A 115,784-nucleotide genomic window follows, 5' to 3' on the forward strand; every position below is an offset into this window, starting at 1 on the left:
GCTATTTAGTCCTCTGAATAAGTAGAAGGTTCTGTGTACAGATTATATTTTATGAAAATAATGGGAACACTAAGGTTATTTTGGCCATGATGATAATCATTGGCACGACGCTAGTTTACCTCTCTTTTTACAAAGTGCCTGAGACTGAGTTTCTAAAGTTCTGGTCCATTCGATTTCAAATTCTGGGAAAATGCAGAATGTGAAGTGTGCTTTCCTGGGAACATTTTTGGAGGTGAGGTTGGGGCTGTTAGAATACCTACAATCAAGACATCTACACATACCTCAGAAGACATTTTCTGTGATCTTTTTCGTTCATCTCATGATTAAGCATGTAACGTCTTGGCTATTCTGATGTGTAATTGTCTCCTAAGGCCTACTTTCTCTTCTGGCACAGAAAACCAGAAGAAAAGCTATATTCATACTTTACTTGCCGTCAGAATTTCTAAAGTTAGAGCACAGATGTAAGATTCACAGTATGCTGGATTTCTGCCAAATGAATTACAACCCCACTGTCATCTAAATGGGAATAGAAGACAGAAAGCTATGTATATGTTAACACTGTAATATAACTGTGTAATATAACCACAAGGCTATAGAATGTAGTAAAATATTTGATATTGGTAATAATCCCTACATATCTTTGAAGGATGAGGTAGATTTGGACTAAATGTTGCTCCAATAGAATTTGGGGAAGAGTTTTGTTATTAGAGTTTTGTTATTATTTGTTATTTGTATGTTATTATTTGTTATTTGTATTAGTCAGGGGGCACCTGGGTTTCTCAGTTGGTTAAGCATCCGACTTTGGCTCAGGTCATGATCTCACAGTTCTTGAGTTCGAGCCCTGAATCAGACTTCCTGCTGTCAGCACAGAGCCCATTTTAGATCCTCTTGTCCCCCTCTACCTGACCCTCCCCCACTTGCACAGGCACTCTCTCTCTCTCTGTCTCTCTCTCTCTCGCTATCTCTCAAAAAGAAACACTAAAAAAAAAAATTGTTTATTGGTCAGGTCTCTTTAGTTATGGTTAATAGAAAGTTGAGTCCATTTAAATAGCCTAGACAAACGAAGGCATCTGTTATCTCACAGAGGGGAAGGTGATTAAGGTGGTACAGAAAACTGAAGAAAGAGCTACCGATTTCAGGTCTCCGCAGATGAAATTGCACTGTGCTATTCTCTGCTTCTGTTTGAATCTGAGTTCTGCTCGCTTACTGTAGTTAACCTTCTCCAGGGAGGATTGTTACGGCAACAAGTAGCAAACCCAACTAAAAACCGCAACTTAAAAAAAAAATCTATTTCTCAACTTCCATTTATCAACTCATGAACTCAGATTTTTTTTTCAATATATGAAATTTATTGTCAAATTGGTTTCCATACAACACCCAGTGCTCATCCCAAAAGGTGCCCTCCTCAATATTCATCAATGAACTCAGATTTACCTCGCTTGGGTCACATGTCCACAACTTGGACCAACCACTTTTTGCCAAAAAATAAAGTTCAGATCTGGATCCACAGAATAAAATCAATACTTGTCTGTTAGGTTGAATCTCTATTCAAACACACACTAAACTAAAAGATGAATTAATAATGCAGTAAACCACATTTATATGTAAATTTTAGGGTTTTTTTTTTTAAGGCTGAGGTAATATCCATATTTAAACAGCCAAAATTCTAAGGCACAGATATTAAAATTTGTCTATCACAATTCTTCCTTCAATAAAAAGAATTTTTAAAAATTTCTCTTATTTCTAAAAAAATCTTTTATCTCACAGGCTGCAGTTGTTGCTACAGTTATTACCTAGAAATGAACAAAATAAAACACTATGACATCTGCAAGTTATCAACCAAGTTTTTAAATTGTGTTCATGAATTGAAATATTTTTAAGTTCTATTCTCTGAATTAAAATCACAAAATATCATGGAAGAATTGAGTCAAAGATATGTGCTTATGTTTTCAAAGGAATTATTGGCCTCCTCTAAGTACCCACATGTTTTGTATTTACGGAGAATTATCCGATTTTGTGAGGGTAGATTATTTTGATTATTCCACTATGAATTACTTGATTGAATGATGGAGCAAAGCACTTAAGGAATATTACTCCTGTAATAAAAACAATTATAAAAGACTTGAGAATCAAGGAGATAGACCAGAAATTCATAACTTGTCATCATTACCAAACGAATCCAATAAGAATTCAAATGCTCTTTCTATCATGCCAATTATAATTTACCTTTGCCCAGTACTGTGAGTTTGAGGGCTCAGATTAAAAACAGCGCATAGTGTCTGTAAGTTTTCCCCTTGGCTGTTAGTTTAATAGTCTGGAGATGGCTGTTTTTGTTATAATCTTGGTTTATGCTGAAAGAAAATCCCACAACCCCTTCCTCTCTCCGATTATGAGAATCCCTTAAAAGTGGAAGAAACATCCGGAATGTCAGACAACAAAAATTTCAAATTCCTTAGCTGATACGTACCTGTCCGTCTCACTGATAGTCTGCTGCTTCCTGCTGGTGCAGCCTAGAAGCCTCTTCTGGTCTTTCATGACTTGAATTTCTCCACTTAAAAAAAAAAAAAAATATATATATATATATATGTTTTTATATTTCAAATATATAAAAATATTTCAAATATATAAAAACATATATGTAATATATAAAAACATATGTACATTTTTATATTTCAAATATATAAAAATATTTAAAATATATAAAAATATATAAAATATTTTTAAAAATATGTTTTTATATTTAAAATATATATATTTAAAATATATATATAACATATATGTAAAAACATATATATATATATATATATGTTTTTTAAAGTTTATTTATTTTAAGACAGCGAAAGAGAGCACAAGCAGGGGAGGGGCAGGGAGAGGGAGAGAGAGAAAATCCCAAGCAGCCTCCACACTGTCAGCACAGAGCCTGACATGGGGCTCGAACCCACAAAAACTGCGAGATCATGACCTGAGCTGAAACCAAGAGTCGGGCGCTTAATTGAGCCGCCAGGTGTGCCTTTTTAAAAACAGATGTTTGGCCTCCCAGAAACTACTTATTTTGGCCCTTAAAATGGAGATTTACCTTGTCAGCTCACAGTGCTATTCAGGGACACTTTCCAGGTCCCAGGGGCCGGGCAGAGAGACTGCAAGGTTACGTCCACCTGTGCCGTGGACTATTCTACCAACCAACCCTGTGCCCAAACCAGGACGTTAAACTTAATCCTCCCGTCCTCTCTCAGAATGGGTCCCCTGATTTCACAGATGGCCTTTTCCTCAGAGGATTTGAATATTTTTTATTGTTATTATAATTAATTATTATCTTCATCATCACAATTCGTTTCAGAGGCACCTACACGATTCTTTTAGGAATTTTAAGAAATTTTTGTCAGTCTAAACAGATCTGGGAAGCATGAAGATCAGCTACAGCGTATTTTATTATTTACACAGATTTGACTTCTGTCCATAAATAAAATTACAATTGAGTATACAAGTAGAACATGCATCCTAACCCAAAGAAGGTAATTAGAACATGAAGAAAACACAGAGCAGCTTTTGGGTAAATAGACCCAAAGCGACATTACCACTCCTTCAGTATTTCCACATATAGCACTCATTCGCTATTTCTAGTATTACACCTCTCGCCGTGTCTTACAGCTGGCTGAGCAACTGAGAGGACACACGGCACTCCCACCTCTAACTGTGAACCTGAACGTGAAGAGAACAGTTTCTCTACCTCCATACTCTAGACAGAGAATGGGAGAAAATCACCTACAGAAACATCATGTTTTTCTGGTCCTCAAGATAGCCAAAAATATCCGTTCATGTCAAATATTTTCCAGAATCGCTGGGGAGCTACATAATAGGCATCAAGGTAGAGGTGTTGCTTCAAGGCCATTAGACCCCATGACTACGAAAACGGAAAGAGGAATGTAGATTATTCATACGGAACAACATTAGAAATGATCTGTGAGATCATTGAAAATGGCTTATTGGGGGTGCCTGGGTTGCACAGTCAGTTAAGCATCTGAATCTTTGATTCCGGTTCAGGTTTGTGGGCTCGAGCCCTGTGACAAGCTCTGTGCTGACGGTGCAGAGCCTGCTTGAGATTCTCTCTCTCCCTCTCTCTCCACCCCTCCCCCACTCAGGTGCACGTGCACACACTCTCTCTCTTTCAAAAATAAATAAACTTAAAAAAAAATGGCTTAATGGGTGAACCAGTACATTTCAAGCAGTCTTTGTTGATTATTGAAAAACATACTAAGATATATTTAGAGAAAACTGAGGGGAGATGCACTTTATTATCTTGATAATATTATATACCTTGAAGGAGAGGGGGAAAAAACATGTCAGCTCTTCAAGTTACTTGTTCAGCAAGACTAACATACCTGAGGAACAGAATTCCATTGGCTTCAGGATCGTCTTGTTAAATTTGACCACCTCTTCAGTCCTCTGCTTCACAATGAATTCTCAATTTTAAAAGTTAATTCTATCCTCTTCCTGTTTAGTTTTACTATCATACCTGCCCTGAGGAAAATAGTGTTAATAATGTGCCCTTTCATCTTTCTCCACACATAAGCAAACATAACAAGCATGATTCACCTAGGGCAATCAGTATACAGCCTCAAATATACCAACAACCCTAGCTTCCGATCACAGTCACCATGCCCACTGTCCCAAGGCCATGGACTCCTCACCAATGGGACTAGCTCACCTTCTCTCTTCATATATAATGGACGTCTGGCTATTTTACCAATATGGTAGCCCTACACCAACAAAATGGTCGCTAGAATGATCTCAGTCCAGTGGTTTTCAACCCTAGCTGAAAATTAGAATCCTAAGAGTAGCCTAAATTCTTTTTTCCATAACCTAATCACACCCCCGATCAACTATATCAGAGTCCTAAGAGGTGGAATAATCTCAGGCATCAGTGTTTCTTCAAAGCTTCTCAGTATAATTTCAGCGCACAGCTAAACTGAGTATGTCCACCAAGCCAGATAAAGCAAATGGCATATTACCTGTCTACCCTGACCACCCCAACCAATCTTCTCATTAAAGAGTTGTGGGACGAGCTTACAAAAATGAAATAGCTGAGGTTTGTAATTACTTCTGTCCCAATTTGGACCTGTCCTGACCCAATTCGCCCTGCACGAACCAAACTAATTTTGCTAACACTGCAGAAAGAGCCATCCACTGAGGTGATGAATGTGTTAGCTGAACCTACTGTGGGGGATCTGGGTGGCTCAGTTGGTTAAGTGTCCACCTTTGGCTTCCGGTTCGTGAGTTTGAGTCCCACATTGGGTTCTCTGCTATCTGCCTTAGATCCTCTGTCGGTCTCTCTCTCTCTCTGCCTCTCCCTGGATCGCGCACCCTCTCTCTCTCTCTCAAAAGTAAATACACATTAAAAATAATGTTCCAACTTCTTGTGGAAATCATTTTACAATACATATATCAAATCGTTATCCACCTTAAGCTTATACAATGTTATATGTCAATTATATCACAGTAAAGCCGGCAAAATGAAATTAAAAATAAATAAATAAGCAAAATGTTTTTAAAGACAGAAAAGAAAGAGTTTTCGCTTTGAGGATGGTTCCGCCACCTTTGCCTTTGAATATGCTTGCTCAGGGAAGCTAGTATTGAGGCCATTTATTCAAACATTGGCGAATATCCAGGCCGAGTTAAGTATCTCCAGTGGCGTTTGTGAAACTTGCAGATTCCGCAGTCCTGCCCTCCAGTCATTCTGAGTCTTTAGACCTGAGGTGCAGCCCAGGAATCTGTCTTTTTAAGGGGACTACCTGTATAAATCTTACACGAAGACAGCTTTGGAAACTACATAACTCTTCAATGAGGGAAGGACAGTTATCCAAAATAAATACAAACCATGGCCTTTCCCCAGGACTTTTGACAGTGTGTGTGTGTGTGTGTGTGTGTGTGTGTGTGTGTGTTGTGTGATATCTCCCAGAAATTTTCAATAGTGGGGAGAGAGAGAGATTGACTCCTGGCATATGGCATGTCTCATAACATAAGCCAAGGTATCAGAAAGCAGCAAGGAATAAATTATTCCGACATAAGGGGTTGGAGGATCTTCCAGAAGACCTTTGGGTTTACTCATCCACTGCAAAGGCTTCCAGGGACGACATCATGATGGCAGGGAAGCGGGGAGACGTCTATGAGCAATACGATCTGGTGAAATTCCAGAGCCACTTTGAGGTCAGAAACAGAAACGTCCTCTTTCAGTGAGGGTGAAAGTCAGAGTGCACAGGAGATAAGAGTTAAAAGATACAAGACACCAGGGGAGAAACTTGTAACCTCCTGATAGGAACAAAATAACCAACAAAGATATTTTAACACTAATAGTAGATCTTTCGATGGTTAGAAATAGAGGAATAAAAGAAGAAATGATCTTTCCCAGGGGAATAAAGAAAAACTCAAATGTGTGGGAGTCAGGTGCAGAGGCATTGACCTTTCAGGAATAATTTTGTCTTTGTGTGAATCACAGTGACAGAAAGCTACTAAAGAAATAAAAGAGTAAAGTTGCTCTTTTTAATCTGTGTTAGACTTGTGTTTCAGTCCTGTATGATAATTAGTAAAGCCTGCTCACTTGAACTATGATGAAATAATTATGTTTCCAAATTTGTGCTTACGTATATTTTGCTCATAATTTTCACTACATTTTCACATTAGACTTTGATTCCTTTGTTCTAGAGTTTCTGTTAGTGCCTATGTAACATTTCAATCAGCTCTCAATTTTAAATCTTTAGAGAGTAAAAGGCTACTGGATGTCCATAACATGACGTTCTTTCAAAGGATTGTCAAAGTAGTCTGAAATACACCTAGCTCAGAACTCGGATCATGTCAGTTTTTCCAGTGAATTCTAGATCTCTGGTTTGGCCAGATCAGTATTGTGGGTTAGTTTACCATTCTATCGAGCCTCTACGCAGCTGCGCAATTATATGAGGAGCGAGTAAAAACCATCTCCTTCACCGAATAAGCAATTTTGTCCCAGAAAAACGTTCAAGCTAGATTTACGATGTTCGGCGACTACCGTGCAGGGACGCTGACCAGCTATGCCGCAGGAAAGTTCTTAAAAATAGAACACAATGGTTCTACTATCTTCACACAATTTCTAATACCCAGATTACCCAAGCAATAACCTCAACATTACTGATCTAAAAAACTGATAGTATAAATACTAAATGATGTGCTACTCCACCTATATGACAAAGCTCGTACAAAGGGTACGAGCAAACAATTTGCCAAGATACTAAAATATTTTCAAATCAGTTGGTATAATGCTGTTGCCCTAGCCGCCAGCACCCCTATCCCAGATCTCTGTCTGAGATCTCTGTCCCAGATCAGAATCCCCAGATCTCTGTCACAACGGGGCCTCCTGAATGTTGTTCCAGGGCTGCGGCTTATGCCAATTCTGGCTGCTAAATATTCAAACATCACCCCTGTGCACTTGTGCATGTGTGATGACAGAACAGGAAAAGAGCCTTTTATTTGAGGGAGGACATTCAGTGAAATGATGCTGAGATAGAATAACAGGGCCATACAGTGGCTATTCCCCCGAGGTCCCCAGCAGTCACCAGAACATCATATCAGAAGCCATCAGACGATGAAGCAGAGGATGTTCTGTGAAGTTTATTTGCCTGATAGTTTACGTACACCGTCATCTTTTCATGTTTTTGGCTGTGGTCGGCTAGCCTTCTCTTTCTTCACATGAACGTAATCACAAGTCCCTTACATCTTGGTGAATTCGGAAGATGCGTATTAATCCAGATCTTCGATCTTCACTAATGTAGCTGTCTTCTCACAAATCCAAGAAATTTCAGCGCTGCAGCGGGAAAGATAAATCTTTCCTTTCTGAAAATAGGCACATCCTCTGGATCCGTTGATCTGGGTGTATTCTCTAGGGCTGAATCTGGAAAGTTATCCATTTAAAATTAATGACAAATTTCATATTTGAAATTTGATCATAATTCAGTGTTCTCAGTTACCGAAAGCCATCTATGTGAACTTTGAGAGACTTCTGGTTCCACAACATCTCAAAGTTCTTTTTTTTTTATTTACTTTTTTTAATGTTTATTTATTTTTTTAGAGAGAGAAAGACAGAGTGTGAGTGGGGGAGGAGCAGAGAGAGAGGGAGACACAGAATCCGAAACAGGCTCCAGACTCTGAGCTGTCAGCACAGAGCCCGATGAGGGGCTCGAACTCACAAACGGTGAGATCATGACCTGAGCCGAAGTTGGAGGCTCAACCAACTTAGCCACCCAGGAACCCCCACAACATATCAAAGTTCTTCAAGCTGGCATATCTGAGTTTTTCATTTCAAGTTAATCATAATCCCAGGAAGAATTATTTAAGCAGGATACTTAAGTTCTGGGTTGAGAATTTGTAACCTCTCCATTAACGTGGTAGAAACTACCCAGCACATATGATATTAGAAGTACTAGGATTTCTTTACTTTGGAACTTTTTGAAGGAAAACAGACAAGTGAAATCACGTTCTCGGTGGACAGTTATTACATTTTATTATGCACAAATATAATTTTGTGTATATATAATTTTGTGTTATGTATATATGTATACACACACGTGTGGAGGAGGAAGAAAGAACACGATAAGGGTTAAGGGAGAACATGGGTGACTACATAGATGTGGTTCTGATACCGGTCCCTAGTACCTCCGTAAGGAATTGGTGGTAACCCTTCAATAACGTCATTACAAATCATGCTCATCCGGTCTCAACCTCCTGTGTGCCTTTTTACTCGAATGATCTGCATAAACTGCAGTGTTCTTTTCTGGCTTCAGGGCCGGGCTTACTAAATCTTCCTCTTGGCTTATGCGCTTGCTGAGATTAGCCTCACTCAGGAGGAAACGGCTGTGTGATTCAGAAGCTCCGTCCCAGCACCTTGCGTGATAACAGCCACAGTCTCAGGGCATCAGTGACGTCAGACTCCCCACCTTGCTGCGGGGACCATCTCCTCCATATTTTAACCGGGAGTGAGCGGAGGGGCCTGGGATAATGAAAAGTCCTTTGGGAGAAGGGACTCATCTTCGTAAAGCCCAAAATGGAAACAGTGGCACTTCCCAGGGTACGGTGGCACGTTCTATAAACCCTCAGTCTAGCAGCAACACTCCGGATTAGTGTGTAATCATCTCATGCCCAATATGGCTCCATTTGCAAAGAAGTGACTCTCATCTTTGTGTTTTTATTACTTTGCACATGCTCTTCGCCGTGATTATTTGAGTGAAACCAGACTAGTTGATTTAATATGACTGGTAGTGGTCATTAGGGAGCGCAAAATTGTCATGGTGTGTCCCACCATGACAAAATGGTGGGAAATGGACAAAGATGACATATATCTGGGGACAAAAGTGGAGACCTGTCATTGTTTGTTATTCAGGGAATGTGGGGAGCCACCGCTGAAGCACAGTACCCTTGGTGGGAAATGAGTGATTATAACTCAGTTTAAGGAAACCTGGACGGGGCGCCTGGGTGGCTCAGTCGGCTGAGCATCAGTTGACTTTGGCTCAGGTCATGATCTCACGGTTCGTGGGTTCGAGCCCCGCATCGGTCTCTGTGCTGACAGCTTAGAGCCTGGAGCCTGTTTCGGATTCTGTGTCTGCCTCTCCCTCTGTCCCTCCCATGCCCATTCTCTGTCTCTCAAAAATAAATAAACATTAAATTTTTTTTAAAAAAAGGAAATTTGGACAACATGCATTAAGGAGTAAAACAGGAGTGAGGTGAATGGGTGAATAACTTGATGGGAAGGGAGGTGGAGAAAAAACCCACCACACCCAGAAATGTGCCAAATGACCTTACATTTCATGTAATGTACAAATACCACGTATTATATTAAAAGTACAGGGGCGCCTGGGTGGCTCAGTGGGTTAAGCAGCTGACTTCGGCTCAGGTCATAATCTCGTGGTCCGTGAGTTCAAGCCCCGTGTCGGGCTCTGTGCTAACTGCTCAGAGCCTGGAGCCTGTTTCAGATTCTGTGTCTCCCTCTCTCTGACCCTCCCCCATTCATGTTCTGTCTCTCTCTCTCTGTCTCAAAAATAAATAAACGTTAAAAATTTTTTTTTTAAAAAGTACAAATACAACTGTATCGTCTTGATATAGTTGTGATGAGCTGTGTTCCTCAAAATATTTGATTTGTAATCACTAAGAGAATTTTGTAAGACTGTGTTCCTTGACATATTTTTGACATCTATTTTTTCACAACTTTAAATAGTTGCAAAAACTGTAATTTTCAAAGTATCATGTATTCTATAGGTACACTAAATATTTCCTCAAAACCTTGAAGGTGCGGATTCAGCTCATTTTATGTCATGAAAAACATTTGCCATATAATCTAATTGGTAAATTCCATCAAAAAAACTAATTATTAAACTGATTCGCCAATTTAGACATACTTGCTGTTAGAAAGTGGTTGACAATTGGAATTTAAATAAATGTGTTAATGTATGTCCATGATAAACACCACCCTCTGGACTGTAAGTGTTGGGCAGTCAGGGTAGCAGAGAGCCCAAGGTCATGATCACAAAAGCACTCGGTCCTGATTTTGCCACTTGGGAGCTCAGTGACCTCAGGCAAGTTATTTAATCTCTCTATGGCAATTGTTTCATCCCTAAAATAGGACTATAACAGTGCTTTTATCATAGGGCTAATATTTATAAACTGCTTCAAAGTGTATTATTTGTTTTTTAAATTAAAAAGAAGAAATTTCAACTAATAGAAAAGCTTCCGTGTTTTGCCATGAGTTTGTCACATACATGAAATTAGGTAGTCTTTCTCTCAATAGTTTTTCCTGAAGTTCTCTTTTCTTCGTACATTGTACTCTTTTATTTTTGTATCTAGATTTATAATTCTTACAGTTAACATTGATTTTCTTAGTGTTCCATTTCTTAGTATTCTTAGCTTGCTTTCCCCCTGCCCTCCATCACCCCAACAGTTGAGACTTACAAGGATGGAGACGGAATGGAGCCATCCTCCCATAGCCAGCTCTTTCCTGATGGATCCCATGATAAGCCCAACCAGAAGAAAGAAAACTTGGGTAATGGCTGTGACTTCAGAAAATCCTGAGAGAGACAAAGGGGAAAATATCATGGGAGAGCCACATTCTGGTTTGCAGACGTTAAGATATTAATTCTCATTCAAAATGCCCGAATTCCCACTGTGTGAGTCAGAAATTCCATGTATTTACTTTCCATCATATGAATAATTTCTATAACCAGGGAAAGAAATTCAGCCAGACCTTTTCCTCCAAGCTATCTATCTTCACCAAGGTGGAATTCTGGTCCAGGCAGTTATTTCTACTGTTAATCCAGGTATTTTCCTCATTTGTTGCAAAATAATAGCAGCTGTTTTGGTACCAGTGCCACATTTTAGGGCAAGGATTGCATTTGTGGTCTGAAAAAGAAATTACACCCATTAGCACAAATTAAATAATCCTGGCATGACTGGGAAAGGATTGGGGAACTAAGTAATTGAACTTGACGATAGGGTCTGAGACCCAGCATTCTGAAAACATACCGCTTTAGGAGCCTGTGAAAATGAAATCACCCCCAATTATGGGCTGGGGCAACAGTGATTGAAATTCTCCTTCCAGGGCTCAGTCTTCTGGCCTCAGAGTTACCAGCTATACTTTAACTTCTTATAACATCAGGATCACCTAAAAATGGTTCACACATTAAGAGGCTGAAGAATCCAGGTTGGGATCACTGCAAGATGCTCCCCAAATTCACCTCTGTGTTTTCAGAAATGTTAAATAAATTCCTATCTTCCTTTGTCCCCTGTAAATTTAGGGTGACATCATTAGGAATCTTTGGATAACATAACTTTCTCATACTGCAAGGTGGCTCATGTGATCAGTGCCCACTGGGGCAACGGATTTGACCTGACGGTAGGTCCTGATTACCTGAAGTGCGAATGATCAGCTCTTGGCAGAGCTTGATGGCCATCTGTTCCTGCCGCTTCAATAGACTGGAGATCTGGGATTTAAGATGCTCCTCCTTGGTGGGGAAATTCCTGTAGTCGTTCAGCTGCTGGGAGAAGTTATCTTGCTGTTGGTGGATGGTTTTTTGCAGTTGACTTAATCTCTCTGAATCTGAGTTAATTTCATGAGATGTCTGCAAAACTCCAAGACATAATAGGATACATGTTCACATATCCTCTTATTCTCAGCCAGGGGTAATTCTTTTAACACAGCCATATTTCTTACATCATGTCGTATGTATTAGTGGCTCCCAATAATTGAAGCATCATGGACGAAGCACACACGATTGCCTTGCTATTCCAAATTGTTTGGAGCTCATCCTTTGTAATTGTATTGAGATTTTGCATCTGATTATACTTGTATTAAATGAATGAATTAATGATTATATATCTTTGATATTTCATCTAAGGCAATGCCAGTCATTTTGCCATTCGTCTAGTGTGTTGTTTTTTTTTTCCTATTTGGAGTTGGTTCATGTAATTGGTGTTTTCATGGGAACAGAATCCTTTAAGGCAATAGCTATGGTGTGAAGACCACTTTTATCAGAATCATCCATATATTTGTTTTTTTTTTTTTAAATGCAGATTTTAGAAGCACCTGGGTAGCTCAGTTAGCTGAGTGTCCAACTCTGGATTTCAGCTCAGATCATGATCTCACGGTTCGCGAGATCGGGCCCTGTGCAGGGCTCTGCAGTGACAGTGTGGAGCCTGGGAGGCTGCTTGGGGTTCTCTCTCTCCATCTCTGCCCCTCCCCTACTCTCTCTCTTAAAATAAATAAATATTTTTAATGCATATTTTAATGCCACACTAGACTATTTCTGGCGCTGGATCCATAAAAATCGGCCTCTTTAATTAGCACCTCAGGTGATTCATCGTCACAATAAATTTAAGAGTCACTGCCCTTCAGGAAAAAAAAAAAGACTTCACCCGTCTATAGTGAACCAATGAATATGCATCAGTGCATCTTCATTTTTAAAATATACATCATTGTAGAAGATCAACTGCTAATCCCTAATGATTGGCTACTGAATAGTTGTTACTGCTGCTAGAACATCATGTTTCTTTCTAAAAGAAAGAAGGCTAAAAAGAAAAAAGGCTAAAGCCACATCATTAGCTCCTAGTTAAATGTTCAAATCATTATGTCTAAATTCTAATTACCCATGAAATCTTCCACATGTAAAAATGAAAGAAAGTAGCATGGAAGGTGCTAGCATCCTCCAGAAAATAAACTTTCTTGCCTGCAAGTCCCCTGAAAGGGAATACTGCTCTGTCTATCATATACTTAACGACACCCTACAAAGTGTGTATTCTCAGGATGTTCTTCCACTTAATGTTAGTCCACAACTCCCTATCCTGTCCGACCCTGACGGTTCAAGGATGGGTCAGAACCAAGGGAATACTCTTTTTTGGGGGGCTATTGTGATTGGGACTGGAACTTCCATTGTTACGCAGAGGTGGTTCAACTTTCTATATACAGGGTAAGGTCCCCCAGGTAACTTCTCCTCTTTGTTTTTATCTCTTTTTCATTTCTAGCAGGCAGGCTGTTTCTACACTAGAAAGGTCTTGAGTGAGCAGATTAAGCCAGTCTTGTACTAAGTCTTTGGGGTGAATGAAACGGCATGCTTTTCCTTGAGTCCACCTCCGTTGGCTCTCTATTGGTCACCACTGGGATAATAGGTAGATGTGCATCTATGCGGAAAAGAAGCTCCCCATTCCAACGAATAAAGAGAAAAACAAAAGCTGTGTTCATAATCCAGTCTAGTTTATTAAGAGGAATGGATAAAATCCATTTCCAAAATCCTCATAATCATAAAGTCTGTCCCTTGGTTGTTGAGCTTAGAGACTTGGAAGAATGAAAGAGATGTGATCATATAATATTGTCAAACCTGAGTCTGCATAGTTTACAAATGTGTTTCCTAATCGCCTTTCTTGGGTTTGATGAAAATATACTTACGCATAATCCCCAACGTCACCAGCCCAATCAGCAGCATCAGACAAAGAGTTAACAGACTCAGGGCAGCCAGGCGCCAGATGGGGGAAGGAGCTGGACACCCTGAAGAAAGCCAACAGAGAAATTGTAGTTGCACATGAGTTTTTATTTCTCGCACTTAGGAAGCTTCCCCAGCTTCCTAAAATCTCCCTCTTCTTTCTCTCTTTACTTTCTCAAAAATACCTAAAATGATGTGCGGTAAGATCTCTACCATCAGTGCTCCCCCACTTCTCTTCCCACCATTCTCTTTCCCTTTAAGAGTGTCTCCTAATTTTTAGGTTTGTGTTTTATATCATCGAACACCCTTCTTTAAGGTTACCAAATGGATGTATGAGATGTGGTGAAAAATGCTTCTCTGGATGATCCGGACAATAGGGGAGACCTCAAGTTTTTGAGGTTACAAAACCTCCCCGAGGCTAGGATTATTGTGGATTTTATTTTTATCAATTGTCCATTCTATTTAGCATCTGGTAGGTAATGAATGAATTCTGAATGAAAGGCAAAACTAATGTGTAGTCTAACCTATGATATTTCTTTATTCAGAATCTAACGGCATCTAGCCCAACATTTTCAGACAGATTAATGCAAATTTCCAGGTGCACTGTCACATACAGCACAACCACAACTCCTTTTATCTCCAGGATTACAGATATAACTTAAACAAACAAATAAACAAAAATGTATAACCAGTTTTATTAGACCCCATGACAAACCTATTCCCTTCCTCTTTGCATATTGCCCTAATACCACGCACACGCACGCGTGCACACACACACACACACACACACACACTCACACACACACTTAAAAATAAATCCAAAGAGGAGAAAGTAGTTCCTATATATCAGATGATTTGGGCAACAACCTGAACTGTCAACAGATTATTGAAAATTAAGAATATAGTCTGATATACTAACCTGGATTCCTGACCACAGAGATTTATATTTCTTCCAACAAGGGATAAGGGAATGAGCTGAAGACTAGAACTGAATTTGGACTCCACATACTAGTTGTAGGAACTTGGCTAAACCATTTAGTTTTTTTCAGCCTCAGCTTTGCTAATATTATTCCATTTACTTCACAATTATATTTTGATAAAAATATGATATAATGCATATAAAATACTATACAGATACAGTTATTGATTCAACTGTACGAATTATACTGGGAATTTCCACTTTCTAAAAACAGTTTTTTTAAACTTCTAAAACAGAAATGATCTCCTGTCTATTTCTGACTCACTCATCTTCCCATTCTTCTTTTCAGTTATTTGTACCTTTGAAAAGAGAAATTTCCTCCACTTTCTCTATTTTAGAAGCCTCCCATCTGACTTCTAAAAGAATATTTGCCTGGCATCTCTCACAAGGTGTCAATATCACGACTTCACTTTTAAAAAGAAATCCATTAATCCCCAAATTCGATTTCTCTCGTATCCAATATGTTTCACTATGGCACAGAGCTTCAAGAAACATAGTGATACCACACGTTTAAAGAGATCTTGGAAGCTACGTGTTTTCTCCCCCAAATTGGGAACATTCATTCCACTAATGCATCCCACAACTTTGTCTCCGTTTCAGAGATTCTGCAGCACACCTCTCCTTAGCATCGACCTCAAAGCATTTAACACCTGTGCATCCCCCAAGGTCAACATCTTGCTGTCTCTGAACTCCTACCTCTTTTCCTTAGGTTATTTCTATCCCGGTTATTTCTTGCTCCAACAGAATCCTGAAATGTGAGTGTCGCGTAAGTCACTTCGTCAGACATTGTAGAAGAAAACACTACTGTAAATTACTCAATTAATGTTGCAATGTCTTCAGGCTCAGGAGCAGGGTGTTCTTCTCAAGGCTGGGAGCTTTTATAAACACATTCTACTGACCCAAGACACACCCCACCGCCCCTCTGTAAGGACAGAATGACAATCAGTTTTTTGTTTTCGTTTTTGTTTGGTGTGTGTGTGTGTGTGTGTGTGTAGAAAGAGAAGTCAAGTACCTTTCTCTTTAGAAACCAGAATAAAAAAGATCTCAATCCGTCTGTTCTTTCTGCACTGCTTCTTGTGAAGCAATAGGGGTACTTGGAAGCAGAGCCCGGATGGCGGTTTCCTGGGGGAATTCCCATGATCCTCAGGTAGAGGATCTGAATGTTTCAGTAAAGGGTCCGACTGTCGTGTTTACATGTGTCAAAGACCAGCTAAGCCTGTATGAAGACATTGGATCTGGTTTATACTCACTCATATCAGATAGAATGTGCAAGACAGAAAAAGCTGTGTAGGTAAAGACCAACCACATTTAGCTGCTGTTTTAAGAAATACGTGTGTGTGTGTGTGTGTGTGTGTGTGTGTGTGTGTGACAGAGAAAGACTGTGGAGAGGGGAGAGTGGCAGTACTAGCAATGGAACATAAAGAAGAAATTGATAGCTGTTAAAACTGCGTACCCATGGCAGGTCCCTCTGGCGTGGCTAAATTCCAAACAGAATAATCCCTCTGGAGATAACAACTAATACTCAGGACAAGATTTAAAAAGCAACTACCAGGAGTTCCGGGATAGTGAAAGAAAGCAGGCAGATTCTGGGGACAAAAGGGCTGGCTCATGGTGTGGTGCTTTTGGTTTTGTTTTTAATTTGTTTATTTAGTCGGTTTTTAACCTGCGGGCAGCCAACAGTCGTTGTTGTGGGGCAGCTAAAACTCCTAGAGAATATATGCCATCTTTCAGGTCTGAAAATTTCGAAGACTGGAGTTTGGGGCAACCGGAAGAACAAACAGTGCTGGGTAGTCACGGGGACCACTGCATATGGGGAATCTCTAGAGAATCTTTATGCCTTGAAGCCTCTTTGAGCTACAAGTTATATACATCTCATCTTAAAAATAACTTGATAAAATAACCAAGCTCTATGTTCTCTTTCTTAGGACTCAAAATGCCCTGAAAAGGTGTTTCCAGTAAAACTGAAGTCAACCCACTGCACAAAGATTTCACTGTGATACTTTGTTTCAACAACATCCTATGAGCAAGAAAGTGGACGATTTTTTTAAATTAATTTATTTATTTTGAGATTGAGAGTGGGGGAGGGGCAGAGAGAGAGAGAGAATCCCAAGCAGACTCCGTGCTGTCAGCCCAGAGACCAACATGGGTTTCCATCTCACCAACTGTGAGATCATGACCTGAGCCGAAGTCAAGAATCAAACGCTTAACCAACCGAGCCACCCAGGGGCCCCAAAGCAGACAATTGATATAGCAAGTGTTCTGGCTATTATCTGGAAGAACATGAGAAAAAAAACAGCACCTCTCACCTACGGTTGTTCATTTAGTTCATCGGCATCAGACTCCAGGCACAGCATTTACTTCTAATCCCATCATCGCTTATAAAAATTCACTAATTTATATTTGAAAAAATAATTGTTGTGGAGAACCTGTGGAAGGCAGAATAACAGCCCTCCCCCAAAGATGTGCACCTTCCCCTCCCCAGAACCTCTGAATAGAGTAGTTTGCATGGCAACAGGGATCGCAGATGTGACCAAGGTGACAGAGTTTGAGATGAGGAAGTTATCCTGTGTTACCTGCCGGGCCCAATTTAAGCTCACGAGCCCTTCAAAGTGGAGAACCTTTCTTAGATTCAGCCAGAGAGAGACAACATTGCTGGCTGAAGGTGGAGGAGGAGGGCCAGGAACCAAGGAAGAGGCAAAGGAAAGGAAATGGGTGCTCCCACAGAGCACTCAGAAAGGAACACAGCCCCGCTGACAGCCTTGATTTACCCCCCGTGAGATCCATGTCAGATTAATAACCCACCGAACTGAGAGACCATAAAGTTGTGTTGTTTAAGCTGTTCTATTTGTAGAATTTGCTAAAGCAGCAAGAGGGAACTCACACAGGACCCAAAAAAATTTTTTGGGGGGTCTATATATGAGCAAGGGAGCTAAGAAATCTTTTCTAAAGTTTCCTTTGGGGTAAGAAGGAAAAGATTACATAACAGTACTGGTGGGGGGTGTTTTGGTGTAGGTTTTTGTTTTCAAATGGCTGAAGGACTTGATCCAGAACCTTCAAGGTCCACCTCTGTGTGAAGATTATCTTCAAAGTTCTCCAGAATAAACTGCCCGTATTTCATGGGTGTGAATGAATATCGAATAGGTTGCAGAAAGACAATGTGAAGATAATGATTCTTCAAAAACTTTTATGTCTGATCTCTAAACACACGAATGCACATGTATTTCTTGTTCCTGTTCTTTGGTTTGTTTGTTTGTTTGTTTTTTTCAAAATGATGCAGTGCTCAATCAAAAAAAATAATTATTTCGAGGTTCTGAGTCATAATCAGTTAAACTCTCCTGTCAAAAATGTGGAAGTAAATAACAAATTCACGTTTCTGTTTACTATTCTATGTAACAGGCAAAGGCAGAGGCCATTGATACGAAGAAAAGTTAAATCAAACAGGTGATTACAAAAATGAAAACTCAGGATGTTTTTCTCTCTCTCCTCTGGTCTTTCTCTTTCACCACATTTTGCAAAGGCTGAGTATTCATTTTCATTGCCCTGATTCCTTCATACCCTCAAGTTCCCTAAGAAAGCATTTAACCTCTTACGGTATTATATGAAATTATACTTGGGTTTTAAAACCGTGATGAGGAATCCCACTTGGTGGCTAATAATTTCTATAAGAAAAATGATCCGTGTGCCTGGGTGGCTCCGTTGGTTAAGCATCTGATTCGGTTTTGGCTCTGTCATGATCTCACAGTTCTTGAGATCCAGCCCCCTGTCAGGCTCCCTGGTGACAGCATAAACCCTGGTTAGGATTCTCTCTTTCCCTCTCTCTCTCTCTCTGCGCCTCCCCCTCCCCCCCGCCTCCATTCTCTCACTCTTTCTCAAAATAAATAAATAAACTTAAAAAAAAAGAAAAAGGATTGGTTACACGTCTTACACATTTTCTGCTATTATGATGCTAAAAGGCTTTATTATCTATTATTACTTTATAATTATATTAGTTTAGAAACCACTGTTTATACTTATCTCCCTCAAAACTTCCAGCATCTCTCTAGCTCATTTTGACAGATTACGCTATTATATATCACACCTTACTATAGTCATACGCCAAATTTCTCCTCATTTCCTTACCATTTTTTCAATAGTCTTGAATCTCTTAAATTTCGACTCTTGTCATGATTATCACTGATTCCAATATCTATGTAGATGATAATTCCAATATACTGGACTCTCAGTTCCCGGATTAACCTCGGTAATCGACTACACCACCTGGCATCCCTCCACTGTGATCATACTTGAAAACTATGCTCTCCAATATTGTATTTACTAGTCTCACGTGACTATTTAAATTTAAATGAATGAAAACAGAAACTCAGGGGGCAGCTCGGTGGCTCAGTCGAGCATCTGACTTCGGCTCAGCTCATGACCTCATGGTTTGTGGGTTCGAGCCCGACGTCAGGCTTTGCACTGACAGTGCGGAGCCTGCTGTGGATTACCTTACTCCCTCTCTCTCTCTCTGCCCTTAACCTGCTTTCCCTCTCACTCTCTGAAAAATAAACATGAAGAAAAAATTTTTTAATGAGAACTCATTTCCTCAGTCGTACTCCTTACACATCAGCAAATATACAACACTTCCATTATGACAGAAAATCCTACTGGGCAGCACTAGGCTACTCTTGACAATTTCATTGCCAATATAAGCACCTCTTCTAATTCTTCAGTTGTAGAAATTCTCCTCTCTAACCTCCACCTCTTATCTTTCCAGCCCTCTCTCTGTGGCAATTATATAGCCTTCAGTGCTTTGATGCCCACGAGGATATCAAGTTTGGTGACCATACCACCTCTTTTTTGCCATGAATCGCTCATGTCTCCTTTCCCATTTTCTGGCTTGACCCATTTATGAGGGTCAATTATAATAATCATTTCCTTACGTACAACTACAAATTCATTGCTTACTCCTTCATTGATCACACACATCTGGAAGATGCAGCCTGGTCAAATTCAACTCTACCTCCTCTCCCCCTTGCATACAAAGCTGACTGTGACCATATCAACTGGGTTTATTTTATATTTTTAAATTATAACTTCTCAGCGTGGTTGCTAACCAATCTATTCTGTGAATTTCCTAGAAGATTATTCCCAGTTCCTCATTTCTCAGTTCTCAAATTTCTTCTCTCTTTCTTCAAACTCAATTGATGACCTACTTCTTTTTATCCTGAGAAAATATAAACATCAAAAGTACATTTCCTCTGTTCCACTGACCAAATATACTGAAGAAAGAAAGAAAGAAAGAAAGAAGACAGAAGAAAGAGAGAAAGAGAGAGAGGAAGGAAGGAAGGAAGGAAGGAAGGAAGGTCATATCTGTGTGTCAAACAATATCATTTTCAACCACTATCCATTTGTACAACGATTTGTACAAATTGTACAAACTCTTATCCATGGTCAATCTCCATCTATACATACTTGAATCCATTCCATCTTAGTATTCAAAGATTTTTAACTTGTTTCATCTCTACTGGTTCACTCACCTTAATTTACACGTAGGATATACTATCCCCCATTTTAAAAATAAGCAAAAAAGGTTTCATTCACCCTTCCACACACAAATATACACACAATTACCCCTTTTCTCGAATTCTTTTAACAACGAAGGAGTTCCAAAAGCTCTGTATGCCTTCTATCTCTTCCTACTTTTCCCGAATCCACTTTAATCAGGCTTTTCCCCCTCACTTTATCTGTAAAAGCATTCCTAAATCACCATCAACCTCCACATTAACCCATCCAGTGACTCTTCCCCCGGTTTCATTTTACTCGGCCTATCAGCAGTGTTTATATAATTGGTTGTTCCCTTTAACTTAAAATTCTTCTCCAAAATACTCTGTTCTCCAGGACAACATTATCTTGTTTTTCTTTCTACTTCACTACCTAATACTCCCTCAGATTTGCTGGTTCCTCCTTATCTGACTTCAAAATACTGCTGTGGCCCAAAGTTCAGTTCCTGGCCCTTTGTCCTGTTTGTGCTCATCCGGGGATATTGACAGCCTTACATAGGTGATCTCCAAACCTATGTCTTCAGGCCAGGGTTTGATCACCAGGTCCGTACATATGACTGACGACTTGGAATATTTATTTAGATATGTTATAGGAGTTTCAAACTTAACACCTCAAAAAAATAAACAGCGCTTTTCCAGCTGTGTCACTGTATGCTTCTCCATTTCAGTAAATGAAAACTTCACTTAGCCCAAAACTCAGAATCAACTTTGACTTCTCGTGTTGCTGTCACATGAATTAAATCCCCCAGAATATACTGTTCATTGTGGGAAATAAGGGGAGGCACGTATTAAATATGGAAGTATAGTTGATTTGGGATACATTAAAAGAAATAGAGTTTACACAATCAGATACTCTAACTTTACTCTTCAATGATCATTCCATTCCCACATATTATGTGCCCATTTCAGAGAACACTTTTAAAGAGGGGTCTTAATTGGATAGTATCTAGAGAATGGGCAAAATGGAAATTCATTCAACACTATTTACAAAAAGGGAAGGAGAAAAGTCAAGATTAAATCCGCAGGCATCAAAGACCTAAAGATAAAAGCAGAGAGAAAAAAAAAATGGCCACAAGGAGGAGCTGGAGGATAAATACATGGTAGAATTTATTTTGAAATGTATATTCAACCAATCCGGATAATCAAATACCCTGATTCCAATAAAGGGCTATGCTGACAGATTGATTGCCTTAACTCTCAGAGCAACATTTACTTGTCCAGTGAAATGAACACAAGGGCCTGTCCCAAGCTCCGCTCCTAAAGATCTATTACACTATTTTTTACATTGCACTTACGATCTGAAATTATCTTGCTTTTTTCTTTTTTTTGCCTCTTTGCTATTTGTGTTCATCGCCCTCCACTAGATTGTAAGATCCATAAGAGCACGACTGTTGTATGTTTTGCTCACCACGTTATCCCGGAAAATAGAATGCTATATACACACAGAGATCAATAAATATATATTTAAATAATTGATTAGTTACCCCTGCTGGATACGTTTAGTAGTGATTTTAATAGGATACCTTATATCCCAATATATTGTGACACGAACCCTCAGTTCAAATATGCTTGATCACTTTGCTTTCTTGGATCACGCCATACTCACTCATACTTCCATAGCTTTTAGATGTTTGCCCTGCCTGACAAAAGTATTCCTTTCCTTTCTCTTTGCCTTTGCTTCAAATCTTAACTCAAGAGGCTTACGGATTCCATTTGATTCTTATTTACCTTTTCAGATACATTGTGGGCATGTGCGTGATAAACTTCTCAGTGTGACAGTTGATATTTGACACATTTCCCTTTATTTTCTCTACTGTCTAACAAAAGGCTTTGCCACGGCTGTTGTCTGATAGCTATGCATTATGTAGTTCATTAATTTTTAATAAAGCACTGCACTTTTCAGTCCACATATTTAAGCTTGCTAAAACGAAAGAAAATACTAATAATGTTTTTTTTTTCATGACAGGAAATCCTAGCCTTTTCCAAAGATAAACAGTATTTGGTGTATTTGTAGAAAGCTAGTAAGTCAGAGGTGAACCAACAATCTTAATGCGGAAGACTTAAAGGAACAGGATATCACCAATAAATGTACTAGGGGTTAGTGAAAAGGTGACGTGCCTTAAGAAGTCTGTAAAAAAGATACCACCAGCTGCAAAATTTTCCCTTCCTTTATTTGTTTTCAGTTTAAAGACATCATTATTGCATTCATAATAGTCAACGTGATTTTCCTTTGGTCTTCCTCTCATACATATCCACTAGCCCTCATTATATATTAAACAATTTTATCCACAATGTGATGAATTCAACTGATTTCCTATCGAATCTATACCTTGTCATTGTGATTCTAGTGTCTTTTACTCATTCTTCAGCTATAAACTGAAATGGAGTCTGGACAATACTTAAATGTGGAAGACTTTATAACTTGGGAAAGAACTTGGGAACCAGGAAAAGATACTTGGGAACCAGGAAATGATACTGCTTTTTACAAGAAGTGTGAACATAGAAATGTCCCCACGTTCCTTAACTTTCTCTTTCTACACATGCAATATCAGGATGAAAATACCTTTTCATTCACTTACCAAATATCTATTGGATGGTAACTCTATGCCAGTCACTATTTTAGAGCCAAGGAATACATTCTTTGGGGATACATGACAAAAATGCCTCCCTGTGTGTGTGAGTGCGTGTGAGTGCGTGTGGGGGGTGGGGGGGTGGGGGGGTGGTCAGAGAATCATAAGTGTAATGGAAAAAAAGTGAAACAAGAAAGAGGGAAAGGAATGTGGGCTGGTGTATATTGGAGTTAGGAAAGTTGTTCTACACACTAATGAACAAAGGTTAGATAGCTAAAACCTAAGACTGCTCCACAAAGACTAGGACAATGACTTTCCCCGTGGATATTCACTCCCAATTTCAGTGTCCAAGACACTTTACAAATTTGCTTTAAAATAAAAAAAGGTGACTTATGGAAAAGTGCCTCTTAATCTCCAAAATAGTAAACAAATAAAAAAAAATTATTTGTAATTCAAACTTATCACAATATTCGCAGTAGAGGACTTTTTTAGTTTTACTCTACTAAGACAAGAAAACAGGAACAATAAAATATAAAAACAGAAATAACGTGTCAATGACAGGTCTTGTAGGGTGATTAGCAAAGGGGCACGTGGCTGCATCAGTCGGTAGAGCATGCAACTTTTAATCTCAGGGTCCTGAGTTTGAGCCTCACGTTGGGGATAAAGTTTACTCAAAAATGAGAGCACGCACGCGCAATCTTGCAAAGTCTTTGGATTTTGGAAAAGGAAAAAGAAAAGTGTGTTATCTCTATCTCTTTTTCCTGCAGTTCTCTGTTTAATTTGCTGAGTAACTCAGCTTGTATTTATAGGCTATGTAGAGGAAGAAAATAGAATTAAGACTAATGTTATCAAGGGCTCCTTTGACCCTGAGAAACTGTACTTACCCAGCATGTTTACACCCTCCAAGCCACGTTAGAGTGATACAAATAAAGGCAAATATATTTTTATGCAACATAGATCTGGACCTAAGACCCTCAGCTTTTGGCTAGTGTTATCAACGATAAAAAAAAAAAAAAAAGAAAGAAAAAGAAAAAAAGAAAAGAAAAGAAAAGAAAAAAGTTGTTTTACAATCATTAAAAGGAAAACAAAAACCAAAGAAAGTCCAGAGGCTGAGCTATAGGAAAGGAATATCACCTGAGGCTTACATTTCAGCTTTCCTATTTCTGGTGTTAAATGTACAGTTTTAAGCATTCGTGAATCAGGAAGTAAGCCCAACATATTCTTGGCAATTTCCAAGAAGAATAAACGCGATATTTTTATATCTCAAGCAATTACCCAAGACCTAGAGAATGTAGAAACCACAAAAAAACAAGCTGATTGTAATGTTTCATACTTCCTGAAAATTTCTGCTAATTGAACAAGAAAACGTTTACAATAATTACAAAGGCTTTCAAATGCTTACGAACCTTACATTTACATATTTGATTTAATTTAACTGTAAATTTTCAGAAGTTACTTATTGGGCTACTAAGACCAGAGCAAAGATTTGCAAAAAATGTGTCATTTGAACTCACTCTCCTCCATTCTTTTCTCTCTGTCACTATGTCACAATTATTTTTCAGTGTCTCTGCATATTTTGGGGGGAGGGAGAAAGCTGATGTAAGGCAGTGACAGAAAGAACACAGAACAGAGGAGTGAAGGTGGAGGGAAAGCCTCAGGAATGGTGTGTGAATAAAGGCAGCCGAAGAAGAGAAGGAGGGTCTGAGTAATTCCTGGGCAATGCCTCCCATGTTGTTTTGGTTATTCTTTACCTCACTTTTAAAATTAGGTGAGGTGTGTAAGGAAAGAAATTTTAAAATGAAAGATTATTTTAAGTGAATTTGACAAAGAATTCAGAGGGAAGGAGGTAACAGAAAGGGAAAAAGAAATAGGTACAAGATGTCCCCAAGGGAAAATTAGTAAACAAAATACTTGCCATGAGATCTTATGTAATTACTGTATTGAAAAGTAAAGTCTGACACTCAGCTAACTAGAGAAAAAATAAAAATAAGATTATTTATAAGATTAATGCCTAGAAGTTACTTAGAAGAAGGGAAGCTTTTCTGGCCATGAAGTTTTAACTGTACATATATTATTATTATACATATAAATAATTATTATTTATATTATATTTTTATATAATTATTTATATTATATTTAGATATAAGTATTATTTATATTATATTTATATGTAAGTATTATTTATATTATATGTATGTTTGTATAGTATATTTATATATATTTATATTATTATTATTTATATATATACTTATATATGTCTGCTATAAAACTATATAAAAGCTACCCTAATGACAAAATAGCGTCCTCACTAATATTCTTACATTAGCACAGCAACTAGCTTTCTCTGGTTGTTCTTACAACTCCTTTCAGTGTGAGCCACAATAACAACCTGAAAACCCATTTTATACAGTTAAATGCGTGGAAACACATATCACACTCCGATGTGCAGGGCACTAGGAACCTGTCCCTTCCACAAACAGCTCTTCATCGAAGCACCACCATACCTGTAATTACACAATTCTGCTTAATGATGATTTGCCCCTTGCTGGAAATTCATTTTAAAGTGAAAACCTTTGAAAGACAGTGCCTACATCCCCGACTCGGCTTTATTTCACTTTATTTGGTGGGTTTTCTCTGATGCCTAAACCCAAGCAGTATGAAGCCTGCTTCCTGCAGAGTCCTCAAAGTTTTGAAAAATATAATTTGTGGAAGATGCACGCATTTGGATGAATTGTAGGCTATAGTTAGAAATGCTGCCCTCTAACACAAGACCCTGAAACGTCTCATACAGCTCATATTAGATCAAATTATGTTAGACTTTCTCCTCACCATGGAGGAGTCTATGTATCTGCTCGTGTTTTGCCCAGGAAATTTTCATCACAAAGCGGTTCATTTCGACAACATGATTTGGGCTCCACTAAGGCGAAGATGAGGCATGAACTTTTGTTCTTTGAAAGGATACACGTAAGGAGATGTTCCTTCATTCAGGGCTGAAGATAAAGAAAACAGGAAGCAAATGCCATATCTCCTCCTTCACGGCAAGTTATTATTTTTATGTTTTTACGTTCAAGGTCCTTGTATCTCTGAACAGCTAGGAAAAGGCTTCCTGGGAGAAAAAATATCCAAAAAAAAAAAAAAAAAAAAACCCAAACCCAAACCCAAACAAAACAAAACAACCATGTCCCCCAACTCCTATGGCTCCTCCTTACCAGAGAGAGGAGGATCTCTCTCACTGAAATAACCAACACTGAAATCGTTAAGAGTGGACATTACAAGTTTGCAAAGTCATTGGACCCTAAGCTCACTCGTAGTCCAAGGGAAGCCATGCAGGATGAAGACGGATATGTCACTTTAAATATTAAAGGTCGAAAACCGGCTCTCACCTCAGGTAAGAGTGCCCGGAGCCAGCAACTTGGAAATTAATTGTTGAAATCGGTCAGTCGGAGTTTCCCTTCTCTGCTAGGGGTAGCACGTGTCGTTTCATTTTCCTGATGACCTTCCTTCTCTTCAGAATTTGACTAATACCTACATAGGCTCAGACAGACTTATTTAGAATATCAGCGATAGAAGACAAAAGCAGGGAATGTTACCCTAAGGTTTACACAGTTTCTTGCTGGGAGTAATCAAAATCAAGCGGATAAGGGGAAAGAATGTTTTCTAACCTCATTTTCGAAGATTTCAACCAATGGGTATGATTCTCCAGCTCTGGCTTATAAAAGTCATCATTTAGGGGGGTGGGTACAAAACACAACGAAGACCAAGAAACAAAACCCTTAATCGTCGTTTTTGACTCAGAGTCGAAATCCATTGGAAAAAGATGGGTGCGTGGCATGGGGAATGGGTTATGCTCGCTATTGATGATCACCAAAAGAACACTAGCAAGATTTGGCAATGAATCTGTTTATATCACTCAGATAACCTTGAGAGAGCAAGGGCAGAGGTGACCCTGCCACATAGCCCGCCCCCTAACATCTTTATTGTGTGCCCACAGTTGACTCTGCTTCCTCACCTTTGTGGCGTGTGATGGCTTTGATTTTGCTGACCTTGTGCGTGGGGTTAGTTATTGGGCTGGTGGCTTTGTGGATGATGTGTAAGTATTGACTCATTGGGAAAGAGTTGACCTGGAGAAAGCAACACCTCAGGGTCCGGGTGGATGCCCCTGAACCAAATTGTCACTGTCTTGTTACTATTTCAATCATCTTCTACATGGCTGCCAAGAAATTCTCAATTTCGACTTCCGACTTTTTCCTTCTGTTTACGATCACTTTGCTGATTTATTAATTACAATCCTTTTCAAGAATTTTAAACTGGTCTTGGAGATCCCGCTCGGTTTAGATCCCCACGATCTTTTCAAGTTTTTTTTCTCCCTGTCTCGCATATCCCACGCCCCGACCAACATGGGGCTTTCTCAGTTTCCCCGCCTGAGAGTTTGCTCCCTCTAGTCCCTCTTCCTAAAGGCCCTCCTTCCCATTGTGTTTAATGAATGTGTTTATTTTCAGTCAGAAACAATTTGTGTCCCACACACAAAAAATTATCATTTTTTTCTTTTTAGAAGTCTAAAAGCCCTTCTTTTTATAAATCTAAAAGCCCATGATGTAGCTGTTGCTGGTTTGTGTACCTGTTTATTTTTCATAAGATATTGTAGAATCTTTCATTTGTCGTCTTTTTTTTTTTTAGAAAATGTGTAGTGTTAAAAATATTTTGAAATGTTTTATTTATTTTTGTGAAAGAGAGACAATGCGTGGGGGAGGAACAGAGAGAGAGAGGGACAGAGGATCTGAAGCAGGCTCTCTACTGACAGCAGAGTCCCACGCAAGGGGCTCGAACTCACAGACCATGAGATCATGACCGGAGCCAAAGCCTGAAGCTCAACCGATGGAGCCCCTCAGGCGCCCCTCCTGTGACATCTTTTATTCACCCGAATATCACAATATTTTGAGCACAACCAGAAATCAATAATGTATTTTTTAAATCAAAAGAGATTTTGGTATGACGTGAAAAACAAAGTAACGTGCCATCCACCTTTGAAATCTGCTTAGCAACCTGCATTCAAGCAAATCTCAAAACATGCACCTCATTTGATCAGGGCATTTTCTTACTTTGCGATGGTCTCCTTCATATAACTCAACTTCTTTTGGATGACCACCAGGTGTCAGTTTTGCGCAGTTCTTAATTTGTTCTGGGTCCCCCTTCCCCCCTTTTCCCCAGACCCTTTGCAGTCCTCGTTTATTCATGTGTATCCAGTAACCACTCAGTTTGACAATTCTACTGAAGGTAGAGTTCATTGAAAGGTCTCTGCATCACCGTTATTATCCTGATGACAAATTATTACCCAATGTTGACATCCAGCTGCCACAGAGCGAAACTACCTACAAGTGGAGAACAAAAATTTCTCAGGCACTCTGCACCGGTTGGCACAGCAGTTCTGCCAGTATTTAATAAAACAATCCGAACAAAAGAGCGGCGCCAGTAAGTATGGTTTTGTAACCTCTTCCTCTCCGCCCCCCCTCCGGAGTATTTCTGTGATGTTATCCGTAGGGAATCTGGAGATCTGCAAGAAACATTGAATATAGGGAAAAAGGAAAAGTAGAAAGTAAAGATTCCTATGCTGGGTTTCTCCTTAAGGCCATAAATGCAGCCCATGTGACCGAAACTGGAGATACTACGGCGATAGTTGCTATGGATTTTTCAGGCACAACTTGACGTGGGAAGAGAGTAAGCAGTACTGTGTTAACATGAACGCCACTTTGCTGAAGATCACCAGCCAGAAAGTTCTGGTAAGGAGATTCTTCTGTCAAATATTTTGGAGTCATGCAGAGCAAAATTGTAAGTGAAACATTTGATTTTATGCACACAACGCACACACACACACACACACGTTTCTCGAGTCTTACAGTTTGTACTAATCTGCGAACCTTATCAAGCCCAGTAGAAATGACCACAGCTGAGACTAAAAAGTGTGAAAATGAACTAATGAGACTTCGAATTCTGGTCTTACTCCTGTGACAAGTCATTTAAGCTTTCTCAGCTTTCTTAACTCCATTTACTAATTCACAGAAGAATCTGAAAGTATAAAGAAACTCAGCAGCTCAATATCACTGTAAAATATAAATAACAATGTCATCTCAGTAGTACATGGCTCCCCAGGTCCTGCTAAGTTGTTGAACAGTTGAACTTGAACAAACCATGATACAAACTCCACCTTTCCACAGGCTCTTCGGTAGGATGGGGAACAATCTCATTTACGAAACACACAGGATTTCAGTTGAAATTTTTCTGCAAAACGCGTTGCCTCTTCCACATTTTCCTCTTTGACAGCTTCTAACAAAGGCTCTATTTTTTTTTAATGGTTATTTATTTTTGACAGAGAGAGACAGGGCATGAGCGGGGGAGGGGCAGAGAGAGGGAGACACAGAATCGAAAGCAGGCTCCAGGCTCTGAGCTGTCAGCACAGAGCCAGACGCGGGGCTCGAACTCACAGACTGCGAGATCATGACCTGAGCCGAAGTCGGACGCTCAACCGACTGAGCCACCCCAAAGGCTCTATTTTCAAGCGAACTATGTTCACATCCACTCATGCACTCTCTCTTTATTATTTAGTATAGCTTTTCTCTTCTTCATGAATCCTGGAAGCAAACCAGAAACCGTGCCTTAGAGTCTCCCTTCCACCAAATAATAGGTTATTTTTTTTAATTTTTAAGCAATACGTTTATTAAAACATTTTTTAATTTTTTAAAAATATTTTGAGAGAGAGAGAGAGAGAGAGATTGAAAGAGAGAGAGCTAGCAGGGGAGGGGCAGTGAGAGAGGGAGAGAGAGCGTCACCAGCAGGCTCCACTCTGTCAGTGCAGAGCCTGATGCGGGGCTCGAACACATGATCATGACCTGAGTTAAAACCAAGAGTCAGGCGCTTCACTGGCTGAGTCACCCAGGTGCCCCTGAAACGTTTTTTAAAAGGCATAAAGTATTTATGGTATCCATCCTACACCTTCTATTATGGTAAGTATCATATTCTGTATATTAAACATGACCGCAAGTATAAGTTCGAATACAAGATCAGGATTTGGGTTGTGTGCAGAGATCAAACCAAATGCAAATGCTCAAGCCAGTCATAGTCTACAAAACTGCCATAGTTGATCAGTAAAACTGACTTCTACTTTCCTGAGCTGGAGTCCACAGAACTGGACCAGACATGAGGAGAACATTCCACTGACACGCATGCTCCTTTGTGTGTGCTGCTTCATCTACTAACTCTTGTGGACTGAAACTCAGAGACGGCATTTGGATAAATACATTAATTTTCTTTCCAATCTGGCAAAAGAAGAGAGTGCCCGAAAACCTCGACTTCAACAGCCAGAGATTAATTGGAGACATGGAAACATGTCTTGAATCTTGCTACCCTAAGCTGATGCCAGATTGGAGATTTACGAATGAAAGAGGAAGCAATGTCATTTTTGAGAAACAAAGAACAGTTGAACGGCAGGTGGACTATACTTGGTAGAGTGAAGTATACAATGTGGGTGTATTTTAGCGAAAAAAACAGGGGGTTAACAGAAAGGTGAGTTATGCCTGAAGCTTTAAAAAATAAGCAGTTAAAGGTGACTTTCAGACACTATCTCTTATGGAATGCCAGTCTGTGTCTCACATCTGTCAAAAAGCTCAAGTCACTTTTTATTTATCAAGAATGCATTCTCACCTGTTTTTTCTGAGAGGTATGAGCGTATATGAACATTTGGCTCCTTTTAATTTTGTTACCCATAGATTGATTGATTGATTGATCCATCAATTCCACAAATATTCACTGAAACTAGTCCAGAATCTGAACCTACGCAGTTAACAAAACTTCCAGAAGTCCCTAACCTTGGGGAGCTTATATTCTAATTGGGGCAATAGGCAATGACCCATAACGTATAGTGGGTAGTGTTCATTCCTAGGCAGAGAAAGGTAAATTAGAGGGCGCCTGGATGGATCAGTTGGTTAAACATCTGATTTCGGCTCAGTTCATGGGTTCGAGCCCCGTGTTAGGCTCTGCACTGACAGCTCGAAGCCTGCTTCAGATTCTCTGTCTCCCTCTCTCTGCCCCTCCCCTGCTTGTGCGCTCTCGCAAAATAAATAAATAAACATTAAAAAAAAAAAAGAAGGCAAATCAGATAAAGCAGACGCTGTTTGTAATCCCTTTGAGAAAGACCTCATATAACTTCCTTTTACTCAATCAACTGAAACAAATTAATACTTCCATATGTAAATTTTGTAGGCTACTACAAAACTAAGCTAAGCAATGAAACCAAAGCAAGTAGAGGTTAAACCTAGGGAATAATAGTTTCGCCAGCAATATATTTCTTTTTTATGTTTCTTCTCCAGTTGTTTGCCGTTATCTTATTTAAGAGCCATATTTGGTACTCTATTTGAAGTGGTAATAATAGACTCTAGTCTTCTGTCAGTGAAAGATAAACACAGAGGAGGTTAGAATATCTGCTTTTTGTGAACATTTCTTCCCTGTATTCTACAAGCAATTTTTCTTTCTGGAACAAGCGAACTTGGCACAATTCTAAACACCAAATAAAATTAATATTAATATTGACGTGTAATCTAATTTATTGTTGTTGTTCAGGGTCTTATCAAGAAGCTTTGTCTTTACATCATTACAAGACCTGTGAAAGCATGCTGACCGTTCTATTTATTTGTGTTTGCAATAGGAATACATGAAGTCTAGGACTGGATTCATTCGTTGGGTTGGATTGTCCCGCAAGAACACTAATGAGGTCTGGAGGTGGGAAGATGGTTCAGTGCCCTCCAAAGATGTGTAAGTCACTGGACTTTTGGAATACAACTAGCAAATTTTATTCCTGAGAACCTTTGCTCTCTTGATGACAAGTTACTTAAAAGTTGGGAGGTGGCTTGGGGCGCCTGGGTGGCTCAATCGCTTGAGCGTCGGACTTGGGCTCAGGTCACGATCTCGCGGTCTGCGAGTTCGAGCCCCGCATCAGGCTCTGTGCTGACAGCTCGGAGCCTGGAGCCTGCTTCGGATTCCGTGACTCCGTCTCTCTCTTCCTCTGCCCCACTTGTGCCCTCTCTCTCTCTCTCTCTCTCAAAAATAAATAAACATTAAAAAAGTGAAAAAAAGAAAGTTGGGAGGTGGCTCTGTACCCTTCTGTGTGCTACATAAGCAGTAGCTGAGTCACTGACACCCGAGTCCTAATAAGTGACCACTGGTAATAAGACAGTTCTACCTTCCTTACTCTCCCATGCCTCTGCTCTTTATCTGTGTCACAACCAACCTCTACTTCCAATATTTTTCCCCATTCATTTCTACCCTCAAATTTACCGTTGTGATATTTGCATGTGTGTGTGTGCGTGTGAATGTATTTAACGTGATCTGATTCTCTTCACATATTTTTCTAACAAAATTATCATTCTTGTTGTTTTGTGGTTGGAAGTGATTACTTTGAGGATTCTTTGGACTTTTCAGCATCATTTTACCTACTCTTTCACGCCAGGGTTCTCCAAGAATCAGGCACATCGTTTACAAGGTGGTTCCAATGTTCATATCATAAGGCTCCATCCTTCTACAGACAAGCCAGGCAAAGGAGCCAATTGCATTAATAGTTAACATGGCTTTCCAGTTTCCAACCTCAAGATTTTTGCTCATTTTGTATGTCAAAACTCTGTCTTTCCAGTTAAAATGTAAACCATATAACTAAGACTTGTACAATCTGGTCGTTACTAAAATTTGCAATTAATTGATTCAACAGATCCTAAGTATTTACTATGGGGATGAGCAAAGGATACTGCAGGTACAAGCAAATTTCTTCATAGGTCTTGAGCTTTAGCTCCTGTCATTTTCTGCCTCATTCCCAATACTCTAGGCAAACGGGTGAACCCTCTGTGCTTTCAACAAGCTCAACTTGTTTTGTTGTCTCAGGGCTTTTGGATTTACTGTTTTCTTCTGGAATGTTCCACCTCCGGAACTCCATGGTGGGCTCCCCCTTGTGACTCACATGTCTGTTTAAACCTCACTTCCTCAATGAGGTCAACTTCAATTACTGAAACTAAATTAGCCCCACATCCACTCGAGTCTGTTATCACATTGTTTCATTTCTTTGTAACTCTTACCACTCACTGAAATTTTTTATTTGTTGGCTTCTTACCAATATCCTCTTATATTTAATGTAAGTTCCCTGATAGAAAGGACCGTGTCCTTGTTGACTCTATCATCGGCACATAAAACAGCTTTGGCACATGGTAGGTATCCTACAGATGTTTGGCAAACCAATTAGATGTATACATTCTTTGTTCTCTTGTCACGAGCAGTGTGGCAGGGAATAAAGACAAGGTAAGGCAATCACGGTAGAGTGTGCTCAGCCTTATATCTGCTACCTTGTAACATAAATCCTCATTTAAAAAAAAAAGTCTAATCAACTTACTTTTTCTTGAGCTCCTTCCCATTTTGTGCAGCTACTTGTCCTACGGGGTTCTTCTAACTCCTCTCTGTTGCTCTAAATCCTATCCTTCTTTCAAGACAGAGCTAAAGCATGCTCTTCTATGAAAAGATGAAAAGATAAAGCCTTCTCCATAGTTTTAGATCCCATCCATATCCGTCTCTTTCTCTGGACTCTAATGGTGCTTACTGCTCACTTACTACTTAATCGATGCTGTTTGAAATCGCTACGGAGCTCCTCAGCTGTGCATACTTTATACTCCCGAGCAGAGTGAAAATTTCTCAATGATCTGAATGTGTGTTTTCATTTTTTTTTCCACTTTGTGCCACAAAGTACTTGCACGCAGGGTTTGATCGTTGATTGTTGACATCGTTTTTCACGGGAACTCATTCTCCCTTTTCCATTCACAGGTTTGAGCTTTCTGGAAATGGAGGAGACAATATGAATTGTGCCTATTTTTATAATGGGAAAATTTACCCCACCTTCTGTAATGACAAACATTACTTAATGTGTGAGAGGAAGGCAGGCTTGACAAAGGTGGACACACTCCTGTAATGCAAAGAGATGGGAAGGATGTCACAGACAGGTGCTTGATTGTACAGTGACAGATCTGGATGAAGGACTTCCTGGACATAAAATTGTTTATTTTTTCCCTTCATCCCCCTTGGAGTCATCTTTATATTATCTTTTCTACCAACCCCGCTTCATTCCTCCTTTATCTATCCCTTCATACTAAGGGATAACTTAATCCCTTCTTTATACCTCCGGAAGCCAGTCTGTGAGTTGATCATTTGTTCTCAGTTGTTCTGTTTCCATGGGTTTTCTTTCTTCTTGTCTTCTCCTCATAATTATGTCAACCCAGTATGATTCACTGCATCTTCAGACGCAAACAAAAAAACACTTTAAATTGGAATGAGAATGGCTAGGCTTTCATCAACCGAAGCTGTGCAAGATATCTACGTTTGAAAGACAACATAAGGTAGTGGAAAGAAAACTGAACTTGGACTCCGTAGAACAATGTAGATGATGACTTAACTAAAGTACAACCATGGACCAAATAGTAGTGTGGCCCCTTTAACGTTCATTTTCTCATACTTCAAATAGAATAGCATCCATTATCTCATGCTCGCACAACCTAAGAAAAGGTCAGGGTACTAACTAGATCGATAACTCCATGAAGGCAAACACCATGACTTTCCTATACGCCCAGCATTAAGCACGGCTCCTTGTGGCTCACGGGAAGCAAAAAAATAGTCACTTGTCATCACGTGAAAAGCACCACAATCTGTAAAACATCAACAGAATTACAATTTGGATTCTGAGTCTGCTTTGGTCAGACTCAACCTCTGTAATTTTCTGTGCAAGGAAAATAAAAGTTTCTTTGCAAGAAGACTGATGGGGTTTAAAAATAAGAAAATGCTTCCTTAACAAGGCCCGTAGGCACGTAGACAAAACGGCAAGTAAAAATGTTTTATCTCTTCCTGACAGTTCTATGCTTGGTTTTTGCTGAATAACTCCTGAAGTATTTATAGATACGTGGGGAGGCACCCTTTCACGGGATAACAGGCAAACATTGCATTTCTTTCCCACAGCTTCCTTGAAGCCACTCTTTCTTCTCACATTGGTGGTAATAAAATTTGTGAATGGGATTCTCAAACATCTCTACTGAGAGGTTTGTTAAACCATGCAGATGTGCAAACACAAATACTCAAGCTTCTCAGTTGGAAGGCTGAGAAGACGCTGAGTCCTGTGCTTTTAAGAAGCACTCCGGCTCGATTCTGCTACAAGTAGTTTTTAATACATTGTGAGAAAAACTACATTAGAACTTCCTCCCTGTGTAGCTTTTGGTAAGTTACTCTCAGTTTCCTCATGTGTGAAATGGTTTTAATATTATTACTTTACTCACAGGTAATGGGATCATCTGATATGATATATACAACATTGAGCAGAGTACCAAACATGTAATAAATACTCAACAAATAGGTATTATTTTATACCTTTGTGCTCTAATACCCAAAGACCCTTGGATCTTTATCTTGTCTTAGACTATCGATAAACAAGCAGATTTTGGAGAGACAGGAAAAATAACACAAATACCTCAGGTTTCGCTTCCACTTCAAATGTCTTGAAATTATGGTCTTGGGGGCAGAGTATCATTATGTTACTGTTTTTATTTGCTGATTCAGAGAAATGGAATAGGAACTAATATTTGAGAAAATCATCTAGAAATCAACCATATCTCTGGACTTTAGTGTTTTATCACCCGCAAATGGAAAAAAAACAAACAAACAAACAAACACATATATTTATACATCACTATGGCACAAGTAAATTTCAAAGAATAATATGATATCTTAGGTCCCAGAAAAAATGCAATTAAAAAATGTAAACCAATCAAACTGTGCCTACAAATATTCTTTTTTCTGGTCCTCAAATCAAAATAATCTTATACATGAAATCAGAATAGCACAGATTTTAATAGCACAGGCTCTGTGATCAGAGCACTTAATTTCAAATACTGACTTCCACTTGGTAAATAGTTTGATTTCTCTGCGCTTCAATTTACAACGAAGTTACACTGTGCTAATGACAGTGCCTGTTTCATAGAGCTGTTCTGAGAATCAAAATAATTCACATAAAAGCCTTTTGAAACACTACTTGGAAAGTCATGAATAATCAGTAAAAGGTGGTATGATTAAAAACATCAAAAGCGATACAAGTAACCTATTAATTCTTTATCGGGAGAGCCCAGTGTTTCCCCTAAAGAAATTTATCAGAGCATATACTGTGTTACAGAAAACTAGATCTTTCTAAGCTTGATATTTAGTCCTGATAAAATGTGAGCGCACCTGGAAATTAATGACAACTCATTGAACTTCCTGTTCCTGTGCTCCTGACATTAGTCTTAATGCACGTTTGGTATGCTTATGGCTTCTTCCTCTTCTTCTTTTCAAGATAGAAATCACTACATTAAAAAGGCTACAGAGTTAAGTGACATTGTTTTTCAGATCAGAATCTCAAGTCACATGAAAACCATTAGAAGTATTCAGAGAATTTGCTGGATAGTCTCCCTTTACCTCTTGAGATCCTCTCGGCCCCACCCTGTGTCCTGGGAGGCAGAACTCAAATAACCAGCATTATTTGGGGAAACTTGCCGATGGCTTCCAGTTAATTTAGCTATTGGGAGGTCCTAGCAGTGATCAAAGGTTGAAATGAGACAGTGGTCAAGGTATTCAGTCCCTGGGTCTTCCCTACCATGACATGGTTTGGCAAAGGAAAGGCTGTAAGTTCGGTATCGTAGGCCATGTCCCCTATCAAACAAGTCATGGAGTTCAAACACCCTCCCCTTAACTCCTCAGGCCTAGGGTGATAACAGTATCCCAATGCATATCTCACCACCTTTCTTGGGTCCATTAATCCTTCCCCCAACAGTGCCCTTATTCAATGCCCTTAGATCACTCCCTGAATATGCCATTTGTTTTCTTCTGTTACAGAGACCAATGATTGATGCAGGGAGACACTGAAACAAAAGGGAACATTGCAATTTTGCAGATTATTGAGATTTGCAAACTATACATTACTAAGACATGACCTTTGGCCATAAAGACAGATAGCCAATATGTGAATGGTGATTAAAGTACCAAGTTTCTTAATACCAATGCTATAGTCACAGGATGTGACAGAAATGGCCACCTATCCACTAAATAACTCATGCTTCCCATTTAGAGTAACATTGTCATAAAAATTTCCCTGGCCAGGCAAAAATCACATTTATCAGGCCCAGCCTTTTAGATCCAAACACAAGCATTACATTAGTGGATGTGGATGAGCTACATGTAGGTTATGGCTTTTCGAGCAGATGTAGATTTGCCATCTTCTCTTTCCCTTTCCAAGGGACTCCGGTGTCTCACGAGATAGAAGGAGCCTGGGTCCCCCTTGGAAGAAATTGACCCGCTAACCAGGGTTACTCAAGCTAAATTGTTATGTGAGCAAGAAATAATCTTTAGTGTGCTTTCTGAAACTCACTTGTCACTACATTACCCTAACTACTACAGCAGGTAAATTAATTTTAGAGATGAAATCCCTCCCTAGCTTTTTTGTTTTAAAGATACACAGTGATCCACAGCTCCTTACATCCAGGTGAGCGAACCCTGGCTCTTTGCTCCCTAGGTCATCCAAATGTTTCCTACACCAAATATAAGGGTGCTGTTTGGACTTCTTTTCATCTTGACAATAACCTAGTGCTGTCACCTTCAACATCTGCTGTGCTTTCGAAACCAGAGCAATAATCTATTCTACCATCGGCCGTTTCAAGTTCAGGTTCTTTCTCATTTCCTTCTTTAACAAGTTCTACTTTGGCTTCAACTTCACAAACTTCTACTTTCTAGATGAAGATGCATTGATTCTATTCCTTAAACCTAAACATAGTTTCCCACTGGTGTGAGAAGTAGTCAATTTCAATTCTTTCACCAGCCTGCTCCTGCCACAAGAGGAGATATTTTGCCTCGGCTTCTCCTGGAGACTGCCTTACCTATCGAAGCATCTCAGACATGCAGGAAGAAGGGACATACAACTCACTCCAGTGGGATAATCCAACACCAAACCCTTACCAGAAACATCTGTCTTCCACCAAATGTTCAGGTAACCAGTTCTGATTATTTAGTCCAAGACTTTGCAGTTTACATTTTGTTTCCTGGCCTACGATGAGCCCAAGGTGATTTTTCTAATGAGATTACTCACGTATGCATCTGATAATGTGCATGATACGCTAACGTTAAAAATGAAGTGATATGGGAGAGTAAGTAAAGGTGCGAAACGAAAAGAGCAATGGCTACGACAAATATGTAACCTATGACAAAAAAGTAACCCTTTTCCCTCTCTCTCGCTGGAAAGACAACGAATTCCCAAATTTGGAAGATACATGAAAGAAATCATATATTTTTTTATTAGTTTGGTTCCTGCATAAAATACCCTGAAAATCACCTGACAAATACTAGGAAATAAAGAGAAAACATGGGTTGAAAACCTGGCAAAATCTTATCAGTCTGGAGCTGTCTGCTCCAGTGATCAGTGCTGGTATTATTATTTAACATTTGTATTAGCTTCTTATTATTTTGATAATAGATTAACATGGACTGAGGGGTTTAATACAAGACAAATTTGTTATCTTACAGTTCTGAAGGTCAGAAGTCCAAAATTGGTTTCATTGGGCAAGGCGTTGGCAAGGGTGCGTTCCTTTAAGGGGCTCTGGGGGAGAATACATCTCATTGCGTCTTCTAGTTTCTAGAGCGGCATTTCTTGCTTTCCTCGGCTCATGGCCTTTTCCTCCATTTTCAAAGCCAGTAGCATTATGTTTTCAAGTGTTTTTCTGCTTCCATTGTCATATAGCACCCCGACTCCCGACCTCCCACTTATAAAGTCCCAGATTAAACAGGATAAAGTCCCCATCCCAAGATCCTTCACTTAGTTTAAAGTCTCTTTTACCACAAAAGGTAATATTTACAGGTTCCAGAGAGTAGAACATGGGCATTTGGGGCAGTGGCATTATTCAGCCTACCACATAATCCAAACAAAGATAACTTTTAATTCTTTCTGGCTAGTGTTAAGAATATAGCAAATCATACATTCTTCATTTTTCCTTCCTGAATAGATGCAAAATTACCTAGAAAAAAAAATGTCCCTCAGCCAAAATTTTATGTTTTAAAATTAAGGGATGCCTGGGTGGCTCATTTAGTTAAGTGTCTGACTCTTCATTTCAGCTTAGGTCACGATCTCCCGGTCCATGAGTGTGAGCCCCGTTCCAGGCTCTGTGCTGATGGCTCAGACCCTAGAGCCTGCTTGGGATTCTGTGTCTTCTTCTCTCTCCGCCCCTTCACGATTCATGCTCCGTTTCTGTCTCTCTCTCTCTCTCTCTCAAAATAAATACACATTAAAAAGAATTATTTTTTTATTAAAAAAATTTTTTTTACATTTATTTATGTTTGAGAGAGAGAGACAGCACAAGCCGGGGAGGGGCAGAGAAAGAGAAGGAGACACAGAGTCTGAACAGGCTCCAGGCTCCGAGCTGTGAGCACAGAGCCCGACTTGGGGCTCGAACTCACAAACCGTGAGATCATGACCTGAGCCGAAGTCAGACGCTTAACCGACTGAGCCACCCAGGCGCCCCCACGCCCCAATTTTTTTTAATAAAAGAAATACCTTTGAACCAATCTTGTTCAAGTGGCACTGGAGAGAGATGAGGATGTTTGCTTTCAAAAATGAAGGCTTACTACCCGGTTTGCTCTAAAAGATTGCTGGAAGAGAAAACTAGAAAACTAAGTAGTAAGATTGTGGCATAATATACCGTTAAGAGAAGTATGTTGTTTAACCTATTGGATTTGACATTTTTCCAAATCTAACTTGCATTTCCAAAAGTTCAGAGTGCTTTTTTCCTGTTACCACAGTCCCCAGGGCTTCAAGGATTCTCTAGTAAGAATGCAAATTCTTTCTTTCACTCGGTCTGCTCTTAGTCCATGTCTTTCATCTACTTTCTCTAACTCAGTATCATTGGCCCTATTCCTTGCTCAGGAACATGGTGTCTTCTGGTGGTGATTTCATGTATTTTCTGCGTGGGCTCAGTAACAACCTCTGTTTTCCTGGGCATCAAGTGTAAGTATAAAAGGGTATCTTCTAAATTATCTCTCTGTATACATACTACATATACTTTACATATAATTATGCATTATAAAAATACATATGTACATATACGCTGCATGTAGCTTTATAGACAATTCTATATATCATTATAAATAAATATCATAGTTTATAAATAGATAAACCAATCAATGAGAAACCTGTAAATGCATATAAGTGATGTAAAATAATGGCTTACTAATTTAAGTTATGGGGCATTTATGTAACTCTCTAAGCACTGGGATGCTACTGATAACTTTTAATGCTCATCTGCACGAGTTAATTGTTTAACTCAATTGTAATGCCATAGTCTCTTTGGGGAAAATAATGCAAATAATGACTTATATTATGATTCAATTTGTGACTTTTATTAGTATGCCAAAGGATGCAATTTGAAAGATTTCAGTATAATGCTCTTTCTTTTCTAAATATGCATGTATTCTAAATTTAACTTTATGCAGATTATGTTAGTAAGAGCTTTTCACTTTACATGAGGCAAAGTACAAGATAGTAAGCTTAATGCAATCTGAACACTTTATTTGGGCCATAATTAATCACATTTCTTTAGTCCAAATTTTAAGACATGTTTTCGTATCTGGCTAGTGAAATTTTTATAAAATATAATAATTACAGAGCTGCAGATTACAAAAAACAAACAAAAAAACAACCAACAACTTGGATTATCACTCATGCTAGCACTAGGAAGTATATGTAGAAAGACAGAGATAAAGTTTATTGTCCAGATAATTCCTCCTTTTCATATGCTCTGGAAAAACATTTCTCTATCTAGCAGACATTAGCTGGTGAGAATTATGAGTTCTAGAATGAAGAAGAGACAGGTTCACATTTGCTTCCACAAAGTATAAGAAACTTGATCTTGTTCATGTTAGCCATGAACTTATTTTCCTGATTGTTCTTAGAAAATTGTTTTAAGAATTACTAGAAGTTCAATAAGTAATTTTGCTTGTCTATCACCTCAAAAGAAATTTCACAACAAATGTTAGCACTGCGAAAGCGTTCCTTATCTCACCGTCTACTCTCTCTGGGTATCATATAAAAATGTTATTTAAATCAAACGCAAGTCTATTTTTTTTAGGAAACTCACACTTAAATGTATATTTCTCAAACAGACACACTGGAAATAGATTGAGGAGTTGAAAGAGAACTAACAGATAAGTAAATTAACCTCTAATAATTCAGTTTCTTCTGTAAAACCTGGGCACTTTGAATGGAATATTGTCTAGCTCCATTCTGACGACAGTACAAGCATTCATGCACAGAGTGACACTGGAAGGATACAAAAGTAACTAAAAATGGGGTCAGGAAAGTAAGATAGATGGTGACAACATCAGTGATTGCTGTTTGTTGCTTTTTTAATGCCGTAATCCCATGGATGTAGTCTGTATGAAACAATTTTTTTAACTCCCAAAACAAAAAATATGGGAAGAAAATACTTCCATGAGGATAAAGGAAAGCTAGCTAGAAAACAAAGTATTTAAAACTTTCAGTAATTTCTGGAAAATGCTTACAACTACAAGTTTTGGCTTTTTTTGCATTAATAGCTACAAATACCTACTTTTAAAACTTATAAATATCACTATACAAATGTAAAATATTTTTACTAGTGGCTTTTCTTCACATATAGTGGCTTTTATTTTTTTGCTTACCAATATTGCCATTGGCCAAGATCATCTTTTACACTCTCAAAACATTCTTAGGGCTTTTATTAAGTAAAAGCCAGTTACAGAAACAAGAGTTGTGCTAAACAAGAAGTGGTTTGTTGACTTCAGACTTTCTTAACTTATTGCTGTCCTTCTAGTTATAGACTATTTTATAGCCAGTATATTTTGAGTTGTAAAAATCATGTTTGATGTCTAATAATTATCTCATCTTAATCATGTTCCACTTAATAAAGAATGTTAAATATTCTCTCCATGAAAATTTTCACTGTAAGAAAAAGGCCAATATTAATATTTAAATTATTATATAATATATAATTTAATATACATATTAGAAACAGGGACATGTTTCTGACAAAGAGTAATGAATGAAATCTATATCCTGTTTAAATATGAAAGTAATGCATGGGTTAATTACAAATTTTTCTTGTATACCATTAAAAATGCATCCATATATATCTGACAGTAAAATGAGTGGTAAAATTAATCATGTACGTTGATATAAAAGGATACACTGTAGTAATTTAAAGAGGTCTTCTAGAACTGTTGCTATTAACATGGAGATATGGTTACACAATAGTTCCCATGAAATAAGCAGATTTAAAAGTCACTTATGGAAAAATACAGTTTTATAAAAATTATATGTAAAATAGATGGGGTTTTACATGCATATGTGGAAAAAAGTTTTAGTAGATATAAACTAAATGCTAACAACTGCTATTTGAATGGCGGGTTTAAATGTAAGGAGAAGCAGTTTCTTGCTTTCTTCCTACTATTTTGTATTTTCTATTTTTTTTCTACCAAATGATTTATGCTAATTTCTAGTTTGAAAGCTCTGTACTGCAAAATATTTTCTAAAACATCAAATTTTTTCATTTTTTTTACTCTTCTTTTTCATTTTCTTAATTCATCCATTAAGTATATCATACAACATCGTATAATTACAAGATACTTTTATTTGGGGGGCTTTAAAAACATTTGTCTTATATTCCCCCAAATAAATATATTGTTTAATCTTTATTCCTCACTTGTCGCAAATTGATTACAAACCCAAGACTGTATTTTGCTTCCCATTTGGGGGGGAACAAAAGAGAAGTCTCATTTCCCTTTCTCCAGTTTTATTACAGTTTTATACAGTACAACCTTTTCAGGTGGTAATAAACACAGCAGCAATAACCTCAAGAATATGGTTAATCTAGAAAGAGTTCATCGAAATTTAAACTTCTGGAATAATACTTCAAATTCCTAAAAAAATATTATTTTCAATCTCTAAACATGCCAGATTATTGATAGAATAAAATAAATAACATCACTGTCCTACTCCCCACTCTGGTTATATCTCGCCTTTTGCTAAGAAGGAACATAATCCAAGCCACTAGCAGCCTAGGTTACTTGAACCACCAATGGACAAGGCATAAACCATCCTTTGCATATCTCCCTAGCTCTTGAGCAAAATATAGAAAAGAGGGTAAGAGTCCTAGACCATATTGAGAAAGATTAGCATATGTGTAATAATAGACCCCAAAGTAGAAGAGATAGTTCGATAAAAGTGGTATTATTTTAAGACCTATTGGATGAATGTTTTCCCAAACTGATCAGAAACATTAAGCCGCGGGTTTCAAGACATTCTATAAAAACCAAACGGCACAAAGAAAAGCAATATCCATGTGAAGAAAACTATTTAATAGACTATGAATAGATGGGTACTTTATAATATGATTTTAAAAAAGAATTGACCTAAAAAGCCAGTCAGACTTAGAAGGAAAGAACGGCAACAAAAAATAATATAAAAGTAATGTGAATATGGGAGAAAGGCAGGCTCTGCCGAATATTGAAACAAAATTATAAATATAAAATAATGAAGGCTGTGTGGTTCATTCCGCCGAGAAGCAGGCAGATTGAATGTAACTAAAATAATAGAAATATATTATTCCTATTATTCTATCCTTTCAGCTACAGATGGCAAGTAAAAGAGGATGGGGAGGACAGGCACGTGGGAGGCTCAATCGGTTAAGCATCTGACTTCGGCTAAGATCATTATTTCATGGTTTGTGAGTTCGGGGACCCACAAGGAACTCCGTACTGATGGTGCAGAGCCTGCTTGGGATCCTCTCTTTCTCTCTCTCTCTTAGTCCCTCCCCCACTTATGCATGCAGCACTCTCTCTCTCTCTCAAAATAAATAAACTTAAAAAAAAAAACAAGACAATGGGGAGGGGTTTCATTCAGTAAAGGATATGAGACCACACACAATGTAGCCATCTGGGGGTGAAACGCTGAAGTCATACCTTACAAATTCCAACAAAATAAATTCCAGCTACCAAATATGGAAAAGTGAACTATACTTATAAAAGTATAATCTCAAGTGTAAATTTTTTACTAAAAATGACTCAAGAAACAAAACAGATGAACGTAGGGGAATAGAAGGAAACAATAAGGTAAAAACAGAGAGGGAGACAAACCACAAGAGACCCTCAAATACAGGGGACAAACTGAGAATTGCTGAGGGGGTGGTGGGTGGGGGGATGGGCTAAATGGGTGATGGGCATTAAGGAGGGCACTTGTTGGGATAGGCACTGACTACCAAAGGTAGATGATGAATCGCCAGATTCAACTCCTGACACCGTTGTTACCGTATATGTTAACTACCTCGGATTTAAACAAAATCAAAAATTTTAAAAAGCATCTGACGTATGTGGGGCAAACTACCACAAGCAAAGTCAAAAGACACACTGGGACAGTGTAACTGCAGCTCGTATCAGGGAAAAGCTCAGTTTACCAAAGTACAAGTGCACTAGCAGAACCCGTTAAACGAGATTGATTTGCCGAAGAGTCACACGGCCCAAAATGCCAGGGCTGACAAATGTACAGTTTACCATAAGAAAAGGGTACAATTTAACGACCACATTAAAGTAAGGATATGTATTACAATGAAGGATCCGGACAGGCCAGGTACGAACAGGTGTCTTGTCCTCCCTCTGTGACTATCCTTTCGGAACACAGTTCTTCTCTTCAGTCAGGAACCACCAATGTATACACAGAATACTTTGGTACCAGGGCACACCAAATAGAGTCTTGCTTGGGAATTTTTATATTTTGCTGACCGCATAGGCATACTTCTGTAAGGTAACCAGCTTCAACAGCAGACCCTGCTCAGGACCTCCTTGTAACCAGGGGCAAATCATCGGTCATATGGCATCAGTAAAGAATGCCGACAAGCTAGTATAATCTGGCCCCAACATCCTCAGACTGATGATTGCAAAGCGACACTATTAATCAGTATGTCTCATACCTCGTCCAGAGGTCGGTACCAGGCAGAAACTTTAGAGACACTGTCAGGCTGATCCCAGGCCTGTTTGAATGAATTCTCAGCACAATAAGCACCTCATATAAAACAGTCAAGGAAAGAGTAGAAACTCAATGAGAAAAATTATAGTTAATTATGTATGTAATATATATTATATATTATATATAATTATACACTTCATAGAAAAGGAAATACAAATGACATTTATATGTACGAGAAAAAGTTTCAACACCAAAGTAAAAAGGGAAATGCAAAGTCAAATGATATTGAGATACCATGTGCAACAGCATATATGGAGGGTAATTTGGAGATATGTAATACAACTTAAATGTACATAAACTTTGACCAAGCAACTTATCTTAAAAATAGGCTTGCATATGTGTGAAATTATGTATGACTAAGGTTCTTTATTACAGTATTTATTTCTGGAATGCCAAAAGATTACAAACAGTCTAAAAGTCAATAGAAAATGTCTAACATAAATCATGATATATCCAGACAATGGAATTCGATGAGAAAGCTATTTATATACTGATATGGAATTATGTCCAAAATATACTTTATGATTACCTTTCCTTAAAGTTTACTTATTTATTTTGAGACAGAGACAGCATGATTGAAGGAGTGGCAGAGAGAGAGAGAGAGAGAGAGAGAGAGAGAGAATCCCAAGCAGGCTCCTTACTGCCAACACAGAGCCCGATGCGAGGCTCAGTCTCATGAACCAGGAGATCATGACCTGAGCTGAAACCAATAGTCAGAGACTCAACTGACTGAGCCACCCAGGTGCCCCCCAAATATATTTTAAGTGGTAAAATAAAAGGTGAAAAACCATATAAACAGATTGCTACCGTCCATACAAAGGGAAGAGAGGGCATTTTATATGCATTTGCTTGTAAAATTCAAGCAAATATATGTGGAAGAGTAAAAAAGAAATTGGTAAAGCTGACTGCTCTTGGGGAGTGAAGTCAGGTGCATGAGGAGACTGGGTGATAAAGTGGCTTTTTGCTCTGTCTCCTTTGAAGTTTTTGATTCTTGAACAGTGTAAATTGTAAACAAAAACTTAATGCGAATTAAAGGCCCAAAGATCATCAGTAACTTGCAGCTGTACTTAGTCTGTATGGAAAAACTAGTTTGCAATAATTTGTTAGCATTTTTTATTAAGAATGATTGTTATTGTTTGAAGTGTTCCAGGTGTCCACTATTGCAATGAAGCAGCAAGAAAAACTCATCCATCAGGAGAGAACAATGTGGAATTTCACACGATGGCAGAAAAACCATAACCTTCAGATGAAATACTGTCAAACCTTGATGCAAAACTCCTTCATTTCAGGTAATTGATATCAAATCAGTTTCCACTGTGCAGATACAAATGCAGGCACCAATCCCTTAAAAGAAAAAGTGACATACATTTTACTCTCAGCAGAACTACAGTCAGAGCTTTAAATTAGGAGGGACATAATTTTGATCCACACTTCAGTTCAATCTTATATTTTAAGTGGTAAAATAAAAGGTGAAAAACCATATAAACAGATTGCTACCGTCCATACAAAGGGAAGAGAGGGCATTTTATATGCATTTGCTTGTAAAATTCAAGCAAATATATGTGGAAGAGTAAAAAAGAAATTGGTAAAGCTCAATTCCTCATAGAATGTGGAAAATACTGAGGTCCCATGAAATGCAGATTTAAAAAGCATATAGTCAAATTTCAAAGGGAAATGTGTAGGATTAGATCAGATTTTTTTTAAGCAGCATTTGATGTTTTACCCAATCACTCCAATTTGTAAGTGCATCTTTAATTATAGTTCTAAATTCTCCAATATATTTAGTTGAGACATTGCTTTAGATTCAAATTTAGATATCCCTTTGGGCAGAAAAATCATTTTAGAAATCAGAGTATTTATCACAAAAATTATAACAATGCAGGGTTCAACTCTTTTTAAATATTCTATGAAGTTATTTCAGTTTTATCTTTTACATCTCTTACAAGCATTTCTTTTCAAATAGGCTCCACACCTAACATGCGGCTTGAACTCACAACCCTGAAATCAAGAGTCACACTCTACCGACTGAGCCAACCAAGCTGCTCCCCTCTTAAAAGCATTTAAACCTAAAACAGCCTATTTCTATTTGTTTTGTAGTTTGTCAAATATTCTATGGTTACCTAATTGGCATTAATTATCCTTGGAGTGAATACCGTTTAAAGAATCACCAATGAGAGAGATCAAAAACCTACTATAGCTCCTTCTGACTAAAATGTAGTCAAATAAATGTTTACAGAATCACTGTGTGCCCCACAGTGTTTTTAAATACATCAAGCTTTTGCAAGCATGAGTTGGGCCCACATCCGAGCCACCAACCTTGAGACAATGACAATATCCATTTTGGAGACCTACAAATCTAACATGTCCTCCAACCTTTCAGCTGCCATTGTCAATGCCACTCAGGCTATAACTTTAACAATAGACAAGACACTGATCAGCCCAGATTCTAAATGAAGGATAATGAAAAGCTTTAAATAACTCAACATTGGATCCATGGAAACTGATAATGAACTATTTGTGACCCTCAGTAGAAGTCTTGTGTCTAGAAACTAGAGTTCTGGAAATGCCAGTGTCTTTCCCTCTATAAAACTGTGCAAGAAACGGTCAAATTCTTGCTTTTCGGTTCCCCTTTTATACTCTTGAGCACACTTTTTTTGTGAATACATTCTTTAAGACAGGGTTCATAAAACCGATTAAACAATATGGCTTACTTGTTAGTTATATCCAAGTTCTGAAATAAGCTTATTGGTCACTTATGTTTTTCTTCAATTTTCCTCACTCACGTTTTTCTAAAATCATTCCTCAAAGTAGAATGAACTGTTTGTTCTCTCCCTTACCTACGAAACACGTTCATGTTTAACTCTCAGAATTTAAACATCAACTTGAAACTTATTACTCAGCTTGCCTAATGGTCCAGTATATTTCCAATTAGATTGGACCAGTGAGGTTAACAGACATGAAACAATAAGCAAACAAATGAAGACATAAATGATGTCAACCTAAAGAAGGGAAATATTTATAAAAATAGAATAATCAGCTCACTTATTATAGAAGAGGAACAATTTGGGGAAAGACATTCCAAAGCTGATTTTAAGTTTAAGAGAGAGAGAGAGAGAGAGAGAGAGAGAGAATCCCAAGCAGGCTCAGCACTGTCAGCTTGAAGCTTGACGTGGGGCTCAAACCCACAACCTGAGCTGAAACCAAGAGTTGGTCGCTTAACCAGCTGAGCCACCCAGGCCCCCCAAAGTTAATTTTATCTTAAACTAGTTCTTACAGACCTATTGTAGTTGGAAATAATTATATAAATCTCACTACGGTAAGTACTGCCTCATACGAACCATTTGGTTAAAAGTGCAGTTTCATTGGGGGTGAGACAAGGGGTTCCTTTGGGGAGATGTGTTACTGGTATTTTTCTGATAAATTTAACAAAGTATGTTTATATTCAAAGCCCATAACTGCAGCCCTTGTCCAAACAACTGGATTCAGAATGGTGGAAGTTGTTACCATGTCTTTGAAAACTGGAAAATCTGGCACACCAGTAAAGAGGACTGTTTGAAGGAGGGCTCTAATCTTCTACAAATAGACAGTAAAGAGGAAATGGTAAACGCTATCTCGTGGTTTCCTATCATTCTGAAAATACCCTGATACGTTAAAAGAAAGGACTGATTCTAATAAGACAGGATTCCTTAATATTCTACAAAAGTAGTATATTTGTTGTACGTAATAAAGGTCTCAAAGAGACGAAGTGGGAATTGCCAAAGTTTGTTTTCCCTTTAATTAGACAAACAAAACAAAAGCAGGAAGCTATCCAGAAATCAACGAGAATATGTTAGCTGTATGTCCTTTGTTAATCAAAAAGGCGAGGCGGTAAAGGAAATACTATTTTATGACTTGTTGATCCACTCCAAGATGTACGTATATTACAGTTGTGTATGGTTCAGAGTCATCATTTTCAATGCTGTAGGGAAGTATAACAACCAATCACAACTCTGTAATTACCAAGGAAAAGCGGAAGTATAAAAAGGGAAGTGACGTCATGAAATGGAGAGGTCTATGAAAATAAGCATTTGCTAAATGAAATGTTTAGTCTGGTTTATTACCATCTTAAAACAAGTAATGTTTCCCTGAAGTCATTTTACATATGTATGGAAATATGTATGAAGTAGAATACAGAGTTAACACATTTCTGACCTTATTAAAAATGTATGCTTGCTATATTCAACGATTAGCTAACGTTCAATTTTCCAAGAATAATGAGAGAACAATTTAACAATATGTTAAGGGCACGCAGTAAACCAAGACAACTTGAACTCACTACAATTATAGGCTTCCACTATTTTTTCTGTGCAAATTTGGTGACAAAAGCTAGTCATGTTTTTTCTAACAGAATACCCCTACAGTTAAGTTGCCTCTGGAATCTTCTAAATTATTTCTCGTATTGAAGTATACTGGGAAAGAATGATCTATGTCAGGTCTATGATGTCAAGGATAGTTCTACTTTTCCTGATTAGTATCACACCTTGTTTTGACATGTATTAACTGCCAAACTCGGAATCTGTTAAGATTATTTTATTACCAGATGCTTATTTTCCTTATAGTCCTTAAGACCCCATCTATCGTACAATAAAAACAAATCTACGAAATGTATCCCTTCTTTTAAAACCATCTCTGTCTTATTCTTTCTCAATTTCCATCTAGGCAAAATGTTACACTTTATATTCCATCATAGTTTGTTGCTGTTTTCCCCCTAGCTCACTGTTGAGGTCTTGTTTCTTCTAGGACTTTATCACTGGCCACCTGAGGAAGATCAAAAGTGGCTATGATTACTGGGTGGGACTGTCTCAGGACGGTCTCAGCAGATCGTGGCTTTGGCAAGATGGCTCCGCTCCTCCCCCTGACCTGTAAGTGTCTGAGGGAATTGTTACAAGAAAAATTAGAAACCTGAGGGAATTCAGACGTTCCTTTTATTTTATACCTCAGAGTTTTTCCAGAAGACAGAACCAGCAATGATAGCTTCACAGGCTTTTTATTGGAACCAAAGCTGAGGTCATTGAAGGGTAGCTTCATGGCTTCCAAGTTTTCCTCCTTCTCAGTCCTGCTGCCATCACCCGTAGCACATTCACATCAAAATTGGAGACACTGCATGAACAACATTTATCAGTATCATGACATTTCTTGTGGATTGTTTAATGGCTAGAGTACTAAGGGAAAGACATTATGGTGATTATTAAGCGATTTCCATATTAAGGTTTTTAGATAGAACTAGGGAGATTGGTGAACAGGATTAGGTGCCTTAGTATTTTGAGAGTTAAGAGTCGGGAGAGAAATCTTAAGCTAGAGCCAACTTTTCTGTCTCTATTTCTTTTAATGTGAGGCTTTTTGCTATTGTAGTAGCATATTTTTATTGAGGGAAAACAGCTCTGTTACTGAAGAAAGAGGGTGCCATAGGAGGATACCATATTAAAACAAAACAAAGAGCTACCCACCTCACGTTAGGTACCCACAAGACCATCACAGTCAGCCCCATGCCTAAAGTCAGATTCACTGACTTTGCCTCCCCAGGTCACCAGTAAAGACATTCCAATCAACTAACCAGCTTTGCGGATATCTCAAGGACAAGTCCCTGTCTTCCGCTAACTGCAGCATTTGGAAATATTTTATCTGTGAGAAGTATGCATTATGATCCTCTACCTGAACAAAATTGCACTTGAAGAGATCTATTGCAAGAGTGTGCTGATCAGGCCATTGGAAAACCTGCCACAAAATTCCAAAGGGCAAGTGAAGTATGCCTATGTGTGGGCTATGAAACTACCTACCTGGGAGGTAGGTATCAAAACCTATCTCTGCATTTACACTTGGCAATTTCCTTCAATGCTTTCCAGACCTTCATTTGATATAGTGTAAATTGCCAAGAATAAAAGTGACTTCGAGCTACTGAGGACAAAATCCCGAAACGCTGAGAACAAACTGAAGAAAAAACATGTTCTTGTGCTTTTGTTTCCCCCTAATCTAGAGTGACTATAAACTCCACACAAAAATCTATAAGCCCCTGGGGGGATGATGCGTTTCTAGCTAGCTGATTTTTTTTATATATAAATAAATAAATGTAAGCTTTTAAAATCTCTGCCTGCCAGATCTTTCTTTGCATGTTTTCTAGGCTTCCAGGCATTCCACTATTGAATCTGCAGGAGAGTAGGACAGAGATATGGATTTTCATATTAGAAAGAAGACAGACAGCTATCTGCTGCCTGTAAGACAATACCCTTTTAGGATTGCAGAATTCTACTGGACGCTTGCATTACAAGCACTTTATATAAGTAGAAGGAGTAGTTAGGCCGTCAGTACCAGTGCATCTCCAGTAAAGGACAGCTGTGAACTTCCTTCTTTCCTCTCTCTGACTGTCTCTAGTACTCACAAATCAAAGGACTCAGGCTGGGACTCTCAAGGTTAACACTCCAGCATTTTTTTTTTTTTTTTTAATTTCAATTCCGGTATAGTTAACATACACTGTAGTATTAATTTCCGGGGTACAATGTCATGATTCACCAATTCCATACGTCACCCTGTGTTCATCATGATAAGTGCATTCTTTAATCTGCATCATCTATTTAACACCCCCCCCCCACTTCCCCTCTGGTAACCATCAGTCTCCTGTCAGTAGTTAAGAGTCTGTTTCTTGGCTTGTCTCTTTTTTTCCCCCTTTGCTCACTTGCTTTGTTTCTTAAATTCCATATATAAGTGAAATTATATAGTATTTGTCTTGCTCTGACTTTCTTATTTCATTTAGCATTATACTCTCTAGCTCCATCCATGTCATTGCAAATGACAAGATTTCATTCCTTTTAATGGCTGAATAATATTCCATTATGTGTGTGTGTGTGTGCGTGTGTATGTGTACCACATCTTTATCCATTCATTAATCAAAGGACACTTGGGCTGCTTCCATATCTTGTCTATTATAAATAATGCTGATATAAGCATAGGGGTGCATGTATCCCTTTGAATTAGTGTTTTGTATTTTGGGGGTAAATACCTAGTAGCATGATTACTGGATCATAGGCTAGTTCTATTTTTAACTTTTTGAGGAACCTCCATACTGTTTTCCAAAGTGGCTGCACCAGTGTGCATTCCCACCAACAGTGCAAGAAGGTTCCTTTTGTTCCATATCCTTGCCAATATTTATTGTTTCTTGTGCTTTTGATTTAAGCCATTCTGATAGGTGTAAGGTGACATCTCATGGCAGTTTTGATTTGCATTTCCATGATGACGAGTGATGTTGAGCATCTTTTCATGTCTGCTGGCCATCTGGATGTCTTTTTTGGAGAAGTAACATTCCACTGTAACTGCATCTCTCTGTGCCTCAATTTCTTCATTGTAAAATAGTAATAGGACTTATTTCAAAATATTATTTGAGAATTAAATTATTAATGTATGTTAATTGCTGAAACTATTGCCTTTCCTAGAGTTTGACACTATATCAGTGCTCATTATTATTATCTGGAGTAAATTACTAGTCATCTGTAGGCATCAACTTTATTAATGTAGTCCAGATAAACATGACCCTTTTTCTTGCTCAGGTTACAGGAATATTGAGAAGCTAAAGTATTTTCACAAGGACTAGCTGAGCTACATTAGATTCTCATCTCTCTTTACAATAAAGATACCGCTTAAATAAAGTGAAACAAAATAAATCCACTGAGGCTAGTGGAAATAACTTCAGTGAACCTAGAAGTCTATTGTAAAAGGTGACCTCTGAAGGATAAGGTCCTTTAAGGATGGGAAGAGCATGTTTTCATGTTTTGTTTTGTTTTGACTTTTTTAATGTTTATTTATTTTTTGGGTGGGGGGAGGGACAGAAAGAGAGGGAGACAGAAGCAAGCTCCAGGCTCTAAGCCTCTCCAGGGAGAGGGAAGCAAGCTCCAGGCTCTAAGCTGTCATCACAGAGACGACGTGGGGCTTGAACTCACAAACTGTGAGATCATATCTGAGCCGAAGTTGGACTGAGCCACGCAGGCGCCCCTATTTTGTTTTTTTAATTTACCCTTGACCTGGAGTTTAAACGGTGGGCTTTTCAATAACAGGGGTTTTTGTCTAATTTTCTGCTGAACCTGGAAAAGGAAAATAGCACAGAAAACACAGTATAAGTTGAGTCCTGTGTTTGGTTTTCACAGCTGACAGCTGGCGGTTGAATATAATAACCTGGAATAAACGAGAAACAATAACAATTTGACTGTCTCAAGATTCTTCAGAGTATTGTCATGGAACTATGTTTACAGAAAGGATAGGAAGCATTTAATAACTCTGTTAAGAAAAAGTACAATGAAGCCAAAGGCAAACATCCTTCAGCTGATGTCATTCCATCAATATGTGATGCATAATTTACAAGCCAGAATCTTATCTAAGTGCAGCTGGCATAGGGCCCTACAAATTTCCTCAGTGGCAATACTGCTTTGCACATAGATATTACGGGTGGAAATTTTTTTTTCTTGCAGATTGCTTTTGGCCCAGAGTATCAAGGTCTTTTTCCAGGCACTGGTAAGGGATTGGGCCTTGGCACAGAGATAACAAGTTTTATATGTTGGTCTCACCAATACTCAATTGGATATCTTTCATCCATCTCATTGAAATCCAAGTTAGCTTTAAGAAAAAGGAGGAAAGGAAACATAAAACCCTATCCTATAAATGTAAAGAAGCTTTGTTACAAGCTATGGTTAAAGTACATTAAGCGTATAAAAAGGAAAACATTAGAATAGTAATGTTGATAGAATAATAATATTACCAGATCCTAAAAACTTATTCATACAACGAGCCTTGTAAAAAAGTTATGTACACTGTAAATAAAATAACGATGGTTTTTGCATTCTGCGAACATGACAAGAATCCCTTTACAAAGTAGTTGATTGAGGAGGGCACCTGTTGGGATGAACACTGGGTGTTGTGTGGAAACCAGTGTGACAATAAATTTCATATTAAAAATAAATAAATAAATAAATAACAAATATTAAGGCCAGACCCAAGGCAATCTACTAGAGTCTTCTACTTATTTCATAAGCGCTTATGTCTCCAATGTAAAAGCTCCCCTTACACTTCTCACTCTTCCTGCTGTTACAGGGCTCATGATCTGTTTCCTGTTGATAAGTTTTAAAAGCGGTTCAATATCCTCAGGAAAAGAAATAACTCATTGTGTACCCTAGGGAACTCAGATCTACCAGGAAAGGCTATGTTCCTCATTTGACTTTTCCTGAAATTTCTTCAGAATTAACTAACCACACAAAAGCCTGGAAGAGAAAAAGTTTTCACGAGCCAAAAATTCACGCGGTGCTGCTTTTTCTGATTATCCATGGAAACATGTCTTAGCAAATCACATTTCCAAGTTCACGTCATGATTATTTCCTTTTTTTTTTTTTTTTTTTTTTTTTTTTGAGAAAAAGAGAGAAAGAGGATTCCAAGCAGGCTCCACTCTCAGCGGGGAGCCTGATGCGGGGCTCGATCTCATTAGCCATGAGACAGTGACCTGAGCTGAAATCGAGAGTCTGATGCTTAACCAACTAAGCCACCCAAGAGCCCCTATTTCCTATTCTTAAGTATTTAAAAAATGGGGAGAAAATGTTGTGCCCTACTATATTTCTGTTCTTTCGAAATATCTGCTCATATTGTGATCAGTGTCGCAAGTCGTGTGATACAGATGATGGGACCGAGGGCAAATATGGAAAGAAATAGGGTTAAGAATAGCAAGAATGTCAAGTAAATGCTATTTTTTCCCTCTTCACTATCTAAAGTGACACTTTCCCTTAGGTTGCAGATTTGAAGGGAGAACACTTTTCAACACCCACTTTCCAGGCAGCTAGTCTCTTTAAAGCAATGGCATTTAAAGAGACACTTGTCATTCAACCCTGACCTAGACTGCAGTTATGTAGGATGCCAGGGGTCAAAACGATGTGTCCCATGTCCCTGTTTTACAACTTAGTCCACAAAATAATTTGACTTTCTCATATTAACCATGTTTTCTTCCTGTGGTCACAAAACTTAAATAACACTTAATTGCTTAACTAAAGTCCTAAACCACATTTCTTGTTATGTGCCTATTTTATTAATTGCATTCGTTAAGTATCTGCACTCATCATAAAAAACATTTGGTAATCTCCACATCTTCCTAATGTAAGTGACTCTCGATAATTTACTAAAGAATACAGATATCCAAAAAGGGTTGCTTATGCTTTTTTGTGGTCCCTTATGTAAAAAAAAAAATAGGGGTGCCTGGATGGCTCAGTCAGTTGAGCGTCCGACTCTTGGTTTCTGCTCAGGTCATGATCTCATGGTTCATGGGATCCAGCCCTGCTGAGAGCACAAAGCCTGCTTGGGATCCTCTCCCAAAGATCCTTCCTGTCTCTCTGCATCACTCCTGCTCACAGTGTCCCTGTCAAAATAGATAAATAAACTTTAAAAGAAAACACTAAATCCTTTTTTTACGTGTTGTTAATGTCGTTTACATTTCATATTGCAATTTAGATTGTAAAACTAATTTCATATTTACCCCAGTTCAGCCAACAACAGCACCACGAGAAAATTACAAACATTTCCACTTCATACTTAATGAAATAAACTTCATGAGGTAAAGTGATTTGCCCAATAATGAATCAGTATAGGGGATCTAAAACATCTCATTTTATGGCCACAGGTGCAATTATTTTTGCACAACACAATAAATCAAGACAAAGTTTGTTCAACGCTGAAGACATTTCCTGACGAATCGACAGAAAATTGAAAAGAAAATTAACTCATAAGTAAGCAATCCACAAGTAGTGATTGCTAAGTAATGCAGTCTTATGAAAATGAATACAGAAATATTCTCTTTATCATGATTGCTAACTTAATATTTTACCATGAGATAGATGCTTACTGAAAATAAAACTAAAACACCCCAGTTTCCACTGCTGACAAATAAAGATTTATAATAGATGATCCTTTCTAGCATGAAACCCTTAGAATTGATTTTTCCATAAACCAACAGTCAGTGGTTGTGATGGTGTTATTTACCATGACTCCTGTTATGATTGTGCATATTGGCTTCCTGAGAAAGGAATGCTTACACAACAAACCAGTGATGTGTGCAAATGTCACAGTCTCTCTTCCCCTTTCCAGGACCTGATTGGATAACTCAACCTATTAAAATTTCCCTGACTTATCTTTAGCCCTGTGTTGATGACCAGCTTGCCTCAAAAGATTTCATCTCAGGAAAGTGCTAAAACCACCTTCTTGAAATCAGTGTGCCTCTCAAAGACTTATCTTCTTCCAGTGATCAAATAATCAGTACTCTTGTACAGTCTCTACAAACTCTCTGTAAGGCACAAACAACCAAAACACAGGTTGCTATCATAGTTTGAAGAACATCTCCACGCTGAAAATTTCCCCAAATCACAAATCTATTCTCAAATCACATACATTTCACATTATTTACATTTATTATTATTAAATCTTCAGTACCTGAAAGGCATAAGCATGGATCAAATGGAAGAAAATAGGAAATGATTAAAGACTCACATGATTAGATTCACATAAAGAGACTGACATTTGCTCTGGTCTTCAATCTCTCTGAAGGGAGGATTGGGGCAGAAACTGGGATACAAAACTGAGCTGAGAATATTTCTTTCTTGGAAGAAATTCCTCAGGAAAGGAGATAATTGTTGGAGTCTTAAGTGAACATGGGGAGGTATGTTCATAAGAAGTTAAGATTCTAATAAAGAGAGTTATCCCAGTGGGAAGCAAGCCCTAGACATGGCAGATGGGGGCTTTATTGAGAGAGTAGGAAGGGAAAAGTACGGACTGAAGCAAACAGAAACAGAAAGAATTAGTTCTGTATTTAAGAACGTTGTATAGAAAATGACTGCTAATTTCTCATGGTCTACTTGACCTTTGGAGTAAAGAATGTTACACACCTTTATTTCCTCTACTTCAGTAAGTTTCTCACTTCTCCAAATATTAAGGAAGACATGGAAAAAGGCAGATGATATTAGATGATGAGAAGGAAGAACGCTGGAAAGCATCTCTAGGTCAAGAAGGTAGATTACAACTTTACGAAAGTCTGCGACTGGTGGGTGGTATGCAGATAGGACTTCTTTGTGACTCATAAACATTTGCATGAACCCAAGCTCAGAAATGCTGGCAATCTTGAGCAGGAAACAGGAAAGTGTTTCTTGTACCTGTCAGAGAAACTGCCTTTCCTCCTTTTTTTCCATTTCCCAATGTCTCGAATATCCTTTGCAATGACCTTGCTTGGCTCAAACCATTTTGCTGCTTTGTTGTACAAACATGGCTCCAATAGGAGAAAAAAAGGAACTGAAACCAAATTATTACAGGTGCCCATAAAGAAATTGACTTTTGTTCTGATCTTCAATTTCCCTGAAGGGAGCTTGACATCACCTTTATGGCGGAAGAGTCAATCACCTCCACGTAATGGCTCAAAGAGGCTAATGGAGACTCTCAAGCTTCACTGCTGCAGCCTTTCTTTCACACGCACACCGCCTCAACTCTTTGCAGTCCTTTGAGAAAGCCTTCCCATTGAGGATGGTCACACAGTCCCTGCTTCTTAGGCTGGTGAAATCTATTATAATCTCCAACCTTGAAGAAAGAAAAAAAAAAAAAGTTAATTGAATCATAGTTTACTTCTAAAGTGAAATGTTAAATACCCAGAGAGTACATAGGGAGTATTCTTCGCTTGACAAAATTGTAGAATAGACACGCAGATTGAATTTACTGCGAAGACGGGGTCACCAAGCTCTTACTTTCAGCCCCTCAATTTCCATACTCATTCTTAGAAGCATCCGTTCATCTAAAGCAACAAAAGGTGTTTCTAATTAAAACTAGGATGCATGCTACAATCCATCCAATTTATCATATGATTTTACCACCATCTGAGAAATCATCTGTGACTCAGTTTAATTAACTGTAAAATTAAAAAAAAAAAATGATTACACTGATTATGTCCTACCTCCTGGGAGAAGATATCCTGTACAATATAAAGAGAAGAAAGGTATCTGTCCGAATGTGGCTTTAAACTGTAATATATTTGGGGATAGGTATTACATTTACCTGTTTCAAAAGATACCATGACAATCCTATCTAAGTGCTCATATAAGTAAAAGTAATTTTTGATAATATTACTCTTACAACGTCAGCAAATCTAGTCTCAGAAACTGTACTTTTAAAGATGTGCTCCCCTGGGTGTTGTATAGAAACCCATTTGACAATAAATTTCATATTAAAAACATTAATTAATTAAATTAAATGAAAAATAAAATTAAATAAATAAATAAATATGCACTCCCTATTACACTACCCAGAAAGCCAAGAAATCTGAGGTCTTATATTGTCTCTGGGTATTGATAACTCCAAGGGACTTCAGGCCCTGAGATAAACACTCTGAAAGCATCCAGACGGGGAACTGCCCCCACTGTTTCACTAACAGTTTGTAGGTCTCCTTCACAGGTTTATAAGCCATTGGAAAGCAAGCACTACGTTTTATTTTTGAACGTCTTGGTCCATCCTCTTACAAACTCCGCACCCAGTGCGAAGCAGATGTTCGACTAATGCTGATTGAACCCAATTGTTGGACCCTGTGACGCAAGCAAACCCTCTCTATTAAATGCTTTTCCCACAAAATGTTCTGAAGGCTTACAGTTCAGAGGAGTACGGGGTTCCATCGGTCCATAGCCACGCCTGTCCGCTGCCATTGCGGGATAGCCCTGTCCAATAAGAGTAGAAAAACTCAGAGTAGCTCTGAGGCATGGCAAACTCCTGTGAAAGGCACACAAGAAAATCTTTAGCTTTAGAGATGTTACACCCTATACACACAGAGATGTGTAGGGCCAGCCAACACTTTTAATACAAGAACAACACATGAGTCCTGCCCCACATAGGTGATAGTGCCCTTGAGAGAAAAAGTGTCTGCGGGGAGGTCAATTTGGCCAAGTTAAAGAATTGATCTTGTCTTAATAATTATGGAATGTATACTGATATTCTGAAACCATGAATCGCATCAACCAAGATTTATAAACGACCCATTATTTGCAAGTCACAAATACTAAGGTTTATATAAAAAAACGAGAGGCAGATTTACAAAGAGATGGGGAGTAATTCTGGGAAATGGAAGAATATGGAAGGACAAGTGTAAACATGGGAAAAATAACCTTTATACAGGGACTGACCCAGAAGGAGAAAAGATTAATGAATATAATTTAATGCAAAAAGATGTAAGAGAAAATCTGGAAGGATGATTTATGTCTCAGACAAGGAAGGGCAGAGAAATTTTTCCTATATGTGTGTCTATTTATATTTTTGTATAGTATTTATATATACATATATACTCATATATATAATTTCTTCCCTAATATCTATATTGAAAATTTTTTATTTTTTTTAACATTTATTTATTATTGAGAAACAGAGAGAGACAGAGCATGAGCATGGGAAGGGGCAGAGAGGGAGACACAGAATCTGAAGCAGGCTCCAGGCTCTGAGCCGTCAGCACAGAGCCCAATGTGGGGCTCAAACTCACAAATCGCAAGATCATGACCTGAGCCGAAGTCAGACGCTCAACCAACTGAGCTACCCAGGCGCCCCTATACTGAAATGTTTTTAAGTTATTCACTTCCTTCTATCTAGTCTCACTCTTGATAACATAGAAATTATATAAATTTGTGATAATTATCCATTTTTATGTCCTTCTTTTCCACCATATTATGAGTTCCTTAAGGACACACACATTTTTTTATGTCTTCAACCCTTCAGTTAGTTAATGGCACATGTTTGTTCAAGAAAAGATTATTGGCAGTGTATGTGAAACTATCACTAAGTAATAGTCATCGAGTAGGCCTATCAAAAGAAGTGTAGTTGAAATACTTCCGACTGAAGAGTAGATCCCTCAAATTAAAAGTTCTGAATATAAATCACATGGAAATGATTTAAATATATACAAGGATATGAAGCATGAGAGAAAATCACTGTATAACTTCCACGATATTCCCTACCATTATATATAACGCAGTTCAATTATATACCTGAGTCCTCAGTATGTATGAGAGGTGGGGGAAACAAAGAGAATAAGAAAAATTAGATGGGCTTATGGTACGACACATTGTCTTAGTCAAATAAAGTTACCTCCCTTTCTGCCTAAATTGAGCTGTCAAGAAAGGATACAAATATTATTTTAGTGGATAAGAGACAGTGCAGAGTTCTATTCATCACAGATTTCAGAAAGTAGGTAGGAATTCGGATGTAACCAGAGGGATGTTAAGCGTTTGCATAGTGAGGTGGCCTTTTATTTCAATTAAATAATCCTTTGTGGATAAACTACTTACTCTGGGCCGAGACCTCCGCTAAAACAATGATAAATACATAACGGCCACACTGCTTGAGGGACTAAATCCAAAGGCAACGATAAATATTTTTTTAAGGTGGCGACAATTACGTGATTTTTAGAGTTTATTTTAACCGCATATACTTAATATATGTCAATTTATAATTTCACTTTCATATTTGCCTTGACCAGTCTATGTTAGGTTATAAACTTCTGGAAAGCAAGATATTTATCTGCAAACTCTAGTAATGATTTACTTAATGAAATATTTTTAATGAAAGGCCTTGTCCCTTGATAACAGAAGGACAGGAAGGACTATTTTCATCTTTCTGACACTGCCTCCATATTGTGCCCTTCCTGCCCACATCCAAGGAGGTGAGGCACAAAAACAGGTTTTAATTTGATTCCTGACTGGTGGAGATTTTGAAGCGCCTCCTCTCGTGGTTCTAAGGCATGGGTTTCTGTGGAGAACAGAAAATGCCTTCTTCCATAACCCAGGGAATCACTCGACACAACAGGAGTAAGACTTAGGCCTTGATGGCAGTAAGTGTGAGACTCTGTGAGCATTGACTCCTTAGATTCTTCTTATACGGCGCTTTGAAAGATCTCCTTTTGCAAATAATTCACGCACCGACTAAGCCTCAGGATCTTACCAGCACTTCCTGCGTGTTTATCTTCAGCATGGTGGCGTTCTCTGCAATGCAGAAATATTCACAGCCTTGCCAACTCTTGCTGTCTCTACAGAATCGGTAGCATTTGTCCCCATGCCATTTCCATTTTTCTGGACAAGGGCTGCATCTGTGTTCTTGGAAAGAAACCAATTTTGATACGTTATTTTTCTATCCAGGTCTACCTTCTTTCCTTTCCTGAAGTTATAATAGTACGTGATGACTCAAGAGAGAATTGATGCCCTTTCTCTTATTTAGTTGCCCAGGTAATGATAACTACAAATGTTTACCGAACACTCTCTATGTGCCATGAGTTGTTACTGGTACTGAATATACAGTGCAATTTGAAAATATCCAGTGAAAATTGAAACAGGGGCGCCTGGGTGGCTCAGTCGCTTAAGCATCCAACTTCGCCTCAAGTCATGATCTCCCGGGACCGTGAGTTCGAGCCCCGCGTTGGGCTCCGTGCTGACAGCTCAGAGCCTGGAGCTTGCCTCCGATTCTGTCTCCCTCTCTCTCTGCCCCTCCCCTGCTTGTGCTCTCTCTGTCTCTCTCTCCGTCTCCCTCTCTCGCTCTCAAAAATAAATAAACGTTAAAAAAAAAAAACTAAAAAAAAAAAAAAATGAAAACAGACACTACCTGCTTTCATGGAGTTTGGAACCTAGCAATGAATGATTGGAACTTCCTTGCTTCTTGCCATATGTAACAGAGAATATTCAGTTTCATAAAGAGCTTTTCATTATGCATGGTATTTAAGAAACAACTGAAGCTTCCGTACTTTTCTTCCTCAAAATTCTCTTGAATAATTGTAAAAAAAAAAAATTTTTTTTTCATAGAGAGAGAGCATGTGCATATGCACATGTTCAAGCAGGAAAGGGGCAGAGGGAGGGAGACAATTCCAGTCAGGTTCCATGCCCTGCACAGAGCCCCACGAGGGGCTCAGCCTCATGACCATGAGATCATGACCTGAGCTGAAATCAAGACTCCATGCTTAACCAACTGAGCCAACCAGGCACCCAAAGGCTTTTTTTAAAATGCAATATATACCAATAAGATATGGACTCTTTTCTCATTCTAAAAAAAGTCAATAAAATTTAAGAAAAAAAAAGCATAAGTACTAAGCAAAGTATGAATTCAAAGGGTAAATCTCCCTGAAAGCCATGGTTTTAACACTGGTGAGGGTACATGGCCTTGGGCTTTTGAGAACAGATATTTGTAACCACAGTCCTTAGGGAGGTATGGGAACTCAATCATTCCATAAAAATATATCTATTTTAAAAACAACCCAGTGTCAAAATGTTAACATGTTACAATGTAAATGGTCAATATGCTAATGGGTATGATGTTATTGTTTGTATTTTTTTGTGTGTGTGTATGTGAAATATTTCTTAAGGTAAAACGAAGTTTTAAATAAGTAAATAATTTGGGAGATTTTTCGTAAGTTAGTTGATATTTCTGGCCCAGACTTTATAGCAAACTACTTACTCAGCTCTCCACTTGGATATCCACATGATACTTCAAATTCAACAGGCCCAAAACACTGTTCTTTTGGTTTCTAACCTTCCCCCTCATAACTACAGAATTCTGCCCCATCTCACTTGATCACATCTCCCCTAATTGCGTTGTCCAAAATCTCTGGAGGTATCCTTGACTCCTTTATTTCTCTCACCTCCCATTTTATTCCATCCTTCATTCATCTCCACTAATAACATCCTAGTTTGAGGAACCATCATCGCTCTCCTGGATGATTGCAAAAGCCATTTCTGATGTCATTTCTCTGTTTTCACTCTTCCTTCCTCCAGTCTATTTGCAGAGTTAGCCTTTAAAACTCATGTCAGATATATATTTCCTCGGCCGGAGATGCTGCAGTGGATCCTTATTTTGCCCAAAATAGAAGCCAAATCCCTTACCATGTCACCTAACGCCATAAATAATCACTATTAGTTCTCCACTCCCTCACTCTGCCCTAGGCACACAGGCTCCTTATTATTCCCTGAACAGGCAGTTGTATTCACTTGAGGGCTCCTGCACTTCTTGTTCTGGTTCTTTCCAGAACCTCCTTGGCTGGTTCTTTCCCCATGTTATCTACATGGCTAACTCCCCCAACTCTTCAAATCTTTGCTCCGATACCCTCACCTTAATTAGGAATTTATGGTCTCCCTACTTTAATTAGCAACCCACTATCCCTAAATGCCTGATGCCTCATGCCTTATCTACTTTATTTTCCATAGGATTGATTACCTTCTTATAGATTATGTTTAGTTTGACCAACCCTTTCCTGTGTACCTGAAACCTGAGCTTTCCCAAAATGTGGGACTTTCAATACTAAAGCTGGAAAAGTTTCCAGCACACTGGAACAAGTTGATCATCTTATTTTATGTTTTTAAGTCTATTTATTACCACCACCCCAATAGAGCAAGAGGTCTATGAGGGCAGAAATCTGTGTATACGTTGCATGGCATGCATCAGTCAGTGGTCAATAAATCTTAGCTGAATGGAAGAGTGGATGGATGGATGGATGGATAATGGGAAAGGAATGGAGAGCATCAGAATAAAACTGAGAAGGAACATCAAACCAAAGCTATATGGACATTTTCATGGCAATAAGGGATATCGTTAACAGATGGCGTGTAGATTTTATATTTAAGGGAGGCATGGTTTACTTGCATATCCAGCTTTCTGTTTGTTTTTATACAGCTAGCTGTAAATCCCAGATACCACCGGTTTCAGAGAAACTTGGATTACCTTTTGAAGGCACAGCGCCCACCGTAGAAGACAACATACAGCGGGTTGTCGGAAGCACAAGAAGAAAAAAACAAGACTCTATGAGGTGGTTAGATGCATTGATCATCTTGACTTTGAGTATGATTGCATAATGTATGTGTACCTCGAACCATGACGTTATCTACTTCAAATATACACAACTACATTTGTCAACTATTCCTCAAGAAAGTTAACAAAGAAAAACAAAAGAAAGAAAATCATGACCAGTGAGGCCATGAGTCATGCGGAAAAGAGTCACTTAGAGAAATGGAAGCGTGCACGTGGGTGCCATTTACTGGCTAACCACGCAGTCTGGCTGTCTGGTTAGCGTGGGAAGTGATACCCGTATGGAGGAGGAAGACTTCAACCCAATTTAAAGTCCCTGAAAGAAAAATAAAAAGTAGACTCAAAATGTGGGTTGCTTCCTGTGCTCACACAATGAGCAGAATAGAAGAGAAGACTAACTTGAATAGAGTTAGGCATGATGAAACCCAAAAAAGACAGGAGAAAAAGCCCTGGGAATGAGATGAGGCTTCCGGTCTTATGGTCATCAAAGCATGGCTCATCTATCACTGGCATTGTCATCATCACCACAATGCAGATTTCTGGTACCCAGGCAAGGCAGAGTGGATTTAAATGACTGTGATTTTATTCAGCCTATCAGCATTTTTTAAAATTTTTTTACTGTTTATTTATTATTGAGAGACAGAGAGAGACAGAGCATGAGCATGGGAGGGGCAGAGAGAAGGGGAGACACAGAATCTGAAGCGGGCTCCAGGCTCTGAGCCGTCAGCACAGAGCCCGATGCGGGGCTCGAACTCACAAACCATGAGATCATGACCTGAGCCGAAGTCGGACGCTTAACCGACTGAGCCATCCAGGTGCCCCGATACCGTTTATCAGCATTTTTAACCTGATGCCGGTGTGGTTCTTAAAATGGGAGAACTATAGTTACGAGCTCATTAACTTCTCAGTGAGAAAAGATTTATAAACGCATTACGAAATGTATACTACTCTCAGCTCTTTATGTGCCAAGGTAAATTAAGAAATAACTCTATATTTTATTTACGTGCACTGTTATCTTGGTTATTCAACGTTAATTGTTTTTATTGTTTAAAATGTCTGAATTTGAGGGGTGCCTGGGTGGCTTGGTCGGTTAAGCGTCCGACTTCGGCTCAGGTCATGATCTCACGGTCCGTGAGTTCGAGCCCTGCGTCGGGCTCTGTGCTGACAGCTCAGAGCCTGGAGCCTGTTTCAGATTCTGTGTCTCCCTCTCTCTCTCTGCCCCTCCCCTGTTCATGCTCTGTCTCTCTCTGTCTCAAAAATAAATAAACGTTAAAAAAAATTTTTTTTAAATGTCTGAATTTAAAGAATCTTTTTAGTATTATAACACAGAGGTACCTGAACTAAATGATCCAGTAACTGGGGATGGGAGGCGCCCAAATTCTTTATTATGTTTGCCAGACAACAAACTGAATATTATGTGACTCCCAGGTACATGGATGGGAAAGTCAGCTCTACCATGACAGATATCCTGAGGGCGGAGGGAGCTTAGTAAACAGGACTCACCTCCAGTTTTGTTATACAGCTCACGACACAGTTTTTCAGCCACGCGCTGCAAAATTTCTGCAAGCTTCCTGTTCTTTGTCTGGAGAGACTGCAGCTGTCGGGAGAGATTCGCCAATCTTTCTTCCTTGTTAGAAATGCTGTCTTGCTGAGTGTTGGAAAGCTGGTAGAACTGGAAAACTAACCCGAGTTACCAAGTCAGACTGGACAGCTGGTTTCTTCATTTCTACTTCCCCTTTTTACATACGGGGAAGAAAAAACATTGTACTGTTTAAGATCTCATGCTTTGAGATTTCATATCGCGTGCATTCAAGTTTGAACTGCAGTACACAATAAATTGTATTGTCTCAAGCAGTTTAATATCTCAAACTCCGTCTTTTGATCTGACAATGTAGAATCATAATAACGGTTTCTAACTTCAGGACTAAAATCTTCACCCATATTCACTACTCAATAAATATTTTGTGCATACGCTTATAGCACTGCTTAACCTGAAACCACAAATCCACTCATCTAATGATTCTTATGTTGACTATGGACAATCAGCATATATTGTTATCTCATTCAGTCATTAAAGTAGTCCTATTATCATTTCCATAGTTTTATGGATTCCCACTGGGTTCAGTGAGAACAAGCAACATCCTTAATATCTCTTGTCTAGAAAATTTCAACCAACCCTTAGGCTTAAACTCCAGATTTCAGATTTCTAAATCTAAGTAGAAAAGTCCTTCATGAATCATGAAAGTTGCTTCATATCCCTAAAAGTAACAGCGGTCATGAAACAAATTATATCAAAATGAATTAAAACTTTGGAGGCCATGGTAGAAAGAGAAACATATATTTTTTTAATTTTAAAAACTTACGATGTCTTGAACCACCTTCTTCAACTGCTCAGGAAACATTACTATAGGGTCTCAATCTCATGAAGCAAATTCACCCACTTCGCTTTTTTAGTTTTTGAACTTGTCCTTCCTGGTTTGAAATTTCAAGACTTTTCCACACGCATGTTTCTTTGTTTGGTTTTCACAAGATTTTGCAAAATGATTCTATAACTTCCTGGGCTTTCTGAAAAATACTGTGGTCATTAAGGACCTAGTCTGTCCTCCTTATATTGAGGGGGTAGACATCAATGAAATCTCTTCCCTCTGTATTAGCCTGCTGAGTCATGCATACTAAGAGCAAAAAACACTGCTTCTACTCTTTTGTAGAATAAAAGAGGGTTAAATCATGCATGCATTAAAAATTGCTGATTTTAAATATCGACCTGGAAACGGACAAAACCCTGCTCGATCTCAAACGTAATGTAGAAAAGTCTAGCTGGCAAGCGATTGCTGCATCTTAATGCTTCTTTCACTACTCATCATTTACATGGGTGCTTTAGAATAAGGTACACTGAAGTACCCATGGGGTTAGGGTTAGGGTTAGAATTAAAGTAAAAAAAAAAAATCATAAAAGTATTTCTCATCCCAGACAACCCTTAGAACCAAGATCCTCCCCCCAAGTCAGAGCGCAGACTTACACACAAGCCCCAGGGCCAACAGGCCAAGCAGCAGCACCAAACACAGAGTCAGCAGGGTCAGGGCCACTGGTCGCCAAACTGAGGAGGGAGGCCGGTGCCCTGCAGGGAACAAAGGAAAAGGCAGGATTTCGCTTTTTGTTCCTCTGGATCTCTGCCACCAGCAGGCAAGTGAGAAGAGCTGGTTCTGGGAAGGAACCCCTTCTGCAGGAAAACAGTAACCAGGGGCTAGATAACATGCCCTCCATCCTCAGGAATGCTGTTAAAAGGCTCACTGCCAAGCCTCACTTACACAGCGGGAATCCTTCACCGGCCCCACTGAGTTCCGCCGCCCTGCCCCCCCCCCCCCCGTTCTACTTTGCGCTGCATCCAGCAAAGCATTGCCAGTATCTTTATAAGTTGGTTTGTGTAACCTTCTTTTTGCCAAAATCCGAGTTATGAAAGACATGGAACTGCCTCAGCGAGGAACTGTTGTTCACACCAGCAGAGAGGTGAAATTAGTGTGCTGTTACTTTCGCGACGCATCGCCCCTCCCCCCCACGTTCCGCATCGTGTTTCTTCTGAAAAGCAAATTGCGTATGACTAATGAGAAGTGATCATTTTACTGTTTGCTTTTGGGGATTTCTTTGTTGAAAGCCCCTTTCCTGTAAAGATTTGTTCGTTCATTTCATTTATATCTCCGTCAAAATGGACCATCAAGAAACGTGATCATCAGGGGCTCAAGGATGGATCTAAGCTATCTCAATTTAGAACAGTTAAATAACAGGGGCGCCTGGGTGGCTCAGTCGGTTGAGCGCCGACTTCGGCTCAGGTCAGGATCTCGCGGTCCGTGAGTTCGAGCCCCGCATCGGGCCCCTGTGCTGAGTTCGAGCCCCGCATCGGGCCCCTGTGCTGACAGCTCAGAGCCCGGAGCCTGTTTCGGATTCTGTGTCTCCCTCCTGTTTCGGATTCTGTGTCTCTCTCTCTCTGACCCTCCCTCTGACCCTCCCCCATTCATGCTCTGTCTCTCTCTGTCTCAAGGATAAATAGTTAAAAAAAAAAAAAAAAAAGAACAGTTAAATAACAAATGCTGCACCCCCACAGTCGTGCTTTGTGGTAAATGCAGAGGAGCTACTGAGTCAACAGGGAACCCGTCACCTGCTGAGGCTAGCTATGGATCCGAATGACCTGTGTGGTATCCTACAAGGAAGTCGCTGCCCCCACCCCCGAACGTGTGGCATCTAGCATGGTGATTAAAATGAACAAAGAAAGAGCAAAACCCTCAATAAAACTCTGATGCTTCCTTGAAACTGTGTTTCCCTTCATTGGGAACGTTAGGTCAGGCCCTAAAACAAAAAGGTTGAAGACATCTGAATTCATCTCCCCTTTGACACGGTCCTCCATGTCATGTACTAGGTACAGAGATTTGTGTTACACCTTATTTCCAAGTGAGGAATGATAAGTAGTAATGATGGTGTAGAAATAGCGAATGTGTGGGGTGCTGGGTGGCTCATCCAGTTAAACATCTGACTCTTGATTTCCGCTCAGGTCCTAATGTGAGCCCTGCTTCAGGCTCCGCACTAACAGGGCGAGCCTGCTTAGGATTCTCTCTCTCTCTCTCTCTCTCTCTCTCTCTGTCTCTACCTGTCTCTCTCTCTCTCAAAAAGATATATATAATTTTTTGACATTGGTGTTGATATATTTTAAACTGTGAATCTTATTTTCTACTAACAATCACCTCCACGAAAACTTCCACTGGATTGCATTACAGTTAGAAAAAAATCCAAATTACTTTTCATAAAGACTCAGATTGCTCTTTAAAAAAAAAATTAGGGGCTCCTGGGTGGCTCAGTCGGTTAAGCATCCAACTTCAGCTCAGGTCATGATCTCCTGGTTCATGGGTTCGAGCCCCGCGTCGGGCTCTGGGCTGACAGCTCAGAGCCTGGAACCTGTTTCAGATTCTGTGTCTCCCTCTCTCTCTGACCCTCCCCAGTTCATGCTCTGTCTCTCTCTGTCTCAAAAATAAATAAATGTTAAGAAAAAAATAATAAAAAATTTAAAAAACTAAAAAATTAAAAATTAAAAAAATTAAATTGGGTTATGTTATTTCCCCACCTAAAAGCTTCCAATAGCTTTTCTGCACTTAAAATAAAATTCTACAAGAGTCTTGTTCTTCCGGACCCTACCTAGTTCTTTCATTCTTTTTTCTGAACTACTCTCCCCTCATTCAAAGATTCTACACACAGTGGCCTCTGTTTAACCTTGAAACAAACTTGTCCTTTGTGTTAACCTGTGTTAGCTCCGCCTCTGCTCCTGCATAATTAATTGGCAGGCTACTCCCTGCTCCTCAACTTTCCATTTAAAGGATGCACCCTTGGAACAGGTCCAGGAGTTCATTTCTTTTTTAAGTTTAGGTATTTATTTTGAGAGAGACGGAGTGTAAGCAGGGGAGGGGCAGAGAGAGAGAGAGAGAGAGAGAGATAATCCCAAGCAGGCTCTGCAAGGTCAGCACAGAGCCTGAGGGGGGGCTTACACTCACCAACAGGGAGATCATGACCTAAGCCAAAATCAAGAGTCAGACGCTTAGTCAATTGAGCCACCCAGGCACCCTAAACATTGTTGATTTTTAAAAATCTATTGTGTTTTCAGCCATATTTCTGACAGCAGAAGGTGGACTCAGCTAAATTCATCTTCTAGCCATACTGGTTTCTATTCACTGACTTGTGTGAGATTCTGAATCACAAACAGATATTGGAGAGATGTGCTTTCTTCCCCATTTCCTTTGATTAACTGGCCTATGTGATTTGGTCTAAATTTTCCTGGAAATTGTTGGACTGTCAAGGCATTGACTTAAGAGTATCTCAAATCAACAGAACATAAAAGAACGAGATCAGAAGCCAGAATATAGCTGATGCTAAACACCCTCTCCAAACCCTAAGTCTTTTTAAAGTTCCTTATGGCCAAAAAAACCTTAAATAGGTGGATATTTCTGGATTCCAGAGGTACTAGCCCATATGTGCACCCACCACCATGATGGCTTTATTTTTCTCTATATATCTTAATACTATCAAATATATTATATATCTTACTCGTTTCTGTCGGTTTATATCTGTCTTACCCCAATAGAAAGTAAGCTCCTTTTTGAAGAAGATTATTGTCTATTTAATCACTAGAAAAACATCAGTTCTAGTACCTAGAACATCAGGTGAAATAAGCTCAATTAATGTGGAAGGAAGGAAGGAAGGAAGGAAGGAAGGAAGGTGCAGATTATATGTAAATATCTGTCATATACCTATCTACTCCTGCTGAAACCTACTTATATTAATACACTCTGAAAGGCATAAACTATTTCTTAAATGCTGTTCCTTTTTTATGACTAATATTTCCCTGGTCCAAATTATAAATAATAAGAAGGGAAAGGGAAAGAAAAACTATAGAAATCAACCAAACTATCCCTTAAGAAACCTGCTTTTCCTTGTATAATATCGGGGCCCAAGAGAGGTGTTGATCTTCTACTGAAAGAATAAAAAAGAAGAATCTTAAACCTTTACTGTAAAGCGAGGGCATGGACTTAACATATTGGAATATTATTTAATAATAATTATATCCATGTAAAGAATAAATACATGACCTTTCCTAAGATTGTCTCTAGGACAGAAGACAAAAGCAGGAGTCTATATCTTTTGCTAAGGAACAAAGTTACAAAAATTCCCTTCTAAAGAATCCTCTTTCCCTGGTCATTTGGAAATTTTTCTACTCTGCCTCTCCTCTCTCTCCCTCCTTTTCTCCCTTTCTCCCTCCTTCCCTCTCTCTCCCTGCCTCCCTCTCTCAGTATTCACAATCTCTTCCTGTTTATCTCAAGACTCAGAAAAACACAACCCTAGGGAGTTTCTACAGGAGGTGTGCTCATTTCCCAGGAAACCGGGCTTCCATAATGGAAAGCCCTTGGAGTTGAAAGTTTCACTTCTTTTTTTTTTTTCTTTCTTTTTTTTTTTTTTTTGATGTTATATTTCCCTCTATTTTTCTAAGTTTAATATTCCTGAGTTTTATTCCAAGTGTCTTGATCATAAAATGAGGTCTGTCTCTAGGGGCCACCTCCACCCTGAAATAAGAAAAAAAAAAAAAAAACTGCCTGGGAGATGCTTCAGTTTGGCTTGGCTTTATCGTGGTTCTATTTTTTGGAAGAGAACCCTTGTGCTGTCCCCTGAGGCATGTTTAGAAAAAGGTGTGGACAGGGCAAGGAATGGTATAAACATCCTTAGGAATAATAAGATATATATAGAAAAAAAAACCACCCCTTTCCTGTATCGTTTTACTATAACTGTATTATAAAAGGCTACAGTGCTGAGGTCAAGTCTGGAAGGCAAATTCCTTTGTAATTATAAGAAACGTTGTAGATGGAGAGAGTTGGCATCCTTGACCCGTTAGTTACTCTTTCTTCATCAGGCGTCAGAAAGGAGGAGTTTCCCTTGAAAGAAAGGCTCCATTCCCAGGGCCTATAAGAAATGACACCTGTATTACCAGATGTAGTTTTTTAGTATGCCTCTGAAAGAGAAAGCATACTAAAAGCTGGAAAAGACACAGAGAATCTAAATAATCTGCACAAAGCCACATGGCAAACTAGGGCCAGAGACAGGATTACATCATCATGCTTAACAGCACACTTTGTAGACTTCTCCTTTACCAGGACTCACAGACATAATGGAGGCGAATCAGACCGGTGGCAAGGTGCATCATCTTTCAGAAATTATTTTTAACGTTTTTTAATCATGAGATATTGCCGATTAGATATCTGACTTTCAAATTTCCAATGTTGTCTTTTTAGCAACTTCTTTTTGTTTCCTTACTCCTCCCATAGGGCACATAATAAATCTCTGGGAGAATATTTGAGGGGCCATGAGTTGAGAATATTTTTCAGTGTTCATGAAAACGCAGATTTTCATTATCTTACGATTTTATTTCAAATCCTATTTAATATTTTCATTCTCTCTAAAAGTAAATGGATGTTATTCTTCCTATCATTTCAAAAGAATATGCATCTAAAAATTATAACCTATTTGCAGAATATCATTGAGTTTTTAACTCACTGCAATTAGAAAGTCGATTACACATATGTTTTTGAGTAAAATTTAGGTGAGTCAATTTTATATCTTAATTAAGAAGTTTCACTTATGAAACACAATTCAAAAATAACATCGCTACTCATAAAGATTGCTAACACTCCTTGAGTTACTAAGATAAATGCCTTATGCATTATCTCGTATCTTACAACCCCCTGTGAGTAGTTACTCCTCATGATCCCCATTTTACAGGCGGGTAACTGAGTCCTAGAGGGGCGAGTCCCCTTACCCAAGGACACACAGCTTTTGATAATGACAACTACTGAGTGTATTATGTGGTCATATTTCATTTGACTCATCCAAAAACTACCCAAGAGGGCACTATTTTTAACCTTCCTTTGGATTTTTAAAAACTGCAGTATCTAGGAGTTGCTTAATTTGCTTAAGTTTGCACAGCTAGTAAGTGAAGGAGCAAATGAAATTTGGCTGAAATTTTTAAATCATTTTCCTAGCCTCCCAACAGATCCCACATCAATATTTGTCCTTATATGGCAGTTCCATATGGAATTATGGAAAGACTCTAGTGTTTTACCGCTTACTACTTTTCACTTCTTTATTGTGAAACACCTCAGAAATAGCCACCTTAAATCATACCTTCTCCACTCTGCCACCAAATACAAGTTTAAGTTCTTCCCAAAGGAAAAACAAGTCTTTTTTGGTATAAAAGACCCTGTGTAGCAGGATCCCATCCAACGTTTTAGCTTCATCTGCCAAAGGTCCCTCCTCATATGCCCCTTTTCTTTGAAGACTACGTCTCAGCCCATAAATCTACCTTGTCATTGCATTTGACTCTGCGGGTGATTCCCCCAATGATCTTATCCTATCTAAATTCCCATCCAAAAGTAATACTTCACCTTTTCCCTCTGAGTTCTTGCCTTTCTTAATTTTACCCACTAATACACTGCCCCAGGCTAGCTCTTACCTATCTGCTTTTGTCCCTGCCCACGTCTTCCTCACTACTAGTGCCCATCTTGCTCTGCCAAGAGCAAACGTCACCTCATTCAAGGATATTCGCATGAGTAAACACAGTCAGGAACTTGTTCATCCCTATCTGCTCTTGTGGCCTTCTACACACCCTCAACAGCGTTACCTGCCATTTTCTTGTAATTGATTCCCATTACTCCTTCCACTTCTCCAAGCACCTAAAAATCGGCTCTCCTCATCAATGTACGGAAAACAAACGGTTGCCAGACGGGAGGCAGGTGACGGGGTGGGCAAAATGAGTAAAAGAGAGTGGGAGGTACAGGCGTCTAGTTATGGAATGAATAAGTCAAGGAACGGAAGGGACAGCATGGGAAACACAGTCAGTGCGATTGCCATAGCATCGTGTGCCGATGGATGGCAGCTACACTTGTGGGGAGCAGAGCGTGAACTTGTCAAATCACTAAGTTGCACAGCTGAAACCGATGAAACATTTTGGGTCGACGATACTTCGCTTAAATAATAATAATAATAGCCTTCCAAGCCTACCATCTTGCTTGATGTTAAATAGGTATGCCTTAAAGATTTGTTGGATCAGTGAGATGTGATTTATGCCATGGAACGTAAGTGACACTTTAGTTGAGGAAGGGAAGCTAAAAAGCTAGAAAAAATTGAGAATATTGTAATGAACGTAAGCAGCGGTAAAGTAGAACATAAATGTATCATTAAAGTGTTTTATGCTTTTTTCTTAAACCCTAATATGTCTTCAGGTTCTTTTGATAGGTTTATAGTCTTCTGTTGGAACATTGGCCTATCAGAGGAAGCATGATGAAAACACACAGGAGGGAAAATGCTGGGATTCTTCTTCTAGGGATGGAATACGTTCATGCAAATAAAATGCCTCACTAGACTCTTAAAAATAATAATAATAATAATAAATAATTTTCAAATGCACTTGCGCAAAGTCATAATACCTCAGATCTGACACTTGATCTTTTCTCTTTACAGCTAACTCCTCAAAAAGAGAAAATATTTAAAAAGGAAAATGACAAGTTGTTTATTTTCCTATTTAACTAGGTTCCTTCCAAAGTCCTGGTATTAAAAATTACCAATAATCTATTTTTCTTCTTATTGCTAAAACAATAAATTGTTTTTAGCCTTCCTTTTGCTTGCATTTTTGTGCAATATTTATTATTTAAAAAAATTTATTTCTGAGACAGAGAGAGAAACAGAGCATGAGTGGGGGAGGGGCAGAGAGAGGGGGTTACACAGAATCCAAAGCAGGCTCCAGACTCCGAGCCATCAGCACAGAGCCCCACGCGGGGCTCGAACTCACAAACCATGAGATCATGACCTGAGCCAAAGTCGGTCGCTCAACCGACTGAGCCACCCAGGCGCCCCTATTATTTATTATTTTTAAAATTCACCACTGACTTTTCCATTTCTCTTGAAGTTATTGTTTTTTGGCTTCCTTAATGTCTCTCTCTCTCTCCTGGTCCACCTCTGCCACTGTTTACCGTTCATTATTAGTAGCTTTTATTGGAACGTCTCATCCATCCTGCCCCTGATTCTCTCCTCGGAACTCTATTCCTTTGGGTTTGTCTTTTCATTTTCCATTCTCCTTCTCAGTGACCTTGCTCATCCTCAGAAAGTTTAATTCTAACCAAGATGTCAACAATTCTCACATACATATGTAGCTCAGAATCCTTACTTGCAACCCACTTGCAACACATCCAAGTGTCTGGGCAACTCCAACTGCCCGGAGTCTCTACCCCAATTGTTGTCAACACCATCTACAGAACATCGGTGGAAACTAATCAACCTGTGTTCTTTCTTTCTTTGTCTTTTCCACTTGTAACCAGTCACCAACTCTTTAAACTCTATCTCCTCAGCGTCTGATTCCCCCTTCTCATTCTCACACTACTTCAGTTTAGGTTCTTCTAATCTCACACTTAGCTAATGCTAACTACCTAGGTATTAGCTCGTGCAGTTTCGTACTCCTGCAATGCATCTACCTCCTTGCAGCCTAGATGGTTTTCTAAAAACACAAAACTGATTATGTTACTCCCTGTTTAAATCCTTCTGTGAGCTTGTTGTACTGAATTGGAATGAAAATACCTCAATATGACATAATAGGCCCTTTTAAGCTTTCCATACTAGCTCTTGTCAGCTTCCCCTCTCTCCAACTCTACCCATCAGCCAGAACGCAGTGCTCATAGATTTCTGAAAACACAAAGTTACTTATGCCCTCCGTGGCTTTTCTGTCATGTGTCTGTCTGCCTATCATGCCCCTAACCCCTTAAACCCTCCCAGCTTTGTTTTCATATGATGTGGAACTTTCTTTCTTCCTTCCTTCCTTCCTTCCTTTCTCTTTCTTTTTTTCTTTCTTTCTTTCTTTCTTTCTTTCTTTCTTTTCTTCCTTTCTTTCTTTCTTTCCTCAAGTTAGTTAACATACAGCTCAGTCTTGGCTTCAGAAACTGAACCCAGTGATTCATCTCTCATATATGACACCCAGTGCTCATCCCAACAAGTGCCCTCCTTAATGCCCATCACCCATTTAGCCCATCCTCCCACCTGTCACCCCTCCAGCAATCCTCAGTTTGTTCTCTGTGTTTAAAGAGTGTCTTATGGTGTGCCTCCCTCTCTCTTTTTATCTTATTTGTCCTCCCCTTCCCCTATGTTCATCTGTTGGCTTTCTCACATTCCGCATACGAGTGAAATACCTCTGTCTTTCTCTGAGTGATTTATTTTGCTTAATGTAATACCCTTCAGTTCCATCCATGTCGTTGCAAATGGCAAGACTTCATTCTTTTTTGTTGCCAAGTAGCATTCCATTCTGTATATAAACCACAGCTTCTTTATCCATTCAACAGTTGATGGACATTTGGGATCTTTTCATAATTTGGCTTTTGGTCGATAGCCAATATCAACAAATTGGTTGATAGTGGTTGATAGAGCTGCTATAAATATTGAGGTGCATGTTCTCCTTCAAGTCAGCATTATTGCATCCTTCACAATTGCATCAAAGACCATAAAATACCTAGGAATAAACCTAACCAAAGAGGTAAAAGATCTGTATACTGAAAACTATAGAAAGCTTATGATAGAAATTGAAGAAGACACAAAACTTTAAGTTTCCTCATAAACAGGGATCATATTATATTTGCTATTACTTTGCAATATTGTATTTAGCATACCTTGCAATATGCCTGGCATGACATAACCTTGAACATAAGTTTTTAGAAAGAAGGTATGAGGACATTGTCTTTCACTTTTACTTTTTATCTTCTGAATTGTTTAGCATTTTTTAAGATGAACATAACTTTTATACTGAAAAAATGAAAATCGAGGAAATAAACGAGTGGACATAATTTATTTTTATTGATTTTAGAGAAAAAAATTAATTTTCCAATCATAAGAATTTAAATCTTCTGCATTGCCAAAATATTCCTGGAGTGAGTTTTGCTCTGGTATTTTTCCCCTTCTCCTCCTCCTCCTCCTCCTTCTTCTCCTTTTTTTAATGTTTATTTTTGAGAGAAAGAGAAACAGAGCATGAGCTGGGGAGGGGCAGAGAGAGAGGGAGACAGAATCCAAAGCAGGCTCCAGGCTCTGAGCTGTCAGCACAGAGCCCAATGCAGGTTCGAATTCACAAGCCGCGAGATCATGACCTGAGCCGAAGTCGGATGTTTAACCAACTGAGCCACCCACATGCCCTTCCTTTGCTCTGTTATTTTTTTTTTTTTTAATTTTTTTTCAACGTTTTTTATTTATTTTTGGGACAGAGAGAGACAGAGCATGAACGGGGGAGGGGCAGAGAGAGAGGGAGACACAGAATCGGAAACAGGCTCCAGGCTCCGAGCCATCAGCCCAGAGCCTGACGCGGGGCTCGAACTCACAGACCGCGAGATCGTGACCTGGCTGAAGTCGGACGCTCAACCGACTGCGCCACCCAGGCGCCCCATGCTCTGTTATTTTTAATAGTAAAATTACATCAGATCATTTTCCTAAGAAATAATTAAACTTCAACAGCGACATCCCTTTAAATATTTGCATTAACACAAGGTAAAAACGAAGTATCATACATGAAGGGCAAGATAACTATTTTCAGAGGTTTGCCTTCAAGACACTTCTTTGTAACCTCTACTCCTACTGTTTCAGTTTCCCTTTCTAATGGAAAGGTTGCCAGATGTTTCACTGTTTTATCCTGCCCCACCTACCTCTCCACCCCCTAGCTCGGCAGAACTTATTTGTACACCCTGTTCCTGATTATGCTGATCACTAATCTTTGTGAGTTCCTGGCTCTAGTTAAAGATGAAAAATGAAGTTATACACAAGCCACTTAAAACCACAGCCCTAAAAGCTGATTCTTCACAGGATTTGTTGGAGGAAAACATATCGGATCGTGCGGCTCACAATCGGTGACTACAGAAACTGACATCCCAAAGTTGTCACTTTGCTTCACATCAAGGAGGCTAGAAGTCCCCAGTATCTTCTTACAACTTAGTAGATAGTGTAGTAGAAAGAAAACAATAAGATAAAGTCACATTAGTGAGTCTCGGTGGTGATCATTCAATGAGCAGAAACTGAATGGAAAGGTTTAATAGAGGAAAGGAAGAAAACCTCAAAGTTATTTGATAAAGGAGAAGTGGAAGGGAACGGTGAAAAAGTATGTGTCCAGATTTATAGAAGTGAAGAAAACCTGAGTGTGGCCAAACGAGAAGGACATACTATGATCCTGTCACTGATTAAGAATCTTTCTGATGCAGGGGCGCCTGGGTGGCTCAGTCGGTTAAGCTTCCGACTTCGGCTCAAGTCATGATCTCACTGTCTGTGAGTTTGAGCCCCGCGTAGGGCTCTGTGCTGACAGCTCAGAGCCTGAAGCCTGTTTCAGATTCTGTGCCTCCCTCTCTCTCTGACCCTCCCCGTTCATGCTCTGTCTCTCTCTGTCTCAAAAATTAAAAAAAAGAAAAAAAAAGAATCTCTCTGATGCAGACTAACACAAAAATGTTAAACAGAACACTTAGGAATTCTCAAGGAATGGCATACTGAAAAGAAATACACAGGTATGTCTGTGGTATGCCAAGGACTTTACATAACTTCTCAACCTTAAACCCCAGCCACTCTATAAAATAGAAGTTTCATATACACAAGTGCTTAAAATACTTTGAGGCACACAATGCTCACTGTATACGTGTTTACTGTCGCTAACATTTTATAAATGAAGGAATTGAGGCCCCAGAATACTTAAGTGACTTGTCCAATACCCCAGTCTGTAAGCAGCACAGCTGCTATTGGAACCTGGCTCTGGGGCACCCGGGTGGCTCCGTCGGTTAAGCGTCCCACTTCGGCCCAGGTCATGATCCTGCCGCTTTGTGGGTTCGAGCCCCACATCGGGCTCTGTGTTGACAGCTGGGAGCCTGGAGTCTGCTTCAGATTCTGTATCTCTCTCCCTCTCTCTCTCTCTCTCTCTCTCTCTGCCCCTCCCCTGCTTGCACTCTGTCCCTCTGTCTCCTATAAATAAATATTAAAAAAAAAACAAAAACAAAAAAAAACAAAAAAAGAACCTGTTTCTGTGTTACACTGTGAGGTCTTTCCACTAGAACTCGTCACATTCCGCCTTACATTGACTGAGTTGCCCAGGATATAAGATCCTTCTCTCTGTATATGAATTCTATGGACTGAAAAAAAATATTTTTATTGCTATGTCAGAAAGTGAGTTATTGGAAATAGAAGCATAAGGTAGAAGCTTAACTAAGGTAGAAATGTAACTAAGATTAAATATTTTTATAATTCACTTCAACCATCTCAGTAATATTCTGGTAGTAAGCAGAACAAAAGGGAAGGGAATGGGATGTTATTGCATCTGAGGCCGCTATTTAGATCATTGAATCACCGAATTAAGCTAAGGGGACCTTAGAAAGCATTTACTTTAATCCCACCTCATCTCACAGATGATAAAAACCAACACCTGAGGTTGACATGACTCTCCCGAGGCCTCACAACTTCAAGATGCAGAATTATGACAAAATACCCAGCTTGCTGTGTCTGCTGGGAAAACTCCTTCTAAAGCGAGTCCCAAACCAGCAAATTCCCAGATCGGATTGCAGATGGTAAATAGAACAGCATTGGATTTGGCCTTCATGGGAAGCCGGGAAAGAGAAGGAATGCTGCTTTAATTCTACATACAATCTCACCTTTGTTAAACACAATACACCCTTAACTGCAAACCACTGTGCTCACGATAGAATCTTAGAAAAATAAACATCTTTGTTCGTACTGAGCTTAGTTTTTCAGACGTTCATATACGAGGCACACAAGTTGTGGAAAGTGCACAGTGACAGGTAATTATCAATCATGGAAACGCTTTCTCTTTCCCTCATGTGGCGCATACCCCAGAGAGAGAGCTCATCCCAGGCATCGCCCAAGGGTCTTGCCAATTTGCACTCCGGGAGGCAGAGTACCTTTGCGTCCGGCCTCTGGCTGCTGGGTTGGAGACGAGGCTCGAGAATGCACACTCACGACGGTGTCCCCATCGTCGTCCAGCATGTCCCTTGTGCTGCTGTACTTGGCCTGCATCTGGATTCCTGCAGGGATGAGGCTGGGCCGCAGTTTGATTGCACCCAAGCTGCGTGGCTTCCGAGCACCACAGGAACTACTGCACTGAAAGTCATTCCTGATGTTCTTCTATCCCAGCGAGTAGCAGGGGAAGCCTCTGGCTCCAGTTCCTGCCTGGAGAGGCCCAGCCCCTCTCCTGGGAACTTGTACGCGGAATGCCAAATTGCTCAGGCAGAGGGGAAATAGCATGTGTTTTTCATTTGGGCGGTCTCCGTCTGAACAATTTTCGAAGGGTTGCACTTCTCGGATCCCTTTTGTTCATTTATTTATAATTCCTGTGTAAGTACAGTGCAAAAAAAAAGGGGGGGGCAAGACCTTATAATCACACACAGATTCCTTCAGGCTCTGCAGAGTAATAATCGGCCGAAGAGATACGTATCACCTGTTTCTTATCTACCATACACTCACTGAGTCACTTAGATGAAGGTTAACTTCTGTGCCTTTACGAAAAGAGAACAGACCACAGGACCTCCCTCTTCCACGAGGGCATATTGTGTAGTATGAAATGTCATATACGTGGGATGTCATCACGGAAACTATTTCGAGAACATCTCATTGATTGTGCTTTTCCATTTTACAGAAAAGGGAGATTGAAGTCCAGTGAGCTGAAGGAAGCGGTTGTTGTAAAGTCACATAGCTAGTTAGGGACAGTATTAGCTTTACAAGTGTTCCCCTATTGGACTTCTCCAGAAACAAAGGAACTGGCAGGCGCCATTTCCCTCCCCCGCCCCTCAACATAAACAGCAACCACCTGCAGGAACCAGTGCCGTGCTGACATTCCCTACCTAACTTGCTAATACACACCACCAGCCCCCACCCCCCACCCCCCCATCTTCCCATGCTGCTTCAGAAGATCTGCCCTTTCCAATTATGCTTGCCTCAGTCTTGGCACTGCAGGTCCCCTCCCCACCAGAAGACCAGAGCAAACCTTGCCAACGCCCAGTCTACCGCCCCACAGGTTTTGCAGGGTCCCGGGCCAGTTTTGGCAGTCAGAGTGGTGGCAGTGGGTCCCACAGAGGCCTGGCAGGCACCTTATTGAAACTGTGTGCCCTGCCCATACATGCTTTGCAGATCTGGCTTTGTAAAGGCGGTGGTGGCGGCAGGTCTCATTTTGCAAGCAGACCAGCATGCGCCTTACTAAAACTGTGGATCCTACCCTGGCCGGTCCCATGTCTGTGGCAGTGGCATGCCTGTTCCAAAAAACTCTTGGGCATAGCCCATTCAAATTGGGGCCACAAGGCTGGCAGTGTGCAAGCAGCCCCAATAGGGGCCAGCATCACTCCAAAGTGACTCCTGCCCTGGGATGAGAGGAAGATAAACACACATGCCAGTTAGAGGGCTGCCCCAGCAGTGGGCTGGGGCACACTGCGGGTTAGACTGTAGGCTCCACTCACCAAAGAAAACTTCTTAGGGGACACTACAGGGAAAGTGCCCTGCAATTTGCTACTACTGCATCTCTGGCAAATGCCTGGTCAGACTCAGCTCGAACCCAAGGTGGCCCCAGACTGGTCCACTAACACCACAGAGACAAAACACTGCCCCAAACATGGAAAGAAAACCACTGCAGATGACTGGACTGAAAGAAAAGCAGTCAAGACTCAACAGCAAAGCCCACACAGCACACATAGGAGATACCCCTGAAGCACCAGGTTCAAGAAAAGGAGATGTAGCTGGCTTCCCTAACACACAGAAACAGACAGAATTAGACAAAGTGAGGAGACAGGAATATGTCCAAAATGAAAGAACAGGACAAAACTACAGCAAGAGATCTAAGCAAAATGGATATAAGTAATATGCCTTAGAGAGAATTTAAGTAATAATCATAACTTCACTCATAGGACTTGAGCAAAATGTGGAGGGTATCAGTGAGACCCTTAAAGAGTTTAAAAATAACATATCAGAGATGAAGAGCATAATAAATGAAATTAAAAATAAACTAGATGGAATAAATAGCAGCCTAGAGGAAGCAGAAGAACAAATTAGAGACCTGGAGGACAGAATAATGCAGAGCGGTTGAGCTAAGCAGGTGAGAGAGGAAGGAAAACACGCAAAATGAGAATAGACGTAGGGAACTCAGCAACTCCATCAAGTGTAATAACATTTCCATTGTAGGGATCCCAGAAGAAGAAGAGAGAGAAGGTTTTACAGAAAATTTATTTGTAAAAATAATAGCTGAAAACTTCCCTAGTCTGGGGAAGGAAACAGATATCAAGATGCAGGAGGCAGAGACCCCATCAAAACCAACCCAAGGAGGTCCACACCAAGATACATATATACATACATAGTAATTAAAACGGCAAAGAGTAGTGAAAAAGAATTTTAGGAGCGGAAAAAGGGGAAGCCTATAAGGCCATCAGAGGATTTTTCATCAGAAACTTTGCAGACCAGAAAGGAGTGGCATGATACATTCAAAGTGCTGAAAGAAAAAAAATCTGCAGCCAAGAATTCTCTATCCGGCAAGGATATTATTCAGAATATAAGGAGAGATAAAGAGTTTCCCACACAAACAAAGGCTAAAGGAGTTCATGATCACTAAACCTACCTTACAGGAAATGTTAAAGCAGAGTCTTTGAATAGGAAGGAAAGGCCATAAGTAACAGTTAGAAAATAGGAAGCACAGACAGTAAAAAGAAGTATATCTGTAAAATGCAGTCAAGGGAGTCACAAAATAAAGATATAAAGTATGACACTATATACCTAAAACGTGGGGAGGAAAGGAGTAAAGAATGGGTTCAAAGTTAAGTGACCATCAACTTAACATAGACTGCCATATACAGAAGGTGTTATATACAAGCCTAATGATAAGCACAAATAAAAAACCAGTAATAGATAAGCAAAAAATAAAGAGAAAGGAATCTGAGTATACCACTAAAGAAAATGAGCAAACTGTGTGAGAAGAGAGCAAGAGGATAAAGAATCAGAGAGCTACAAAAATAACCACAAAACAAGTAACAAAATGGCAATAAATATATACGTATCAAGAATTAATGGGGCACCTGGGTGGCTCAGTTTGTTAAGCATCGGACTTCAGCTTAGGTCATCATCTCATGGTTCATCAGTTTGAACCCCGCATCAGGCTCTGTGCTGACAGCTCAGAGCCTGGAGCCTGCTTTGGATTCTATGTCTCCCTCTGTCTGTGCCACTCCCCTGCTCGCACTCTGTCTATCAAAAATAAATAAGCATTTAAAAATTTAAAAAAAAATTACATTGAATGTAAATGGACCAAACATTCCAATCAAGGGACATAGGGTGATAGAATGGATTAAAAAAAAAAAAAAAAAAAGTACCCATCTATATGCTGCCTACAAGACACTCATTTCAGACCTAAAGACAACATGCAGATTGAAAGTGAGAGGATGGGGAAATATTTATCATGGAAATGTATCATGGAAGAAAGCCAAGGTAGCAATATTTCTATCAGACCAAATAGACTTTAAAACAGAGGCTTTAACAAGAAACAAAGAAGGACACTATGTGATTATTAAGGGGACAATCCAACAGGAAGATACAACAACTGTAAATAGTTTTGCATACAAAAGGGGAGCACCCAAAGACATAAAAGTTTTGCATACAAAAGGGGAGCAAGCCCAAAGACATAAAAGACATAATAATCAGGGCTCCTGGGGGACTCAGTTAAGAATCTGACTCTTGATTGCCACTCAGGTCATGAGATGAAGCCCCGTGTCAGGCTCCACACTGGGCGTGGAACTTGCTTGAGATTCTCTCTCCCTCTTCTTCTGCTCCTCTCCCACTCATGCTCTCTCTCTCTCTCTCAAAAAAAATACAAGTTAACAAATATTAATAATGCTAAATAAATAAATAAATAAATAAAACAGTTAAGAACAGGTAGAACTAATTGATAGCAATACAATAATTGTAGGGGACTTTAAGACCCCCCACTTACATTAATAGATCATCTAAAAAGAAAATCAACTAGGAAACAGTGGCTCTGAATGGCACACTGGGCCATATGGATTTAACAGATATATGAGAACATTCCATCCTAAGACAACAGAATACACATTCTTTACAAATGCACATAGAGCCTTCTCCAGAATAGATCACATATTAGACAATAACACAAGTCTCAGCAAATTCCAAGTGATCAAAATCATACTATGTATCTTTTCTGACCAGAGTGTAATGAAACTAGAAATCAATCAAAGAAAAATATGGAAAAACCACATATACATGGAGGTTAAATAACATACTACTAAACAATGAAGGGGTCAACAGCAAAAAAGGAAATTAAAAATTACATGCAGAGGGGGTGCCTAGGTGGCTTAGTTGGTTAAGTGCCTACTTTGGCTCAGGTCACGATCTCGTGGTTCATGAGTTCAAGCTCTGTGTCAGGCTCCGTGCTGACAGCTGGGAGCCTAGAGCCTGTTTTAGATTCTGTGTCTCCCTCTCTGTCCCCCTGCTACTCCCTCACTCATGCTCTGTGTGTGTGTCTCTCTCTCAAAAATACAATAAAAATTAAAAAATAATTACATGGAGCAAAATGAAATGAAAACACAAACAGTCTAAAATCTTTGGGATGCAGCAAAATCGGTCCTAAGAGGAAAGTTTAGAGCAATACAGGCCTACATCAAGAAGCAAGAAAAATCTCAAATAAACAACCTAACACAAACTTATACCTAAAGGAACTAGAGAAAGGAGACTACACAAAACCCAAAAACAGCAGAAAGAAAGAAACAATAAAGATTAGAGCAGAAATGAATGATATAGTAACTAAAAACAAAACAAAATAGAACAGATCAATGAAAGCAGGAGCTGATTCTTTGAAAAGATCAATATAATTGATACTCCTCTAGAGAGGGGACTCGAACAAAATCCAAAATCAAAGAAGATGGGGACACCTGGGTGGCTCAGTTGGTTAAGCCTCCATCTTCAGCTCAGGTCATGATCTCACAGTTCAAGCATTTTGATAGATGTAGAAAAAACATTTGATAAAGTACAACATCCATTCATGATAAAAACCCTCAACAAAGTAGGTTGAGAGGGAACATACCTCAACCTAATAAAGGTCTTATGTGAAAAAGCCACAACACACATCACACTCAATGGTGAAAAAGGGAATTTTTCCCCTAAGGTCAGGAACAAAACAAGGATGTTCATGCTCACCACTTTTATTCAACATATTACTGCAAGCCCTAGCCATAGCAATCACACAACAAAAAGAAATAAAAGGCATCCACATTGGTGAGGAAGAAATAAAACGTTTACTATTTGCACATTTTATATATATATATATATATATATATATATATATATATATATGTGTGTGTGTATATATATATATATATATATAGTGCCTAAAACATATATATATAGTGCCTAAAACATATATATATATATATATATATATATATGACCCTAAAGACTCCAGCAAAAAATTACTAGAAATGATAAATGAATTCAGTCATTGCAGGATACAAAATCAATGTACAAATATCTGTTGCATCTCTATACACTAAATGAAGTAGCAGAAAGAGAAATTAAGAAAACAATTGCATTTACAATTTCACCAAAAATAATAAAATCCCTAGGAATAAACTTAACCAGAGGTGAAAGACCTGTACTCTGAAAATTATAAAACCCTGATGAAAGAAATAAAACACAATATAACAAATGGAAACACATTCCATGCTCATGGATTAGAAGAACAAATATCATTAAAATGCCTATACTACCCAAAGCAATTTATAGATTTATTTCAATTCCTATCAAAATGACAACAGTTTTTTCATAGAACTAGAACAAGCGTTCCTAAAATTTTTATGGAGCCCAAAAGACTCAATTAGCCAACGCAAACTTGAAAAAGAAGAAAAAACTAGAGGTATGACAATTTTAGACTTCAAGATATATTACAAAGCTATAGAGATCAAAACAATATGGTACTGACACAAAAATAGACACATAGATCAGTGGAACAGAATAGAAAGCCCAGAAAATAACATATAATTATATGGTCAATTAGTCTTTGACAAAGGAGGCAAGAAAAAGCAATGGGGAAAAGACAGTTTCTTCAACAAATGGTTTTGGAAAAACTGTACAGCTACATGAAAAAGAACAAAACTGGACCACTTTCTTAAACTTTGCAAAAAAAATAATCTCAGAATAGTTTAAAGACCTAAATGTGAAACTTGAAACAGTAAAAATCCTAGAAGAGATCGTAGGCAGAAATTTCTCTGACATTGGCCATAACGATGTTTTTCTAGATACATCTCTTGAGGCAAAGGAAACAAAAGCAAAATTAAACTACTTGGACTACATCAAATTAAAAGGCTTCTGTCCGGCAAAGGAAACAACCAACAAAACTAAAAGACAGCCTACTGAATGGGAGAAGATATTTGCAAATGACATATCCAACAAAGGGTTAGTATCCAAAATATAGAAAGAAATTATACAACTCAACACCCAAAAACCAATTAAAAAATGGGCGGAAGACATGAAAAGACATTTCTCCAAGGAAAACATACGGATGACCAAGAGACACATGAAAAGATGCTCAACATCATTCATCATTAGGGAAATGCAAATCAAAACCACACTGAGATAACACTTCATACCTGTCAGAATAACTAAAATCAAAAACTCAAGAAACAACAAGTGTGGTTGAGGATGTGGAGAAAAAGGAACCCTTGTGCACTGTTGGGGAATGAATTGGTGCAGCCACTGTGAGAGAGTCTGGAGGTTCCTCAGAATATTAAAAACAGAACTAATCTAGGATCCAGTAATCACACTACTGGGTATTTACCCAAAGAATATGAAAACACTAAATTGGAAGGGACGTATACACACCTATGTTTTCTGCAGCATTATTTACAAAGCCAAATTATGGAAGCTGTCAAATTTAGAATAAATTTAGATAAATGGAAAAAAAAAATATATATATATATATACACACACACATACATATACATATATATGTACATATATATGTATATGTATATACATATGTATATATGTATATGTACATACATATGTATGTATGTATGTATATGTACATACATATATATGTATATATATGTGTGTGTATATATTATATATTATATATATTATATAATATATACACACACATATATATACACACACACATATATATACATATACACACACACACACACACAATGGAATATTATTCAAGCATAAAAAAAGAATGAAATCTTGCCATTTACAACAACATGGATGGATCTAGAGGTATAATGCTAAGTGAGATAAGCCAGTCAGAGAAAGGCAAATACCATATGATTTTACTCACATGTGGAATTTAAGAAACACAACAAACGAACAAAGGGGGAAGAAGGAGACAAACCATAAGACTCTTAACTACAGAGAACAAATGGTTACCAGATGGGAGGTGGGTAGGGGGATGGGTGATAGGTGAAGGGGATTAACAGTAAATTTATCTGATAAGCACTGAGTAATGTATAGAATTGACGAATCACTGTATTGTACACCTGAAATTAATGTAACACTGTATGTTACCACACTGAATTGTTTTAAGCGTTTTTTGGTGGGTAACTAGGTGGCTCAGTCAGTCAAGCATTCAACTCTTGATTTTGGCTCAGGTCATGATCTCATGGTTTGTGGGATCGGGCCCCATGTGGGCTCTGTCAGTGCAGAACCTGTTTGGGATTCTCTTTCTGCCTCTCTGCTCCTTCCTTGCTCATGTGCATGCTCTCTCTCTCTCTCTTTCTCTCCCAAAATAATTAAACATTAAAAAAAGTGTTCTTCTGTTGTCAATTCAATCATCTTTTTTTTCTCACAGTATATGAGCTCAGTTTAACATTTTATAGCATATTTGGTACACCACGATCATGAACAATCACACATTTAGCTGGAAGTCAGGACTTCTGCAATTATTGCTAACTACATGTGATTTTATATGTGACTCCAGGAAGCCGGGTAATAATTTTTGCCTAAATTTCCTAACCTGAGAAGACTGTTTTAGATAATGTCCAAAAATCCTTTCTGAACCAGTACAATATAATTATATTATTCTACCAATACTTTTCTATATTTTAGTTGACATCTTGGCTAAATCAAGCATACTAAATATAAAAAAGTGGAGAAGATGCTTGGGTGGGGTCAGGAAGGCCCTATGAGGGCAGGATTAGGAAGCACACATTCTAGATTTATCATGTGTCTCAAACTGTGTATTGTTCATCAAGTTATTCTAGATAAAACGAACGTAAAGACATTTTCTCTTGCCTTATGCCTTGTAAAAAGTAGTAAACCCAAATTAATTTGGTCATTTGCATTGGATTGATGTATTAGAAAATGGTATAGGAGCTAAGGCAGTAAAAAAGTTTGAAGTGAGGGGCATCTGGGTGGCTCAGTAGGTTAAACATCCAACTCTTGATTTTGGCTCAGCTCATGATCTCACAGTTCATGGGACTGAGCCCTGCATTGGACACTGCTGACAGTGAAGATCCTACTTGGGATTCTCTCTCTCTCTGTCTCTCTCCCTCTCTCTCCGCCCCTTCCTTGCTCATGCTCTCTCTCTCTCAAAATAAATAAATGGATAAACTTTCTAAATAATTTAATTTAATTTAAATAAAACTTGAAAGGAGAGGTAAGTGAAGCACACAGTAGAAAGAAGCAGGAAGATCAAATATTAGAAACTGCAACAGCTGGGGCCTGAAAAAAATAAAGTTAGAAAGTGTTAACAATTATGATTTTCCTGGGGCGCCTGGGTGGCTCAGTTGGTTAAGCAGCTGACTTCGGCTCAGGTCATGATCTCATGGTCCGTGAGTTCGAGCCCCGTGACGGGCTCTGTGCTGACAGCTCAGAGCCTGGAGCCTGTTTCGGATTCTGTGTCTCCCCCTCTCTCTGACCCTCCCCCGTTCATGCTCTGTCTCTCTCTGTCTCCAAAATAAATAAACGTTAAAAAAAAAAATTAAAAAAAAAAAAGTCTGACTCTTGATTTAAAAAAAAAAATTATGATTTTCCTGAAATATCAATTAAAACTCTTCTCCATTCACTGATTCAAGTAGATTCTTGATACTTTTTGCCACAAAACCTACATTACCATTTCTCCTACCCGTCCTTAAACATTTACTTTTTTTCGACAATGACAAAAATGTCTTTTGAACACCTACTTTAATTCAGGTGCTAGTCTCAGGTTCTAGTTTTGTAAAAAAAAAAAAATGCTCTGCCCTTTGGAGCCTATGTTCTAGGAGGAAGGCAGAGGATATACAAGAAAGACAGTAAGCCAATAATAGAGTATATTAGACTAGGACAAGACTTATGAAAATATGTTGGAAGGTAAGGGAGATTGAGAATATACAAAAAGGAAGGTTGATAATTTTATTTATTTCTTTATTTATTTATGTATTTATTTATTTGAGAGAGAGAGGGAGAGAGAATCCCTAACAGGCTCTGCCCTGTCAGCGCAGAGCCCGATGTGGGGCTCGATCTCACAAACCACGAGATCATGACCTGAGCTGAGATCAAGAGTCAGATGCTTAACCCAACAGAGTCACCCAGGCTCCTGGAGGGTTGGTAATTTTAAATTAGGCAGTTGACGTCAGCCTCATTAAGAAAGTGATATTTGTGCAGAGCCTTGAAAGAAGTGAAAGAGTACATCCTGCAGATTATCTAGGGTAAGAATCATTCAGGTTAAGGGAACAGAAAGCTCGAAGCATGCCAGTTATTATGAAACAAGAGAGAAACCAGTGTCCTAGATGGAATAAATGAAGAGGAGAAAAGTAGATTAGGTCAAAGAAGTAAAGTGGCCCACAGTAATTGTCTCACAGACCATTGAAAAGGTCTTTTCTTTTTTGTTTTGATTTACCTATATTTATTTTCACTCTGAGATACGTGGGAAGTGAGGTGAATTTTAGCAGAGGCTTGACATGATTTGTTTTCAATTTAGAAGAATCACTCTGCCATGTTGGCAAAAGACCTTAGAAGGGCAAGGGTGGTCACTGGGAGATTACTCCGAAAATTACTGCAATGGCTCAGGCCAGAGAAGATGGTGGTCGTCGAACAGGAAAGTGTTTCCTGTAGCATGATCATTACCCACCTTGAATTTACCCTTTGGAACTAAGTTCAGTTAGCAGCCATCCTCCCTTTTCTGTCTCTTGCAACAGGTGCATGTTTTCTGTTCATTCCAACGTCCGTGTCCATGTAAACTGTGGTATAACCATGTATTGACGAGTCAGGTATAGTGTGCTTTGGAAAGCCTAGAGCCATCTTACTGTATGCCAAAGTTGTGTCACAGTCACATTTTTATCTTTAAATCACAGCTTATCATTGCCTAACCTGTCTGCTCTAAGTACAGCTGGACATTCAGCATCCGGAATTATTTTTCTTTATGATTATGATTTCTTCAAATCATTCACTCTGTCCTTGGGGCTCAAGAGGCTTGGATCAAGCCAAAAGCAAAACTAAAATACATGGTATCTCTTCAAAATCTCACCTTCTGCCTTAATTTAACTCTCAACCTGAATTAACTTTGCCCTTGACACATTTCTTTTGGTATGTGTGACAATGCACAAGCTTGCATATTAAAAGGCACGAGGAGGGGCACCTGGGTGGCTCAGTCATTAAGCTTCCGACTGTCAGCTCAGGTCATGATCTGGCGGTTGGTGGGTTCCAACCCCGTGTCGGGCTCTGTGCTGATGGCTCAGAGCCTGGAGCCTGCTTTGGATTCTGTGTCTCCCTCTCTCTCTGCCCCTCCCTTATTCACACTCTGTCTCTGTCTCAAAAATAAATAAACATTGAAAAAAAATTAGAAATAAAATAAAACGCATGAGGAAATTTCACCAAAAATCTCTATCATCTTCTCTTAGGTTTTTAAATACTTGAGAACCCAAATTTATTCTTCAATCTAAAATGACTATACTACCTTCTCCCCAGTGCCAGAATCATTATCATTTTCTGGTGGGGAGAGGGCGTATTGCGATAGTGTTTATTACACACAGCATTTGGAGGCCAGAAGTTTCTTTAACATTTTTGATTATAGTGATTCACATAACATACAATTACACATTTTAAAGTGAAAAATCCAGTAACTTGGCATGATTTCTGTTTGCTTGTTAATAACCACGGGAAGGTTGTAACTCCCTCTCCACTAATAAAAGGAAGACCCTTTTGGGAATAAAAATAGCACCAGTGGGAAAATTTAAGAGAAAAAAAAGAGAGAAATCCTCATAGGAGGAAACATGTTCCAATAATACCTTTTTACAGGCATTACTGAGAAAGTGCTAAAAACTTCCAAATGTGGGAGGGAAGATGGCGGCGTAGGAGGACGCTGGGCTCACCGCGTGTCCTGCTGATCACTTAGATTCCACCTACACCTGCCTAAATAACCCAGAAAACCGCCAGAGGATTAGCAGAACGGAGTCTCCGGAGCCAAGCGCAGACGAGAGGCCCACGGAAGAGGGTAGGAAGGGCGGCGAGGCGGTGCGCGCCCCACGGACTGGCGGGAGAGAGCCGGGGTGGAGGGGCGGCTCGCCGGCCAAGCAGAGCCCCCGAGTCTGGCTGGCAAAAGCGGAGGGGCCGGACGGACTGTGTTCCGACAGCAAGCGCGACTTAGCGTCTGGGAGGTCAGAAGTTAACAGCTCTGCTCAGAAAGCGGGAAGGCTGGAGGACAAAGGGAGGGAGAGCTGCTGAGCCCCCAGACGGCAGAGCTCAGCTTGGCGGGGAACAAAGGCGCTCGCCAGCGCCATCTCCCCCGCCCATCCTCCAGCCAAAATCCCAAAGAGAACCAGTTCCTGCCAGGGAACTTGCTCGCCCCGCGCAAACACCCAACTCTGTGCTTCTGCGGAGCCAAACCTCCGGCAGCGGATCTGACTCCCTCCCGCTGCCACAGGGCTCCTCCTGAAGTGGATCACCTAAGGAGAAGCGAGCTAAGCCTGCCCCTCCAGCCCCCGTGCACCTTGCCTACCCACCCCAGCTAATATGCCAGATCCCCAGCAACACAAGCCTGGCAGTGTGCAAGTAGCCCAGACGGGACAGGCCACCCCACAGTGAATCCCGCCCCTAGGAGAGGGGAAGGGAAGGCACACACCAGTCTGACTGTGGCCCCAGCCACCGGTGGGCTGGGGGCAGACATCAGGTCGGACTGTGGCCCCGCCCACCAACTCCAGTTATACACCACAGCACAGGGGAAGTGCCCTGCAGGTCCTCACCACTCCAGGGACTATCCAAAATGTCCAAACGGAAGAATTCCCCTCAGAAGAATCTCCAGGAAATAACAACAGCTAACGAACTGATCAAAAAGGATTTAAATAATATAACAGAAAGTGAATTTAGAATAATAGTCATAAAATTAATCGCTGGGCTTGAAAACAGTATACAGGACAGCAGAGAATCTCTTGCCACAGAGATCAAGGGACTAAGGAACAGTCACGAGGAGCTGAAAAGCGCTTTAAACGAAATGCAAAACAAAATGGAAACGACGACAGCTCGGATTGAAGAGGCAGAGGAGAGAATAGATGAACTAGAAGATAAAGTTATGGAAAAAGAGGAAGCTGAGAGAAAGAGAGATAAAAAAATCCAGGAGTATGAGGGAAAAATTAGAGAACTAAGTGATACACTAAAAAGAAATAATATACGCATAATTGGTATCCCAGAGGAGGAAGAGAGAGGGAAAGGTGCTGAAGGGGTACTTGAAGAAATAATAGCTGAGAACTTCCCTGAACTGGGGAAGGAAAAAGGCATTGAAATCCAAGAGGCACAGAGAACTCCCTTCAGACGGAACTTGAATCGATCTTCTGCACGACATATCATAGTGAAACTGGCAAAATACAAGGATAAAGAGAAAATTCTGAAAGCAGCAAGGGATAAACGTGCCCTCACATATAAAGGGAGACCTATAAGACTCGTGACTGATCTCTCCTTTGAAACTTGGCAGGCCAGAAAGGCTTGGCACGATATCTTCAGTGTGCTAAACAGAAAAAATATGCAGCCGAGAATCCTTTATCCAGCAAGTCTGTCATTTAGAATACAAGGAGAGATAAAGGTCTTCCCAAACAAACAAAAACTGAAGGAATTCATCACCACTAAACCAGCCCTACAAGAGATCCTAAGGGGGATCCTGTGAGACAAAGTACCAGAGACATCGCTACAAGCATAAAACATACAGACATCACGATGACTCTAAACCCGTATCTTTCTATAATAACACTGAATGTAAATGGATTAAATGCGCCAACCAAAAGACATAGGGTATCAGAATGGATAAAAAAACAAGACCCATCTATTTGCTGTCTACAAGAGACTCATTTTAGATCTGAGGACACCTTTAGATTGAGAGTGAGGGGATGGAGAACTATTTATCATGCTACTGGAAGCCAAAAGAAAGCTGGAGTAGCCATACTTATATCAGACAAACTAGACTTTAAATTAAAGGCTGTAACAAGAGATGAAGAAGGGCATTATATAATAATCACAGGGTCTATCCATCAGGAAGAGCTAACAATTATAAATGTCTATGCGTCGAATACCGGAGCCCCCAGATATATAAAACAATTACTCATAAACATAAGCAACCTTATTGATAAGAATGTGGTCATTGCAGGGGACTTTAACACCCCACTTACAGAAATGGATAGATCATCTAGACACACAGTCAATAAAGAAACAAGGGCCCTGAAGGATACATTGGATCAGATGGACTTGACAGATATATTTAGAACTCTGCATCCCAAAGCAACAGAATATACTTTCTTCTCGAGCGCACATGGAACATTCTCCAAGATAGATCATATACTGGGTCACAAAACAGCCCTTCATAAGTTTACAAGAATTGAAATTATACCATGCATACTTTCAGACCACAATGCTATGAAGCTTGAAATCAACCACAGGAAAAAGTCTGGAAAACCTCCAAAAGCATGGAGGTTAAAGAACACCCTACTAATGAATGAGTGGGTCAACCAGGCAATTAGAGAAGAAATTAAAAAATATATGGAAACAAACGGAAATGAAAATACAACAATCCAAATGCTTTGGGATGCAGCGAAGGCAGTCCCGAGAGGAAAATACATTGCAATGCAGGCCTATCTCAAGAAACAAGAAAAATCCCAAATACAAAATCTAACAGCACACCTAAAGGAAATAGAAGCAGAACAGCAAAGGCAGTCTAAACCCAGCAGAAGAAGAGAAATAATAAAGATCAGAGCAGAAATAAACAATATAGAATCTAAAAAAACTGTAGAGCAGATCAATGAAACCAAGAGTTGGTTTTTTGAAAAAATAAACAAAATTGACAAACCTCTAGCCAGGCTTCTCAAAAAGAAAAGGGAGATGACCCAAATGGATAAAATCATGAATGAAAATGGAATTATTACAACCAATCCCTCAGAGATACAAACAATTATCAGGGAATACTATGAAAAATTATATGCCAACAAATTGGACAACCTGGAAGAAATGGACAAATTCCTAAACACCCACACTCTTCCAAAACTCAATCAGGAGGAAATAGAAAGCTTGAACAGACCCATAACCAGCGAAGAAATTGAATCAGTTATCAAAAATCTCCCAACAAATAAGAGTCCAGGACCAGATGGCTTCCCAGGGGAGTTCTACCAGACGTTTAAAGCAGAGATAATACCTATCCTTCTCAAGCTATTCCAAGAAATAGAAAGGGAAGGAAAACTTCTAGACTCTTTCTATGAAGCCAGTATTACTTTGATACCTAAACCAGACAGAGACCCAGTAAAAAAAGAGAACTACAGGCCAATATCCCTGATGAATATGGATGCAAAAATTCTCAATAAGATACTAGCAAATCGAATTCAACAGCATATAAAAAGAATTATTCACCATGATCAAGTGGGATTCATTCCTGGGATGCAGGGCTGGTTCAACATTCACAAATCGATCAACGTGATACATCACATTAACAACAAAAAAGAGAAGAACCATATGATCCTGTCAATCGATGCAGAAAAGGCCTTTGACAAAATCCAGCACCCTTTCTTAATAAAAACCCTTGAGAAAGTCGGGATAGAAGGAACATACTTAAAGATCATAAAAGCCATTTATGAAAAGCCCACAGCTAACATCATCCTCAACGGGGAAAAACTGAGAGCTTTTTCCCTGAGATCAGGAACACGACAGGGATGCCCACTCTCACTGCTGTTGTTTAACATAGAGCTAGAAGTTCTAGCATCAGCAATCAGACAACAAAAGGAAATCAAAGGCATCAAAATTGGCAAAGATGAAATCAAGCTTTCGCTTTTTGCAGATGACATGATATTATACATGGAAAATCCGATAGACTCCACCAAAAGTCTGCTAGAACTGATACATGAATTCAGCAAAGTTGCAGGATACAAAATCAATGTACAGAAATCAGTTGCATTCTTATACACTAAGAATGAAGCAACAGAAAGACAAATAAAGAAACTGATCCCATTCACAATTGCACCAAGAAGCATAAAATACTTAGGAATAAATCTAACCAAAGATGTAAAAGATCTGTATGCTGAAAACTATAGAAAGCTTATGCAGGTAATTGAAGAAGATATAAAGAAATGGAAAGACATTCCCTGCTCATGGATTGGAAGAATAAATATTGTCAAAATGTCAATACTACCCAAAGCTATCTACACATTCAATGCAATCCCAATCAAAATTGCACCAGCATTCTTCTCAAAACTAGAACAAGCAATCCTAAAATTCATATGGAACCACAAAAGGCCCCGAATAGCCAAAGTCATTTTGAAGAAGAAGACCAAAGCAGAAGGCATCACAATCCCAGACTTTAGCCTCTACTACACAGCTGTCATCATCAAGACAACATGGTATTGGCATAAAAACAGACACATAGACCAATGGAATAGAATAGAAACCCCAGAACTAGACCCACAAACGTATGGCCAACTCATCTTTGACAAAGCAGGAAAGAACATCCAATGGAAAAAAGACAGTCTCTTTAACAAATGGTGCTGGGAGAACTGGACAGCAACATGCAGAAGGTTGAAACTAGACCACTTTCTCACACCATTCACAAAAATAAACTCAAAATGGATAAAGGACCTGAATGTGAGACAGGAAACCATCAAAACCTTAGAGGAGAAAGCAGGAAAAGACCTCTCTGACCTCAGCCGTAGCAATCTCTTACTCGGCACATCCCCAAAGGCAAGGGAATTAAAAGCAAAAGTGAATTACTGGGACCTTATGAAGATAAAAAGCTTCTGCACAGCAAAGGAAACAACCAACAAAACTAAAAGGCAACCAACGGAATGGGAAAAGAGATTGGCAAATGACATATCGGACAAAGGGCTAGTATCCAAAATCTATAAAGAGCTCATCAAACTCCACACCCGAAAAACAAATAACCCAGTGAAGAAATGGGCAGAAAACATGAATAGACACTTCTCTAAAGAAGACATCCGGATGGCCAACAGGCACATGAAAAGATGTTCAACGTCGCTCCTTATCAGGGAAATACAAATCAAAACCACACTCAGATATCACCTCACGCCAGTCAGAGTGGCCAAAATGAAGAAATCAGGAGACTATAGATGCTGGAGAGGATGTGGAGAAACGGGAACCCTCTTGCACTGTTGGTGGGAATGCAAATTGGTGCAGCCGCTCTGGAAACAGTGTGGAGGTTCCTCAGAAAATTAAAAATAGACCTACCCTATGACCCAGCAATAGCACTGCTAGGAATTTATCCAAGGGATACAGGAGTACTGATGCATAGGGGCACTTGTACCGCAATGTTTATAGCAGCACTCTCAACAATAGCCAAATTATGGAAAGAGCCTAAATGTCCATCAACTGATGAATGGATAAAGAAATTGTGGTTTATATACACAATGGAATACTACGTGGCAATGAGAAAAAATGAAATATGGCCTTTTGTAGCAACGTGGATGGAACTGGAGAGTGTGATGCTAAGTGAAATAAGCCATACAGAGAAAGACAGATACCATATGGTTTCACTCTTATGTGGATCCTGAGAAATGTAACAGAAACCCATGGGGGAGGGGAAGGAAGAAAAAAAAAAAAAAGAGGTTAGAGTGGGAGAGAGCCAAAGCATAAGAGACTCTTAAAAACTGAGAACAAACTGAGGGTTGATGGGGGGTGGGAGGGAGGGCAGGGTGGGTGATGGGTATTGAGGAGGGCACCTTTTGGGATGAGCACTGGGTGTTGTATGGAAACCAATTTGACAGTAAATTTCATATATTAAAAAATAAATTAAAAAAATAAAAAAAAAAAAAAAAAAAAAAAAAACTTCCAAATGTTAATCATCAAAAATAGTACGACACGTTTTGCCTTCTAGGATGTTAATACCGCAGCAATGGGATTGTTTTTTTCTATATTCATTACCAGATCCTTTTTGATTGATAGTATTTAAAAAGGAGAAAGCTTTCTTGTAAGAGAAATTCCCATACAACTTCACATTATACAAAATCTTATTAGTCAGAAATGTGGCAGACGTACTCTCTGAGCTATTTATATGAAAAAATAAATAAATAAAAAGATGGAGTTGCTGCTTTTTCATGATACTTTTTCTAAACAATTTTTTTTGTTACATTTTTATTTACTTTTGAGAGAGGAGACAGAGCACAAGTGGGGGAGGAGCAGAAAGAGAAGGAGACACAGAATTCAAAGCAGGCTCCAGGCTCTGAGCTGTCAGCACAGAGCCCAACGTGGGACTCGAACTCATGAGCTGTGAGATCATACCCTGAGCTGAAGTCGGATGCTTAACCGACTGAGCCACCCATGTACCCCAGAGACAGAGAAAAATTTTTTAAAGGATTTTTTTAAATGTTTATTTATTTTTGAGAGAGAGAGAGACATAGCGTGAGTAGGAGAGGTGCCGATAGAAAGGGAGACACAGGATCCAAAGCAGGCTCCAAGCTCTGAGATGTCAGCACAGAGCCTGACATGGGGCTTGAACCCACCAACTGTGAGATCATGACCTGAGCTGCAGTTGGTCGCTCAACCGACTGATCCACCCAGGCGCCCCTCATGATGCTTTTGATCATAACCGTGACCACATCGATGAACAAGATGATGGAATAGCTCTGATTGTAGTGAAGACGTTCTTTCTCATTTCTTCATTCAGCTGTTCAGAAATACATTTTGCCTTCCACTTGTGTCTGGTAAACTGCTAGAAGTGGAAGAAAGCATCATGGGAACACACCACATGTACTCCAGGGGCACCTTTCAAGGACAGAAAAATGAGTGTGGCCGGCCCAGAAATAAAGAGCCTTTTGAAACACCACGGATATGTGGCTAACTCCAGGTTAATGCTAAGTCAATGGTAGAATGGACCTAGAAGTTCAGCTGTCCCTACTCCACATGTAGGGCTCTGTTAACTAGAATGTAAGGCTGGTCTGCCAAAACAGTTGAAAAGTACAGCATCACAGACTCTCCATACCGTTTCTCAGTTAAGACTGAAGCTGGCTAAGCTCTCTTGATTATTTTTAGCATTTATTCTGACCTCCAGTGTCTTTCTTTCCTGTTTTGTTTTTTGCCCTTCTGGCTGTTACATACTTCTCTCTGTTCTTTACATCAACAGCCTCGTCATTTTATTGACAACTTCTTCTCACAAATACTGTATGAAGGCAAACTACAAAGTTGGTCATAAATTATTGATAGGTGAATCCACACGCAATCGTGAGATGAGTTTTCTTGAATTTCTGTGCTTCTGATCTGAAACCTGTTAAAATACAAAGAGGTGATTAGAAAGAACATAAGAAACACTGTCTACTGTCTATACAATGCTGAAAGAAATTGGCAAGGATATTGTGAAAAGAGTTTCTGAAGTGTCCATGTTATTGAAAAAGGAAATTTGAATTTACATTGCATTAGTTTTCAAATGGTAACAGGATAGTCTTCATTATTAACGCATAAAAATGACTCAAAAAAATTTTAAGAGAAACACTGATAGTTACATAAAATGAAATAAAGCTCCTGACAAATAAGAAAAATCGCTCAGTATCCCATAGAAAGTGCTTTGTTGATCTTTCAACCTCTCACCTAGAAATATATTTATCAAATGAAACAACAGGCTAGTGAAATTATCTTTGGGTGTATTTAGTGAACAGACCAATCAGAGGAGCTATTATTGAGAAATACCTAGCACTAATGAAGAATCATAGATATCGAGCCCATTTAAAGGCAGGGAAAACAGCATTATGTATTTTAATTCATTCTGAAGACAGAGTTGTATTACAATACCATGATAGACAATTATGATAATTATCATGGTAAGTGGGTGTATGGCCCTGTTCTCTTTGCTGAAATAGAACAGTTCTCCTGAAAGGGCGGCGTTTATCAGTCAAGCTTGAAGGGCATCACTGAGCCTCACCATAACAGCTACAGACTGGAACGCTTCATCTTGTGTATCTATCTCTTCTTGGCCCTGAGGCTGGAGGATTGAGAGAATTCTTTTGTAGAAATGACTAGGCTAAAGCAGGAAACAGCCTTGATTTAGGCCTCGTGGAAGAAAGCCAGGAATTGTAAATAGTGACAGATTAGATGTGAGAAAGAACCAAACTGAAACCATAGAACTGAGAAATTTACGACACAAAATTAAAAATTTAATGGAGGTTTTTAACACCAGATTAGTCATAGATGGGAAAAAAAAACTAGTGAACTCAAAGATATATGAGAAGTAAATATCTAAAGAAAAAAAAAGGCTGAAAGATTCAGGAAGAAGCAGAGAAGACATACAGAATATTGAGAATGGGTTTATAATGTATATAACTGGAATCCCAGAGGAAGGGAAGAAGCAACATTTCAAGCAAGTATGGCTGAGAATTTTCCAAAGCTGAGAAGACATCAGATTTTAAACATATGTTAACCTTCAAATAGATGACCTTTCAAAACACCAAACCAAAAAAAAAAAAAAAAAAAAAAAAAGAAAAGAAAAAAGAAAAACATGGCAATATCTTTGAATGGCCAAGACAAACAAACAACAAATTTTCAATTTTATGCTCAAAGAAAATATTTTTTGGAAAAATTGAAATAGAAACAGGTTTAGACAAACACAGAGAATTAAACTCTGAAATTTCCACTCTAAAAGGAATCAGGGAGTATTCTTCAGGGTAAGAAAAATGGTTGGTAGGAGAGGCAGAAGAAAATAAAAAGCATTACAAACCATAAATATGTGGAAAAATCTAGAGGAGATGACTATATAAATCTACTGTTTGTTAAGGCTGTATTTTTTATTGAGTCCAAGAGGGTCATCAATTGTTGATAGGCCATTTATTGACCTAATACTGTGAAATAAATCCATCCAGGATGGGAATTTAATAGAAAACCCTGCAGAAACTGGAAAACAAAGGACTAATTCGGTGCAGAAGTCAATGAAAATTAAAATACCGCACAGAAAAGACTGTCAGAAGTGCATGTCTCAGTCTCGCCACCAGGTGGAAGATGGGAAGAAAAAAATTATATTCCCCAAGAAGTTGCCCCAGAAGTAACTGCCACTTACATAGTTCTATCTGAATCCGTAATACCAGTGTAGTTTAAAACAAAACAAAACAAAACAAAACAAAACAAAACAAAACGAAAAACCAAGTAGAGTGTTTGAGTAATCTCACGTTTGTGGTGCCTCTCTCTGACTGGCAGAAACAAATGCTAATCCTTGACAGACTTCAACTTCAGCTGAGACCTACAGTGATTATAAAAGGACAGCAGTTGTAAGACAGGTGCCAATTGCAGAGATATTAAAATGTGGAAAATTTAATGTGAGAGCATTAAATAAACTCCACAAAAATAATAGCATGTAAATTGAGGAGAGAGTACACAGAGTAAAGTAATATTCTAATATTTTTTATATTCCCAGGAAGAACATTAAAAAACAATTAAGATTTGGGGCACCTGGGTGGCTCAAGTCAGTTGAGCTTCTGACTCTTGATTTTGCCTCAGGTCATGATCTCAGGGTCATGGGATAGAGCCCCGTGTCAGGGTCTGTGCTGATGGCATGGAACCTGCTTGGAATTCTCTCTTTCTCTCTGCCCCTCACCCCTGCTTACTCTCAATCTCTCTCTCTCTCTCTCTCTCTCTCTCTCTCTCTCTCTCTCTCTCACACACACACACACACACACACAAACATTTAAAATAAACCAAACAATTAATATTAGACTTTGATGAGTGAAGGATATTTGTTGTAATCTTTAGACCAACTACTAAAAAATTAGTGAAAGAGTAAATTCTAAATTATTATAAGAAAAAATGGGGTAGGGTATGCCTGGCTGGCTTAGTGGTTGAGCCTCTGACTTTGACCCTGACTTTGGATCCATGGTCATGATCTCACCGTGCATGAGTTTGAACCCTACATTGGGCTTGCCTGTGTCAGTACAGAGCTGTTTTGGATCCTCTGGCCCACTCCTCTCACTGACCTCCCCTGCTCATGGTCTCTCTCTCTCTCGCTCTCTCAAAAACAAATAAACATTTTTAAAAATCAAAGAAAAATGGAGTAATAAAAATATTAAACAATTCAAAAAGAGGAGAGAAAGAAAAGAAAAAATTCATAGGATGGACCATACACCTGTACAGTATAAAAATTCTAAATTTAAATGTGCCTAATAATACAGCTTCGGCACATCAACTAAAATGGTTACAGAATGGTAAGTAGAATCACAATGGGAGACTTTAATATACTTCTCTCTGTAGGGAAAGAAGATAAAAGATAAAAACCAGAGAATTGCAATCACACAGAGTATGTTCTCTGACCATAATGGAATTAAGCTGCAACCCAAAGCAAAGGGATAATTATAGAAACACACAGGTATTTATAAATTAAGAAATGCATTTCTAAGTCTACGGACCTATGGACCTATGGACTCTGCATGCAAATTAGAAAGTATTTGAACTAAATGACAATAAAATACATTAAATTATAGCCTTGAATGCACATATTTGAGAAAAAGAAAGAGGAATTTCATAAGTCAAGCATTCATATGAGAAATTAGAGACAGAAGAGCAAATTCAACACAAAGAAATTGAATGGAAAGAAATGGTAAAGATGAGAACTGAAATTAATAAAAGAAATTTTTTTAGGGGCGCCTGGGTGGCTCAGTCGGTTAAGCGGTCGACTTCGGCTCAGGTCATGATCTCGTGGTTTGTGGGTTCGAGCCCCGTGTCGGGCTCTGTGCTGACAGCTCAGAGCCTGGAGCCTGCTTCAGATTCTGTGTCTCCCTCTCTCTGACCCTCCCCCGTTCATGCTCTGTCTCTCTCTGTCTCAAAAATAAATAAACGTTAAAAAAATTTTTTTTTTAAATTTTTAAAAAGAAACTTTTTTAAAGGCACAGAGGAATCAATAAAACCAAAATTTCTTTCTTTGAAAAGAGAAATTGAATTGGAAAAGACACCTGAAAATAATGGGAGAACAGGCTCTCTCTCTCTCTCTCTCTCTCTCTCCCTCTCTTATACACACACACTCTCTCTCTCTCTCTCACACACACACACACACACTAATAATAGAAACTGAAAAGGAAAATATAATTCCATATTCTTCAGATATGACAAAGAAACTGACAATTACAGTGAAGAAGACCTCAGCACTTTGTGATAGTTAATTTTTTTGCATTAACTTGACTGGCCACACCCAAATTAACATTATTTCTAATTATATCTGTGAAAGTGGTTCTGGGTGAAATTAGCGTTTGAATCCGTGGATACATGAAAGCAGACGCAGACCCCAATATGGGTGGGCATCATCCAATCCACTGAGGGCTGAAATAGAACAAAGAAGCCTACAGAAGAAGAGTTTGCCTTTTCTTGCCTCACCGTGTGAACTTAGACATCTCAGGGTAGCTCGTCTCTACCCGAGTACTAGGTTTTATACATCAGCTCCCCTTGTTAGCACCCTTCCATACCTGAACTGAATTTATGACCACAGGCTCTCCTGGATCTCCGGCTCGCAGATGGCAGACTGTGGGACTTCTCGGTCTCCCTAATCACATGAGCCAATTCCTGATAGTAAATCTCCACGGATAAATTATTTCTCAATGTCACGTGTATCAGTCAGGGTTCTTCAGAACCAATAGGTGATCTACATAGATCTTTTTCTAAAGAATTTTGGCTGATACACACACAACAAGGAAGAACTTATAACTAAGCAAATGTAAACTATGTGTCAAAGAACTCTGTAAAATGTAAAATGTGTTGCTTTTACAATTAAGGATAACAGCATGCGGCACACGTATTTACTAGGCATGGGACACTGTGCTAAGTGATGTTACTTTCATCTCCTTTCTTTACCTTAAAAGCCCACCAGGTAGGTACTATTTTCATTCTCATTTATAGATGAGGAGGAAGGGGCTCAGGTGGGTTAAGCAACTTACCTAATTTCACACAGTGAGCGGACCAAGCGTTGGCTCAAGCTGAGAGCCAACTCCAAAGCCCATGCTTGTAGCCAGAGTTTTATACTAACAGTGACAGCTCCCCCTAACTGGACAGCTGCCGACATGTGCAAATGCCCTCCTCATAAGAAAGCTGAGGCACGTTTGTGTTAGCAACACTAGATGACCAGTCAACTCTTTTTGACTGTAAAGTCCTCCTCTACCATCTTCTTTTCTTTTTTTTTTTTTCCTGATTCACTCGTTGTCTCTCGCTATCATTTTTCTTTCTGCCTCTCTTTCTTATCAATGGCCCACAAATCAGATTCTTAACTGGTTGGCATGCTCTTAGCTTTCTGAGAAAGGGCATGAAGCTTTGTCTTTCCAGTTACTTACAAGTCAGAAGAGAATCTCGAGCCGTCCTCCCAGAGCCATGGTCCTTCAGTATGATGGCGAGAAAGCCCTATCCAAAATGAATTATCGGGTTGAGAAGACGCTTGCTTCATTATGAATTCCTGTAGGAAAACATAAATACAAACGCATGTCCAAGAGTGGTAGAGGGAATGAATTGACATAGATGATAGACAAAATAGATGGGGAAAAAACTCTTACAGACGTTGAAATAGAGACAGCAGATTGAATCGCTTTGATAAAGAATGCATGCATAGGCTGGCATCAACCTAGAGAAAAGTGCCAACCATCAAATGCCATTGGGTGTTTCCAGAAGCATATTTCACTCCTTCAGAGTCATTATTGTTTAATTTTCCAATGAAGAACAGATCCGTAACGTCAAAATCGTACAGCCTCCTTCCAACTTGCCCAACAAAATCCAAAGATGACAGAGCCCTTCCACAGTTTTCATGGATGACAAGCCACTATCTTCTCCTCAGATTGACTATATGAACTGATATGATTTTTGTCAAGAAATGCTCTGCAGAGTTAGATTAAAAAAAAAAAACCTATAAAAATAATTTAGTTCCACGGCGTGTTTTATGAATAAGTAATTTGAGGGTTTTTTTAAATTTTTTTTAACGTTTATTTATTTTTGAGACAGAGAGAGACAGAGCATGAACGGGGGAGGGTCAGAGAGAGGGAGACACAGAATCCAAAACAGGCTCCAGGCTCTGAGCTGTCAGCACAGAGCCCGACGCGGGGCTCGAACTCATGGACCACGAGATCATGAGCTGAGCCGAAGTCGGACGTCCAACCGACTGAGCCACCCAGGCGCCCCAGTAATTTGAGTTTTAATGATGACATTTGAATTGTTGACAAATGAGAGAAACATCTATGAGCCCAACCAACTTCCAGTGTCCTTCTCCTTCCTTGCCATAATCTACTTCCATTAATTTTCATGTGAACCACAACCGTTAGGTGATGTGGGACAGAAACACAAAAATTGAGAGGAAGTGAAAGCAAAGGTAGAAGTTATAGATTGTTTAGATGTATGGAGTGTTTCCTGACTCTTAATTCCTACTCATAGTCCAACTGAGTCCTACCCTTCATTCATGATGCATTATAAGTCCCACTTTTTCTGTAAAACTTTATCTGCACTGGCATGTCTCTGAATTCCTATGTCATCTATTGCCAATACGAGATATTTAGTTTTTAGCAGCTGTTGAGTTGTTACTTTCTTCTTACAAACTATGTAAGCATTGAACTTGCAAGGTTACTTTTTAAACCTCTTTTCCTTTCCCAGGATATTTCAAGGAGTAAATGATTTATAAATGTGTATTATTATTACTGCTATTTTCCTTGATAATAATGCTGACAAGGCAGGGAATTTTCTATTTTACTCCACCAACTTTAAGAATTGAAACCCAAACCCACAAAAATGAGGAGTGGTCTGATTATTACAGTCAGGCAAACTTGGAGTGTGTTTGAACAGATTTGTTTTAAAGTGAAACGTATTTACTTTTAGAATTAATTAATTTTAAAAAGCACATAGGAGCACTTGGGTGGCTAAGTCTGTTGTCTGTCTGACTCTTGATTTTGTCTCCGGTCATGATCCCAGGGTTGTGGGATCGAGCCCGTGTTGGGCTGAGCATGGAGTCTGTTTAAGATTTTCTCTCTCGGGGCACCTGGGTGGCTCAGTTGTTTGAGCGTCCGACTTCAGCTCGGGTCATGATCACACGGTTGGTGGGTTTGAACCCCGCAACGGGCTTTGTGCTGGCAGCTTAGATCCTTGAGTCTGCTTCGGATTCTGTGTCTCCCTCTCTCTCTTCCCCTCCCCTGCTCATGCTCTGACTCTCTCTCAAAAATAAATAAACATTAAAAAAATTTTTTTCTAAAGATTTTCTCTCTCCCTCTGCCCCTGTCCCATGCTTGTTCTTTCTCTCTCTATATATATGTATAAAATAATAAATAAACATATTATATATTTTACCCATTTAATACATGCTATTATTATAATTATGGAGGATATGAAAAGTGACTTTCTTTTAGGGAAAATTATCATTATCTGGAATCTACCTTTATTTTTCTGCTCACTAGAGACCACAGATCATTACAACTGAAGTCTACACTTACCAGTTCTTTTTCACTGTCTATCTTCAGGAGATTAGAGTGCAGTTGAGAGCATTGTTTTTTACTGCTATTCCAGGAAGCTAATGATGTCCTAAATAGGTAACAGTTGTTCTCATGTATGATCCAGTTAGGAGGACAAGAGTTGGAAAAAATTCCTGGAAATAAAAAGTAAATACAATGACGTTCAGATCATACCAATTTACTCTTTCAGTGCAAGCGACCATTCATCCCGTGGACACTTAATAATCAATGAATTGCCAGTGATATATTTCATTTTCAGTTCAAACTATAGGGTTATGAGTTTTGAAAGTTTGTTTATTTATTTTGAAAGACAGAGACAGAGAGGCAGAGAGAGAGAGAGAGAGCGAGAGAGAGGAATCCCAAGCAGGCTCCGCAATGTCAGCACAGGGCCTGATGAGAGGTTCTATCTTATAAACCGTGAGATCATGACCTGAGTTGAGACCAAGAGTTGGACGCTTCACTGAGCCACCCAATCACCTCAATAGGGATACAATTTTTATATAAGAGACCATAATAAAATCCTCCATTCATTTAAACTTTAAATATAAATTGAATAATTATAAACAGTGTTTTAAGCAGTCAGTCCTCCTTTCCCTTTTGATTTGTATTCTATTCTTTCAAATTCAGTCCAGACCTCCCTTTCTTCATGATAATTCTTAAAACAAATCAACTTAAATCAATCTTTGAGATATACAGTAATTTCATGTTAACTTCTTTTAGAGGTGTGAGATCCAATTAACAATACAGCTTTCCAAAGCAGAAAAGAATAAAAGCAATGATTCATATTACAGAATATCTCTGTTTTGTATCATTAGCTATGTGATACAAATAGTGAGAAGATATGGGTCCAGAAATGGAAAACTGAAGTCAAAATATTGTCACAGTCAATTATGACACAATTAGAAATAAGGGTAAAGTGCATATCAAACTGTAATAAAATTAATGAAATTGTATGATTAAAGAAAAACAAATATAACCAGAGTTTTTAAGAACATATCTATTAGGTCTATTTTTTTGGCATGTGCTCAATTTAGCCTCTTCATTCTTAGCACATTTTCCCTTCTTTCCTTTTTCTCTGCCTTTCTTCCTGACATCCTATTTCCTATTCTAATGACATTCCTTTAAAATGTCAATTCTGGGGGCGCCTGGGTGGCTCAGTCGGTTAAGCGGCTGACTTCGGCTCAGGTCATGATCTCACGGTCCGTGAGTTCGAGCCCCGCGTCGGGCTCTGTGCTGACAGCTCAGAGCCTGGAGCCTGTTTCGGATTCTGTGTCTCCCTCTCTCTCTGACCCTCCCCCGTTCATGCTCTGTCTCTCTCTGTCTCAAAAATAAATAAACGTTAAAAAAAATTTAAAAAAAAATTTTAAATGTCAATTCTGAAAGAGGAGAGAACACATTTCTTTCCTTTGCATCAAGTTATACCATCATCTATAGATCGAAATACATAGAAAGTGATCAATTAGTTACTGATTTCAAAAAAAAAATCCAACTTAGCAATGTCTGGCCAAAAGCATGGGATATTTATATCACTTTATTATATATATGATAGGGGCATACTATTGTGAGATAATACTGATATGTGCTTTCCCTGAATGCACAATCCCTGCATGTAAAAGTGCTCTCTTTACCCACCCTACTCCAGGTCTTAGCACCAATAATTGACCTTTCTGGATTAAGGATTCCACTCATCTTTTAACTCTGCCCTTGCCTGTGGTTGTGAAAGCCTTGGTAGGAGCCACACTGTCTTCTAAAGATGATTGTGTGGGTTGACTGTAGTTCTCTTTATTTCTTGATGGAAAGTTGTCATTCTTCAATGGGTTGCTCTCTGAATTGGGTCTCCAAATAGCTTCATATACCAACAACAATTATAGTGACAGAAAAAAAAAGTCATTCTACTATATTTGAAATTATAATTCCCAAACCCATATTTTTGTTGGAACACAAAGGATATATTCTTGATTCATGATAAATAGAGAACACATTGCTGATTGAGAGGTCAAGATAGATAATAAATAGTAGATAGTGATGATAGATGATAGATAAATAAATAGATGATAGATAGATAGATAATAGAATAGATGATAGATAGATTAAATAGATGGAAAGAAAAAAAAATAACTTCCATGAAGGTGTAGTAAAAATGAGAAAAAATCAAACAAGTAAAGAAAGAGTATGAAAGAGAAAGCAAGAGGCAAATGAAATAGAGCCAATTGGAGCATGACAGATTTGAAATAGTAATTAATCTATCCTTTTTCTGTTATTTAAAAATGAGAGCTCCTTGAAAAAACCCCAAAGGCACAATAATATGTTATTGACAATAGAATTTGTGAGATATAAAATCTAAAAGAACTCATTCACCCATCACAGAATGTCTGTTTAGTAAGGGCCTCAGGTAATTCCTGATATTATTCAAGGGAACTTAGATTAAAGATCAGGTACAAAACAATTTCCTTAAATCATAAGATTCATAAAAATAGTTATAGTCTCTTTTAAAAAATTTTTTAATGTTTATTTATTTTTGAGAGAGAGACAGCACGTGCTAATATACAGATTACGTTAGATTATGCATGTCAAGCTCTTAAAAGTGTGTCTGGCACAGTATACATGCTTATCAAATGTCTGTTGTTGTTGTTGTCGTTGTTGTTAATTTCTCCCCCCCCCCCAAATACTTACCCCTGGTACCCAGGACCACAGCTGCCACCAGTATTACCAAGCATAGGATTCCCAAGGTCACGGCAATGGGACGCCAATAAGGAGACGTAGCACAAGTTCCTAGGAAGCCAGAGGGAACAGAAATTAAATGCAGAAGTAGGGTAAATCACACAGCACTTCAGTTTTACAGTTCATCAAAATCTGGCACATTCTGATGTGAACCATTACACGCAAATAATCTAGTCATCTGGGATTATCTGAATTTTCTCTCTCCTTTATCATACCTCTTCAGGTGCCAGAACTGTAATTTCAGCACATGCCCTGACATCTGTACACTCCTAATTTTAGTTTCACATTGACGTCTCTAGGTCCTGACACTATCAGGATTTCTGAAATCCCACTCATTTTCTTTTAATTTTTTTTAATGTTTATTTATTTTTGAGACAGAGAGAGAGAGAGAGAGACAGAGCATGAGCATGGGAGGGTCAGAGAGAGGAGGAGACACAGAATCCGAAGCAGGCTCCAGGCTCTGAGCTGTCAGCACAGAGCTGGACGCGGGGCTCGAACCCACCAATGGCGAGATCTTCACCTGAGCCAAAGTTGGACGCTTAACCGACTGAGCCCCCCAAGCGCCCCTGAAATCCCACTCATTTTTATAAAAGACAGCTTAATGTGGAGAAATAGCATGGGTCCCTTAGGGCAACCTTCTCTTTTCAGTTATTTGTTGCATAACCTTGGGTGAATTACTCCCTCTGCTTATTCATTTCTCTTTGTGAAAAATTGGGTAATAATACCTCAGAAGATCGTTGTGGGAACCAAATGGGCTAGCACATAAAAGCATCTCGTCCAGAGATTACTAGGTCATTATACATAACTCACTGTTTGTCAACAAATACGTAGAAACATGCAACCTGACTCCCTACCTCTTACATCATCCAGTTTGCCAGTCCTCTTAAACCAGTTGAGCAAGAAAAGAATTGCATAAGTGGTAAAGGGGAAATGAGCAATGTGAATGACCAGAAAGCAGAGGAGTGCAAATGCTCATGTCAAAACTTGTGAAAAAAATCTTCTCTTGATAACAGGAAACTTATTTTATGTTAATGCACTGCAACAAAGACTATAGCTCTGCCTTTGACTGAGAATAAGCAGTCTAAGTGTTTCAGAGAATTGTATAATAGGAGAACCATAGAGGACACTAAATGGTTCATTCTGTGAAGAGAGAGATTTTTCAATCTCTTTCACCATTTTCACTCTTTTCATATTACGTTTAACACTCATATCCTGTTCATAGGATCTTTTCATCTAACACACCTTTCCTCTAACACACATTTTCATCTAACACACAGTTTCTAACGCTGGTATACAAAGACCCCCAACTTTTGATTTAAAACAAATCCAAATCAATTTCTTGTCACAAAAACCCACATCAGATTCATGATTCCAAACCCTATGACTTCCAACTTGCCTTTACCACTAAACCAAATATTTGGATTTTTTCTTGTCCATCTTCCATCGTTTTATTCTTCTGTTTCTTATCTTCAATATTCTGATGTTGTTGACATACACTTCTCGAAGTTTCCATGACCTCCATTCTACAATTTGCTCCTTTCTGCCAATCAAGCAACAAGCCACTCCCACTAAAATTTCTTCATCTTTGCATTCATCACACTTATGTACAGTTCCTTAGTGCCAAAGTGTCTATTTCTACAGAACGGAGAAATTGTAGGTATTTTCTGTCATCATAATAATTATTTTAAATACTAATAATTAGTCACCTAATATTTGCCATGAGGAAAGGCTTAGTACACTTTCAAATATCCTCAGTGATGTCTGAGAACCTTTTAAAAGGTTTTCCTCCTACAAATACCAAATCTTTCAAATTTTCCCCGCGTAAGTGTTTCAGTTGATGACAACAAGAATGTTGAAGGCAGAAAGAAAAAATACCTTTCTCTAAGACCACATGTCTCCCAGTGACGCCTTGAGAGCTGAAGTCTAAACGAGTATAACCATCTTCATCCAAATTTTCTACCTCAGAACGGTATTCCATTGTTCTACTGAGTCCCTGAATTGACACAGCATTTGAGAGATCCTTCCTCTGTTCTTAAGACAACTGCCCGCAGACAAAAGAGGATGTATGAGTCAAATCATGTGGGATAGTCACTTAATGAGTTTTAACAAGTTGAGCTTGAATAGTCCAATCCGATAGTCAAAGGCAGGAAACGAAAACAATGCCGTGTTGAGTTCCCATTTGTACCTTTAGTTTCTGTTTCTAAAATTGATGACTCTTAAGAAAATGACAACGCAACACAATAGATAAATCTTTGTTTCAGGCCAAATATAAGAAAAATGAAATACGACTTCATACATGCATTCATTTATTCATGTGTTTGCTCATTCACTAAACATTTATCAAATGTGCAACTTTTCAACTGGCAGGAGCCGGGGATGCAAGGATAGAAGATTAATGTGAAGAAGCTCATTGCCTGGGGCACCTGAGTGGCTCAACTCGTTGAGCATCTGCTCTCGATTTCGGCTCAGGGCATGATCCCTGGGCTGTGGGATTGAGCCCCGCATGGGGCTCCGTGCTGAGAGAGTGGAGCCTCCTTGGGATTCTTTCTCCCTGGATTCCACATCTCTTTCTCTCCATCCACCCCTCCCCCACTCATGTGCGAGAACAATCTCTCTCTAAAATTAATTAATCAATTAAATTTTACTTAAAAAGCATAGTGCCCTTCATATGAGGAAGAAGAAGAAGAAGAAGAAGAAGAAGAAGAAGAAGAAGAAGAAGAACCAGCTCACTGCCTAATAGAGGAAACCTACAGATAGGTATATAAAGGATGCCATAGGATGGGACGTCTGGGTGGCTCAGTCGGTTAAGCGTCCGACTTCGGCTCAGGTCACGATCTCGCGGTATGTGAGTTCCCCAACGCGGGGCTCTGTGCTGACTGCTCAGAGCCTGGAGCCTGTTTCAGATTCTGTGTCTCCCTCTCTCTCTGACCCTCGCCCGTTCATGCTCTGTCTCTCTCTGTCTCAAAAATAAATAAACGTTAAAAAAAAAAAAAAAAAAAAAGATGCCATAGGAGCAATTGTTGTAACAACAGAGAGGAGGAAAAAATAATCTCTTCAGGATTCGCTAGGGATTGATAATTCGAAGTGGTAATTATTTATTGAACAATTACTATGAACTAGGTACTACCCATTGCCCATGTTTTGTCAATCTCAATGTTCCAACAAGTCCGGATGGGATGCTTTTCTTTTTTTTTTTTTTTTTTTTTTTTACTTTCAAATGAAGAAAATGAGATATAGAAATGTTAGCCCTTTGCTCAGTTTTAAGAAGCTAATAAAAATATTGAAGCAAAGAGTCAAACCAAAGTCTACTCTTGCTGCCTAACTCATGATCTTTTTAAACACTTATATTACAAGGACGTAGTCCCCCCTTATCTGTGGTTTTGTTTTCCATGGTTTCAGCCACCCCCGGTCAACTGTGGTCAGGAAGCAGATGATTCTCCTGATGTATCATCAGAAGGTCAATAGTAGCTTACCCTGTGTCACAAGGCCTCTATTATAGGTATGTATGCATAGGGGGAAAGAACGGTATATAGAGTGCTCAGTACTATCCTTGGTTTCAGGCATCCACTGGGGATCTTGGAACATATATATCCCCCAGGATACGAAGAAACCACTGTAATGGCTTATGGAGAATTCTGGGACTGAGATATTATGCAAAATACCCAAATTAATGAGATATGGAAAACACTTATCATTACTGGACACTAGACAGTTACCCAATCCACTTACAAGACTTTGAGGCAAGCAGAATAAAGGAGACATCTAACTACGTCAAAGAGAAATGAAGCCGGACACTCATAAAGGCAGTGAGGACAGATTTCATTCAGTAACACTGTTACAATAGAAAAGAGGGACCGGCATGAAGGAACTCAACTACCCCAAAACAAAAGACTGAAGACTTTTTAAAGGTGTGCTAACAGAAAGACCGTTAATCTGTGTTAATCCGGATGTTAATCCGAGTGAAGATTTGTTTCTTAGTGCTTATCTAGAAGAGAAATAAACTTCTCCTATCTCTATGACAGGTGGCAGTGGTACATGTTAAAGCAAGGTGGTACCCCCACGAAAGCTAGACCCTTATCCTCCCACAGGGACTGGGAGAGTGAGACTTATCTCCCTAACTCCCTGAATGTCTGCCTTTCAAAGAGATGGCTCTCAGGTTCTCGAAGAAATAGTTTCGGGTAGTAGATTTCCTTTCCAAGGGTCAGAGAAAAACTCTTTGTGGACACATCGCAAAGTAGTAGTGTGGATCCCAATCTCAATGTCCATCAGTCTTCCAGGTCTTATCATGCAGCCTTTGGACAACAGGGGGTTTTTCACGAGTATCTGGAAGAAAGGTCAGCTGACTAAACAGAACAGTAATGAGGGGAGCACCTTCCAGGCAATAATAAAAACTAGCTTTCTGCTGTGGACTCAGGCCCCCCATTGGGAGAATTTTGTGTAATAACTTTTATTTTCTAGAAGTTCCTTCCTCTATTTAATCACAATCCTACAAAAACAGTTAGGCTTTCTAAACTGTCAAAGCGATTTTTCCATAAATGGAAACTTTAGTCGTCTCTTTTTGTCTGGGATTAAAACAACTGAACAGTAATTACACAAATCATTGACATACTAGAAAAAAGAAAAAAAAAAAAACCTCTCAGTATTTCAAGGGACAGGAGGGGGTTAGGAGAAGAATCTATGTATTCAGAGAAAAACACCCCTGGTTACACATTAAAGTAAGCAACAGGCGAAAAACAAAACCATCCTTGAAAATGAAACACACAGTTTGTAAACTCAAAATACAATTAGTTGAGGGGGTCGCCTGTGTGGCTCATTCGGTTGAGCATCCTGCTCTTGATTTCGGCTCAGGTCATGATCCCCTGGTTTGTGAGTTCGAGCCCTGCATCGGGCTATGGTCTGACAGCACAGAGCCGACTTGTGATTCTCTTTCTCCCTCTCTCTCTGCCATTCCCATCCCCCCTCATGCACGCCATCTCTCACTTTCTCTCTCAAAACAAAGAAACTTTAAAAAGTAAATAAATACGAACAAAAATACAATTAGTTGAATCAAGAGTCAGATTAATGAATTAATTACTTAAGGCACTGCATTCACAATACCTGAATTAGCCTGGTCGTATTTTCATTTCTCTATATATTTATTTAGCTGTTGTGAACAGTGGTGTTCACTCCCAGAATTGAAGCTCAAAAAATAGGGGTGCCTGGATAGCTCAGTCTATTAAGCATCTGACTTTTGATATCTCAGAGCCTGCTTGGGATTCTCTCTCTGTCCTCTCTGTCCCTTCCCCACTCGTGTGGGCACACCCATGCACATGCATTCTCTGTCCCTCAAAAATAAATAAACTTAAAAAAAAAGAAAGCTCAAAAAATAATATCCTTCCTAATCAAATACCTATTTTGCTGGGTTTACTAGAATGAGTGTTAGGCCGGCAAAACAGGAAAAGCCCCAAGCATGTGTTCAGTGTGACTTTTTGGAAAACTTATAGAAAGAAATGCATATGAATAGATAAATAGATAAATAGATGGCTAAATGAATTAAATAGAAAACCAGATTATTTAAAACAAACTAAGCATTCATTTAAAACTCTTGTAAAAAAAATAAATAAATAAATCGTCAGGAGATAGCAACTCTCCCAAGTGCCTTCCCCATTTCACAAATTTCCAAACAACTTTGAAAATTTCATCTCTAATTTGAATGCTAGCTTGGGTCTCCTCCTTCCTTCTCTCCCCCCCTTTCTCTCCCCACCCCCGCTTCTATCCATTAAGCAGTTAAACATCTACTGAACCTTTACCGTATTCTCAGAAGCCTGGATACAAAGAAGCATGAGGCCCCCTCCCAACTGGTTTCACATTGTATTTGGAGAATAAAGGGAGAAAAATCACTTACATTGTTCAAGCACCTCTGGTTTGGGCGACCCACAAAAACTCCTTTGCTTTATTCCCAGCACTCTTTCCGGTTTTAATTTCATGCTTACTACAAATGAGGTAGTTGACATAGGACCCTTTCTTAGAGGGCGTAATTTTTTTTTAATTAAATCAAAGCTTCTCTTTAAAATCAGCAAATCCTTGGGGCGTCTGGGTGGCTCAGTCGGTTAAGCGGCCGACTTCGGCTCAGGTCATGATCTCACGGTCCGTGAGTTCGAGCCCCGCGTCGGGCTCTGTGCTGAGAGCTCAGGGCCTGGAGCCTGTTTCAGATTCTGTGTCTCCCTCTCTCTGACCCTCCCCCGTTCATGCTCTGTCTCTCTCCATCTCAAAAATAAAATCAGCAAATCCTTCATAGTTAAAATGTGCCTTTCACCACTTTTTCCCAGTCCACCTTCTCTTTTCTGATTGTGTTCAGGCTCCTGCTACCTTATTGCTCCCATAGCTTCATGGTTTCAATTTGCTACATTGTTCACATTCGACATGGAACCTACTACCCCTCTTTGCCCCTCTTTTCTTCCATTTTTAATGTTTATTTTGAGAGACAGAGACAGAGCAGGAGCAGGGGAGGGGCCGAGAGAGAATGAGACACAGAATTCGAAGCAGGCTCCAGGCTCTGAGCTGTCAGCACAGAGCCCCACGCAGAGCTCGAACCCACAAGCTGTGAGATCATGACCTGAGCCGAAGTTGGACGCTTAACTGACTGAGTCACCTTCTTTTCTTCCATTTTAATAGGGAGAAGTATACTTAATGTGCATATATATCACGCTGCTATGGCACTTGTATTTGAAATTTCCCAGTCTCCCCAAGGAAGAAATGCATTTCTGTGTCATTTTCTTATTGTGAGATGCTTATAACAGTTTTCCTCACTATCCTTGTGTCCTTGAGCAGTGCTGTACCCAGCATATTTAACACCCAGACTGTTATTTTTGCTTTGCTTTATTTTGTTTACTTTCCTCTCCTCTATACAACAATATAGTTTTCAGTAATAATCATGAAATGGAACGAATAATAATAATGGTCAGAAAACAAATGCAGGTAGTGGATATATTTCGTTGGAAGTTGTAAATAAAATAATGCCAATCAAAATTAAAATATGTGTTTAAATAGGTCTATGAAAATAAAAATAAATATTGTACAAACTACTCAATTAAATCGATAAAATCCTTTCCATTATATTAATGCCTTTTTTTTTTTTTTTTTTTGGAAAAGGAGAGGAATTTATACCTATATATAGGTATGTCACTATAATAAATAATGTTATAATTTCTCTTTGGCTCCCTTATCTTCTCCAAATTTGTCAATGACATTGTCAAAATTAATCGTTATTACATGTTCGTGTTAAGCGGACTGTATACCCAGACATAATCAACTCATTTTTGTTCAAGATTGACTTAAGACCCTCTTTCTTTGTTCATTTTAATTTCGAAAAATTTCTGTCACCGAAGCAACAGGTATATAAATAGGAAAAAGACTTACACATAGGATGTGTGTGGCAAAGATTTATAAAAATCCTGTTTCACAATTATTCGAGAAAATGTAGTATTGTCTGTGTCTTTGTTTTTTCAGGATCAGTTTTAGAAAATTTCCAATTTCTCTGCAGGTTGAACAATTGTAT

At 39.1% G+C, this 115,784-nt stretch overlaps 5 protein-coding genes across 14 annotated transcripts; 2 read left to right on the forward strand and 3 right to left on the reverse strand.

Moving 5' to 3' along the window:
- Positions 1-7,463: 7,463 nt before the first annotated feature.
- CLEC12B (C-type lectin domain family 12 member B) lies at positions 7,464-26,478 on the reverse strand. 2 transcript variants are annotated; one of them, XM_042991748.1, is made up of 6 exons: positions 26,458-26,478; positions 13,952-14,050; positions 11,921-12,139; positions 11,258-11,412; positions 10,966-11,081; positions 7,464-7,918 (listed from the first exon to the last, which is right to left on the reverse strand). In XM_042991748.1, the coding sequence occupies exons 2-6, from the start codon at positions 13,986-13,988 to the stop codon at positions 7,768-7,770; spliced, it is 678 nt and encodes a 225-aa protein (XP_042847682.1). In that variant the 5' UTR covers positions 13,989-14,050; positions 26,458-26,478; the 3' UTR covers positions 7,464-7,767. The 2 variants fall into 2 exon arrangements, with proteins under 2 accessions (XP_042847682.1, XP_007093369.1); XM_007093307.3 differs by lacking the exon at positions 26,458-26,478 and adding an exon at positions 15,661-15,838.
- On the forward strand, positions 26,207-34,280 carry CLEC1B (C-type lectin domain family 1 member B). Its single transcript, XM_007093309.3, has 6 exons — positions 26,207-26,462; positions 27,066-27,164; positions 28,424-28,543; positions 28,700-28,851; positions 31,770-31,876; positions 33,923-34,280. The coding sequence occupies exons 1-6, from the start codon at positions 26,399-26,401 to the stop codon at positions 34,065-34,067; spliced, it is 687 nt and encodes a 228-aa protein (XP_007093371.1). The 5' UTR covers positions 26,207-26,398; the 3' UTR covers positions 34,068-34,280.
- A 3,710-nt stretch (positions 34,281-37,990) lies between these two features.
- On the forward strand, positions 37,991-51,835 carry CLEC9A (C-type lectin domain containing 9A). Its single transcript, XM_015542533.2, has 6 exons — positions 37,991-38,153; positions 40,080-40,160; positions 46,352-46,498; positions 48,658-48,809; positions 49,989-50,110; positions 50,772-51,835. Exons 1-6 carry the CDS (start codon positions 38,063-38,065, stop codon positions 50,890-50,892), a joined length of 714 nt encoding a protein of 237 aa, XP_015398019.2. The 5' UTR covers positions 37,991-38,062; the 3' UTR covers positions 50,893-51,835.
- Positions 45,933-79,964, reverse strand: CLEC1A (C-type lectin domain family 1 member A). 5 transcript variants are annotated; one of them, XR_001511398.2, is made up of 8 exons: positions 79,559-79,964; positions 67,081-67,179; positions 65,565-65,741; positions 61,218-61,369; positions 58,885-59,003; positions 57,630-57,827; positions 50,185-50,348; positions 45,933-46,553 (listed from the first exon to the last, which is right to left on the reverse strand). XR_001511398.2 is itself a non-coding variant. In XM_007093308.3 (6 exons), the coding sequence occupies exons 1-6, from the start codon at positions 79,671-79,673 to the stop codon at positions 57,677-57,679; spliced, it is 813 nt and encodes a 270-aa protein (XP_007093370.2). In that variant the 5' UTR covers positions 79,674-79,964; the 3' UTR covers positions 55,542-57,676. The 5 variants fall into 5 exon arrangements, 2 of the variants coding, with proteins under 2 accessions (XP_007093370.2, XP_042847683.1); XR_001511397.2 differs by having other exon boundaries at positions 57,146-57,827; XR_006219786.1 differs by lacking the exons at positions 45,933-46,553; positions 50,185-50,348 and adding an exon at positions 53,187-53,317 and having other exon boundaries at positions 57,146-57,827.
- Positions 79,965-97,585: 17,621 nt separating this feature from the next.
- CLEC7A (C-type lectin domain containing 7A) lies at positions 97,586-110,512 on the reverse strand. Of its 5 annotated transcripts, none has more exons than XM_007093310.3 (6): positions 110,123-110,425; positions 108,200-108,298; positions 107,235-107,372; positions 105,509-105,660; positions 103,379-103,497; positions 97,586-98,352 (listed from the first exon to the last, which is right to left on the reverse strand). In XM_007093310.3, exons 1-6 carry the CDS (start codon positions 110,223-110,225, stop codon positions 98,217-98,219), a joined length of 747 nt encoding a protein of 248 aa, XP_007093372.1. In that variant the 5' UTR covers positions 110,226-110,425; the 3' UTR covers positions 97,586-98,216. The 5 variants fall into 5 exon arrangements, with proteins under 5 accessions (XP_007093372.1, XP_007093373.1, XP_007093374.1 ...); XM_015542534.2 differs by lacking the exon at positions 97,586-98,352 and adding an exon at positions 99,633-100,311 and having other exon boundaries at positions 110,123-110,440; XM_007093311.3 differs by lacking the exon at positions 107,235-107,372 and having other exon boundaries at positions 110,123-110,454.
- Between the last annotated feature and the right edge of the window lie 5,272 nt (positions 110,513-115,784).

Source organism: Panthera tigris, chromosome B4 (assembly GCF_018350195.1).
Source record: "Panthera tigris isolate Pti1 chromosome B4, P.tigris_Pti1_mat1.1, whole genome shotgun sequence".
Classification (NCBI taxonomy): Eukaryota; Metazoa; Chordata; class Mammalia; order Carnivora; family Felidae; genus Panthera; species Panthera tigris.

Coding starts and splice junctions, on each gene's coding strand:
- CLEC12B (XM_007093307.3), bottom strand. CDS start 15,751: ATGTCTGACGAAGTGACTTACGCGACACTCACATTTCAGGATTCTGTT. Junction 12,140..13,951: donor GGTGACGTTGGGGATTATGC/GTAAGTATATTT, acceptor TATGTCTTGGAG/TTTTGCAGACATCTCATGAA. Junction 11,082..11,257: donor TAGATAGCTTGGAGGAAAAG/GTCTGGCTGAAT, acceptor TGTCTCTCTCAG/GATTTTCTGAAGTCACAGCC.
- CLEC1B (XM_007093309.3), top strand. CDS start 26,399: ATGCAGGATGAAGACGGATATGTCACTTTAAATATTAAAGGTCGAAAA. Junction 27,165..28,423: donor GGTGGCTTTGTGGATGATGT/GTAAGTATTGAC, acceptor GTTGACATCCAG/CTGCCACAGAGCGAAACTAC. Junction 31,877..33,922: donor TCAGTGCCCTCCAAAGATGT/GTAAGTCACTGG, acceptor TTCCATTCACAG/GTTTGAGCTTTCTGGAAATG.
- CLEC9A (XM_015542533.2), top strand. CDS start 38,063: ATGCAGGAAGAAGGGACATACAACTCACTCCAGTGGGATAATCCAACA. Junction 40,161..46,351: donor TGTTTTCCTGGGCATCAAGT/GTAAGTATAAAA, acceptor TATTGTTTGAAG/TGTTCCAGGTGTCCACTATT. Junction 50,111..50,771: donor TCCGCTCCTCCCCCTGACCT/GTAAGTGTCTGA, acceptor TTGCCTCCCCAG/GTCACCAGTAAAGACATTCC.
- CLEC1A (XM_007093308.3), bottom strand. CDS start 79,673: ATGCAGGCCAAGTACAGCAGCACAAGGGACATGCTGGACGACGATGGG. Junction 67,180..79,558: donor GCCAGAGGCCGGACGCAAAG/GTACTCTGCCTC, acceptor TGTTCCCTGCAG/GGCACCGGCCTCCCTCCTCA. Junction 65,742..67,080: donor GTTGGCCCTGGGGCTTGTGT/GTAAGTCTGCGC, acceptor AACTCGGGTTAG/TTTTCCAGTTCTACCAGCTT.
- CLEC7A (XM_007093310.3), bottom strand. CDS start 110,225: ATGGAATACCGTTCTGAGGTAGAAAATTTGGATGAAGATGGTTATACT. Junction 107,373..108,199: donor TGTGGTCCTGGGTACCAGGG/GTAAGTATTTGG, acceptor TGGTATATGAAG/CTATTTGGAGACCCAATTCA. Junction 105,661..107,234: donor CAAGGCTTTCACAACCACAG/GCAAGGGCAGAG, acceptor TTTTATTTCCAG/GAATTTTTTCCAACTCTTGT.